General features: G+C 58.0%; 3 protein-coding genes across 3 annotated transcripts; 1 reads left to right on the top strand and 2 right to left on the bottom strand.

The window, feature by feature from the left end:
- Window positions 1-5,280: 5,280 nt before the first annotated feature.
- Window positions 5,281-94,642, top strand: LOC139257599 (SCO-spondin-like). The gene is made up of 11 exons (XM_070874538.1): window positions 5,281-5,354; window positions 6,912-6,961; window positions 11,273-11,443; window positions 23,104-23,274; window positions 25,548-25,627; window positions 33,186-33,355; window positions 44,227-44,273; window positions 45,908-46,108; window positions 79,195-79,365; window positions 92,711-92,920; window positions 94,542-94,642. Exons 1-11 carry the CDS (start codon window positions 5,281-5,283, stop codon window positions 94,640-94,642), a joined length of 1,446 nt encoding a protein of 481 aa, XP_070730639.1.
- LOC139257598 (methionine-rich protein-like) lies at window positions 33,369-39,732 on the bottom strand. Its single transcript, XM_070874537.1, has 4 exons — window positions 39,675-39,732; window positions 39,471-39,529; window positions 38,271-38,324; window positions 33,369-33,425 (listed from the first exon to the last, which is right to left on the bottom strand). Exons 1-4 carry the CDS (start codon window positions 39,730-39,732, stop codon window positions 33,369-33,371), a joined length of 228 nt encoding a protein of 75 aa, XP_070730638.1.
- On the bottom strand, window positions 44,285-45,729 carry LOC139257597 (paraneoplastic antigen Ma6E-like; the record flags this gene model as incomplete). The annotated part of the gene is made up of 2 exons (XM_070874536.1): window positions 45,722-45,729; window positions 44,285-44,858 (listed from the first exon to the last, which is right to left on the bottom strand). Coding segments are annotated over exons 1-2 (582 nt in total), but the record flags the coding sequence as incomplete, so codon positions are not given.
- Window positions 94,643-123,745: the final 29,103 nt, after the last annotated feature.

Below are 123,745 nucleotides of genomic sequence, written 5' to 3'. Positions count from 1 at the left end.
AGGTATGTGGGGGGTGGGTATATGGAGGAGAAGATGGGTATGTGGGGGTGGGTATATGGGGAGAAGGTGGGTATGTGGGGGAGGGTATTATGGGAAGAAGGTGGGGTATGTGGGGTTGGGTATATGGAGAGAAGGTGGGTATGTGGGGGTGGGTATATGGGGAGAAGGTGGGTATGTGGGGGTGGGTATATGGGGAGAAGGTGGGTATGTGGGGGTGGGGTATATGTGGAGAAGGTGGGTATGTGGGTGTGGGTATGTGGGGGTGGGTATATGGGGAGAAGGTGGGTATGTGGGGGTGGGTATATGGGGAGAAGGTGGGTATGTGGTGGTGGGTATATGGGGAGAAGGTGGGTATGTGGGGGTGGGTATATGGGGAGAAGGTGGTATGTTGGGGTGGGTATATGGGGAGAAGGTGGGTATGTGGGGGGTGGGTATATGGGGAGACGGTGGGTATGTGGGAGTGGGTATATGGGGAGAAGGTGTGTATGTGGAGGTGGGTATATGGGGAGAAGGTGGGTATGTGGGGGTGGGTATATGGGGAGACGGTGTAGGTGGATATGGGTGATGGGGAGAAAGTGGGTATGTGGAGGTGGATATATGGGGAGAAGGTGGGTATGTGGGGGTGGGTGTATGGGGAGAAGGTGGGTATGTGGGGTGGGTATATGGGGAGAAGGTGGGTAGTGGGGTGGGTATATGGGCGAGATGTGGGTATGTGGGTGTGGGTATATGGGGAGACGGTGGTATGTGGATATGGGTATATGGGAGAGAAAGTGGGTATTGTGGAGGTGGATATATGGGGAGAAGGTGGGTATGTGGGGGGGGGTGTATGGGGAGAAGGTGGGTATGTGGGGGTGGGGTATATCGGGAGAAGGTGGGTATGTGGGGGTGAGTATATGGGGAGAAGGTGGGATGTGGGGGTGGGTATATGGGGAGAAGGTGGGTATGTGGGGTGTGTATATGGGGAGAAGGTGGGTATGTGGGGGTGGTATATGGGGAGAAGGTGGGTATGTGGGGGGGGTATATGGGGAGAAGGTGGTATGTGGGGGTGGGTATATGGGAGAAGGTGGGTATGTGGGGGTGGGTATATGGGGAGAAGGTGGGTACTGTGGTGGTGGGTATATGGGGGAGAAGATGAGTATGTGGGGGTGGGTATATGGGGAGAAGGTGGGTATGTGGGGGTGGGTATATGGGTAGAAGGTGGGTATGTGGGGGTGGGTATATGGGGAGAAGGAGTGTATGTGGGGGTGGTATATGGGGAGAAGGTGGGTATGTGGGGGTGGGTATATGGGGAGAAGGTAGGTATGTGGGGGTGGGTATATGGGAGAAGATGGGGTATGGTGGGGTGGGGTATATGGGGAGAAGGTGGGTATGTGGGGGTGGGTCTCTGGGAAGAAGGTGGGTATGTGGGGTTGGGTATCAGGAGAGAAGGTGGGTATGTGGGGGTGGGTATATGGGGAGAAGGTGGGTATGTGGGGGTGGGTATATGGGGAGAAGGTGGGTATGTGGGGTGGGTATATGTGGAGAAGGTGGGTATGTGGGTGTGGGTATGTGGGGCGTGGGTAATATGGGGAGAGAAGGTGGGTATGTGGGGGTGGGTAATATGGGGAGCAGGTGGGTATGTGGTGGTGGGTATATGGGGAGAAGGTGGGAATGTGGGGGTGGGTATATGGGGAGAAGGTGGGTATGTTGGGTGGGTATATGGGGAGAAGGTGGGTATGTGGGGGTGGGTATCTGGGGAGACGTGGGGTATGTGGAGGTGGGTATATGGGGGAGAAGGTGTGTATGTGGAGGTGGGTATATGGGGAGAAGGTGGGTATGTGGGGTGGGTATATGGGGAGACGGTGGGTCTGTGGATATGGGTTATGGGGAGAAAGTGGGTATGTGGAGGTGGATATATGGGGAGAAGGTGGGTATGTGGGGGTGGGTGTATGGGGAGAAGGTGGGTATGAGGGGGTGGGTATATGGGGAGAAGGTGGGTATGTGGGGGTGGGTATATGGGGAGAAGGTGGGTATGTGGGGGTGGGTATATGGGGAGAAGGTGGGTATGTGGGGGTGGGTATATGGGGAGAAGGTGGGTATGTGGGGGTGGGTATATGGGGAGCAGGTGGGTATGTGGGGGTGGGTATATGGGAGACGGTGGGTATGTGGAGTGGGTATATGGTGAGAAGGTGGGTATGTGGAGGTGGGTATATGGGGAGAAGGTGGGTATGTGGGGGTGGATATATGGGGAGAAGTTGCGTATGTGGGGGTGGGTATATGGGGAGAAGTTGGGAATGTGGGCGTGGGTATATCGGGAGAAGGTGGGTATGTGGGGTTGGGTATACGGGGAGAAGGTGGGTATGTGGGGGTGGGTATACGGGGAGAAGGTGTGTATGTGGGGGTGGGTATACGGGGAGAAGGTGGGTATGTGGGGTGGGTATACGGGGAGAAGGTGGGTATGTGGGGGTGGGTATACGGGGAGAAGGTGGGTATGTGGGGGTGAGTATACGGGGAGAAGGTGGGTATGTAGGGGTGGGTATATGGGGAGAAGGTGGGTATGTGGGGGTGGGTATATGGGGAGAAGGTGGGTATGTGGGGGTGGGTATACGGGGAGAAGGTGGGTATGTGGGGGTGGGTATACGGGGAGAAGGTGGGTATGTGGGGGTGGGTATACGGGGAGAAGGTGGGTATGTGGGGGTGGGTATACGGGGAGAAGGTGGGTATGTGAGGGTGGGTATACGGGGAGAAGGTGGTTATGTGGGGGTGGGTATACGGGGAGAAGGTGGGTATGTGGGGGTGAGTTTATGGGGAGAAGGTGGATATGTGGGGGTGGGTATATGGGGAGAAGGTGGGTATGTGGGGGTGGGTATATGAGGAGAAGGTGGGTATGTGGGGGTGGGTATATGGGGAGAAGGTGGGTATGTGGGGGTGGGTATATGGGGAGAAGGTGGGTATGTGGGGGTGGGTATATGGGGAGACAGTGGGTATGTGGAGGTCGGTATATGGGGAGAAGGTGGGTATGTGGGGGTGGGTATATGGGGAGAAGGTGGGTATGTGGGGGTGGGTATATGGGGAGAAGGTGGGTATGTGGGGGTGGGTATATGGGGAGAAGGTGGGTATGTGGGGGTGGTTATATGGGGAGAAGGTGGGTATGTGGGGGTGGGTATATGGGGAGAAGGTGGGTATGTGGGGGTGGGTATATGGGGAGAAGGTGGGTATGTGGGGGTGGTATATGGGGAGAAGGTGGGTATGTGGGGGTGGGTATATGTGGAGAAGGTGGGTATGTGGGGGTGGGTATATGGGAAGAAGGTGGGTATGTGGGGGTGGGTATATGGGGAGAAGGTGGGTATGTGAGGGTGGGTATATGGGGAGAAGGTGGGTATGTGGGGGTGGGTATATGGGGAGAAGGTGGGTATCTGGGGGTGGGTATATGGGGAGAAGGTGGGTATGTGGTGGTGGGTATATGGGGAGACGGTGGGTATGTGGAGGTGGGTATATGGGGAGAAGGTGGGTATGTGGAGGTGGGTATATGGGGAGAAGGTGGGTATGTGGGGGTGGTATATGGGGAGAAGGTGGGTATGTGGGGGTGGGTATATGTGGAGAAGGTGGGTATGTGGGGGTGGGTATATGGGAAGAAGGTGGGTATGTGGGGGTGGGTATATGGGGAGAAGGTGGGTATGTGAGGGTGGGTATATGGGGAGAAGGTGGGTATGTGGGGGTGGGTATATGGGGAGAAGGTGGGTATCTGGGGGTGGGTATATGGGGAGAAGGTGGGTATGTGGTGGTGGGTATATGGGGAGAAGGTGGGTATGAGGGGGTGGGTATATGGGGAGACGGTGGGTATGTGGAGGTGGGTATATGGTGAGAAGGTGGGTATGTGGAGGTGGGTATATGGGGAGAAGGTGGGAATGTGGGGGTGGGTATATGGGGAGACGGTGGGTATGTGGAGGTGGGTATATGGGGAGAAGGTGGGTATGTGGAGGTGGGTATATGGGGAGAAGGTGGGTATGTGGGGGTGGGTATATGGGGAGAAGGTGGGTATGTGGGGAGAAGGTGGGTATGTGGGGTTGGGTATATGGAGAGAAGGTGGGTATGTGGGGGTTGGTTTCTGGGGAGAAGGTGGGTATGTGGGGGTGGGTATATGGGGAGAAGGTGGATATGTGGGGGTGGGTATATGTGGAGAAGGTAGGTATGTGGGGGTGGGTATATGGGGAGAAGGTGGGTATGTGGGGGTGGGTATATGGGGAGAAGTTGAGTATGTGGGGGTGGGTATATGGGGAGAAGGTGGGTATGTGCGGATGGGTATATGGGGAGAAGGTGGGTATGTGGGGGTGGGTATATGGGGAGAAGGTGGATATGTGGGGGTGGGTATATGGGGAGAAGGTGGGTATGTGGGGGTGGGTATATGGGGAGAAGGTGGGTATGTGGGGGTGGGTATATGGGGAGGTGGGTATGTGGAGGTGGGTATATGGGGAGAAGGTGGGTATGTGGGGGTGGGTATGTGGGGAGAAGGTGGGTATGTGGGGGTGGGTATATGGGGAGAAGGTGGGTATGTGGGGGTGGGTATATGGGGAGAAGGTGGGTATGTGGGGGTGGGTATATGGGGAGAAGGTGGGTATGTGGGGGTGGGTATGTGGGGAGAAAGTGGGTATGGGGAGAAGGTGGGTATGTGGGGGTGGGTATATGGGGAGAAGGTGGGTATGTGGGAGTGGGTATATGGGGAGAAGGTGGGTATGTGGGGGTGGGGGTATGTGGGGGTGGGTATGTGGGGAGAAGGTGGGTATGTGGAGGTGGGTATATGGGGAGAAGGTGGGTATGTGGGGGTGGGTATATGGGGAGAAGGTGGGTATGTGGGGGTGGGTATATGGGGAGAAGGTGGGTATGTGGGGGTGGGTATATGGGGAGAAGGTGGGTATGTGGGGGTGGGTATATGGGGAGAAGGTGGGTTGGGGGTTTATGAGGGGGGTATATGGGGAGAAGGTGGGTTGGGGTTTATGAGGGGGGTATATGGGGAGAAGGTGGGTATGTGGGGGTGGGTATATGGGGAGAAGGTGGGTTGGGGTTTATGAGGGGGGTATATGGGGAGAAGGTGGGTATGTGGGGGTGGGTATATGGGGAGAAGGTGGGTTGGGGTTTATGAGGGGGGTATATGGGGAGAAGGTGGGTTGGGGTTTATGAGGGGGGTATATGGGGTCAGGTCCATTCCCAGATGCGTAATGCCTTGATCCTGTGACTGTGACTCTGTGTCTCTGGGAGTCAGCCTGTCTCATTGTGTTTCAGGATGGTGTGTGTGTTGCCATGATGGATTGTCCGTGTGACGATGGACGGGAGATTTATCGACCTGGAGCCAGTGTGCTGAGGGGGTGCAACACCTGGTAAGTGGAAGCTGTTATTGATCGTCAATAAACACTGAGCTGAACCGGGGCAATCGTGGTGTGTTCACACAGGGGGGATTGGTGGGGTCAGAGCAACCCTGAGTGATCCCGGTCAATGGGGCTAGGGTCTGCATCGGGGTCTGCATCTGTGCTTTGGTCCGTGTTCCGTGTCCTGTGTCTCGGTGTCGCGTGTCCGTGTTCCGTGTCGCATGTCCTGGCTCGGTGTCGCGTGTCCGTGTTCCGTGTCGCGTGTCCTGGCTCGGTGTCGCGTGTTCGTGTTCCGTGTCGCGTGTCCGCGTTCCGTGCTTCTGCTCCCGGCTCGGTGCCGCGTGTCCGTGTTCTGTGCCGCGTGTCCCGGCTCGGTGTCGCGTGTCCGTGTTCTGTGTTGCGTGTCCCGGCTCAGTGTCCGTGTTCCGTGTCCTGGCTCGCTGTCGCGTGACCGTGTTCTGTGTCGCGTGTCCGTGTTCTATGCCGCGTGCCCCGGCTCGGTTTCGCATGTCCGTGTTCCGTGTCATATGCCCCGGCTCGGTGTCACGTGTCCGTGTTCCGTGTCGCATGTCCCGGCTCGCTGTCACGTGCCCGTGTTCCGTGTCGCGTGTCCGTGTTCTGTGTCGCGTACCCCGGCTCGGTGTCCGTGTTCCGTGTCCTGGCTCGCTGTCGCGTGTCCGTGTTCTGTGTCGCGTGTCCGTGTTCCATGCCGCGTGCCCTGGCTCGGTTTCGCATGTCCGTGTTCCGTGTCACATGCCCCGGCTCAGTGTCGCGTGTCCGTGTTCCGTGCCGCATGTCCCGGCTCGCTGTCATGTGCCCGTGTTCCGTGTCACGTGTCCGTGTTCCATGTCGCGTGCCCCGGCTCGGTGTCGCGTGTCCGTGTTCCGTGTCACGTGCCCCGGCTCAGTGTCGCGTGTTCCGTGTCACGTGCCCCGGCTCGGTGTCGCGTGTCCGTGTTCTATGCCGCGTGCCCCGGCTCGGTGTTCGTGTTCCGTGTCACGTGCCCCGGCTCGGTGTCGCGTGTCCGTGTTCCATGTCGCATGTCCCGGCTCGCTGTCACGCGCCCGTGTTCCGTGTCGTGTGTCTGTGTTCCATGTCGCGTGCCCCGGCTCGGTGTCGCATGTCCGTGTTCCGTGTCACGTGCCCCGGCTCGGTGTCGCGTGTCCGTGTCACGTGCCCCGGCTTGGTGTCGCGTGTCCGTGTTCCGTGTCCCAGCTCCTGGCTCGGTGTCGCGTGTCCGTGTTCCGTGTCGCGTGTCCCGGCTCCCGGCTCGGTGTCGCGTGTCCGTGTTCCGTGTCGCGTGTCCCGGCTCCCGGCTCGGTGTCGCGTGTCTGTGTTCCGTGTCGCGTGTCCGTGTTCCGTGTCGCGTGTCCCAGCTCCCGGCTCGGTGTCGCGTGTCTGTGTTCCGTGTCGCGTGTCCCGGCTCCCGGCTCGGTGTCGCGTGTCCGTGTCGCGTGTCCGTGTTCTGTGTCGCGTGTCCCAGCTCCCGGCTCGGTGTCGCGTGTCCCGGCTCCCGGCTCTGTGTCTGTGTAAATATATTCACATGTGCATTAATTGTGTCTCCCTCAGCCATTGCCTGTCCGGCCGGATAACGAACTGTACCCAGAGACTGTGTGATGGTGAGCACCGTTACTTGTTCACCACTCACTTTACCGAGCAAGGCCGAGGATCGGCTGACGGTGAATTGAGAACATGTGATCAAGTCCCAGCGCGGTAACACATCCACTCGCGATGTTCCCCGCCCCGTGAGACAGACTTAAACCCACACCCCCCCAGGCACAGGAAGATCAGTTCAACCTCAGCAGTGGGGAAGTTTCAGATCCAGGAATCAGGGTCAGAATTAAAGTCACTTGGACAAGTGCGGGTTAATGAAGGAAAGCCAGCAGGGATTTGTTACAGGCAGATTGTGTCGAGCCCACTTGATCGAGTTTTTTCATGAGGTAACAGAAATTCAAGAACGGTTCCCTCGGATTGGAGGGTAGCAAATGTAACCCCACTATTTCAGAAAGGAGGGAGAGAGAAAACAGGGAACTACAGACCGGTTAGTCTGACATCTGTCGTCAGGAAAATGCTGGAATCCATTGTTAAGGACGTGGTATCAGGGCACTTAGATAATCATAACATGATTACACAGAGTCAACGTGGTTTTATGAAAGGGAAATCGGGTTTAGAAACATACATAGAAAATAGGTGCAGGAGTAGGCCATTCGGCCCTTCGAGCCTGCACCGCCATTCAATGAGTTCATGGCTGAACATGCAACTTCAGTACCCCATTCCTGCTTTCTCTCCATACCCCTTGATCCCTTTCGCTGTAAGGGCCATATCTAACTCCCTCTTGAATATATCTAACGAACTGGCCTCAACAACTCTCTGCGTCAGGGAATTCCACAGGTTCACCACTCTCTGAGTGAAGAAGTTTCTCCTCAGCTCAGTCCTAAATGGCTTACCCCTTATCCTGAGACTGTGTCCCCTGGTTCTAGACTCCCCAGCCCAGGGGAAACATCCTCCCTACATCTACCCTGTCAAGTCCCCTCAGAATCTTGTATGTTTCAATGAGATCACCTCTCATTCTTCCAAACTCCAGAGAGTATCGGCCCAATCTCTCCTCATAAGACAGCCCAGGAATCAATCTAGTTGTACCGCCTCCAAGGCAAGTGTATCCTTCCTTAGATAAGGAGACAAACCGTGCACAGTGCTCCAGGTGAGGTCTCACCAAGGCCCTGTACAATTGGAGCAAGACTTCCTTACCCTTATACTCCAACCCCCTGCAATAAAGGCCAACATGTCATTTGCCTCCTTATTGCTTGCTGGACCTGTCTGCTGGCTTTCTGTATTCCTTGCACCAGACCCCTAAATCTCTCTGTACACCAACATTGACAAGTTTCTCACCATTTTAAAATATTCTGTTTTTCTCTTCTTCCGACCAAAGTGACTAACCTGACATTTCCCCACATTATACTCCATCTGCCACCTCCCTGCCCACTCACTCCGTCTATCTATATCCCTTTGCAAATGCTTTGTGTTCTCCTCACAGCTTACTGTCCCATCTAGCTTTGTATTGTCAGCAAACTTGGATACATTACACTCGGTCCCTTCATCGAGGTCATTAATATAGATTGTAAATAGCTGAGGCCCCAGCACTGATCCCTGTGGCACCCCACTAGTTACAGCCTGCAAGCCTGAAAATTGGCCATTTATCCCGAACCTCTTCTCTGTCCGTTAACCAATCCTCGATCAATGCTAATACATTCTCTCTGATCCTATGAGCCCTCATTCTGTGTCATAACCTTTTTTGTGGCACCTTATTGAATGCCTTTTGGAAATCTAAATATACTACATCCACTGGTTCCCCTTTATCTACCCTGCTCGTTACATTATCAAAAAAACTCTCATAAATTTGTCAAACAGAATTTCCCTTTCATAAAACCATGTTGACTCTGCCAAATCATGTTACGATTATCTAAGTGCCCTGATACCACGTCCTTAACAATGGATTGCAGCATTTTGCCGACGACTGATGTCAGACTACCAGGCCTGTAGTTCCGTTTTCTCTTTCCCTCCTTTCTTGAACAGCAGGGTTACATTGGCCACCCTCCAATCCGCAGGGACCGTTCTACAATCTGGGGAATTTTGGAAGATGACAAACAATGCATCCACTGTCTCTGCAGCCTCCTCTTATAGAACCCCAGGATGTAGGCCAGCGGGTCCGGGGGATTGTCGGCTTTTAGTCCCATTAGTTTCTCTAATACTGTTTCTCCAATATTAATTCAATTAAGTTCCTCATCCTCATTAGACCCTTGGTTCCCCACCATTTTGGGTCTGCTTTTTGCATCTTCTGTGAAGATCGATACAAAATATTTGTTTATTATTTCTGCCATTTCCTTATTCTCCATAATAATTTCTCCTGCAGAGACAACACGGATTTAAGAATATACAATCATAAGAAGATAAGAAATAGGAGCAGGAGTAGGCTGCTGCCCTAACTCCAGCGTCTGCCTCCAGCCTGCTCCGCCATTTAATACGACCATGGCTGATCCGATCATGGACTCAGCTCCACTTCCCCGCCCGTTCCCCATTACCCCTTATTCCCTTATCAATTAAGAAGCTGTCTATTTCTGTCTTAAATATATTCAATGACCCAGCCTCCATAGCTCTCTGGGGCAGAGAATTCCACAGCTTTACAACCCTCTGAGAGAAGAAATTCCTCCATCTCAGTTTTAAATGGGTGGCCCCTTATTCTAAGATCATGCCCCCTAGTTCTAGTCTCCCCCATCAGTGGAAACATCCTCTCTGCATCCACCTTGTCGAGCCCCCTTGTTAGATCTCTTAATTTCCAATGAAATACGAACTCCGGTTGTAGTTTTAATGTAACTTTATTCTGGCAGCAGCAACAAGCTCTTGGCTTTAAGCCAGGTCTTTGTCCTTCTGAGACCACATGGTCAAAATGGCTGTACTTATACCTGGTTCAATTTACAGAAAATAACTCGTCTTCTTTGACCTTATTGGCTCAATTGATAGTCTTTTAACCTTTAATTGGCTCGCTACCCAAGGTCCTAAAATGTCAAGTTGATTGATGACTTAATGCAATGTGGTGTGTGTTTTCTCAAAACTGCAGCCAGGCTGTAGAGCTTGAACCTCTATCACCCTCATAATGTTATACGTTCCGATAAGACCACCTCTCATTCTTCTGAATTCCAATGAGAAGAGGCCCAACCTCCTTAAACTTTCTTCATAAGTCAACCACTTCATCTCGGGAATTAACCGAGTGAACCTTCTGTTTGCTATACAGTGGCAGGAAACAGAGAGTAGTGGAGAACGGTTGTTTCTGGGACTGGAGGGAGGTATACAGTGGTGTTCCCCAGGGATCGGGACTGGGACCACTGCTTTTCCTGATATATATTAATGACCTGGATGTGGGTGTACAGGGCACAGATGACACAAAACTTGGAAGTATAGTGAACAGTGAGCAGGGTAGTGAGAGAGGACATAGACAGGCTGGTGGGAGGGGCAGGCACGGGGCAGATGGAATTTAACACAGAAAGGTGTGAATGATGCGTTTTGGTCGGAAGAATGAGGAGAGGCAATATAAACTAAAGGGTACAATGCTAAAGGGGGTGCATGAACAGAGAGACCTGGGGGTGTATGGGCACAGATCACTGAAGGGGGCAGGGTAGGTTGGGGAACTGGTTATGGGATCCTGGGTTTCATAAATAGAGGCACAGAGTACAAAAGCAAGGAGGTTATGATGGACCTGTATAAAACACTGGTTCGGCCCCAACTGGAGTATTGTGTCCAATTCTGGGCACCACACTTAGAACATAAGAAATAGGAGCAGGAGTCGGCCATTCGGCCCCTCGAGCCTGCTCCGCCATTTAATAAAATCACGGCTGATCTGATCATGGACTCAGCTCCACTTCCCCGCCCGTTCCCCATAACCCTTCACGCCCTTATCGCTCAAAAATCTCTCTATCTCTGCCTTAAATATATTCAACGACCCATTGACCCCACCCTCTAAGCCTGATGACCCCTTGACCTCACCCTCGAGTCACGATGACCCCTTGACCGCACCCTCTAACCCCGATGACCAATTGACCCTACCCTCTGACCCTGATGAACCATTGACCCCACCATCTAACCCTGATGAGCCCTTGACACCACCCTCTAACCCTGATGACCCTTTGACCCCACCATCTAAACCCGATGAGCCCTTGATCCCTCCCTCTAACCCTGATGACCCCTTGACACCACCCCCTGACCCTGATGACTCATTGACCCCACCATCTAACCCCGAAGACCCCTTGACTCCACCCTTTAACCCCGATGACCCCTTGACCCTACCCTCTAACTCCGATGACCCCTTGACCCCACCCTCTCACCCTGAGGCACCAAGTACTTCGCCATGGAGATTGACCAGTGTTCTTCTGTCACAGTGAATGGAGATTGGTCGGATTGGACCCCATGGAGCGACTGTTCCACGTCTTGTGGAGGGGGAGCTCAGCATCGATTCCGGTTCTGTTCAAACCCCCCTGCCTCTGGGAATGGTCTACCCTGCATCGGGCCAGACCAAGATGTCACACCCTGTAATGTCCAGCAGTGCTCCAGTGAGTATCTCAGTGAAACGGGGGTGGGGGGGGGGGAGGGACGGCGGGGGGGGTGAGGGGGGGGACAGTGAGGGGGAGAGTGGGGATCGTCTGGGGGGGATATTACAGGGTGAGGGGGTGAGGGGGAGATAGGGGATAGACTGGGGGGGGAGATTACATGGTTCGGGGGGTGGGGGGATAAACTGGGGGGGATATTACAGGGTTCGGGGGATGGGGGGGAGAGTGGGGATAGACTGAGTGAAATATTACAGGGTGAGGGGGGTGAGGGGGTGAGGGGGATAGACTGGGGGGAACATTAAAGGGTTCTGGGGGTGAGGGGGATAGACTGGGGGGGATATTACTGGGTTCGGGGGATGAGGGGGATAGACTGGGGGGGGATATTACAGGGTTCGGGATGTGAGGGGGAGAGTGGGGATCGACTGGGGGGGATATTACAGGGTTCGGGGGGTGGGGGGGATAGACTGGGGGGAACGTTAAAGGGTTCTGGGGGTGAGGGGGATAGACTGGGGGGGATATTACAGGGTTCGGGGGGTGAGGGGGATAGACTGGGGGGGGATATTACAGGGTTCGGGATGTGAGGGGGAGAGTGGGGATCGACTGGGGGGGATATTACAGGGTTCGGGGGTGGGGGGGATAGACTGGGGGGAACATTACAGGGTTCTGGGGGTGAGGGGGATAGACTGGGGGGGATATTACAGGGTTCGGGGGGTGAGGGCGATAGACTGGGGGGGATATTACTGGGTTCGGGGGATGAGGGGGAGAGTGGGGATAGACTGGGGGGGATATTACAGGTTTCGGGGGGTGGGGGGGGAGAGTGGGGATAGACTGGGGGGGATATTACAGGGTACGGGGGTTGAGGGGGATAGACTGGGGGGGATATTACTGGGTTCGGGGGATGAGGGGGAGAGTGGGGATAGACTGGGGGGGATATTACAGGATTCGGGGGGTGAGGAAGACCACGACTGGTGCCAGATTTGCTGAATTGCCGATTGTCATGTATTCAACCAGCATTGTAACCCATGTATAATCTGACCTAAATTGTACACCGTGAGAACACTGACCACTAGGTGGGAGACACTCCTAACCTGGACCTTCAGGTATAAAAGGGGAAGCTCCACCCACCTTCATCACTTGAGTGCTAAGGAATAAAGGACAGGTCACTGACTGACCTTCTCTCAAGCATGGGCCCCGTGTGCATTTATACTGTGTAGTAAGGACCTATCAATGGTGACAAGAAACTGGGATTTAAACCACGCGAGCATGGCCACTAGCAGAACAGACAAGAGGTACTGTGTTAAGGAATGGTTGGGACAGAGATTCAACATTGTTAAAGCAGCACACAGTTCTCCAGGCAGACAAGGGCAGTCAGGCCTGCCCCAACATGTAGTCGAACCCAGAGGGGGAGTTCGACAGAGACAATGGCAAGCTGAACAGCGATTCACGCCATTGCAAGGGACAATGCGGCCAGTAATGGGGCCATCAACACCTGTTAATGGTGCACTCAAGGACAATAACAGGGGCAGTCAGGGACGATCGACTGGCAAGGGACCTTTTGTTTCAAACAGCAACTCATGCTGGAGGCGTGGAGGCATACATTCAGCCGGAGTTTGCAGAGATGAGCAAAATACCTGCAGGAATTGCAGAAATGGACACTGGGGGAAATCGCTGGAAGCTGAAGTTCAGCGAGTTCATGTGGAGCACGTATACAGTTCATACACCAGAACACCACCGATAATGATGAAAGTGCTCCTCAATGGCATCCCAGTATCAATGGAGTTAGACACAGGGGCCAGCCAGTCCCTGATGGGTATCAAACAGTTCGAAAAGTTGTGGGCATCCAAGGCCAGGAGGACAAAATTATTGCCGATTGACGCACAGCTACGGACTTACACAAAGCAGATCATTCCGGTGCTAGGCAGCGCCACGGTAGTCGTGACCCACAAAGATTCGGAGAACAGGTTGCCACTCTGGATTGTCCCAGGGGACGGTCCCGCACTACTGGGGAGGAGTTGGCTTGCTGTCATGAACTGGAAATGGAGCGATGTCAATGCAATTTCCTCTGTGGAGCGAGTATCATGCTCACAGGTCCTGGACAAATTTGACTCATTATTTCAACCCGGCATCGGCACTTTCATGGGGACCAAGGTAGTGATTCACATAAACCCGGACGCCAGACCAGTACACCACAAGGCCAGAGCGGTGCCGTACGTGATGCGGGAAAAGATAGAAGGCGAATTGGACCGCCTGTTGAGGGAAGGCATCATCTCGCCAGTCGAATTCAGTGACTGGGCGAGCCCGATTGTGCCGGTGCTCAAGGCGGATGGGTTGGTCAGGATATGTGGTGATTACAAGGCCACCATCAATCGGGTGTCACTCCAAGACCAGTACCCGCTACCGAGAGCGGAGGACCTCTTTGCGACGCTATCCGGTGGCAAACTTTTTTCAAAATTGGACCTGACCTCAGCTTACATGACCCAGGAGCTGGCGAGTGAGTCGAAGAAGCTGACCACCATCACGGCACACAAGGGGTTGTTTGAGTACAACAGATGTCCGTTCGGGATTCGCTCGGCCGCCGCGATCTTCCAACGAAATATGGAAAGCCTCCTCAAGTCGATTCCAGGGACGGTGGTTTTTCAGGACGACATCCTCATCACGGGTTACGATACTGAAGAACAACTCCACAACCTGGAGGAGGTGCTACGCAGACTGGACCGGGTAGGTCTGCGACTGAAAAAGGCCAAGTGCGTCTTCCTAGCTCCAGAGGTAGAATTCCTGGGGATGAGGGTAGCAGCAGACGGGATCAGCCAAGACGGAAGCGATCCGGAGAGCACCCAGACCCCGTAACACGACGGAGCTGCGTTCGTTCCTGGGGCTCCTGAACTATTTTGGTAACTTTCTTCCCAAATTGAGCACGCTGCTAGAGCCGCTACATGTGCTCGTACACAAAGGTCACGAATGGGTCTGGGGGGACAGCCAGGAAAGGGCTTTTAATAGAGCACACAATTTGTTATGTTCCAAAAATCTGTTAACGCTATATGACCCATGTAAGAAACTTGTGTTAACGTGCGATGCGTCATCCTATGGTGTTGGGTGTGTGTTGCAGCATGTCAATGCCAAGGGTCAGTTACAGCCGGTTGCTTATGCCTCCAGGAGTCTGTCCCAGGCAGAAAGGGGCTACGGGATGGTAGAAAAGGAGGCGCTCGCATGTGTATATGCGGAAAAGAAAATGCATCAGTACCTGTTTGGCAGGAAATTTGAGCTGGAGACAGATCACAAACCCCTAACGTCCCTTTTGGCCGACAACAAGGCCATAAATGCAAACGCATCGGCCCGCATACAGAGGTGGGCACTCACGTTAGCTGCCTATGACTACACAATTCGGCACAGACCGGGCACCGAAAACTGCGCCGATGCACTCAGCAGTCTCCCACTAGCCACCACTGAGGGGGCTACCGAGCATGGTGCTGAGATGGTCATGGCTGTTGAAGCTTTCGGAAGCGAAGGCTGTCACGGGTGAGCCTGTCAGATTAAAGTCTGGACAAATAGAGACCCGCTATTGTCTCTGCTCAAGAAATGTGTCCTGAATGGGGACTGGGCAGCCACGTACAGGGCATGCCCTGAGAAATTTAAACCATTTCACAGGCGCAGGGATGAACTCTCGATTCAGGCCGATTGCCGACTGTGGGGAAACCGCGTAGTCATGCCCCAGATGGGCAGAGAGGTGTTCATCAGAGAACTCCACAATGGTCACCCGGGCATTGTCACAATGAAGGCAATTGCCAGGTCACACGTTTGGTGGCCAGGGATAGACGCAGATCTGGAACTTTGTGTTCGCAGGTGCAACACGTGTGCCCAGCTGGGCAATGCGCCCAGGGAAGCCCCCCTTAGCCCCTGGTCCTGGCCCACCAAGCCATGGTCACGCATCCATGTGGACTACGCAGGTCCTTTCATGGGGAAAATGTTTTTGGTTGTAGTAGACGCCTACTCCAAATGGATCGAGTGTGACATTTTAAATTCAAGCACATCCTCTGCCACGGTAGAAAGTCTACGGGCAATGTTCGCCGCTCACGGTCAACCGGACATCTTGGTCAGCGACAATGGCCCGTGCTTCACAAGCACTGAATTCCAGGACTTCATGGCAGGCAATGGAATTAACCATGTTAGAACGGCACCGTTCAAGCCGGCCTCAAACGGCCAGGCAGAACGAGCAGTGCAGATAATCAAACAGGGGATGCTCAGATTCCAAGGGGGTTCCCTACAAACCCGCTTATCACGCCTCCTGTTGGCCTATGGATCCCGACCACACTCGCTCACAGGGGTTCCACCCGCAGAGCTACTAATGAAAAGGACGCTCAAAACCAGGTTATCCCTTATACACCCCACCATGAAAGAAATTGTCGAGAGCAGGCGCCAGCCACAATATCACTACCATGACAGGAATGCGAGGGCGCGATGTATTGATGTAAATGATCCTGTTTTTGTCCTCAACTATGCTGCAGGGCCCAAATGGCTCGCAGGCACTGTGGTTGCCAAAGAGGGAAATAGGATTCTGGTAGTTAAACTTACCAATGGACAAATCTGCCGCAAACATGTGGATCAAATAAAAAGGAGGTTCAGCAACCCCATAGAAGAAGCAGAGGAAGAACACGATATAGAGTTCACTCCACCACAGGTGACCGAACACCAGAACCAAAGGGAGGAGAGCCCAGTCACTGTGGGCAGTCCGGACAGACCTGAGGTACCGCAAACAGCAGACACTCAGGCCAGCGCCCAACAACCGGAGCCCCAACTCAGGCGCTCTACAAGGGAGCGTAAACCACCAGAGAGACTCAACCTGTGATACCAATCAGACTTTGGGGGGGGAGGTGATGTCATGTATTCAACCAGCATTGTAACCCATGTATAAACTGACCTAAGTTGTACACCGTGAGAACACTGACCACTAGGTGGGAGACACTCCTAACCTGGACCTTCAGGTATAAAAGGGGAAGCTCCACCCACCCTCATCACTTGAGTGCTAAGGAATAAAGGTCACAGGTCACAGACTGACCTTCTCTCAAGCATGGGCCTGGTGTGTATTTATACTGTGTAGTAAGGACCTATCACCGATGACCATTGATGAGTGAGGTGGTGTGGAAGTGTCTGGGCCTGGTGTGTATTTATACTGTGTAGTGAGGACCTATCACCGATGACCATTGATGAGCGAGGTGGTGTGGAAGTGTCTGGGCCTGGTGTGTATTTATACTGTGTAGTGAGGACCTATCACCGATGACCATTGATGAGTGAGGTGGTGTGGAAGTGTCTGGGCCTGGTGTGTATTTATACTGTGTAGTGAGGACCTATCACCGATGACCATTGATGAGTGAGGTGGTGTGGAAGTGGGCCTGGTGTGTATTTATACTGTGTAGTGAGGACCTATCACCGATGACCATTGATGAGTGAGGTGGTGTGGAGTGTCTGGGCCTGGTGTGTATTTATACTGTGCAGTGAGGACCTATCACCGATGACCATTGATGAGTGAGGTGGTGTGGAAGTGTCTGGGCCTGGTGTGTATTTATACTGTGTAGTGAGGACCTATCACCGATGACCATTGATGAGCGAGGTGGTGTGGAAGTGTCTGGGCCTGGTGTGTATTTATACTGTGTAGTAAGGACCTATCACCGATGACCATTGATGAGTGAGGTGGTGTGGAAGTGTCTGGGTCTGGTGTGTATTTATACTGTGTAGTAAGGACCTATCACCGATGACCATTGATGAGTGAGGTGGTGTGGAAGTGTCTGGGCCTGGTGTGTATTTATACTGTGTAGTGAGGACCTATCACCGATGACCATTGATGAGTGAGGTGGTGTGGAAGTGGGCCTGGTGTGTATTTATACTGTGCAGTAAGGACCTATCACCGATGACCATTGATGAGTGAGGTGGTGTGGAAGTGTCTGGGCCTGGTGTGTATTTATACTGTGTAGTAAGGACCTATCACCGATGACCATTGATGAGTGAGGTGGTGTGGAAGTGGGCCTGGTGTGTATTTATACTGTGTAGTGAGGACCTATCACCGATGACCATTGATGAGTGAGGTGGTGTGGAAGTGTCTGGGCCTGGTGTGTATTTATACTGTGTAGTAAGGACCTATCACCGATGACCATTGATGAGTGAGGTGGTGTGGAAGTGTCTGGGCCTGGTGTGTATTTATACTGTGTAGTAAGGACCGATCACCGATGACCATCGATGAGTGAGGGGGTGTGGAAGTGTCTGGGCCTGGTGTGTATTTATACTGTGTAGTAAGGACCGATCACCGATGACCATTGATGAGTGAGGTGGTGTGGAAGTGTCTGGGCCTGGTGTGTATTTATACTGTGTAGTAAGGACCTATCACCGATGACCATTGATGAGTGAGGTGGTGTGGAAGTGTCTGGGCCTGGTGTGTATTTATACTGTGTAGTAAGGACCTATCACCGATGACCATTGATGAGTGAGGTGGTGTGGAAGTGTCTGGGCCTGGTGTGTATTTATACTGTGTAGTGAGGACCTATCACCGATGACCATTGATGAGTGAGGTGGTGTGGAAGTGGGCCTGGTGTGTATTTATACTGTGTAGTGAGGACCTATCACCGATGACCATTGATGAGTGAGGTGGTGTGGAAGTGTCTGGGCCTGGTGTGTATTTATACTGTGTAGTAAGGACCTATCACCGATGACCATTGATGAGTGAGGTGGTGTGGAAGTGTCTGGGCCTGGTGTGTATTTATACTGTGTAGTAAGGACCTATCACCGATGACCATTGATGAGTGAGGTGGTGTGGAAGTGTCTGGGCCTGGTGTGTATTTATACTGTGTAGTAAGGACCTATCACCGATGACCATTGATGAGTGAGGTGGTGTGGAAGTGGGCCTGGTGTGTATTTATACTGTGTAGTGAGGACCTATCACCGATGACCATTGATGAGTGAGGTGGTGTGGAAGTGGGCCTGGTGTGTATTTATACTGTGTAGTAAGGACCTATCACCGATGACCATTGATGAGTGAGGTGGTGTGGAAGTGTCTGGGCCTGGTGTGTATTTATACTGTGTAGTAAGGACCTATCACCGATGACCATTGATGAGTGAGGTGGTGTGGAAGTGGGCCTGGTGTGTATTTATACTGTGTAGTAAGGACCTATCACCGATGACCATTGATGAGTGAGGTGGTGTGGAAGTGGGCCTGGTGTGTATTTATACTGTGTAGTGAGGACCTATCACCGATGACCATTGATGAGTGAGGTGGTGTGGAAGTGTCTGGGCCTGGTGTGTATTTATACTGTGTAGTGAGGACCTATCACCGATGACCATTGATGAGTGAGGTGGTGTGGAAGTGTCTGGGCCTGGTGTGTATTTATACTGTGTAGTAAGGACCTATCACCGATGACCATTGATGAGTGAGGTGGTGTGGAAGTGGGCCTGGTGTGTATTTATACTGTGTAGTGAGGACCTATCACCGATGACCATTGATGAGTGAGGTGGTGTGGAAGTGTCTGGGCCTGGTGTGTATTTATACTGTGTAGTGAGGACCTATCACCGATGACCATTGATGAGTGAGGTGGTGTGGAAGTGTCTGGGCCTGGTGTGTATTTATACTGTGTAGTAAGGACCTATCACCGATGACCATTGATGAGTGAGGTGGTGTGGAAGTGTCTGGGCCTGGTGTGTATTTATACTGTGTAGTAAGGACCGATCACCGATGACCATTGATGAGTGAGGTGGTGTGGAAGTGGGCCTGGTGTGTATTTATACTGTGTAGTAAGCACCTATCACCGATGACCATTGATGAGTGAGGTGGTGTGGAAGTGTCTGGGCCTGGTGTGTATTTATACTGTGTAGTGAGGACCTATCACCGATGACCATTGATGAGTGAGGTGGTGTGGAAGTGGACCTGGTGTGTATTTATACTGTGTAGTGAGGACCTATCACCGATGACCATTGATGAGCGAGGTGGTGTGGAAGTGTCTGGGCCTGGTGTGTATTTATACTGTGTAGTAAGGACCTATCACCGATGACCATTGATGAGTGAGGTGGTGTGGAAGTGGGCCTGGTGTGTATTTATACTGTGTAGTGAGGACCTATCACCGATGACCATTGATGAGTGAGGTGGTGTGGAAGTGTCTGGGCCTGGTGTGTATTTATACTGTGTAGTAAGGACCTATCACCGATGACCATTGATGAGTGAGGTGGTGTGGAAGTGGACCTGGTGTGTATTTATACTGTGTAGTGAGGACCTATCACCGATGACCATTGATGAGTGAGGTGGTGTGGAAGTGGACCTGGTGTGTATTTATACTGTGTAGTGAGGACCTATCACCGATGACCATTGATGAGTGAGGTGGTGTGGAAGTGTCTGGGCCTGGTGTGTATTTATACTGTGTAGTGAGGACCTATCACCGATGACCATTGATGAGTGAGGTGGTGTGGAAGTGTCTGGGCCTGGTGTTTATTTATACTGTGTAGTAAGGACCTATCACCGATGACCATTGATGAGTGAGGTGGTGTGGAAGTGTCTGGGCCTGGTGTGTATTTATACTGTGTAGTGAGGACCTATCACCGATGACCATTGATGAGTGAGGTGGTGTGGAACTGTCTGGGCCTGGTGTGTATTTATACTGTGTAGTGAGGACCTATCACCGATGACCATTGATGAGTGAGGTGGTGTGGAAGTGTCTGGGCCTGGTGTGTATTTATACTGTGTAGTAAGGACCGATCACCGATGACCATTGATGAGTGAGGTGGTGTGGAAGTGTCTGGGCCTGGTGTGTATTTATACTGTGTAGTAAGGACCTATCACCGATGACCATTGATGAGTGAGGTGGTGTGGAAGTGTCTGGGCCTGGTGTGTATTTATACTGTGTAGTGAGGACCTATCACCGATGACCATTGATGAGTGAGGAGGTGTGGAAGTGGGCCTGGTGTGTATTTATACTGTGTAGTGAGGACCTATCACCGATGACCATTGATGAGTGAGGTGGTGTGGAAGTGTCTGGGCCTGGTGTGTATTTATACTGTGTAGTAAGGACCTATCACCGATGACCATTGATGAGTGAGGTGGTGTGGAAGTGTCTGGGCCTGGTGTGTATTTATACTGTGTAGTGAGGACCTATCACCGATGACCATTGATGAGTGAGGTGGTGTGGAAGTGTCTGGGCCTGGTGTGTATTTATACTGTGTAGTGAGGACCTATCACCGATGACCATTGATGAGTGAGGTGGTGTGGAAGTGTCTGGGCCTGGTGTGTATTTATACTGTGTAGTAAGGACCTATCACCGATGACCATTGATGAGCGAGGTGGTGTGGAAGTGGGCCTGGTGTGTATTTATACTGTGTAGTAAGGACCTATCACCGATGACCATTGATGAGTGAGGTGGTGTGGAAGTGTCTGGGCCTGGTGTGTATTTATACTGTGCAGTGAGGACCTATCACCGATGACCATTGATGAGTGAGGTGGTGTGGAAGTGGGCCTGGTGTGTATTTATACTGTGTAGTAAGGACCTATCACCGATGACCATTGATGAGTGAGGTGGTGTGGAAGTGTCTGGGCCTGGTGTGTATTTATACTGTGTAGTAAGGACCTATCACCGATGACCATTGATGAGTGAGGTGGTGTGGAAGTGTCTGGGCCTGGTGTGTATTTATACTGTGCAGTGAGGACCTATCACCGATGACCATTGATGAGTGAGGTGGTGTGGAAGTGGGCCTGGTGTGTATTTATACTGTGTAGTAAGGACCTATCACCGATGACCATTGATGAGTGAGGTGGTGTGGAAGTGGGCCTGGTGTGTATTTATACTGTGTAGTGAGGACCTATCACCGATGACCATTGATGAGTGAGGTGGTGTGGAAGTGTCTGGGCCTGGTGTGTATTTATACTGTGTAGTGAGGACCTATCACCGATGACCATTGATGAGTGAGGTGGTGTGGAAGTGGGCCTGGTGTGTATTTATACTGTGTAGTGAGGACCTATCACCGATGACCATTGATGAGTGAGGTGGTGTGGAAGTGTCTGGGCCTGGTGTGTATTTATACTGTGTAGTAAGGACCTATCACCGATGACCATTGATGAGTGAGGTGGTGTGGAAGTGGGCCTGGTGTGTATTTATACTGTGTAGTAAGGACCGATCACCGATGACCATTGATGAGTGAGGTGGTGTGGAAGTGGGCCTGGTGTGTATTTATACTGTGTAGTAAGGACCTATCACCGATGACCATTGATGAGTGAGGTGGTGTGGAAGTGGGCCTGGTGTGTATTTATACTGTGTAGTAAGGACCTATCACCGATGACCATTGATGAGTGAGGTGGTGTGGAAGTGTCTGGGCCTGGTGTGTATTTATACTGTGCAGTGAGGACCTATCACCGATGACCATTGATGAGTGAGGTGGTGTGGAAGTGGGCCTGGTGTGTATTTATACTGTGTAGTGAGGACCTATCACCGATGACCATTGATGAGTGAGGTGGTGTGGAAGTGGGCCTGGTGTGTATTTATACTGTGTAGTGAGGACCTATCACCGATGACCATTGATGAGTGAGGTGGTGTGGAAGTGTCTGGGCCTGGTGTGTATTTATACTGTGTAGTAAGGACCTATCACCGATGACCATTGATGAGTGAGGTGGTGTGGAAGTGGGCCTGGTGTGTATTTATACTGTGTAGTAAGGACCTATCACCGATGACCATTGATGAGTGAGGTGGTGTGGAAGTGTCTGGGCCTGGTGTGTATTTATACTGTGTAGTGAGGACCTATCACCGATGACCATTGATGAGTGAGGTGGTGTGGAAGTGGGCCTGGTGTGTATTTATACTGTGTAGTGAGGACCTATCACCGATGACCATTGATGAGTGAGGTGGTGTGGAAGTGGGCCTGGTGTGTATTTATACTGTGTAGTGAGGACCTATCACCGATGACCATTGATGAGTGAGGTGGTGTGGAAGTGGACCTGGTGTGTATTTATACTGTGGAGTGAGGACCTATCACCGATGACCATTGATGAGTGAGGTGGTGTGGAAGTGTCTGGGCCTGGTGTGTATTTATACTGTGTAGTGAGGACCTATCACCGATGACCATTGATGAGTGAGGTGGTGTGGAAGTGTCTGGGCCTGGTGTGTATTTATACTGTGTAGTGAGGACCTATCACCGATGACCATTGATGAGTGAGGTGGTGTGGAAGTGTCTGGGCCTGGTGTGTATTTATACTGTGTAGTAAGGACCTATCACCGATGACCATTGATGAGTGAGGTGGTGTGGAAGTGTCTGGGCCTGGTGTGTATTTATACTGTGTAGTAAGGACCTATCACCGATGACCATTGATGAGTGAGGTGGTGTGGAAGTGTCTGGGCCTGGTGTGTATTTATACTGTGTAGTAAGGACCTATCACCGATGACCATTGATGAGTGAGGTGGTGTGGAAGTGTCTGGGCCTGGTGTGTATTTATACTGTGTAGTGAGGACCTATCACCGATGACCATTGATGAGTGAGGTGGTGTGGAAGTGTCTGGGTCTGGGCCTGGGTCTACACTCACCGTGTCCGTGGGGTAATGTTGTCTCCAGCGCCCGATACCTTGCTCACTATATTTGTCAGTCGCTGTGCCCAGAATGAGGGTCGGGCTGGGGATGAATGGCTGATCAGTCTTCCCTCCCTTGTTGCAGGAGCTGGGGGTTGGGGCGAGTGGGCCATGTGGACAGATTGCTCGAGGACCTGTGGGGAGGGGGTACGGTCACACAGCCGAGTCTGTGACAGCCCACCTCCCCAGGGAGACGGAGATTTCTGCGAGGGGCCGAGCACCGGGACCGAGCCGTGTCACATGGGCCAGTGTCCAGGTAACGTCTGTGATGGGAGTGGGTCAGCAGGTAGACCGCGTGCTGCGAGTCCTCCCACAGGCTCGGGGGTGGGGGGGGGGGGGGACTGAGACACTGACTGGGGGGGGGGGGGGACTGAGCCACTGACTGGGGGGGGGGGGTACTGAGCCACTGACTGGGGGGGGGGGGTACTGAGCCACTGACTGGGGGGGGGGGACTGAGTCACTGACTGGGGGGGGGGGGACTGAGCCACTGACTGGGGGGGGGGGGGGGACTGAGCCACTGACTGGGGGGGGGGGGGTACTGAGCCACTGACTGGGGGGGGGGGGACTGAGTCACTGACTGGGGGGGGGGGGACTGAGTCACTGACTGGGGGGGGGGGGACTGAGTCACTGACTGGGGGGGGGGGGGGACTGAGTCACTGACTGGGGGGGGGGGGACTGAGTCACTGACTGGGGGGGGGGGGGGACTGAGTCACTGACTGGGGGGGGGGGGACTGAGCCACTGACTGGGGGGGGGGGACTGAGTCACTGACTGGGGGGGGGGGGACTGAGTCACTGACTGGGGGGGGGGGGGGACTGAGTCACTGACTGGGGGGGGGGGGACTGAGTCACTGACTGGGGGGGGGGGGGGACTGAGCCACTGACTGGGGGGGGGGGGACTGAGTCACTGACTGGGGGGGGGGGGGGACTGAGTCACTGACTGGGGGGGGGGGGGACTGAGCCACTGACTGGGGGGGGGACTGAGCCACTGACTGGGGGGGGAGGGGACTGAGTCACTGACTGGGGGGGGGGGGGACTGAGCCACTGACTGGGGGGGGGACTGAGCCACTGACTGGGGGGGGGGACTGAGCCACTGACTGGGGGGGGAGGGGACTGAGTCACTGACTGGGGGGGGGGGGACTGAGCCACTGACTGGGGGGGGGACTGAGCCACTGACTGGGGGGGGGGGGACTGAGCCACTGACTGGGGGGGGGACTGAGCCACTGACTGGGGGGGGGGGGGACTGAGCCACTGACTGGGGGGAGACACTGAGCCACTGACTGGGGGGGGGGGGACTGAGCCACTGACTGAGGGGGGGGGGGGACTGAGCCACTGACTGGGGGGGGGGGACTGAGCCACTGACTGGGGGGGGGAGGGGACTGAGCCACTGACTGGGGGGGGGACTGAGCCACTGACTGGGGGGGGGGGGACTGAGCCACTGACTGGGGTGGGGGGGGGACTGAGCCACTGACTGGGGGGGGGGAATGAGACACTGACTAGGGGGGGGGGGGACTGAGCCACTGACTGGGGGGGGGGGAATGAGACACTGACTAGTTGGGGGGGGGGACTGAGACACTGACTGGGGGGGGGGACTGAGACACTGACTGGGGTGGGGGGGGGACTGAGCCACTGACTGGGGGGGGGGAATGAGACACTGACTAGGGGGGGGGGGGACTGAGCCACTGACTGGGGGGGGGGGGACTGAGCCACTGACTGGGGGGGGGGGAATGAGACACTGACTAGTTGGGGGGGGGACTGAGACACTGACTGGGGTGGGGGGGGGACTGAGCCACTGACTGGGGGGGGGAATGAGACACTGACTAGGGGGGGGGGGGACTGAGCCACTGACTGGGGGGGCGGGGGGGGAATGAGCCACTGACTGGGGGGGGACTGAGCCACTGACTGGGGGGGGGGGGACTGAGCCACTGAATGGGGGGGGGGACTGAGCCACTGAATGGTGGGGGGGGGACTGAGCCACTGACTGGGGGGGCGGGGGGTGAATGAGACACTGACTGGGGGGGGACTGAGCCACTGACTGGGGGGGGCGGGGGGGGAATGAGACACTGACTGGGGGGGGGGGGACTGAGCCACTGACTGGGGGGGGGGGACTGAACCACTGACTGGGGGGGCGGGGGGTGAATGAGACACTGACTGGGGGGGGGGGAATGAGCCACTGACTGGGAGGGGACTGAGCCACTGACTGGGGGGGGGGACTGAGCCACTGAATGGGGGGGGGGGACTGAGCCACTGAATGGGGGGGGGGGACTGAGCCACTGACTGGGGGGGCGGGGGGTGAATGAGACACTGACTGGGGGGGGACTGAGCCACTGACTGGGGGGGGCGGGGGGGGAATGAGACACTGACTGGGGGGGGACTGAGCCAGCGATGGGTCTTTTTCTCTGGTGATTCAGGCTGTGATTGTGAAAGGCAGCTGCAGTTCGAGCTACAATGCTCAGCCGCAGTGCTCCGGATGTTGAGGGGTCTGTGAGGTCAAAGGGCTCTGATTCCGACCGTTTCTCCATTTAATTTCAGTGAGTGATTGCTCCTCGATCGAGGGGTCCGTGTACAGCCGCTGTGGGCCTTCTTGCCCCCGATCCTGCGATGACCTCTCGGTGAGTATCGCCCGCCATACATTTCCCCCAGAGTTCAGTTCCAGAAAGGAGCTTACAGACAAGTCAGTGATGGTCAAACCAGACCATGGTCCAGCTGGGTGGGACTGCACTCGCCTGGTTCCATCCTCCAACACCTCTCCACCATGGTCCAGCTGGGTGGGACTGCACTCGCCTGGTTCCATCCTCCAACACCTCTCCACCATGGTCCAGCTGGGTGGGACTGCACTCGCCTGGTTCCATCCTCCAACACCTCTCCACCATGGTCCAGCTGGGTGGGACTGCACTCGCCTGGTTCCATCCTCCAACACCTCTCCACCATGGTCCAGCTGGGTGGGACTGCACTCGCCTGGTTCCATCCTCCTCCAACACCTCTCCACCATGGTCCAGCTGGGTGGGACTGCACTCGCCTGGTTCCATCCTCCAACACCTCCCCACCATGGTCCAGCTGGGTGGGACAGCACTCGCCTGGTTCCATCCTCCAACACCTCCCCACCATGGTCCAGCTGGGTGGGACTGCACTCGCCTGGTTCCATCCTCCAACATCTCTCCACCATGGTCCAGCTAGGTGGGACAGCACTCGCCTGGTTCCATCCTCCAACACCTCTCCACCATGGTCCAGCTGGGTGGGACTGCACTCGCCTGGTTCCATCCTCCTCCAACACCTCTCCACCATGGTCCAGCTGGGTGGGACTGCACTCGCCTGGTTCCATCCTCCAACATCTCTCCACCATGGTCCAGCTGGGTGGGACAGCACTCGCCTGGTTCCATCCTCCAACACCTCCCCACCATGGTCCAGCTGGGTGGGACTGCACTCGCCTGGTTCCATTCTCCTCCAACACCTCTCCACCATGGTCCAGCTGGGTGGGACTGCACTCGCCTGGTTCCATCCTCCAACATCTCTCCACCATGGTCCAGCTGGGTGGGACTGCACTCGCCTGGTTCCATCCTCCTCCAACACCTCTCCACCATGGTCCAGCTGGGTGGGACTGCATTCGCCTGGTTCCATCCTCCAACACCTCTCCACCATGGTCCAGCTGGGTGGGACTGCACTCGCCTGGTTCCATCCTCCAACACCTCTCCACCATGGTCCATCTGGGTGGGACTGCACTCGCCTGGTTCCATCCTCCAACACCTCTCCACCATGGTCCAGCTGGGTAGGACTGCACTCGCCTGGTTCCATCCTCCTCCAACACCTCTCCACCATGGTCCAGCTGGGTGGGACTGCACTCGCCTGGTTCCATCCTCCAACACCTCTCCACCATGGTCCAGCTGAGTGGGACTGCACTCGCCTGGTTCCATCCTCCAACACCTCTCCACCATGGTCCAGCTGGGTGGGACAGCACTCGCCTGGTTCCATCCTCCAACACCTCCCCACCATGGTCCAGCTGGGTGGGACTGCACTCGCCTGGTTCCATCCTCCTCCAACACCTCTCCACCATGGTCCAGCTGGGTGGGACTGCACTCGCCTGGTTCCATCCTCCAACACCTCTCCACCATGGTCCAGCTGGGTGGGACAGCACTCGCCTGGTTCCATCCTCCAACACCTCCCCACCATGGTCCAGCTGGGTGGGACTGCACTCGCCTGGTTCCATCCTCCAACATCTCTCCACCATGGTCCAGCTGGGTAGGACTGCACTCGCCTGGTTCCATCCTCCTCCAACACCTCTCCACCATGGTCCAGCTGGGTGGGACTGCACTCGCCTGGTTCCATCCTCCAACACCTCTCCACCATGGTCCAGCTGGGTGGGACTGCACTCGCCTGGTTCCATCCTCCAACACCTCTCCACCATGGTCCAGCTGGGTGGGACTGCACTCGCCTGGTTCCATCCTCCTCCAACACCTCTCCACCATGGTCCAGCTGGGTGGGACTGCACTCGCCTGGTTCCATCCTCCAACACCTCTCCACCATGGTCCAGCTGGGTGGGACTGCACTCGCCTGGTTCCATCCTCCAACACCTCTCCACCATGGTCCAGCTGGGTGGGACTGCACTCGCCTGGTTCCATCCTCCTCCAACACCTCTCCACCATGGTCCAGCTGGGTGGGACTGCACTCGCCTGGTTCCATCCTCCTCCAACACCCCTCCACCATGGTCCAGCTGGGTGGGACTGCACTCGCCTGGTTCCATTCTCCTCCAACACCCCTCCACCATGGTCCAGCTGGGTGGGACTGCACTCGCCTGGTTCCATCCTCCTCCAACACCCCTCCACCATGGTCCAGCTGGGTGGGACTGCACTCGCCTGGTTCCATTCTTATCCATCGAATTGTAGTCAGAGAATCACCTGCAACAGCTTCTCTTCCCGCCCCCCATCGTTGCCTCTGGTGTCCCCCCAGGATCTGTCCCTGCCCCCCTCCTATTCCTCATCTATATGTTGCCCCTCGGCGACATCATCCAGAAACACGGAGTCAGTTCCCACATGTACGCTGAGACACCCAGCTCTATCTCAAAAGTAGTAATCTCTGGATTGCTACCAGTGCCACGTGCTAGTCAGAGTAGGAATCGCAGGATAGCGCAGATGAATACGTGGCTTGAGCAGTGGTGCAGCAGGGAGGGATTCAAATTCTTGGGGCATTGGAACCGGTTCTGGGGGAGGTGGGAGCAGTACAAACCGGACGGTCTGCACCTGGGCAGGACCGGAACCAATGTCCTAGGGGGAGTGTTTGCTAGTGCTGTTGGGGAGGAGTTAAACTAATATGGCAGGGGGATGGGAACGAATGCAGGGAGACAGAGGGAGACAAAAATGAGGCAAAAGCAAAAGACAGAAAGGAGATGAGGAAAAGTGGAGGGCAGAGAAACCCAAGGCAAAGATCAAAAAGGGCCACTGTACAGCAAAATTCTAGAAGGACAAAGGGTGTTAAAAAAGCAAGCCTGAAGGCTTTGTGTCTTAATGCAAGGAGTATCCGCAATAAGATGGATGAATTAACTGTGCAAATAGATGTTAACAATTATGATGTGATTGGGATTACAGAGACGTGGCTCCAGGATGATCAGGGCTGGGAACTCAACATTCAGGGGTATTCAACACTCAGGAAGGATAGAATAAAAGGAAAAGGAGGTGGGGTAGCATTGCTGGTTAAAGAGGAGATTAATGCAATAGTTAGGAAAGACATTAGCTTGGATGATGTGGAATCTATATGGGTAGAGCTGCAGAACACTAAAGGGCAAAAAACATTAGTGGGTGTTGTGTACAGACCTCCAAACAGTAGTAGTGATGTTGGGGAGGGCATCAAACAGGAAATTAGGGGTGCATGCAATAAAGGTGCAGCAGTTATAATGGGTGACTTTAATATGCACATAGATTGGGCTAACCAAACTGGAAGCAATACGGTGGAGGATGATTTCCTGGAGTGCATAAGGGATGGTTTTTTAGACCAATATGTCGAGGAACCAACTAGGGGGGAGGCCATCTTAGACTGGGTGTTGTGTAATGAGAGAGGATTAATTAGCAATCTCATTGTGCGAGGCCCCTTGGGGAAGAGTGACCATAATATGGTGGAATTCTGCATTGGGATGGAGAATGAAACAGTTAATTCAGAGACCATGGTCCAGAACTTAAAGAAGGGTAACTTTGAAGGTATGAGGCATGAATTGGCTAGGATAGATTGGCTAATGATACTTAAGGGGTTGACTGTGGATGGGCAATGGCAGACATTTAGAGACTGCATGGATGAACGACAACAATTGTACATTCCTGTCTGGCGTAAAAATAAAAAAGGGAAGGTGGCTCAACCGTGGCTATCAAGGGAAATCAGGGATAGTATTAAAGCCAAGGAAGTGGCATACAAATTGGCCAGAAATAGCAGCGAACCCGGGGACTGGGAGAAATTTAGAACTCAGCAGAGAAGGACAAAAGGTTTGATTAGGGCAGGGAAAATGGAGTACGAGAAGAAGCTTGCAGGGAACATTAAGGCGGATTGCAAAAGTTTCTATAGGTATGTAAAGAGAAAAAGGTTAGTAAAGACAAACGTAGGTCCCCTGCAGTCAGAATCAGGGGAAGTCATAACGGGGAACAAAGAAATGGCGGACCAATTGAACAAGTACTTTGGTTCAGTATTCACTAAGGAGGACACAAACAACCTTCCGGATGTAAAAGTGGTCAGAGGGTCTAGTAAGGAGGGGGAACTGAAGGAAATCTTTATTAGTCGGGAAGTTGGGGAAATTGATGGGATTGAAGGCCGATAAATCCCCAGGGCCTGATGGACTGCATCCCAGAGTACTTAAGGAGGTGGCCTTGGAAATAGCAGATGCATTGACAGTCATTTTCCAACATTCCATTGACTCTGGATCAGTTCCTATGGAGTGGAGGGTAGCCAATGTAACCCCACTTTTTAAAAAAGGAGGGAGAGAGAAAGCAGGGAATTATACACCAGTCAGCCTGACATCAGTAGTGGGTAAAATGATGGAATCAATTATTAAGGATGTCATAGCAGCGCATTTGGAAAATGGTGACATGATAGGTCCAAGTCAGCATGGATTTGTGAAAGGGAAATCATGCTTGACAAATCTTCTGGAATTTTTTGAGGATGTTTCCAATAAAGTGGACAAAGGAGTACCAGTTGATGTGGTATATTTGGACTTTCAGAAGGCTTTCGACAAGGTCCCACACAGGAGATTAATGTGCAAAGTTAAAGCACATGGGATTGGGGGTAGTGTGCTGACGTGGATTGAGAACTGGTTGTCAGACAGGAAGCAAAGAGTAGGAGTAAATGGGTACTTTTCAGAATGGCAGGCAGTGACTAGTGGGGTACCGCAAGGTTCTGTGCTGGGGCCCCAGCTGTTTACATTGTACATTAATGATTTAGACGAGGGGATTAAATGTAGTATCTCCAAATTTGCGGATGACACTAAGTTGGGTGGCAGTGTGAGCTGTGAGGAGGATGCTATGAGGCTGCAGAGTGACTTGGATAGGTTAGGTGAGTGGGCAAATGCATGGCAGATGAAGTATAATGTGGATAAATGTGAGGTTATCCACTTTGGTGGTAAAAACAGAGAGACAGACTATTATCTGAATGGTGACAGATTAGGAAAAGGGGAGGTGCAACGAGACCTGGGTGTCATGGTACATCAGTCATTGAAGGTTGGCATGCAGGTGCAGCAGACGGTTAAGAAAGCAAATGGCATGTTGGCCTTCATAGCGAAGGGATTTGAGTACAGGGGCAGGGAGGTGTTGCTACAGTTGTACAGGTCCTTGGTGAGGCCACACCTGGAGTATTGTGTACAGTTTTGGTCTCCTAACTTGAGGAAGGACATTCTTGCTATTGAGGGAGTGCAGCGAAGGTTCACCAGACTGATTCCCGGGATGGTGGGACTGACATATCAAGAAAGACTGGATCAACTGGGCTTGTATTCACTGGAGTTCAGAAGAGTGAGAGGGGACCTCATAGAAACGTTTAAAATTCTGACGGGTTTAGATAGGTTAGATGCAGGAAGAATGTTCCCAATGTTGGGGAAGTCCAGAACCAGGGGTCACAGTCTAAGGATAAGGGGCAAGCCATTTAGGACCGAGATGAGGAGAAACTTCTTCACCCAGAGAGTGGTGAACCTGTGGAATTCTCTACCACAGGAAGTAGTTGAGGCCAATTCACTAAATATATTCAAAAGGGAGTTAGATGAAGTCCTTACTGCTCGGGGGATCAAGGGGTATGGTGAGAAAGCAGGAATGGGGTACTGAAGTTTCATGTTCAGCCATGAACTCATTGAAGGGCGGTGCAGGCTAGAAGGGCCGAATGGCCTACTCCTGCACCTATTTTCTATGTTTCTATGTTTCTATGTTACCTCGGCCCCACTTCTCTCCACCCCTCACGGTCTCTAAATTGTCCGACTGCTTGAGCAGAAATTTTCTCCCATTGAATATTGGGAAGACTTGTCCCATTGTTTTCAGTCCCCGCCACAAACTCCGTTCCCCGGCCACCGACTCCATCCCTCTCTCCAACTTCTGTCTGAGGCTGAACCTCACTGTTCCCAACCTCGGGGTCATATTTCACCCTGAAATGAGCTTTCGATCACAGATCCGCAGCATAACTCAGACCATCTATTTCCACCTCCGTAACATCGCCTTTCTCCGCCCTTGCCTCAGCTCATCCGCTGCTGAAGCCCTCACCCATGCCTTTGTTATCTCCAGACTTCACTATTCCAACACACTCCTGGCCAGCATCCCACATTCTACCCGACATAAACTGAAGGTGATCCGAAACTCGGCTGCCCCCATGTCCTAACTCGCACTGAGTCTCGCTCACCCATCACCCCCTGTACCCCGTGTCCTAACTCACACCCAGTCCCACTCACCCATCACCCCCTGTGCCCCGTGTCCTAACACACACCGAGTCCCACTCACCCATCGCCCCCTGTGCTCACTGCCCCGTGTCATAACTCATACCCAGTCCCACTCACCCATCACCCCCTGTGCTCACTGCCCCGTGTCATAACTCACACCCAGTCCCGCTCACCCATCACCCCCTGTGCCCCGTGTCCTAACTCACACCCAGTCCCACTCACCCATCACCCCCTGTGCTCACTGTCCCGTGTCCTAACTCGCACCCAGTCCCACTCACCCATCACCCCCTGTGCTCACTGCCCCGTGTCCTAACTCACACCCAGTCCCACTCACCCATCACCCCCTGTGCTCACTGCCCCGTGTCCTAATTCGCACCGAGTCCCACTCACCCATCACCCCCTGTGCTCGCTGACCTACATTGGCTCCCGGTTAAACAACGCCTCGATTTCAAAATTATCATCCTTGTTTACAAATCCCTCCATGGCCCTCGCCCCTCCCTCTCTCTGTAACCTCCTCCAGCCCCACAACCCCCCGAGATGTCTGCGCTCCTCGAATTCTGTCCTCCTGACCATCCCTGATTATAATCGCTCCACCATCGGTGGCCGTGCCTTCTGTTGCCTGGGCCCCAAGCTCTGGAACTCCCTCCCTAAACCTCTCCGCCCCTCTCCCTCTCCTTCCTCCCATAAGACACTTTAAGCCACCTCTCTGACCCAGACTCTGGGCCTGCGTCGTTTCTCCTGCGGCTCGGTGTCGAATGTTTCTCACGTGACCCTCCTGTGCAGCCTCTTGGGACGTTTCACTTTGTTAAAGGCGCTATATAATACAAGTTGTTGTTGTTGATCGGGGTCAAACCCGCCTCAGACCGGGGTCAAACCCGCCTCAGACCGGGGTCAAACACCACACTGACCGGAGTCAAACGCCACACTGACCGGGGTCAAACCCCACACTGACCAGGGTCAAACCCGACACTAACCGGGGTCAAACCCGACACTGACCGGGGTCAAACTCCACACTGACCGGGGTCAAACTCCACACTGACCGGGTTCAAACCCGACACTGACCGGGGTCAAACCCGACACTGACCAGGGTCAAACCCCACACTGAACGGGGTCAAACCCACCTCAGACCGGGGTCAAACCCGACACTGACCAGGGTCAAACTCAACACTGACCGGGGTCAAACCCCACACTGAACGGGGTCAAACCCACCTCAGACCGGGGTCAAACCCCACACTGACCGGGGTTTACACTGTGACTGTCTCCCACTACACCTTACTGTCTTCCAGCATTGTGTGTGGAGCTGTGAGCCGGGCTGTTACTGTACGAGTGGGAAGGTGTTAAACCAGAACGGGACCTCGTGTGTTGAGCAACAGGACTGTACGTGTCTCGATCTGAGAACAAGGGAAAGGTACTTACCGGGTACAGTCCTACCTCGAGGTGACGGCTGCAATAACTGGTGAGTATCGCTATCAAACATTGCCAAACTTTGTCTCTGAGTAACTGGGGGGGCCTGAGGGAGGGGGGGCCTGAGGGAGGGGGGCCTGAGGGAGAGGGGCCTGAGGGAGTACTGGGGGTGGGGCCTGAGGGAGTACTGGGGGTAGGGCCTGAGGGAGAGGGGCCTGAGGGAGTTCTGGGGGTGGGGCCTGAGGGAGAGGGGCCTGAGGGAGTACTGGGGGTGGGGCCTGAGGGAGTACTGGGAGTGGGGCCTGAGGGAGTACTGGGGGTAGGGCCTGAGGGAGAGGGGCCTGAGGGAGTTCTGGGGGTGGGGCCTGAGGGAGTACTGGGGGTAGGGCCTGAGGGAGAGGGGCCTGAGGGAGTTCTGGGGGTGGGGCCTGAGGGAGAGGGGCCTGAGGGAGTACTGGGGGTGGGGCCTGAGGGAGTACTGGGGGTAGGGCCTGAGGGAGAGGGGCCTGAGGGAGTTCTGGGGGTGGGGCCTGAGGGAGAGGGGCCTGAGGGAGTACTGGGGGTGGGGCCTGAGGGAGTACTGGGGGTGGGGCCTGAGGGAGTACTGGAGGCGGGGCCTGAGGGAGTGCTGGGGGTGGGGCCTGAGGGAGTACAGCCACTGTTCACCCGCAACTGATCCCGGGACTGGTCCCGGTACTGATCCCCGTACTGATCCCGGGACTGGTCCCCGTACTGATCCCCGTACTGATCCCCGTACTGATCCCCGTACTGATCCCGTACTGGTCCCCGTACTGGTCCCCGGACTGATCCCCGTACTGGTCCCCGTACTGATCCCGGGACTGATCCCCGTACTGATCCCGGGATTGATCCCCATACTGGTCCCCGGACTGATCCTGGGACTGGTCCCCGTACTGATCCCCGGACTGATCCTGGGACTGGTCCCCGTACTGATACCCGGACTGATCCCCGTACTGATCCCGGGACTGGTCCCCGTACTGATCCCGGGACTGGTCCCCGTACTGATCCCGGGACTGGTCCCCGTACTGATCCCCGTAACGATCCCGGGACTGATCCTGGGACTGGTCCCCGTACTGATCCCCGTACTGATCCCGGGACTGATCCCCGTACTGGTCCCGGGACTGATCCCCGTACTGATCCCCGTACTGATCCCCGTACTGATCCCCGTACTGGTCCCCGTACTGATCCCCGTACTGATCCCCGTACTGATCCCGGGACTGATCCCCGTACTGATCCCCGTACTGATCCCCGTACTGATCCCCGTACTGATCCCCGTACTGATCCCCGTACTGATCCCGGGACTGATCCCCGTACTGGTCCCCGTACTGATCCCCGGACTGATCCCCGTACTGGTCCCCGTACTGATCCCGGGACTGATCCCCGTACTGATCCCGGGATTGATCCCCATACTGGTCCCCGGACTGACCCTGGGACTGGTCCCCGTACTGATCCCCGGACTGATCCTGGGACTGGTCCCCGTACTGATATCCGGACTGATCCCCGTATTTATCCCCGTACTGATCCCGGGACTGGTCCCCGTACTGATCCCGGGACTGGTCCCCGTACTGATCCCGGGACTGATCCCGGGACTGATCCCCGTACTGAGCCCGGGACTGGTCCCCATACTGATCCCCGTACTGATCCCGGGACTGATCCCGGGACTGGTCCCCGTACTGATCCCGGGACTGATCCCCGTACTGATCCCGGGACTGATCCTCGTACTGATCCCGGGACTGATCCCCGTACTGATCCCGGGACTGGTCCCCGTACTGATCCTGATACTGGTCCCGGGACTGATCCCCGTACTGATCCCCGTACTCATCCCGAGACTGATCCCCGTACTGATCCCGTGACTGATCCCGGGACTGGTCCCCGTACTGATCCCCGTACTGATCCCCGTACTGATCCCGGGACTGATCCCCGTACTGATCCCGGGACTGATCCCCGTACTGATCCCCGTACTGATCCCGGGACTGATCCCGGGACTGATCCCGGGACTGATCCCCGTACTGATCCCCGTACTGATCCCCGTACTGATCCCGGGACTGGTCCCCGTACTGATCCTGATACTGGTCCCGGGACTGATCCCCGTACTGATCCCCGTACTGATCCCCGTACTGATCCCGAGACTGATCCCCGTACTGATCCCGTGACTGATCCCGTGACTGATCCCGGGACTGGTCCCCGTACTGATCCCCGTACTGATCCCCGTACTGATCCCGGGACTGATCCCCGTACTGATCCCCGTACTGATCCCGGGACTGATCCCGGGACTGATCCCCGTACTGGTCCCGGGACTGATCCCCGTACTGATCCCCGTACTGAACCCCGTACTGATCCTCGTACTGATCCCCGTACTGATCCCGGGACTGATCCCCGTACTGATCCCGGGATTGGTCCCCGTACTGGTCCCCGTACTGATCCCCGTACTGATCCCCGTACTGATCCCGGGACTGATCCCCGTACTGGTCCTGGGACTGATCCCCGTACTGATCCCCGTACTGATCCCCGTACTGATCCCCGTACTGATCCCGGGACTGATCCCCGTACTGGTCCTGGGACTGATCCCCGTACTGATCCTCGTACTGATCCTCGTACTGATCCTCGTACTGATCCCCATACTGATCCGGGGACTGATCCGGGGACTGATCCGGGGACTGGTCCCCGTACTGGTCCCCGTACTGATCCCCGTACTGATCCCGGGACTGATCCCCGTACTGATCCCGGGACTGGTCCCCGTACTGATCCCGGGACTGGTCCCGGTACTGATCCGGTACTGATCCCCGTACTGATCCCGGGACTGATCCCCGTACTGGTCCTGGGACTGATCCCCGTACTGATCCCGGGACTGATCCCGGGACTGATCCCGATACTGGTCCCGGGACTGATCCCCGTACTGATCCCCGTACTGATCCCGGGACTGATCCCGGGACTGATCCCCGTACTGATCCCCGTACTGATCCCCGCACTGATCCCAGGACTGATCCCCGTACTGATCCCGTGACTGATCATGGGACTGGTCCCCGTACTGATCCCGGGACTGGTCCCCATACTGATCCCGGGACTGATCCCGGGACTGATCCCGGGACTGGTCCCCATACTGATCCTGGGACTGATCCCCGTACTGATCCTGGGACTGATCCCCGTACTGGTCCCGGGACTGATCCCAGTACTGATCCCGGGACTGATCCCGGTACTGGTCCCCGTACTGATCCCGGGTCTGGTCCCCGTACTGGTCCCCGTACTGATCCCGGGACTGGTCCCCGTACTGATCCCCGTACTGATCCCCGTACTGGTCCCGGGACTGATCCCCGTACTGGTCCCGGGACTGATCCCCGTACTGGTCCCGAGACTGATCCCCGTACTGGTCCCGGGACTGATCCCCGTACTGATCCCCGTACTGATCCCCGTACTGATCCCGGGACTGATCCCCGTACTGATCCCGGGACTGGTCCCCGTACTGATCCAGGGACTGATCCCCGTACTGATCCCGGGACTGGTCCCCGTACTGATCCCGGGACTGATCCCCGTACTGGTCCCGGGACTGATCCCCGTACTGGTCCCGGGACTGATCCCCGTACTGATCCCGGTACTGATCCCGGTACTGATCCCCGTACTGGTCCCGGGACTGATCCCCGTACTGATCCCCGTACTGATCCCGGGACTGATCCCGGGACTGATCCCGGGACTGATCCCCGTACTGATCCCCGTACTGATCCCGGGACTGGTCCCCGTACTGATCCCGGGACTGATCCCCGTACTGATCCCGGGACTGATCCCGGGTTTGGTCCCCGTACTGATCCCGGGACTGGTCCCCGTACTGGTCCCCGTATTGGTCCCCGCACTGATCCCGGTACTGGTCCCGGGACTGGTCCCCGTACTGGTCCCGGGACTGGTCCCTGTACTGATCCCAGGTCTGGTCCCCGTACTGGTCCCCGTACTGATCCCGGGACTGGTCCCCATACTGATCCCCGTACTGATCCCGGGACTGAATCCCGTACTGGTCCCGGGACTGATCCCCGTACTGATCCCCGTACTGATCCCGGGACTGGTCCCCGTACTGATCCCGGGACTGGTCCCCGTACTGATCCAGGGACTGATCCCCGGACTGATCCCCGTACTGGTCCTGGGACTGATCCCCGTACTGATCCCCGTACTGATCCCGGGACTGGTCCCCGTACTGATCCCGGGACTGATCCCCGTACTGGTCCCGGGACTGATCCCCGTACTGATCCCGGGACTGATCCCGGGACTGATCCCAGGACTGATCCCCGTACTGATCCCGGGACTGATCCCCGTACTGATCCCCGTACTGATCCCGGGACTGATCCCGGGACTGGTCCCCGTACTGATCCTGATACTGGTCCCGGGACTGATCCCCGTACTGATCCCCGTACTGATCCCCGTACTGATCCCCGTACTGATCCCGAGACTGATCCCCGTACTGATCCCGTGACTGATCCCGGGACTGGTCCCCGTACTGATCCCCGTACTGATCCCCGTACTGATCCCCGTACTGATCCCGGGACTGATCCCCGTACTGATCCCCGTACTGATCCCCGTACTGATCCCGGGACTGATCCCGGGACTGATCCCCGTACTGATCCCCGTACTGATCCCCGTACTGATCCCCGTACTGAACCCCGTACTGATCCTCGTACTGATCCCCGTACTGATCCCGGGACTGATCCCCGTACTGATCCCGGGATTGGTCCCCGTACTGGTCCCCGTACTGATCCCCGTACTGATCCCGGGACTGATCCCCGTACTGGTCCCGGGACTGATCCCCGTACTGATCCCCGTACTGATCCCCGTACTGATCCCCGTACTGATCCCGGGACTGATCCCCGTACTGATCCCCGGACTGATCCCCGTACTCATCCCGGGACTGGTCCCCGTACTGATCCCCGTATTGATCCCCGTACTGATCCCGGGACTGATCCCCGTACTGATCCCCGTATTGATCCCCGTACTGATCCCGGGACTGATCCCGGGACTGATCCCGGGACTGATCCTCGTACTGATCCTCGTACTGATCCTCGTACTGATCCCCATACTGATCCGGGGACTGATCCGGGGACTGATCCGGGGACTGGTCCCCGTACTGGTCCCCGTACTGATCCCCGTACTGATCCCGGGACTGATCCCCGTACTGATCCTGGGACTGGTCCCCGTACTGATCCCCGGACTGATCCTGGGACTGGTCCCCGTACTGATATCCGGACTGATCCCCGTATTTATCCCCGTACTGATCCCGGGACTGGTCCCCGTACTGATCCCGGGACTGGTCCCCGTACTGATCCCGGGACTGATCCCCGTACTGATCCCGGGACTGATCCTGGGACTGGTCCCCGTACTGATCCCCGTACTGATCCCCGTACTGATCCCCGTACTGATCCCGGGACTGATCCCCGTACTGGTCCCGGGACTGGTCCCCGTACTGATCCCCGTACTGATCCCCGTACTGATCCCCGTACTGATCCCGGGACTGATCCTCGTACTGATCCCGGGACTGATCCCCGTACTGATCCCGGGACTGATCGTGGGACTGGTCCCCGTACTGATCCCGGGACTGATCCCGGGACTGATCCCCGTACTGAGCCCGGGACTGGTCCCCGTACTGATCCCCGTACTGATCCCGGGACTGATCCCGGGACTGGTCCCCGTACTGATCCCGGGACTGATCCCCGTACTGATCCCCGTACTGATCCCCGTACTGATCCCGGGACTGATCCCCGTACTGATCCCGGGACTGGTCCCCGTACTGATCCTGATACTGGTCCCGGGACTGATCCCCGTACTGATCCCCGTACTCATCCCGAGACTGATCCCCGTACTGATCCCGTGACTGATCCCGGGACTGATCCGGGGACTGATCCCCGTACTGATCCCCATACTGATCCCCGTACTGATCCCGGGACTGATCCCCATACTGATCCCGGGACTGATCCCCGTACTGATCCCGGGACTGATCCCCGTACTGATCCCCGTACTGATCCCGGGACTGATCCCGGGACTGATCCCCGTACTGATCCCCGTACTGATCCCCGTACTGATCCCGGGACTGATCCCCGTACTGATCCTGATACTGGTCCCGGGACTGATCCCCGTACTGATCCCCGTACTGATCCCCGTACTGATCCCCGTACTGATCCCCGTACTGATCCCGGGACTGATCCCGGGACTGATCCCCGTACTGATCCCCGTACTGATCCCCGCACTGATCCCAGGACTGATCCCCGTACTGATCCCCGTACTGATCCCCGTACTGATCCCGGGACTGATCCCGGGACTGATCCCCGTACTGATCCCCGTACTGATCCCCGCACTGATCCCAGGACTGATCCCCGTACTGATCCCGTGACTGATCATGGGACTGGTCTCCGTACTGATCCCGGGACTGGTCCCCATACTGATCCCGGGACTGATCCCGGGACTGATCCCGGGACTGATCCCGGGACTGGTCCCCGTACTGATCCTGGGACTGATCCCCGTACTGATCCTGGGACTGATCCCCGTACTGGTCCCGGGACTGATCCCAGTACTGATCCCGGGACTGATCCCGGTACTGGTCCCCGTACTGATCCCGGGTCTGGTCCCCGTACTGGTCCCCGTACTGATCCCGGGACTGGTCCCCGTACTGATCCCCGTACTGGTCCCGGGACTGATCCCCGTACTGGTCCCGGGACTGATCCCCGTACTGGTCCCGGGACTGATCCCCGTACTGGTCCCGGGACTGATCCCCGTACTGATCCCCGTACTGATCCCCGTACTGATCCCCGTACTGATCCCGGGACTGATCCCCGTACTGATCCCGGGACTGGTCCCCGTACTGATCCAGGGACTGATCCCCGTACTGATCCCGGGACTGGTCCCCGTACTGATCCCGGGACTGATCCCCGTACTGGTCCCGATACTGATCCCCGTACTGGTCCCGGGACTGATCCCCGTACTGATCCCGGTACTGATCCCGGTACTGATCCCCGTACTGGTCCCGGGACTGATCCCCGTACTGATCCCCGTACTGATCCCCGTACTGATCCCGGGACTGATCCCGGGACTGATCCCGGGACTGATCCCGGGACTGATCCCGGGACTGATCCCCGTACTGATCCCCGTACTGATCCCCGTACTGATCCCGGGACTGGTCCCCGTACTGATCCCGGGACTGATCCCCGTACTGATCCCGGGACTGATCCCGGGTTTGGTCCCCGTACTGATCCCGGGACTGGTCCCCGTACTGGTCCCCGTACTGGTCCCCGTACTGATCCCGGGACTGATCCCCGTACTGGTCCCGGGACTGGTCCCCGTACTGGTCCCGGGACTGGTCCCTGTACTGATCCCAGGTCTGGTCCCCGTACTGGTCCCCGTACTGATCCCGGGACTGGTCCCCATACTGATCCCCGTACTGATCCCGGGACTGAATCCCGTACTGGTCCCGGGACTGATCCCCGTACTGATCCCCGTACTGATCCCGGGACTGGTCCCCGTACTGATCCCGGGACTGGTCCCCGTACTGATCCAGGGACTGATCCCCGGACTGATCCCCGTACTGGTCCTGGGACTGATCCCCGTACTGATCCCCGTACTGATCCCGGGACTGGTCCCCGTACTGATCCCGGGACTGATCCCCGTACTGATCCCCGTACTGGTCCCGGGACTGATCCCCGTACTGATCCCGGGACTGATCCCAGGACTGATCCCCGTACTGATCCCGGGACTGATCCCCGTACTGATCCCCGTACTGATCCCGGGACTGATCCCGGGACTGATCCCGGGACTGATCCCCGTACTGATCCCCGTACTGATCCCCGTACTGATCCCCGTACTGATCCCGGGACTGGTCCCCGTACTGATCCTGATACTGGTCCCGGGACTGATCCCCGTACTGATCCCCGTACTGATCCCCGTACTGATCCCGAGACTGATCCCCGTACTGATCCCCGTACTGATCCCGTGACTGATCCCGGGACTGGTCCCCGTACTGATCCCCGTACTGATCCCCGTACTGATCCCCGTACTGATCCCGGGACTGATCCCGGTACTGATCCCCGTACTGATCCCGGGACTGATCCCGGGACTGATCCCCGTACTGGTCCCGGGACTGATCCCCGTACTGATCCCCGTACTGATCCCCGTACTGATCCCCGTACTGAACCCTGTACTGATCCTCGTACTGATCCCCGTACTGATCCCGGGACTGATCCCCGTACTGATCCCGGGATTGGTCCCCGTACTGATCCCCGTACTGATCCCCGTACTGATCCCGGGACTGATCCCCGTACTGGTCCCGGGACTGATCCCCGTACTGATCCCCGTACTGATCCCCGTACTGATCCCCGTATTGATCCCCGTATTGATCCCCGTACTGATCCGGGGACTGATCCGGGGACTGATCCGGGGACTGGTCCCCGTACTGGTCCCCGTACTGATCCCCGTACTGATCCCGGGACTGATCCCCGTACTGATCCCGGGACTGGTCCCCGTACTGATCCCGGGACTGGTCCCGGTACTGATCCCGGTACTGATCCCCGTACTGATCCCGGGACTGATCCCCGTACTGGTCCCGGGACTGATCCCCGTACTGATCCCGGGACTGATCCCGGGACTGATCCCCGTACTGATCCCCGTACTGATCCCCGTACTGATCCCGGGACTGGTCCCCGTACTGATCCTGATACTGGTCCCGGGACTGATCCCCGTACTGATCCCCGTACTGATCCCCGTACTGATCCCCGCACTGATCCCAGGACTGATCCCCGTACTGATCCCGTGACTGATCATGGGACTGGTCCCCGTACTGATCCCGGGACTGGTCCCCATACTGATCCCGGGACTGATCCCGGGACTGGTCCCCGTACTGATCCTGGGACTGATCCCCGTACTGATCCTGGGACTGATCCCCGTACTGGTCCCGGGACTGATCCCGGGACTGATCCCGGGACTGATCCCGGTACTGGTCCCCGTACTGATCCCGGGTCTGGTCCCCGTACTGGTCCCGGGACTGATTCCCGTACTGGTCCCGGGACTGATCCCCGTACTGATCCCCGTACTGATCCCCGTACTGATCCCGGGACTGATCCCCGTACTGATCCCGGGACTGGTCCCCGTACTGATCCAGGGACTGATCCCCGTACTGATCCCGGGACTGGTCCCCGTACTGATCCCGGGACTGATCCTCGTACTGGTCCCGGGACTGATCCCCGTACTGGTCCCGGGACTGATCCCCGTACTGATCCCGGTACTGATCCCGGTACTGATCCCCGTACTGGTCCCGGGACTGATCCCCGTACTGATCCCCGTACTGATCCCGGGACTGATCCCGGGACTGATCCCGGGACTGATCCCGGGACTGATCCCCGTACTGATCCCCGTACTGATCCCCGTACTGATCCCGGGACTGGTCCCCGTACTGATCCCGGGACTGATCCCCGTACTGATCCCGGGACTGATCCCGGGTTTGGTCCCTGTACTGATCCCAGGTCTGGTCCCCGTACTGGTCCCCGTACTGATCCCGGGACTGGTCCCCATACTGATCCCCGTACTGATCCCGGGACTGAATCCCGTACTGGTCCCGGGACTGATCCCCGTACTGATCCCCGTACTGATCCCGGGACTGGTCCCCGTACTGATCCCGGGACTGGTCCCCGTACTGATCCAGGGACTGATCCCCGGACTGATCCCCGTACTGGTCCTGGGACTGATCCCCGTACTGATCCCCGTACTGATCCCGGGACTGGTCCCCGTACTGATCCCGGGACTGATCCCCGTACTGGTCCCGGGACTGATCCCCGTACTGATCCCGGGACTGATCCCAGGACTGATCCCCGTACTGATCCCGGGACTGATCCCCGTACTGATCCCGGGACTGATGCCCGTACTGATGCCCGTACTGATCCCGGGACTGATGCCCGTACTGATCCCGGGACTGATCCCCGTACTGATCCCGGGACTGGTCCCCGTACTGATCCCGGGACTGGTCCCCGTACTGTCCCGGGACTGGTCCCCGTACTGATCCCGGGACTGGTCCCCGTACTGATCCCGGGACTGGTCCCCGTACTGATCCCGGGACTGATCCCGGGACTGATCCCGGGACTGATCCCGGGACTGATCCACGGACTGATCCCCGTACTGATCCCCGTACTGATCCCCGTACTGATCCCCGTACTGATCCCGGGACTGATCCCGGGACTGATCCCCGTACTGATCCCCGTACTGATCCCCGTACTGGTCCCCGGACTGATCCCGGGACTGGTCTCCGGACTGATCCCGGGACTGATCCCGGGACTGATCCCCGTACTGATCCCCGTACTGATCCTCGTACTGATCCCGGGACTGGTCCACGTACTGATCCCCGTACTGATCCCCGTACTGATCCCCGTACTGATCCCGGGACTGGTCCCCGTACTGATCCCAGGACTGATCCCCGTACTGATCCCCGTACTGATCCCAGGACTGATCCCCGTACTGATCCCCGTACTGGTCCCGGGACTGATCCCCGTACTGATCCCCGTACTGATCCCCGTACTGGTCCTGGGACTGGTCCCCGTACTGATCCCGGGACTGGGCCAGTTAGCCAGCTATCTGACACCTCTCTGCCACACCATCTCACTCGCTGCCTCTGCCGACGGGCCGGTCTCTGGCCCTGAGGGAGCCGTACTGTTCCAGCTGAAATATCAGATTGGAGCAGCTGGAGAAAGTGTGTGTGTGACTGCGCCGGGCTCTTTGTCCAGTTTAGCTCGAGTCTGAGACTCAGTGTTGAGTTTTGAAAGTCTGTATTGGAGAGCAATGTGTGGGAGTGTGCCCTCGTGCTCGGTCACGGCGAGGGGGACAAGCTGCTCTCAGGTTTTGGGTCGAATGTTTGCTTTGGACTCAGTGTTGAATTTCTCTCTCACTTGTTTGCAGTTCCTGTCTGAAGGGAGAACTACAGTGCAGCAACCGGCCCTGCACTGGTGAGTATGACCAGTCCTTCGCTGACCTCCGACACCCCGCTGACCTCCGGCACCCCGCTGACCTCCGACACCCCGCTGACCTCCGACACCCCGGTGACCTCCGGCACCCCGCTGACCTCCGGCACCCCGCTGACCTCCGACACCCCGCTGACCTCCGGCACCCCGCTGACCTCCGACACCCCGCTGACCACCTGCACCCCGCTGACCACCAGCACCCCGCTGACCTCCGGCACCCCGCTGACCTCCGACACCCCGCTGACCTCCGACACCCCGCTGACCTCCGACACCCCGCTGACCACCGGCACCCCGCTGACCTCCGGCACCCCGCTGACCTCCGGCACCCCGCTGACCTCCGACACCCCGCTGACCTCCGACACCCCGCTGACCTCCGGCACCCCGCTGACCTCCGACACCCCGCTGACCACCGGCACCCCGCTGACCACCGGCACCCCGCTGACCTCCGGCACCCCGCTGACCTCCGACACCCCGCTGACCTCCGGCACCCCGCTGACCTCCGGCACCCCGCTGACCTCCCCCGCTGACCTCCGGCACCCCGCTGACCTCCCCCGCTGACCTCCGGCACCTCTGAGATGTGGGAGTAAAAATCACGGGAGTGGGACTAATTGCAGCTCATTCAAAGAGCCGGAACGGGCCGAATGGCCTCCCTCTCTGCTGCAACCATTCAATCATCTGGCTGACCCCACAGCCCCTCCCCCCCCACAGCCCCTTCCCCCATAGCCCTTCCCCCCCACAGCCCCCCCCCCCACTGCCCCTCCCCCCACAGCCCCTCCCCCCACAGCCCCTCCCCCCCACTGCCCCTCCCCCCCACTGTCCCTCCCCCCCACTGCCCCTCCCCCCACAGCCCCTCCCCCCACTGCCTCTCCCCCCCACTGCCCCTCCCCCCACAGCCCCTCCCCCCACAGCCCCTCCCCCCCACTGCCCCTCCCCCCCACTGTCCCTCCCCCCCACTGCCCCTCCCCCCACAGCCCCTCCCCCCACAGCCCCTCCCCCCACTGCCCCTACCCCCCACTGTCCCTCCCCCCCACTGCCCCTCCCCCCACAGCCCCTCCCCCCACTGCCTTTCCCCTCCCCCACCCGCCCCCGCTTACGGACGCCCCCCCCCCGCTACTCACACTCCCCCCCCCCGCCCTCCCTGCTCACACTCACCCCCCACCCCCGCTCACATTCCCTCCCCCCCCGCTCACACACCGCCCCCCACCCCGCTCACACTCCCCCCCCCCCCCACTCAATCCCTCCCCCCCCCACTCACACACACACCCCCCCACCCCACTCACATTCCCTCCCCCCCCCCCCCGCTCACACCCCCCCCCCCGCTCACACCCCCCCCCACCTGCTCATACTCACTCCACCCCTGCCTCACACACACCCCCCCACTCACCCCGCTCACATTCCCTCCCCCCCCCCCCCGCTCACACACTCCCCCCCACCTGCTCATACTCACTCCACCCCCCGTTCACACTCCCTCCCCCCCACTCAATCCCTCCCCCCCCCCGCTCACACACCCCCCCCCACCTGCTCACACTCACTCCACCCCTGCCTCACACACACCCCCCCACTCCCCCCGCTCACACTCGCTCTCTGATGCCGCGCTCTCCTCTCCCTCTCTCTGATAGTGGACGGAGGCTGGTGCCCCTGGTCTCCCTGGACCCCCTGTTCCAAAACCTGTGGAGCAGAGATGACTTCCCGCTATCGCTCGTGTGCCTGTCCTCAGCCCCAGAACAATGGGACGGTGTGTGAGGGAGTGGAGCAGTGGTCCAGAGACATCGGCCTGCAGCTCAGCCGGGAGCGCTGCCCCTCCGTTTCTTTCTGTCCAGGTACTCCGCCCATTGTCCAAGGCCCATCACAACTGAGCAAAGGACGTGTCCAGAACACTGGGGCAGGGGTGGTGCAGATCGTAGGAGGGGGGAGGGGAGAGGAGCACGGTGGGGGGGGGGGGGGTAGATCCATGTGACTGAGCAAAGGACGTGTCCAGAACACTGGGGCAGGGGTGGTGCAGATCGTAGGAGGGGGGAGGGGAGAGGAGCGCGGTGGGGGGGGGGGGAGATCGATGTGACTGAGGGAATGTAGCAGGAAAAGTGGGAATGTGAAAGGATGAGACAGAGAGGCAGGCAGACGGAGAGAGAGAGCGAGGGGGAGAGGGGCTTGTTTTTCCTACCAGTGCTGACACTGGAGCAGCTGATAAGGAGTGCGAGAGTAGGAGACGGAGGCCCAGAGACCAGCCCAACCAGCTGCAGACAAAGATAGAGGGGTGCGAAATCGAGAGGTGACGTCACAGCCAAGCTGGTAAGTGGTTGGCTGTTCAACTGGGAAGTACAACTCTCTTTTAGACTGACTTTTAGATTGGTTGAATTAACAGCGAACTACTAAGTAGCTGTTTGGTGTGTAAGTAAATTAATTTAAGGGTTAAGTCATTGCAATAGAGTTCCTCCTGTGCTATGTGGGAAATCAGGGACACTTGTGTGCGGGAAGTGTATCCAGGTGCAGCTCCTGACAGACCACATGACAGCACTGGAGCTGCGGATGGACTCGCACTGGAGCATGCGCGATGCTGAGAATGTTGTGGAGAGCACATTTAGTGAGTTGGTCACACCGCAGGTAAGGGTTAGGACAGATAGTGAATGGGTGACCAAGAGTCAAGGCAAGAGCAGGAAGGTAGTGCAGGAGTCCCCTGCGGTCATCTCCCTCCAAAACAGATATACCGTTTTGGATACTGTTGGGGGAGATGACTTACCAGGGGAAGGCACCAGCAGCCAGGTTCATGGCACCGTGGGTGGCTCTGCTGCACAGAAGGGCGGGAAAAAGAGTGGGAGTGCGATAGTGATAGGGGACTCTATTGTAAGGGGAATAGATAGGAGTTTCTGCGGTCACAACCGAGACTCCAGGATGGTATGTTGCCTCCCTGGTGCAAGGGTCAAGGATGTCTCGGAGCGGCTGCAGAGCATTCTGGAGAGGGAGGGTGAACAGCCAGTTGTCGTGGTACATGTAGGTACCAACGATATAGGTAAGAAGCGGGAAGAGGTCCTACAAGCTGAATTTAGGGAGCTAGGGGTTAAATTAAAAAGTAGGACCTCAAAGGTAGTAATCTCTGGATTGCTACCAGTGCCACATGCTAATCAGAGTAGAGGGAGCAGGATAGTTAGAATAAATACGTGGCTTGAGCAGTGGTGCAAGAGGGAGGGATTCAAATTCCTGGGACATTGGAACCAGTTCTGGGGGAAGTGGGACCTGTACAAAAGGGACGGTCTGCACTTGGGCAGGACTGGAACTGTTGTCCTGGGGGTAACATTTGCTAATGCAGTTCGGGAGTGTTTAAACTAATATGGCAGGGGGATGGGAACCTATGCAGCGAGACAGGGCGAAGTAATATGGAGTCAGAAACAGATGGTAGAAAGGTGAAAAACAATAGTGGAAGGCCGAGTAAACAAAGGCAAGAAACAAAAAGGGCCACACTACATCATAATTCTAAAAGGACAAAGGGTGTTAAAAAACAAGCCTGAAGGCTTTGTGTCTTAATGCAAGGAGTATCCGTAATAAGGTGGATGAATTAACTGTGCAAATAGATGTTAACAGATATGATGTGATTGGGATTACAGAGACGTGGCTCCAGGATGATCAGGGCTGGGAACTCAACATCCATGGGTATTCAACATTCAGGAAGGATAGAATAAAAGGAAAAGGAGGTGGGGTAGCATTGTTGGTTAAAGAGGAGATTAATGCAATAGTTAGGAAGGACATTAGCTTGGATGATGTGGAATCTATATGGGTAGAGCTGCAGAACACTAAAGGGCAAAAAACGTTAGTGGGAGTTGTGTACAGACCTCCAAACAGTAGCAGTGATGTTGGGGAGGGCATCAAACAGGAAATTAGGGGTGCATGCAATAAAGGTGCAGCAGTTATCATGGGTGACTTTAATATGCACATAGATTGGGCTAACCAAACTGGAAGCAATACGGTGGAGGAGGATTTCCTGGAGTGCATAAGGGATGGTTTTTTAGACCAATATGTCGAGGAACCAACTAGGGGGGAGGCCATCTTAGACTGGGTGTTGTGTAATGAGAGAGGATTAATTAGCAATCTCGTTGTGCGAGGCCCCTTGGGGAAGAGTGACCATAATATGGTGGAATTCTGCATTAGGATGGAGAATGAAACAGTAAATTCAGAGACCATTGTCCAGAACTTAAAGAAGGGTAACTTTGAAGGTATGAGGCATGAATTGGCTAGGATAGATTGGCGAATGATACTTAGGGGGTTGACTGTGGATGGGCAATGGCAGACATTTAGAGACCGCATGGATGAACTACAACAATTGTACATTCCTGTCTGGCGTAAAAATAAAAAAGGGAAGGTGGCTCAACCGTGGCTATCAATGGAAATCAGGGATAGTATTAAAGCCAAGGAAATGGCATACAAATTAGCCAGAAATAGCAGTGAACCCGGGGACTGGGAGAAATTTAGAACTCAGCAGAGGAGGACAAAGGGTTTGATTAGGGCAGGGAAAATAGAGTACGAGAAGAAGCTTGCAGGGAACATTAAGACGGACTGCAAAAGCTTCTATAGATATGTAAAGAGAAAAAGGTTAGTAAAGACAAACGTAGGTCCCCTGCAGTCAGAATCAGGGGAAGTCATAACGGGGAACAAAGAAATGGCAGACCAATTCAACAAATACTTTGGTTCGGTATTCACGAAGGAGGACACAAACAACCTTCCGGATATAAAATGGGTCAGAGGGTCTAGTAAGGAGAAGGAACTGAGGGAAATCCTTATTAGTCGGGAAATTGTGTTGGGGAAATTGATGGGATTGAAGGCCGATAAATCCCCAGGGCCTGATGGACTGCATCCCAGAGTACTTAAGGAGGTGGCCTCGGAAATAGCGGATGCATTGACAGTCATTTTCCAACATTCCATTGACTCTGGATCAGTTCCTATGGAGTGGAGGGTAGCCAATGTAACCCCACTTTTTAAAAAAGGAGGGAGAGAGATAACAGGGAATTATAGACCGGTCAGCCTGACCTCCGTAGTGGGTAAAATGATGGAATCAATTATTAAGGATGTCATAGCAGCGCATTTGGAAAGAGGTGACATGATAGGTCAAGTCAGCATGGATTTGTGAAAGGGAAATCATGCTTGACAAATCTTTTGGAATTTTTTGAGGATGTTTCCAGTAGAGTGGACAAGGGAGAACCAGTTGATGTGGTGTATTTGGACTTTCAGAAGGCTTTCGACAAGGTCCCACACAAGAGATTAATGTGTAAAGTTAAAGCACATGGGATTGGGGGTAGTGTGCTGACGTGGATTGAGAACTGGTTGTCAGACAAGAAGCAAAGAGTAGGAGTAAATGGGGACTTTTCAGAATGGCAGGCAGTGACTAGTGGGGTACCGCAAGGTTCTGTGCTGGGGCCCCAGCTGCTTACGTTGTACATTAATGATTTAGACGAGGGGATTAAATGTAGTATCTTGAAATTTGCGGATGACATTAAGTTGGGTGGCAGTGTGAGCTGCGAGGAGGATGCTATGAGGCTGCAGAGCGACTTGGATAGGTTAGGTGAGTGGGCAAATGCATGGCAGATGAAGTATAATGTGGATAACTGTGAGGTTGTCCACTTGGGTGGTAAAAACAGAACATAATAAGAACATAAGAATTAGGAACAGGAGTAGGCCATCTAGCCCCTCGAGCCTGCTCCGCCATTCAACAAGATCATGGCTGATCTGGCCGTGGACTCAGCTCCACTTACCCGCCCGCTCCCCGTAACCCTTAATTCCCTTATTGGTTAAAAATCTATCTATCTGTGACTTGAATACATTCAATGAGCTAGCCTCAACTGCTTCCTTGGGCAGAGAATTCCACAAATTCACAACCCTCTGGGAGAAGAAATTCCTTCTCAACTCGGTTTTAAATTGTCTCCCCCGTATTTTGAGGCTGTGCCCCCTAGTTCTAGTCTCCCCGACCAGTGGAAACAACCTCTCTGCCTCTATCTTGTCTATCCCTTTCATTATTTTAAATGTTTCAATAAGATCACCCCTCATCCTTCTCAACTCCAACGAGTAAAGACCCAGTCTACTCAATCTATCATCATAAGGTAACCCCCTCATCTCCGGAATCAGCCTAGTGAATCGTCTCTGTACCCCCTCCAAAGCCAGTATATCCTTCCTTAAGTAAGGTGACCAAAACTGCACGCAGTACTCCAGGTGTGGCCTCACCAATACCCTGTACAGTTGCAGCAGGACCTCCCTGCTTTTGTACTCCATCCCTCTCGCAATGAAGGCCAACATTCCATTCGCCTTCCTGATTACCTGCTGCACCTGCAAACTAACTCTTTGGGATTCATGCACAAGGACCCCCAGGTCCCTCTGCACCTCAGCATGTTGTAATTTATCCCCATTCAAATAATATTTTACTGTTTTTTACCCCAAGGTGGATGACCTCACACTTTCCGACATTGTATTCCATCTGCCAAATCTTAGCCCATTCGCTTAACCTATCCAAATCTCTTTGCAAGACAGAGAGACAGACTATTATCTGAACGGCGACAGATTAGGAAAAGGGGAGGTGCAACGAGACCTGGGTGTCATGGTACATCAGTCATTGAAGGTTGGCATGCAGGTACAGCAGGCGGTTAAGAAAGCAAATGGCATGTTGGCCTTCATAGCGAGGGGATTTGAGTACAGGGGCAGGGAGGTGTTGCTACAGTTGTACAGGGCCTTGGTGAGGCCACACCTGGAGTATTGTGTACAGTTTTGGTCTCCTAACTTGAGGAAGGACATTCTTGCTATTGAGGGAGTGCAGCAAAGGTTCACCAGACTGATTCCCGGGATGGCGGGACTGACATATCAAGAAAGACTGGATCAACTGGGCTTGTATTCACTGGAGTTCAGAAGAATGAGAGGAGACCTCATGGAAACGTTTAAAATTCTGACGGGTTTAGACAGGTTAGATGCAGGAAGAATGTTCCCAATGTTGGGGAAGTCCAGAACCAGGGGTCACAGTCTAAGGATAAGGGGTAAGCCATTTTTGACCGAGATGAGGAGAAACTTCTTCACCCAGAGAGTGGTGAACCTGTGGAATTCTCTACCACAGAAAGTTGTTAAGGCCAATTCACTAAATATATTCAAAAGGGAGTTAGATGAAGTCGTTACTACTCGGGGGATCAAGGGGTATGGAGAGAAAGCAGGAATGGGGTACTGAAGTTGCATGTTCAGCCATGAACTCATTGAATGGTGGTGCAGGCTTGAAGGGCCGAATGGCCTACTCCTGCACCTATTTTCTATGTTTCTATCGCGGAGCGATGGAGGAGGGGCACGGAGATATTGGTGTATCGCGGGGAGGGGCACGGAGATATTGGTGTATCGCGGAGAGGGGCACGGAGATATTGGTGTATCGCAGGGAGGGGCACGCAGATATTGGTGTATCACGGGGAGAGGGAGAGGGAGGTATTGGTGTATCGCGGAGAGAGGGAGAGAGAGGTATTGGTGTATCGCGGAGAGGGAGAGGGAGATATTGGTGTATTGCGGAGAGATGGAGAGGGAGATATTGGTGTATCGCGGGGAGAGGGAGAGGGAGATATTGGTTTATCGCGGTGAGAGGGAGAGGGAGATATTGGTGTATCGCGGAGAGAGGGAGAGGGAGATATTGGTGTATCGCGGAGAGGGGCACGGAGATATTGGTGTATCGCGGGGAGAGGGAGATAGAGATATTGGTGTATCACGGGGAGGGAGAGGGAGATATTGGTGTATCGCGGGGAGGGAGACGGAGATATTGGTGTATCGCGGGGAGAGGGAGAGGGAGATATTGGTGTATCGCGGAGAGGGGCACGGAGATACTGGTGTATCGCGGGGAGGAGCACGGAGATATTGGTGTATCACGGGGAGAGGGAGAGGGAGGTATTGGTGTATCGCGGAGAGAGGGAGAGAGAGGTATTGGTGTATCGCGGAGAGGGAGAGGGAGATATTGGTGTATCGCGGAGAGAGGGAGAGAGAGATATTGGTGTATCGCGGAGAGGGAGAGGGAGATATTTTGTGTATCGCGGAGAGAGGGAGAGGGAGATATTGGTGTATCGCGGGGAGAGGGAGAGGGAGTTATTGGTGTTTCGCGGAGAGAGGGAGAGGGAGATATTGGTGTATCGCGGAGAGGGAGAGGGAGATATTGGTGTATCGCGGTGAGAGGGAGAGGGAGATATTGGTGTATCGCGGAGAGAGGGAGAGGGAGATATTGGTGTATCGCGGGGAGGGAGAGGGAGATATTGGTGTATCGCGGGGAGAGGGAGAGGGAGATATTGGTGTATCGCGGGGAGAGGGAGATATTGGTGTATCGCGGAGAGAGGGAGAGGGAGATATTGGTGTATCGCGGAGAGGGGCACGGAGATATTGGTGTATCGCGGGGAGGGAGAGGGAGATATTGGTGTATTGCGGGGAGGGAGAGGGAGATATTGGTGTATCGCGGAGAGGGGCACGGAGATATTGGTGTATCGCGTTGAGGGAGATATTGGTGTATCGCGGAGAGGAAGAGGGAGATATTGGTGTATCGTGGGGAGGGGCACGGAGATATTGGTGTATCGCGGAGAGAGGGAGAGGGAGATATTGGTGTATCGCGGGGAGGGAGAGGGAGATATTGATGTATCGTGGAGAGGGAGATATTGGTGTATCGCGGGGAGGGAGAGGGAGATATTGGTGTATCGCGGGGAGAGGGAGATATTGGTGTATCGCGGGGAGAGGCACGGAGATATTGGTGTATCGCGGGGAGAGGGAGATATTGGTGTATCGCGGGGAGAGGGAGATATTGGTGTATCGCGGGGAGAGGCACGGAGATATTGGTGTATCGCAGGGAGAGGGAGGGAGATATTGGTGTATCGCGGGGAGGGAGAGGGAGATATTGGTGTATCGCGGAGAGATGGAGAGGGAGATATTGGTGTATCGCGGAGAGGGAGAGGGAGATATTGGTGTATCGCGGGGAGAGTGAGAGTGAGATACTGGTGTATCGCGGAGAGGGGCACGGAGATATTGGTGTATCGCGGAGTGGGAGACGGAGATATTGGTGTATCGCGGGGAGAGGGAGAGGGAGATATTGGTGTATCGCGGGGAGAGGGAGAGTGAGATATTGGTGTATCGCGGGGAGGGAGAGGGAGATATTGGTGTATCGCGGGGAGAGGGAGAGGGAGATATTGGTGTATCGCGGGGAGGGAGAGGGAGATATTGGTGTATCGCGGAGAGGGAGAGGGAGATATTGGTGTATCGCGGGGAGGGAGTTATTGGTGCATCGCGGGGAGGGAGATGGAGATATTGGTGTATCGCGGGGAGAGGGAGAGTGAGATACTGGTGTATCGCGGAGAGGGGCACGGAGATATTGGTGTATCGCGGGGAGAGGGAGAGGGAGATATTGGTGTATCGCGGGGAGAGGGAGAGGGAGATATTGGTTTAACGCGGAGAGAGGGAGATATTGGTGTATCGCGGGGAGGGAGAGGGAGATATTGGTGTATCGCGGAGAGAGGGAGAGGGAGATATTGCTGTATCGCGGAGAGAGGGAGATATTGGTGTATCGCGGGGAGGGAGAGGGAGATATTGGTGTATCGCGGGGAGAGGGAGAGGGAGATATTGGTGTATCGCGGGGAGGGAGAGGGAGATATTTGTGTATCGCGGAGAGGGGCACGGAGATATTGGTGTATAGAGGGAGAGGGAGATATTGCTGTATTGCGGAGAGAGGGAGAGGGAGATATTGGTGTATCGCGGAGAGGGAGAGGGAGATATTGGTGTATCGCGGGGAGAGGGAGAGGGAGATATTGGTGTATCGCGGGGAGGGAGAGGGAGATATTGGTGTATCGCGGAGAGGGAGAGGGAGATATTGGTGTATCGCGGGGAGGGAGAGGGAGTTATTGGTGTATCGCGGAGAGGGAGAGGGAGATATTTTGTGTATCGCGGAGAGAGGGAGAGGGAGATATTGGTGTATCGCGGGGAGAGGGAGAGGGAGATATTGGTGTATCGCGGGGAGGGAGAGGGAGATATTGGTGTATTGCGGGGAGGGAGAGGGAGATATTGGTGTATCGCGGAGAGGGGCACGGAGATATTGGTGTATTGCGTTGAGGAAGATATTGGTGTATCGCGGAGAGGAAGAGGGAGATATTGGTGTATCGTGGGGAGGGGCACGGAGATATTGGTGTATCGCGGAGAGAGGGAGAGGGAGATATTGGTGTATCGCGGGGAGGGAGAGGGAGATATTGATGTATCGTGGAGAGGGAGATATTGGTGTATCGCGGGGAGGGAGAGGGAGATATTGGTGTATCGCGGGGAGAGGGAGATATTGGTGTATCGCGGGGAGAGGCACGGAGATATTGGTGTATCGCGGGGAGAGGGAGATATTGGTGTATCGCGGGGAGAGGGAGATATTGGTGTATCGCGGGGAGAGGCACGGAGATATTGGTGTATCGCGGGGAGAGGGAGGGAGATATTGGTGTATCGCGGGGAGGGAGAGTGAGATATTGGTGTATCGCGGAGAGATGGAGAGGGAGATATTGGTGTATCGCGGGGAGGGAGAGGGAGATATTGGTGTATCGCGGAGAGATGGAGAGGGAGATATTGGTGTATCGCGGAGAGGGGCACGGAAATATTGGTGTATCGCGGGGAGAGGGAGGGAGATATTGGTGTATCGCGGGGAGGGAGAGGGAGATATTGGTGTATCGCGGAGAGATGGAGAGGGAGATATTGGTGTATCGCGGGGAGAGGGAGAGGGAGATATTGGTGTATCGAGGGGAGGGAGAGGGAGATATTGGTGTATCGCGGAGAGGGAGAGGGAGATATTGGTGTATCGCGGGGAGGGAGAGGGAGTTATTGGTGTATCGCGGGGAGGGAGATGGAGATATTGGTGTATCGCGGGGAGAGGGAGAGTGAGATACTGGTGTATCGCGGAGAGGGACACGGAGATATTGGTGTATCGCGGGGAGAGGGAGAGGGAGATATTGGTGTATCGCGGAGAGAGGGAGAGGGAGATATTGCTGTATCGCGGAGAGAGGGAGATATTGGTGTATCGCGGGGAGGGAGAGGGAGATATTGGTGTATCGCGGGGAGAGGGAGAGGGAGATATTGGTGTATCGCGGGGAGGGAGAGGGAGATATTTGTGTATCGCGGAGAGGGGCACGGAGATATTGGTGTATCGAGGGAGAGGGAGATATTGCTGTATTGCGGAGAGAGGGAGAGGGAGATATTGGTGTATCGCGGAGAGGGAGATGGAGATATTGGTGTATCGCGGGGAGAGGGAGAGGGAGATATTGGTGTATCGCGGGGAGGGAGAGGGAGATATTGGTGTATCGCGGAGAGGGAGAGGGAGATATTGGTGTATCGCGGGGAGGGAGAGGGAGTTATTGGTGTATCGCGGAGAGGGAGATATTTTGTGTATCGCGGAGAGAGGGAGAGGGAGATATTGGTGTATCGCGGGGAGAGGGAGAGGGAGTTATTGGTGTTTCGCGGAGAGAGGGAGAGGGAGATATTGGTGTATCGCGGAGTGGGAGACGGAGATATTGGTGTATCGCGGGGAGAGGGAGAGTGAGATACTGGTGTATCGCGGAGAGGGGCACGGAGATATTGGTGTATCGCGGGGAGAGGGAGAGGGAGATATTGGTGTATCGCGGGGAGGAGGAAAGGGAGATATTGGTTTAACGCGGAGAGAGGGAGATATTGGTGTATCGCGGGGAGGGAGAGGGAGATATTGGTGTATCGCGGGGAGGGAGAGGGAGATATTGGTGTATCGCGGGGAGAGGGAGATATTGGTGTATCGCAGGGAGAGGGGGAGAGGGAGATATTGGTGTATCGCGGGGAGAGGGAGAGGGAGATATTGGTTTAACGCGGAGAAAGGGAGATATTGGTGTATCGCGGGGAGGGAGAGGGAGATACTGGTGTTTCGCGGAGAGGGGCACGGAGATATTGGTGTATCGCGGAGTGGGAGACGGAGATATTGGTGTATCGCGGGGAGAGGGAGAGGGAGATATTGGTGTATCGCGGGGAGAGGGAGAGTGAGATATTGGTGTATCGCAGGGAGGGAGAGGGAGATATTGGTGTATCGCGGGGAGAGGGAGAGGGAGATATTGGTGTATCGCGGGGAGGGAGAGGGAGATATTGGTGTATCGCGGAGAGGGAGAGGGAGATATTGGTGTATCGCGGGGAGGGAGAGGGAGTTATTGGTGTATCGCGGGGAGGGAGATGGAGATATTGGTGTATCGCGGGGAGAGGGAGAGTGAGATACTGGTGTATCGCGGAGAGGGGCACGGAGATATTGGTGTATCGCGGAGAGAGGGAGAGGGAGATATTGGTGTATCGCGGGGAGAGGGAGAGGGAGATATTTGTTTAACGCGGAGAGAGGGAGATATTGGTATATCGCGGGGAGGGAGAGGGAGATATTGGTGTATCGCGGAGAGAGGGAGAGGGAGATATTGCTGTATCGCGGAGAGAGGGAGATATTGGTGTATCGCGGGGAGGGAGAGGGAGATATTGGTGTATCGCGGGGAGAGGGAGAGGGAGATATTGGTGTATCGCGGGGAGGGAGAGGGAGATATTTGTGTATCGCGGAGAGGGGCACGGAGATATTGGTGTATCGCGGGGAGAGGGAGAGGGAGGTATTGCTGTATTGCGGAGAGAGGGAGAGGGAGATATTGGTGTATCGCGGAGAGGGAGAGGGAGATATTGGGTATCGCGGGGAGAGGGAGAGGGAGATATTGGTGTATCGCGGGAGGGAGAGGGAGATATTGGTGTATCGCGGGGAGGGAGAGGGAGATATTGGTGTATCGCGGAGAGGGAGAGGGAGATATTGGTGTATCGCGGGGAGGGAGAGGGAGTTATTGGTGTATCGCGGGGAGGGAGATGGAGATATTGGTGTATCGCGGGGAGAGGGAGAGTGAGATACTGGTGTATCGCGGAGAGGGGCACGGAGATATTGGTGTATCGTGGAGAGAGGGAGAGGGAGATATTGGTGTATCGCGGGGAGAGGGAGAGGGAGATATTGGTTTAACGCGGAGAGAGGGAGATATTGGTGTATCGCGGGGAGGGAGAGGGAGATATTGGTGTATCGCGGAGAGAGGGAGAGGGAGATATTGCTGTATCGCGGAGAGAGGGAGATATTGGTGTATCGCGGGGAGGGAGAGGGAGATATTGGTGTATCGCTGGGAGAGGGAGAGGGAGATATTGGTGTATCGCGGGGAGGGAGAGGGAGATATTTGTGTATCGCGGAGAGGGGCACGGAGATATTGGTGTATCGCGGGGAGAGGGAGAGGGAGATATTGCTGTATTGCGGAGAGAGGGAGAGGGAGATATTGGTGTATCGCGGAGAGGGAGAGGGAGATATTGGTGTATCGCGGGGAGAGGGAGAGGGAGATATTGGTGTATCGCGGGGAGGGAGAGGGAGATATTGGTGTATCGCGGAGAGGGAGAGGGAGATATTGGTGTATCGCGGGGAGGGAGAGGGAGTTATTGGTGTATCGCGGAGAGGGAGAGGGAGATATTGGTGTATCGCGGGGAGAGAGAGGGAGTTATTGGTGTATCGCGGGGAGGGAGAGGGAGATATTGGTGTATCGCGGGGAGAGGGAGAGTGAGATACTGGTGTATCGCGGAGAGGGGCACGGAGATATTGGTGTATCGCGGGGAGAGGGAGGGAGATATTGGTGTATCGCGGGGAGGGAGAGGGAGATATTGGTGTATCGCGGGGAGGGAGAGGGAGATATTTGTGTATCGCAGGGAGAGGGAGATATTGGTGTATCGCGGGGAGAGGGGGAGAGGGAGATATTGGTGTATCGCGGGGAGAGGGAGATATTGGTTTAACGCGGAGAGAGGGAGATATTGGTGTATCGCGGGGAGGGAGAGGGAGATATTGCTGTATCGTGGGGAGGGAGAGGGAGATATTGGTGTATCGCGGGGAGAGGGAGATATTGGTGTATCGCGGGGAGAGGGGGAGAGGGAGATATTGGTGTATCGCGGGGAGAGGGAGAGGGAGATATTGGTTTAACGCGGAGAGAGGGAGATATTGGTGTATCGCGGGGAGGGAGAGGGAGATATTGGTGTATCGCGAGGAGGGAGAGGGAGTTTTTGGTGTATCGCGGGGAGGGAGATGGAGATATTGGTGTATCGCGGGGAGAGGGAGAGTGAGATACTGGTGTATCGCGGAGAGGGGCACGGAGATATTGGTGTATCGCGGGGAGAGGGAGAGGGAGATATTGGTGTATCGCGGGGAGAGGGAGAGGGAGATATTGGTTTAACGTGGAGAGAGGGAGATATTGGTGTATCGCGGGGAGGGAGAGGGAGATATTGGTGTATCGCGGAGAGAGGGAGAGGGAGATATTGCTGTATCGCGGAGAGAGGGAGATATTGGTGTATCGCGGGGAGGGAGAGGGAGATATTGGTGTATCGCGGGGAGAGGGAGAGGGAGATATTGGTGTATCGCGGGGAGGGAGAGGGAGATATTTGTGTATCGCGGAGAGGGGCACGGAGATATTGGTGTATCGCGGGGAGAGGGAGAGGGAGATATTGCTGTATTGCGGAGAGAGGGAGAGGGAGATATTGGTGTATCGCGGAGAGGGAGAGGGAGATATTGGTGTATCGCGGGGAGAAGGAGAGGGAGATATTGGTGTATCGCGGGGAGGGAGAGGGAGATATTGGTGTATCGCGGAGAGGGAGAGGGAGATATTGGTGTATCGCGGGGAGGGAGAGGGAGTTATTGGTGTATCGCGGAGAGGGAGAGGGAGATATTTTGTGTATCGCGGAGAGAGGGAGAGGGAGATATTGGTGTATCGCGGGGAGAGGGAGAGGGAGTTATTGGTGTTTCGCGGAGAGAGGGAGAGGGAGATATTGGTGTATCGCGGAGTGGGAGACGGAGATATTGGTGTATCGCGGGGAGAGGGAGAGGGAGATATTGGTGTATCGCGGGGAGAGGGAGAGGGAGATATTGGTGTATCGCGGAGAGGGAGAGGGAGATATTGGTGTATCGCGGGGAGGGAGAGGGAGTTATTGGTGTATCGCGGAGAGGGAGAGGGAGATATTGGTGTATCGCGGGGAGAGAGAGGGAGTTATTGGTGTATCGCGGGGAGGGAGAGGGAGATATTGGTGTATCGCGGGGAGAGGGAGAGTGAGATACTGGTGTATCGCGGAGAGGGGCACGGAGATATTGGTGTATCGCGGGGAGAGGGAGGGAGATATTGGTGTATCGCGGGGAGGGAGAGGGAGATATTGGTGTATCGCGGAGAGATGGAGAGGGAGGTATTGGTGTATCGCGGAGAGGGAGAGGGAGATATTGGTGTATTGCGGAGAGATGGAGAGGGAGATATTGGTGTATCGCGGGGAGAGGGAGAGGGAGATATTGGTTTATCGCGGTGAGAGGGAGAGGGAGATATTGGTGTATCGCGGAGAGAGGGAGAGGGAGATATTGGTGTATCGCGGAGAGGGGCACGGAGATATTGGTGTATCGCGGGGAGAGGGAGATGGAGATATTGGTGTATCACGGGGAGGGAGAGGGAGATATTGGTGTATCGCGGGGAGGGAGACGGAGATATTGGTGTATCGCGGGGAGAGGGAGAGGGAGATATTGGTGTATCGCGGAGAGGGGCACGGAGATACTGGTGTATCGCGGGGAGGAGCACGGAGATATTGGTGTATCACGGGGAGAGGGAGAGGGAGGTATTGGTGTATCGCGGAGAGAGGGAGAGAGAGGTATTGGTGTATCGCGGAGAGGGAGAGGGAGATATTGGTGTATCGCGGAGAGAGGGAGAGAGAGATATTGGTGTATCGCGGAGAGGGAGAGGGAGATATTTTGTGTATCGCGGAGAGAGGGAGAGGGAGATATTGGTGTATCGCGGGGAGAGGGAGAGGGAGTTATTGGTGTTTCGCGGAGAGAGGGAGAGGGAGATATTGGTGTATCGCGGAGAGGGAGAGGGAGATATTGGTGTATCGCGGTGAGAGGGAGAGGGAGATATTGGTGTATCGCGGAGAGAGGGAGAGGGAGATATTGGTGTATCGCGGGGAGGGAGAGGGAGATATTGGTGTATCGCGGGGAGAGGGAGAGGGAGATATTGGTGTATCGCGGGGAGAGGGAGATATTGGTGTATCGCGGAGAGAGGGAGAGGGAGATATTGGTGTATCGCGGAGAGGGGCACGGAGATATTGGTGTATCGCGGGGAGGGAGAGGGAGATATTGGTGTATTGCGGGGAGGGAGAGGGAGATATTGGTGTATCGTGGAGAGGGGCACGGAGATATTGGTGTATCGCGTTGAGGGAGATATTGGTGTATCGCGGAGAGGAAGAGGGAGATATTGGTGTATCGTGGGGAGGGGCACGGAGATATTGGTGTATCGCGGAGAGAGGGAGAGGGAGATATTGGTGTATCGCGGGGAGGGAGAGGGAGATATTGATGTATCGTGGAGAGGGAGATATTGGTGTATCGCGGGGAGGGAGAGGGAGATATTGGTGTATCGCGGGGAGAGGGAGATATTGGTGTATCGCGGGGAGAGGCACGGAGATATTGGTGTATCGCGGGGAGAGGGAGATATTGGTGTATCGCGGGGAGAGGGAGATATTGGTGTATCGCGGGGAGAGGCACGGAGATATTGGTGTATCGCAGGGAGAGGGAGGGAGATATTGGTGTATCGCGGGGAGGGAGAGGGAGATATTGGTGTATCGCGGAGAGATGGAGAGGGAGATATTGGTGTATCGCGGAGAGGGAGAGGGAGATATTGGTGTATCGCGGGGAGAGGGAGAGTGAGATACTGGTGTATCGCGGAGAGGGGCACGGAGATATTGGTGTATCGCGGAGTGGGAGACGGAGATATTGGTGTATCGCGGGGAGAGGGAGAGGGAGATATTGGTGTATCGCGGGGAGAGGGAGAGTGAGATATTGGTGTATCGCGGGGAGGGAGAGGGAGATATTGGTGTATCGCGGGGAGAGGGAGAGGGAGATATTGGTGTATCGCGGGGAGGGAGAGGGAGATATTGGTGTATCGCGGAGAGGGAGAGGGAGATATTGGTGTATCGCGGGGAGGGAGTTATTGGTGCATCGCGGGGAGGGAGATGGAGATATTGGTGTATCGCGGGGAGAGGGAGAGTGAGATACTGGTGTATCGCGGAGAGGGGCACGGAGATATTGGTGTATCGCGGGGAGAGGGAGAGGGAGATATTGGTGTATCGCGGGGAGAGGGAGAGGGAGATATTGGTTTAACGCGGAGAGAGGGAGATATTGGTGTATCGCGGGGAGGGAGAGGGAGATATTGGTGTATCGCGGAGAGAGGGAGAGGGAGATATTGCTGTATCGCGGAGAGAGGGAGATATTGGTGTATCGCGGGGAGGGAGAGGGAGATATTGGTGTATCGCGGGGAGAGGGAGAGGGAGATATTGGTGTATCGCGGGGAGGGAGAGGGAGATATTTGTGTATCGCGGAGAGGGGCACGGAGATATTGGTGTATAGAGGGAGAGGGAGATATTGCTGTATTGCGGAGAGAGGGAGAGGGAGATATTGGTGTATCGCGGAGAGGGAGAGGGAGATATTGGTGTATCGCGGGGAGAGGGAGAGGGAGATATTGGTGTATCGCGGGGAGGGAGAGGGAGATATTGGTGTATCGCGGAGAGGGAGAGGGAGATATTGGTGTATCGCGGGGAGGGAGAGGGAGTTATTGGTGTATCGCGGAGAGGGAGAGGGAGATATTTTGTGTATCGCGGAGAGAGGGAGAGGGAGATATTGGTGTATCGCGGGGAGAGGGAGAGGGAGATATTGGTGTATCGCGGGGAGGGAGAGGGAGATATTGGTGTATTGCGGGGAGGGAGAGGGAGATATTGGTGTATCGCGGAGAGGGGCACGGAGATATTGGTGTATTGCGTTGAGGAAGATATTGGTGTATCGCGGAGAGGAAGAGGGAGATATTGGTGTATCGTGGGGAGGGGCACGGAGATATTGGTGTATCGCGGAGAGAGGGAGAGGGAGATATTGGTGTATCGCGGGGAGGGAGAGGGAGATATTGATGTATCGTGGAGAGGGAGATATTGGTGTATCGCGGGGAGGGAGAGGGAGATATTGGTGTATCGCGGGGAGAGGGAGATATTGGTGTATCGCGGGGAGAGGCACGGAGATATTGGTGTATCGCGGGGAGAGGGAGATATTGGTGTATCGCGGGGAGAGGGAGATATTGGTGTATCGCGGGGAGAGGCACGGAGATATTGGTGTATCGCGGGGAGATGGAGGGAGATATTGGTGTATCGCGGGGAGGGAGAGTGAGATATTGGTGTATCGCGGAGAGATGGAGAGGGAGATATTGGTGTATCGCGGGGAGGGAGAGGGAGATATTGGTGTATCGCGGAGAGATGGAGAGGGAGATATTGGTGTATCGCGGAGAGGGGCACGGAAATATTGGTGTATCGCGGGGAGAGGGAGGGAGATATTGGTGTATCGCGGGGAGGGAGAGGGAGATATTGGTGTATCGCGGAGAGATGGAGAGGGAGATATTGGTGTATCGCGGGGAGAGGGAGAGGGAGATATTGGTGTATCGAGGGGAGGGAGAGGGAGATATTGGTGTATCGCGGAGAGGGAGAGGGAGATATTGGTGTATCGCGGGGAGGGAGAGGGAGTTATTGGTGTATCGCGGGGAGGGAGATGGAGATATTGGTGTATCGCGGGGAGAGGGAGAGTGAGATACTGGTGTATCGCGGAGAGGGACACGGAGATATTGGTGTATCGCGGGGAGAGGGAGAGGGAGATATTGGTGTATCGCGGAGAGAGGGAGAGGGAGATATTGCTGTATCGCGGAGAGAGGGAGATATTGGTGTATCGCGGGGAGGGAGAGGGAGATATTGGTGTATCGCGGGGAGAGGGAGAGGGAGATATTGGTGTATCGCGGGGAGGGAGAGGGAGATATTTGTGTATCGCGGAGAGGGGCACGGAGATATTGGTGTATCGAGGGAGAGGGAGATATTGCTGTATTGCGGAGAGAGGGAGAGGGAGATATTGGTGTATCGCGGAGAGGGAGATGGAGATATTGGTGTATCGCGGGGAGAGGGAGAGGGAGATATTGGTGTATCGCGGGGAGGGAGAGGGAGATATTGGTGTATCGCGGAGAGGGAGAGGGAGATATTGGTGTATCGCGGGGAGGGAGAGGGAGTTATTGGTGTATCGCGGAGAGGGAGATATTTTGTGTATCGCGGAGAGAGGGAGAGGGAGATATTGGTGTATCGCGGGGAGAGGGAGAGGGAGTTATTGGTGTTTCGCGGAGAGAGGGAGAGGGAGATATTGGTGTATCGCGGAGTGGGAGACGGAGATATTGGTGTATCGCGGGGAGAGGGAGAGTGAGATACTGGTGTATCGCGGAGAGGGGCACGGAGATATTGGTGTATCGCGGGGAGAGGGAGAGGGAGATATTGGTGTATCGCGGGGAGGAGGAAAGGGAGATATTGGTTTAACGCGGAGAGAGGGAGATATTGGTGTATCGCGGGGAGGGAGAGGGAGATATTGGTGTATCGCGGGGAGGGAGAGGGAGATATTGGTGTATCGCGGGGAGAGGGAGATATTGGTGTATCGCAGGGAGAGGGGGAGAGGGAGATATTGGTGTATCGCGGGGAGAGGGAGAGGGAGATATTGGTTTAACGCGGAGAAAGGGAGATATTGGTGTATCGCGGGGAGGGAGAGGGAGATACTGGTGTTTCGCGGAGAGGGGCACGGAGATATTGGTGTATCGCGGAGTGGGAGACGGAGATATTGGTGTATCGCGGGGAGAGGGAGAGGGAGATATTGGTGTATCGCGGGGAGAGGGAGAGTGAGATATTGGTGTATCGCAGGGAGGGAGAGGGAGATATTGGTGTATCGCGGGGAGAGGGAGAGGGAGATATTGGTGTATCGCGGGGAGGGAGAGGGAGATATTGGTGTATCGCGGGGAGAGGGAGAGGGAGATATTGGTGTATCGCGGGGAGGGAGAGGGAGATATTTGTGTATCGCGGAGAGGGGCACGGAGATATTGGTGTATCGCGGGGAGAGGGAGAGGGAGGTATTGCTGTATTGCGGAGAGAGGGAGAGGGAGATATTGGTGTATCGCGGAGAGGGAGAGGGAGATATTGGGTATCGCGGGGAGAGGGAGAGGGAGATATTGGTGTATCGCGGGGAGGGAGAGGGAGATATTGGTGTATCGCGGGGAGGGAGAGGGAGATATTGGTGTATCGCGGAGAGGGAGAGGGAGATATTGGTGTATCGCGGGGAGGGAGAGGGAGTTATTGGTGTATCGCGGGGAGGGAGATGGAGATATTGGTGTATCGCGGGGAGAGGGAGAGTGAGATACTGGTGTATCGCGGAGAGGGGCACGGAGATATTGGTGTATCGTGGAGAGAGGGAGAGGGAGATATTGGTGTATCGCGGGGAGAGGGAGAGGGAGATATTGGTTTAACGCGGAGAGAGGGAGATATTGGTGTATCGCGGGGAGGGAGAGGGAGATATTGGTGTATCGCGGAGAGAGGGAGAGGGAGATATTGCTGTATCGCGGAGAGAGGGAGATATTGGTGTATCGCGGGGAGGGAGAGGGAGATATTGGTGTATCGCTGGGAGAGGGAGAGGGAGATATTGGTGTATCGCGGGGAGGGAGAGGGAGATATTTGTGTATCGCGGAGAGGGGCACGGAGATATTGGTGTATCGCGGGGAGAGGGAGAGGGAGATATTGCTGTATTGCGGAGAGAGGGAGAGGGAGATATTGGTGTATCGCGGAGAGGGAGAGGGAGATATTGGTGTATCGCGGGGAGAGGGAGAGGGAGATATTGGTGTATCGCGGGGAGGGAGAGGGAGATATTGGTGTATCGCGGAGAGGGAGAGGGAGATATTGGTGTATCGCGGGGAGGGAGAGGGAGTTATTGGTGTATCGCGGAGAGGGAGAGGGAGATATTGGTGTATCGCGGGGAGAGAGAGGGAGTTATTGGTGTATCGCGGGGAGGGAGAGGGAGATATTGGTGTATCGCGGGGAGAGGGAGAGTGAGATACTGGTGTATCGCGGAGAGGGGCACGGAGATATTGGTGTATCGCGGGGAGAGGGAGGGAGATATTGGTGTATCGCGGGGAGGGAGAGGGAGATATTGGTGTATCGCGGGGAGGGAGAGGGAGATATTTGTGTATCGCAGGGAGAGGGAGATATTGGTGTATCGCGGGGAGAGGGGGAGAGGGAGATATTGGTGTATCGCGGGGATAGGGAGATATTGGTTTAACGCGGAGAGAGGGAGATATTGGTGTATCGCGGGGAGGGAGAGGGAGATATTGCTGTATCGTGGGGAGGGAGAGGGAGATATTGGTGTATCGCGGGGAGAGGGAGATATTGGTGTATCGCGGGGAGAGGGGGAGAGGGAGATATTGGTGTATCGCGGGGAGAGGGAGAGGGAGATATTGGTTTAACGCGGAGAGAGGGAGATATTGGTGTATCGCGGGGAGGGAGAGGGAGATATTGGTGTATCGCGAGGAGGGAGAGGGAGTTTTTGGTGTATCGCGGGGAGGGAGATGGAGATATTGGTGTATCGCGGGGAGAGGGAGAGTGAGATACTGGTGTATCGCGGAGAGGGGCACGGAGATATTGGTGTATCGCGGGGAGAGGGAGAGGGAGATATTGGTGTATCGCGGGGAGAGGGAGAGGGAGATATTGGTTTAACGTGGAGAGAGGGAGATATTGGTGTATCGCGGGGAGGGAGAGGGAGATATTGGTGTATCGCGGAGAGAGGGAGAGGGAGATATTGCTGTATCGCGGAGAGAGGGAGATATTGGTGTATCGCGGGGAGGGAGAGGGAGATATTGGTGTATCGCGGGGAGAGGGAGAGGGAGATATTGGTGTATCGCGGGGAGGGAGAGGGAGATATTTGTGTATCGCGGAGAGGGGCACGGAGATATTGGTGTATCGCGGGGAGAGGGAGAGGGAGATATTGCTGTATTGCGGAGAGAGGGAGAGGGAGATATTGGTGTATCGCGGAGAGGGAGAGGGAGATATTGGTGTATCGCGGGGAGAAGGAGAGGGAGATATTGGTGTATCGCGGGGAGGGAGAGGGAGATATTGGTGTATCGCGGAGAGGGAGAGGGAGATATTGGTGTATCGCGGGGAGGGAGAGGGAGTTATTGGTGTATCGCGGAGAGGGAGAGGGAGATATTTTGTGTATCGCGGAGAGAGGGAGAGGGAGATATTGGTGTATCGCGGGGAGAGGGAGAGGGAGTTATTGGTGTTTCGCGGAGAGAGGGAGAGGGAGATATTGGTGTATCGCGGAGTGGGAGACGGAGATATTGGTGTATCGCGGGGAGAGGGAGAGGGAGATATTGGTGTATCGCGGGGAGAGGGAGAGCGAGATATTGGTGTATCGCGGTGAGAGGGAGAGGGAGATATTGGTGTATCGCGGAGAGAGGGAGAGGGAGATATTGGTGTATCGCGGGGAGGGAGAGGGAGATATTGGTGTATCGCGGGGAGAGGGAGGGAGATATTGGTGTATCGCGGGGAGAGGGAGAGGGAGATATTGGTGTATCGCGGGGAGGGAGAGGGAGATATTGGTGTATTGCGGGGAGGGAGAGGGAGATATTGGTGTATCGCGGAGAGGGGCACGGAGATATTGGTGTATTGCGTTGAGGGAGATATTGGTGTATCGCGGAGAGGAAGAGGGAGATATTGGTGTATCGTGGGGAGGGGCACGGAGATATTGGTGTATCGCGGAGAGAGGGAGAGGGAGATATTGGTGTATCGCGGGGAGGGAGAGGGAGATATTGATGTATCGTGGAGAGGGAGATATTGGTGTATCGCGGGGAGGGAGAGGGAGATATTGGTGTATCGCGGGGAGAGGGAGAGGGAGATATTGGTGTATCGCGGGGAGGGAGAGGGAGATATTTGTGTATCGCGGAGAGGGGCACGGAGATATTGGTGTATCGAGGGAGAGGGAGATATTGCTGTATTGCGGAGAGAGGGAGAGGGAGATATTGGTGTATCGCGGAGAGGGAGAGGGAGATATTGGTGTATCGCGGGGAGAGGGAGAGGGAGATATTGGTGTATCGCGGGGAGGGAGAGGGAGATATTGGTGTATCGCGGAGAGGGAGAGGGAGATATTGGTGTATCGCGGGGAGGGAGAGGGAGTTATTGGTGTATCGCGGAGAGGGAGAGGGAGATATTTTGTGTATCGCGGAGAGAGGGAGAGGGAGATATTGGTGTATCGCGGGGAGAGGGAGAGGGAGTTATTGTTGTTTCGCGGAGAGAGGGAGAGGGAGATATTGGTGTATCGCGGAGTGGGAGACGGAGATATTGGTGTATCGCGGGGAGAGGGAGAGGGAGATATTGGTGTATCGCGGGGAGAGGGAGAGGGAGATATTGGTGTATCGCGGTGAGAGGGAGAGGGAGATATTGGTGTATCGCGGAGAGAGGGAGAGGGAGATATTGGTGTATCGCGGGGAGGGAGAGGGAGATATTGGTGTATCGCGGGGAGAGGGAGGGAGATATTGGTGTATCGCGGGGAGAGGGAGAGGGAGATATTGGTGTATCGCGGGGAGGGAGAGGGAGATATTGGTGTATTGCGGGGAGGGAGAGGGAGATATTGGTGTATCGCGGAGAGGGGCACGGAGATATTGGTGTATTGCGTTGAGGGAGATATTGGTGTATCGCGGAGAGGAAGAGGGAGATATTGGTGTATCGTGGGGAGGGGCACGGAGATATTGGTGTATCGCGGAGAGAGGGAGAGGGAGATATTGGTGTATCGCGGGGAGGGAGAGGGAGATATTGATGTATCGTGGAGAGGGAGATATTGGTGTATCGCGGGGAGGGAGAGGGAGATATTGGTGTATCGCGGGGAGAGGGAGATATTGGTGTATCGCGGGGAGAGGCACGGAGATATTGGTGTATCGCGGGGAGAGGGAGATATTGGTGTATCGCGGGGAGAGGGAGATATTGGTGTATCGCGGGGAGAGGCACGGAGATATTGGTGTATCACGGGGAGAGGGAGGGAGATATTGGTGTATCGCGGGGAGGGAGAGTGAGATATTGGTGTATCGCGGAGAGATGGAGAGGGAGATATTGGTGTATCGCGGGGAGGGAGAGGGAGATATTGGTGTATCGCGGAGAGATGGAGAGGGAGATATTGGTGTATCGCGGAGAGGGGCACGGAAATATTGGTGTATCGCGGGGAGAGGGAGGGAGATATTGGTGTATCGCGGGGAGGGAGAGGGAGATATTGGTGTATCGCGGAGAGATGGAGAGGGAGATATTGGTGTATCGCGGGGAGAGGGAGAGGGAGATATTGGTGTATCGCGGGGAGGGAGAGGGAGATATTGGTGTATCGCGGAGAGGGAGAGGGAGATATTGGTGTATCGCGGGGAGGGAGAGGGAGTTATTGGTGTATCGCGGGGAGGGAGATGGAGATATTGGTGTATCGCGGGGAGAGGGAGAGTGAGATACTGGTGTATCGCGGAGAGGGGCACGGAGATATTGGTGTATCGCGGGGAGAGGGAGAGGGAGATATTGGTGTATCGCGGAGAGAGGGAGAGGGAGATATTGCTGTATCGCGGAGAGAGGGAGATATTGGTGTATCGCGGGGAGGGAGAGGGAGATATTGGTGTATCGCGGGGAGAGGGAGAGGGAGATATTGGTGTATCGCGGGGAGGGAGAGGGAGATATTTGTGTATCGCGGAGAGGGGCACGGAGATATTGGTGTATCGAGGGAGAGGGAGATATTGCTGTATTGCGGAGAGAGGGAGAGGGAGATATTGGTGTATCGCGGAGAGGGAGAGGGAGATATTGGTGTATCGCGGGGAGAGGGAGAGGGAGATATTGGTGTATCGCGGGGAGGGAGAGGGAGATATTGGTGTATCGCGGAGAGGGAGAGGGAGATATTGGTGTATCGCGGGGAGGGAGAGGGAGTTATTGGTGTATCGCGGAGAGGGAGAGGGAGATATTTTGTGTATCGCGGAGAGAGGGAGAGGGAGATATTGGTGTATCGCGGGGAGAGGGAGAGGGAGTTATTGGTGTTTCGCGGAGAGAGGGAGAGGGAGATATTGGTGTATCGCGGAGTGGGAGACGGAGATATTGGTGTTTCGCGGGGAGAGGGAGAGTGAGATACTGGTGTATCGCGGAGAGGGGCACGGAGATATTGGTGTATCGCGGTGAGAGGGAGAGGAAGATATTGGTGTATCGCGGGGAGGGGGAAAGGGAGATATTGGTTTAACGCGGAGAGAGGGAGATATTGGTGTATCGCGGGGAGGGAGAGGGAGATATTGGTGTATCGCGGGGAGGGAGAGGGAGATATTGGTGTATCGCGGGGAGAGGGAGATATTGGTGTATCGCAGGGAGAGGGGGAGAGGGAGATATTGGTGTATCGCGGGGAGGGAGAGGGAGATATTGGTGTATCGCGGGGAGAGGGAGATATTGGTGTATCGCGGGGAGAGGGAGATATTGGTGTATCGCGGGGAGAGGGAGATATTGGTGTATCGCGGGGAGAGGGAGAGGGAGATATTGGTGTATCGCGGGGAGAGGGAGAGGGAGATATTGGTTTAACGCGGAGAAAGGGAGATATTGGTGTATCGCGGGGAGGGAGAGGGAGATACTGGTGTTTCGCGGAGAGGGGCACGGAGATATTGGTGTATCGCGGAGTGGGAGACGGAGATATTGGTGTATCGCGGGGAGAGGGAGAGGGAGATATTGGTGTATCGCGGGGAGAGGGAGAGTGAGATATTGGTGTATCGCAGGGAGGGAGAGGGAGATATTGGTGTATCGCGGGGAGAGGGAGAGGGAGATATTGGTGTATCGCGGGGAGGGAGAGGGAGATATTGGTGTATCGCGGAGAGGGAGAGGGAGATATTGGTGTATCGCGGGGAGGGAGAGGGAGTTATTGGTGTATCGCGGGGAGGGAGATGGAGATATTGGTGTATCGCGGGGAGAGGGAGAGTGAGATACTGGTGTATCGCGGAGAGGGGCACGGAGATATTGGTGTATCGCGGAGAGAGGGAGAGGGAGATATTGGTGTATCGCGGGGAGAGGGAGAGGGAGATATTGGTGTATCGCGGAGAGGGAGAGGGAGATATTGGTGTATCGCGGGGAGAGGGAGAGGGAGATATTGGTGTATCGCGGGGAGGGAGAGGGAGATATTGGTGTATCGCGGAGAGGGAGAGGGAGATATTGGTGTATCGCGGGGAGGGAGAGGGAGTTATTGGTGTATCGCGGAGAGGGAGAGGGAGATATTGGTGTATCGCGGGGAGAGAGAGGGAGTTATTGGTGTATCGCGGGGAGGGAGAGGGAGATATTGGTGTATCGCGGGGAGAGGGAGAGTGAGATACTGGTGTATCGCGGAGAGGGGCACGGAGATATTGGTGTATCGCGGGGAGAGGGAGGGAGATATTGGTGTATCGCGGGGAGGGAGAGGGAGATATTGGTGTATCGCGGGGAGGGAGAGGGAGATATTTGTGTATCGCAGGGAGAGGGAGATATTGGTGTATCGCGGGGAGAGGGGGAGAGGGAGATATTGGTGTATCGCGGGGATAGGGAGATATTGGTTTAACGCGGAGAGAGGGAGATATTGGTGTATCGCGGGGAGGGAGAGGGAGATATTGCTGTATCGTGGGGAGGGAGAGGGAGATATTGGTGTATCGCGGGGAGAGGGAGATATTGGTGTATCGCGGGGAGAGGGGGAGAGGGAGATATTGGTGTATCGCGGGGAGAGGGAGAGGGAGATATTGGTTTAACGCGGAGAGAGGGAGATATTGGTGTATCGCGGGGAGGGAGAGGGAGATATTGGTGTATCGCGAGGAGGGAGAGGGAGTTTTTGGTGTATCGCGGGGAGGGAGATGGAGATATTGGTGTATCGCGGGGAGAGGGAGAGTGAGATACTGGTGTATCGCGGAGAGGGGCACGGAGATATTGGTGTATCGCGGGGAGAGGGAGAGGGAGATATTGGTGTATCGCGGGGAGAGGGAGAGGGAGATATTGGTTTAACGTGGAGAGAGGGAGATATTGGTGTATCGCGGGGAGGGAGAGGGAGATATTGGTGTATCGCGGAGAGAGGGAGAGGGAGATATTGCTGTATCGCGGAGAGAGGGAGATATTGGTGTATCGCGGGGAGGGAGAGGGAGATATTGGTGTATCGCGGGGAGAGGGAGAGGGAGATATTGGTGTATCGCGGGGAGGGAGAGGGAGATATTTGTGTATCGCGGAGAGGGGCACGGAGATATTGGTGTATCGCGGGGAGAGGGAGAGGGAGATATTGCTGTATTGCGGAGAGAGGGAGAGGGAGATATTGGTGTATCGCGGAGAGGGAGAGGGAGATATTGGTGTATCGCGGGGAGAAGGAGAGGGAGATATTGGTGTATCGCGGGGAGGGAGAGGGAGATATTGGTGTATCGCGGAGAGGGAGAGGGAGATATTGGTGTATCGCGGGGAGGGAGAGGGAGTTATTGGTGTATCGCGGAGAGGGAGAGGGAGATATTTTGTGTATCGCGGAGAGAGGGAGAGGGAGATATTGGTGTATCGCGGGGAGAGGGAGAGGGAGTTATTGGTGTTTCGCGGAGAGAGGGAGAGGGAGATATTGGTGTATCGCGGAGTGGGAGACGGAGATATTGGTGTATCGCGGGGAGAGGGAGAGGGAGATATTGGTGTATCGCGGGGAGAGGGAGAGCGAGATATTGGTGTATCGCGGTGAGAGGGAGAGGGAGATATTGGTGTATCGCGGAGAGAGGGAGAGGGAGATATTGGTGTATCGCGGGGAGGGAGAGGGAGATATTGGTGTATCGCGGGGAGAGGGAGGGAGATATTGGTGTATCGCGGGGAGAGGGAGAGGGAGATATTGGTGTATCGCGGGGAGGGAGAGGGAGATATTGGTGTATTGCGGGGAGGGAGAGGGAGATATTGGTGTATCGCGGAGAGGGGCACGGAGATATTGGTGTATTGCGTTGAGGGAGATATTGGTGTATCGCGGAGAGGAAGAGGGAGATATTGGTGTATCGTGGGGAGGGGCACGGAGATATTGGTGTATCGCGGAGAGAGGGAGAGGGAGATATTGGTGTATCGCGGGGAGGGAGAGGGAGATATTGATGTATCGTGGAGAGGGAGATATTGGTGTATCGCGGGGAGGGAGAGGGAGATATTGGTGTATCGCGGGGAGAGGGAGAGGGAGATATTGGTGTATCGCGGGGAGGGAGAGGGAGATATTTGTGTATCGCGGAGAGGGGCACGGAGATATTGGTGTATCGAGGGAGAGGGAGATATTGCTGTATTGCGGAGAGAGGGAGAGGGAGATATTGGTGTATCGCGGAGAGGGAGAGGGAGATATTGGTGTATCGCGGGGAGAGGGAGAGGGAGATATTGGTGTATCGCGGGGAGGGAGAGGGAGATATTGGTGTATCGCGGAGAGGGAGAGGGAGATATTGGTGTATCGCGGGGAGGGAGAGGGAGTTATTGGTGTATCGCGGAGAGGGAGAGGGAGATATTTTGTGTATCGCGGAGAGAGGGAGAGGGAGATATTGGTGTATCGCGGGGAGAGGGAGAGGGAGTTATTGTTGTTTCGCGGAGAGAGGGAGAGGGAGATATTGGTGTATCGCGGAGTGGGAGACGGAGATATTGGTGTATCGCGGGGAGAGGGAGAGGGAGATATTGGTGTATCGCGGGGAGAGGGAGAGGGAGATATTGGTGTATCGCGGTGAGAGGGAGAGGGAGATATTGGTGTATCGCGGAGAGAGGGAGAGGGAGATATTGGTGTATCGCGGGGAGGGAGAGGGAGATATTGGTGTATCGCGGGGAGAGGGAGGGAGATATTGGTGTATCGCGGGGAGAGGGAGAGGGAGATATTGGTGTATCGCGGGGAGGGAGAGGGAGATATTGGTGTATTGCGGGGAGGGAGAGGGAGATATTGGTGTATCGCGGAGAGGGGCACGGAGATATTGGTGTATTGCGTTGAGGGAGATATTGGTGTATCGCGGAGAGGAAGAGGGAGATATTGGTGTATCGTGGGGAGGGGCACGGAGATATTGGTGTATCGCGGAGAGAGGGAGAGGGAGATATTGGTGTATCGCGGGGAGGGAGAGGGAGATATTGATGTATCGTGGAGAGGGAGATATTGGTGTATCGCGGGGAGGGAGAGGGAGATATTGGTGTATCGCGGGGAGAGGGAGATATTGGTGTATCGCGGGGAGAGGCACGGAGATATTGGTGTATCGCGGGGAGAGGGAGATATTGGTGTATCGCGGGGAGAGGGAGATATTGGTGTATCGCGGGGAGAGGCACGGAGATATTGGTGTATCACGGGGAGAGGGAGGGAGATATTGGTGTATCGCGGGGAGGGAGAGTGAGATATTGGTGTATCGCGGAGAGATGGAGAGGGAGATATTGGTGTATCGCGGGGAGGGAGAGGGAGATATTGGTGTATCGCGGAGAGATGGAGAGGGAGATATTGGTGTATCGCGGAGAGGGGCACGGAAATATTGGTGTATCGCGGGGAGAGGGAGGGAGATATTGGTGTATCGCGGGGAGGGAGAGGGAGATATTGGTGTATCGCGGAGAGATGGAGAGGGAGATATTGGTGTATCGCGGGGAGAGGGAGAGGGAGATATTGGTGTATCGCGGGGAGGGAGAGGGAGATATTGGTGTATCGCGGAGAGGGAGAGGGAGATATTGGTGTATCGCGGGGAGGGAGAGGGAGTTATTGGTGTATCGCGGGGAGGGAGATGGAGATATTGGTGTATCGCGGGGAGAGGGAGAGTGAGATACTGGTGTATCGCGGAGAGGGGCACGGAGATATTGGTGTATCGCGGGGAGAGGGAGAGGGAGATATTGGTGTATCGCGGAGAGAGGGAGAGGGAGATATTGCTGTATCGCGGAGAGAGGGAGATATTGGTGTATCGCGGGGAGGGAGAGGGAGATATTGGTGTATCGCGGGGAGAGGGAGAGGGAGATATTGGTGTATCGCGGGGAGGGAGAGGGAGATATTTGTGTATCGCGGAGAGGGGCACGGAGATATTGGTGTATCGAGGGAGAGGGAGATATTGCTGTATTGCGGAGAGAGGGAGAGGGAGATATTGGTGTATCGCGGAGAGGGAGAGGGAGATATTGGTGTATCGCGGGGAGAGGGAGAGGGAGATATTGGTGTATCGCGGGGAGGGAGAGGGAGATATTGGTGTATCGCGGAGAGGGAGAGGGAGATATTGGTGTATCGCGGGGAGGGAGAGGGAGTTATTGGTGTATCGCGGAGAGGGAGAGGGAGATATTTTGTGTATCGCGGAGAGAGGGAGAGGGAGATATTGGTGTATCGCGGGGAGAGGGAGAGGGAGTTATTGGTGTTTCGCGGAGAGAGGGAGAGGGAGATATTGGTGTATCGCGGAGTGGGAGACGGAGATATTGGTGTTTCGCGGGGAGAGGGAGAGTGAGATACTGGTGTATCGCGGAGAGGGGCACGGAGATATTGGTGTATCGCGGTGAGAGGGAGAGGAAGATATTGGTGTATCGCGGGGAGGGGGAAAGGGAGATATTGGTTTAACGCGGAGAGAGGGAGATATTGGTGTATCGCGGGGAGGGAGAGGGAGATATTGGTGTATCGCGGGGAGGGAGAGGGAGATATTGGTGTATCGCGGGGAGAGGGAGATATTGGTGTATCGCAGGGAGAGGGGGAGAGGGAGATATTGGTGTATCGCGGGGAGGGAGAGGGAGATATTGGTGTATCGCGGGGAGAGGGAGATATTGGTGTATCGCGGGGAGAGGGAGATATTGGTGTATCGCGGGGAGAGGGAGATATTGGTGTATCGCGGGGAGAGGGAGAGGGAGATATTGGTGTATCGCGGGGAGAGGGAGAGGGAGATATTGGTTTAACGCGGAGAAAGGGAGATATTGGTGTATCGCGGGGAGGGAGAGGGAGATACTGGTGTTTCGCGGAGAGGGGCACGGAGATATTGGTGTATCGCGGAGTGGGAGACGGAGATATTGGTGTATCGCGGGGAGAGGGAGAGGGAGATATTGGTGTATCGCGGGGAGAGGGAGAGTGAGATATTGGTGTATCGCAGGGAGGGAGAGGGAGATATTGGTGTATCGCGGGGAGAGGGAGAGGGAGATATTGGTGTATCGCGGGGAGGGAGAGGGAGATATTGGTGTATCGCGGAGAGGGAGAGGGAGATATTGGTGTATCGCGGGGAGGGAGAGGGAGTTATTGGTGTATCGCGGGGAGGGAGATGGAGATATTGGTGTATCGCGGGGAGAGGGAGAGTGAGATACTGGTGTATCGCGGAGAGGGGCACGGAGATATTGGTGTATCGCGGAGAGAGGGAGAGGGAGATATTGGTGTATCGCGGGGAGAGGGAGAGGGAGATATTTGTTTAACGCGGAGAGAGGGAGATATTGGTGTATCGCGGGGAGGGAGAGGGAGATATTGGTGTATCGCGGAGAGAGGGAGAGGGAGATATTGCTGTATCGCGGAGAGAGGGAGATATTGGTGTATCGCGGGGAGGGAGAGGGAGATATTGGTGTATCGCGGGGAGAGGGAGAGGGAGATATTGGTGTATCGCGGGGAGGGAGAGGGAGATATTTGTGTATCGCGGAGAGGGGCACGGAGATATTGGTGTATCGCGGGGAGAGGGAGAGGGAGGTATTGCTGTATTGCGGAGAGAGGGAGAGGGAGATATTGGTGTATCGCGGAGAGGGAGAGGGAGATATTGGGTATCGCGGGGAGAGGGAGAGGGAGATATTGGTGTATCGCGGGGAGGGAGAGGGAGATATTGGTGTATCGAGGGAGAGGGAGATATTGGTGTATCGCGGGGAGGGAGAGGGAGATATTGGTGTATCGCGGAGAGGGAGAGGGAGATATTGGTGTATCGCGGAGAGGGAGAGGGAGATATTGGTGTATCGCGGGGAGGGAGAGGGAGTTATTGGTGTATCGCGGGGAGGGAGATGGAGATATTGGTGTATCGCGGGGAGAGGGAGAGTGAGATACTGGTGTATCGCGGAGAGGGGCACGGAGATATTGGTGTATCGTGGAGAGAGGGAGAGGGAGATATTGGTGTATCGCGGGGAGAGGGAGAGGGAGATATTGGTTTAACGCGGAGAGAGGGAGATATTGGTGTATCGCGGGGAGGGAGAGGGAGATATTGGTGTATCGCGGAGAGAGGGAGAGGGAGATATTGCTGTATCGCGGAGAGAGGGAGATATTGGTGTATCGCGGGGAGGGAGAGGGAGATATTGGTGTATCGCTGGGAGAGGGAGAGGGAGATATTGGTGTATCGCGGGGAGGGAGAGGGAGATATTTGTGTATCGCGGAGAGGGGCACGGAGATATTGGTGTATCGCGGGGAGAGGGAGAGGGAGATATTGCTGTATTGCGGAGAGAGGGAGAGGGAGATATTGGTGTATCGCGGAGAGGGAGAGGGAGATATTGGTGTATCGCGGGGAGAGGGAGAGGGAGATATTGGTGTATCGCGGGGAGGGAGAGGGAGATATTGGTGTATCGCGGAGAGGGAGAGGGAGATATTGGTGTATCGCGGGGAGGGAGAGGGAGTTATTGGTGTATCGCGGAGAGGGAGAGGGAGATATTGGTGTATCGCGGGGAGAGAGAGGGAGTTATTGGTGTATCGCGGGGAGGGAGAGGGAGATATTGGTGTATCGCGGGGAGAGGGAGAGTGAGATACTGGTGTATCGCGGAGAGGGGCACGGAGATATTGGTGTATCGCGGGGAGAGGGAGGGAGATATTGGTGTATCGCGGGGAGGGAGAGGGAGATATTGGTGTATCGCGGGGAGGGAGAGGGAGATATTGGTGTATCGCAGGGAGAGGGAGATATTGGTGTATCGCGGGAAGAGGGGGAGAGGGAGATATTGGTGTATCGCGGGGAGAGGGAGAGGGAGATATTTGTTTAACGCGGAGAGAGGGAGATATTGGTGTATCGCGGGGAGGGAGAGGGAGATATTGGTGTATCGCGGGGAGGGAGAGGGAGATATTGGTGTATCGCGGGGAGAGGTAGATATTGGTGTATCGCGGGGAGAGGGGGAGAGGGAGATATTGGTGTATCGCGGGGAGAGGGAGAGGGAGATATTGGTTTAACGCGGAGAGAGGGAGATATTGGTGTATCGCGGGGAGGGAGAGGGAGATATTGGTGTATCGTGAGGAGGGAGAGGGAGTTTTTGGTGTATCGCGGGGAGGGAGATGTAGATATTGGTGTATCGCGGGGAGAGGGAGAGTGAGATACTGGTGTATCGCGGAGAGGGGCACGGAGATATTGGTGTATCGCGGGGAGAGGGAGAGGGAGATATTGGTGTATCGCGGGGAGAGGGAGAGGGAGATATTGGTTTAACGTGGAGAGAGGGAGATATTGGTGTATCGCGGGGAGGGAGAGGGAGATATTGGTGTATCGCGGAGAGAGGGAGAGGGAGATATTGCTGTATCGCGGAGAGAGGGAGATATTGGTGTATCGCGGGGAGGGAGAGGGAGATATTGGTGTATCGCGGGGAGAGGGAGAGGGAGATATTGGTGTATCGCGGGGAGGGAGAGGGAGATATTTGTGTATCGCGGAGAGGGGCACGGAGATATTGGTGTATCGCGGGGAGAGGGAGAGGGAGATATTGCTGTATTGCGGAGAGAGGGAGAGGGAGATATTGGTGTATCGCGGAGAGGGAGAGGGAGATATTGGTGTATCGTGGGGAGAGGGAGAGGGAGATATTGGTGTATCGCGGGGAGGGAGAGGGAGATATTGGTGTATCGCGGAGAGGGAGAGGGAGATATTGGTGTATCGCGGGGAGGGAGAGGGAGTTATTGGTGTATCGCGGAGAGGGAGAGGGAGATATTGGTGTATCGCGGGGAGGGAGAGGGAGTTATTGGTGTATCGCGGGGAGGGAGAGGGAGATATTGGTGTATCGCGGGGAGAGGGAGAGTGAGATACTGGTGTATCGCGGAGAGGGGCACGGAGATATTGGTGTATCGCGGGGAGAGGGAGAGGGAGATATTGGTGTATCGCGGGGAGAGGGAGAGGGAGATATTGGTTTAACGCGGAGAGAGGGAGATATTGGTGTATCGCGGGGAGGGAGAGGGAGATATTGGTGTATCGCGGGGAGGTAGAGGGAGATATTGGTGTATCGCGGGGAGAGGGAGATATTGGTGTATCGCGGGGAGAGGGAGATATTGGTGTATCGCGGGGAGGGATAGGGAGATATTGGTGTATCGTGGGGAGAGGGAGATATTGGTGTATCGCGGGGAGAGGGGGAGAGGGAGATATTGGTGTATCGCGGGGAGGGAGGGAGAGGGAGATATTGGTGTATCGCGGGGAGAGGGAGATATTGGTGTATCGCGGGGAGGGAGAGGGAGATATTGGTGTATCGCGGGGAGGGAGAGGGAGTTATTGGTGTATCGCGGGGAGAGGGAGAGGGAGATATTGGTGTATCGCAGGGAGAGGGGGAGAGGGAGATATTGGTGTATCGCGGGGAGGGAGGGAGAGGGAGATATTGGTGTGTCGCGGGGAGGGAGAGGGAGATATTGGTGTATCGCAGGGAGAGGGGGAGAGGGAGATATTGGTGTATCGCGGGGAGGGAGGGAGAGGGAGATATTGGTGTATCGCGGGGAGAGGGAGATATTGGTGTATCGCGGGGAGAGGGAGAGGGAGATATTGGTGTATCGCGGGGAGGGAGAGGGAGATATTGGTGTATCGCGGGGAGGGAGAGGGAGATATTGGTGTATCGCGGGGAGGGAGAGGGAGACATTGCTGTATCGCGGGGAGAGAGGGAGAGGGAGATATTGGTATATCGCGGGGAGGGAGAGGGAGATATTGGTGTATCGCGGGGAGAGGGAGAGTGAGATACTGGTGTATCGCGGAGAGGGGCACGGAGATATTGGTGTATCGTGGAGAGAGGGAGAGGGAGATATTTGTGTATCGCGGGGAGGGAGAGGGAGATATTGGTGTATCGCGGGGCTGGTTGTTGTGAAGAATGACCCCAGTGATTTGGATATTTGCTTGCTGCCGTACAGTGGATGGAGCCTGGAGCCTGTGGACGGCCTGGTCGCCCTGCGATGGCTGTGTCGCGGTGTCGGTGCGAGCCCGGAGCTGTAGCAGCCCCCCACCACGATTTGGAGGCGAGCAGTGTCTCGGGGAGATGGAGCAGAGCCGAGCGTGTCACCACAATTCCAGTGTGTGCGCAGGTTGGTGTGGGCCCTGCGTGTGGGCCTGGGGCAGGGGCAGGGTCAGTGTGTGGTCTCAGTGTGTGGTCTCAGTGTGTGGGCCTGGGGCAGGGTCAGTGTGTGGGGTCAGTGTGTGGTCTCAGTGTGTGGGCCTGGGGCAGGGTCAGTGTGTGGGCCCAGTGTGTGGGGTCAGTGTGTGGGCCTGGGGCTGGGCCCAGCGTGTGGTCTCAGTGTGTGGGGTCAGTGTGTGGTCTCAGTGTGTGGGCCTGGGGCAGGGTCAGTGTGTGGGGTCAGTGTGTGGGCCTGGGGCAGGGTCAGTGTGTGGGGTCAGTGTGTGGTCTCAGTGTGTGGGCCTGGGGCAGGGTCAGTGTGTGGGGTCAGTGTGTGGTCTCAGTGTGTGGGCCTGGGGCAGGGTCAGTGTGTGGGGTCAGTGTGTGGTCTCAGTGTGTGGGCCTGGGGCAGGGTCAGCGTGTGGGCCCAGTGTGTGGGGTCAGTGTGTGGGCCTGGGGCAGGGTCAGTGTGTGGGGTCAGTGTGTGGGCCTGGGGCAGGGTCAGTGTGTGGTCTCAGTGTGTGGGCCTGGGGCAGGGTCAGTGTGTGGGGTCAGTGTGTGGTCTCAGTGTGTGGGCCTGGGGCAGGGTCAGTGTGTGGGCCCAGTGTGTGGGGTCAGTGTGTGGTCTCAGTGTGTGGTCTCAGTGTGTGGGCCTGGGGCAGGGTCAGCGTGTGGGCCCAGTGTGTGGGGTCAGTGTGTGGTCTCAGTGTGTGGTCTCAGTGTGTGGTCTCAGTGTGTGGGCCTGGGGCAGGGTCAGCGTGTGGGCCCAGTGTGTGGGGTCAGTGTGTGGTCTCAGTGTGTGGTCTCAGTGTGTGGTCTCAGTGTGTGGGCCTGGGGCAGGGTCAGCGTGTGGGCCCAGTGTGTGGGGTCAGTGTGTGGGCCTGGGGCAGGGTCAGTGTGTGGGCCCAGCGTGTGGGCCTGGGGCAGGGTCAGTGTGTGGTCTCAGTGTGTGGTCTCAGTGTGTGGGGTCAGTGTGTGGTCTCAGTGTGTGGGCCTGGGGCAGGGTCAGCGTGTGGGCCCAGTGTGTGGGGTCAGTGTGTGGGCCTGGGGCAGGGTCAGTGTGTGGGCCCAGTGTGTGGGCCTGGGGCAGGGTCAGTGTGTGGGGTCAGCGTGTGGGGTCAGTGTGTGGTCTCAGTGTGTGGTCTCAGTGTGTGGGGTCAGTGTGTGCGGTCAGTGTATGGTCTGATTGTTTGGTCTCAGTGTGTGGTCTCAGTGTGTGGTCTTAGTGTGTGGGGTCAGTATGTGGTCTCAGTGTGTGGTCTCAGTGTGTGGGGTCAGTGCATGGTCTGATTGTGTGGTCTCAGTGTGTGGTCTCAGTGTGTGGTCTCAGTGTGTGGTGTCTCCGTGTGTGGTCTCAGTGTGTGGTCAGTGTGTGGTCTCAGTGTGTGGTCTCAATGTGTGGGGTCAGTGTGTGGTCTCAGTGTGTGGGGTCAGTGTGTGGAGTCAGTGTGTGGGGTCAGTGTGTGGTCTCAGTGTGTGGTCTCAGTGTGTGGGGTCAGTGTGTGGTCTCAGTGTGTGGTGTCTCCGTGTGTGGTCTCAGTGTGTGGGGTCAGTGTGTGGTCTCAGTGTGTGGGGTCAGTGTGTGGGGTCAGTGTGTGGGGTCAGTGTGTGGTCTCAGTGTGTGGGGTCAGTGTATGGTCTCAGTGCGTGGGGTCTGTGTGGGGTCAGTGTGTGGTCTCAGTGTGTGGGGTCAGTGTATGGTCTCAGTGTGTGGGCCTGGGGCAGGGTCAGTGTGTGGTCTCAGTGTGTGGTCTCAGTGTGTGGTCTCAGTGTGTGGTCTCAGTGTGTGGTCTCAATGTGTGGTCTCAGTGTGTGGGGTCAGTGTGTGGTCTCAGTGTGTGGTCTCAGTGTGTGGTCTCAGTGTGTGGGGTCAGTGTGTGGTCTCAGTGTGTGGGTTCAGTGTATGGTCTCAGTGTGTGGTCTCAGTGTGTGGTCTCACTGTGTGGTCTCAGTGTGTGGTCTCAGTGTGTGGGGTCAGTGTATGGTCTGATTGTGTGGTCTCAGTGTGTGGGGTCAGTGTGTGGGGTCAGTGTGTGGTCTCAGTGTGTGGTCTCAGTGTGGGGTCAGTGTGTGGTCTCAGTGTGTGGTCTCAGTGTGTGGTCTCAGTGTGTGGTCTCAGTGTGTGGTCTCAGTGTGTGGTCTCAATGTGTGGGGTCCGTGTGTGGTCTGATTGTGTGGTCTCAGTGTGTGGTCTCAGTGTGTGGGGTCAGTGTGTGGGCTCAGTGTGTGGGCTCAGTGTGTGGTCTCAGTGTGTGGGGTCAGTGTGTGGGGACAGTGTGTGGTCTCAGTGTGTGGGGTCAGTGTGTGGTCTCAGTGTGTGGTCTCAGTGTGTGGGGTCAGTGTGTGGTCTCAGTGTGTGGTCTCAGTGTGTGGGGTCAGTGTGTGGTCTCAGTGTGTGGTCTCAGTGTGTGGGGTCAGTGTGTGGTCTCAATGTGTGGGGTCAGTGTGTGGGGTCAGTGTGTGGGGTCAGTGTGTGGTCTCAGTGTGTGGTCTCAGTGTGTGGTCTCAGTGTGTGGTCTCAGTGTGTGGTCTCAGTGTGTGGTCTCAGTGTGTGGTCTCAGTGTGTGGTCTCAGTGTGTGGTCTCTGTGTGGGGTCAGTGTATGGTCTGATTGTGTGGTCTCAGTGTGTGGTCTCAGTGTGTGGTCTCAGTGTGTGGTCTCAGTGTGTGGTCTCAGTGTGTGGGGTCAGTGTGTGGTCTCAGTGTGTGGTCTCAGTGTGTGGTCTCAGTGTGTGGTCTCAGTGTGTGGGGTCAGTGTGTGGTCTCAGTGTGTGGTCTCAGTGTGTGGTCTCAGTGTGTGGTCTCTGTGTGGGGTCAGTGTATGGTCTGATTGTGTGGTCTCAGTGTGTGGTCTCAGTGTGTGGTCTCAGTGTGTGGTCTCAGTGTGTGGTCTCAGTGTGTGGGGTCAGTGTATGGTCTGATTGTGTGGTCTCAGTGTGTGGTCTCAGTGTGTGGTCTCAGTGTGTGGTGTCTCCGTGTGTGGTCTCAGTGTGTGGTCAGTGTGTGGTCTCAGTGTGTGGTCTCAATGTGTGGGGTCAGTGTGTGGTCTCAGTGTGTGGGGTCAGTGTGTGGAGTCAGTGTGTGGGGTCAGTGTGTGGTCTCAGTGTGTGGTCTCAGTGTGTGGTCTTAGTGTGTGGTCACAGTGTGTGGTCTCAGTGTGTGGTCTCAGTGTGTGGTCTCAGTGTGTGGGGTCAGTGTGTGGGGTCAGTGTGTGGTCTCTGTGTGTGGTCTCTGTGTGTGGTCTCAGTGTGTGGTCTCAGTGTGTGGGGTCAGTGTGTGGTCTCAGTGTGTGGTCTCAGTGTGTGGTCTCTGTGTGGGGTCAGTGTATGGTCTGATTGTGTGGTCTCAGTGTGTGGTCTCAGTGTGTGGTCTCAGTGTGGTCTCAATGTGTGGTCTCAGTGTGTGGGGTCAGTGTGTGGTCTCAGTGTGTGGTCTCAGTGTGTGGTCTCAGTGTGTGGGGTCAGTGTGTGGGGTCAGTGTGTGGTCTCAGTGTGTGGGGTCAGTGTATGGTCTCAGTGTGTGGGCCTGGGGCAGGGTCAGTGTGTGGTCTCAGTGTGTGGGGTCAGTGTGTGGTCTCAGTGTGTGGTCTCAGTGCGTGGGGTCTGTGTGGGGTCAGTGTGTGGTCTCAGTGTGTGGGGTCAGTGTATGGTCTCAGTGTGTGGGCCTGGGGCAGGGTCAGTGTGTGGTCTCAGTGTGTGGTCTCAGTGTGTGGTCTCAGTGTGTGGTCTCAATGTGTGGTCTCAGTGTGTGGTCTCAGTGTGTGGTCTCAGTGTGTGGTCTCAGTGTGTGGTCTCAGTGTGTGGGGTCAGTGTGTGGTCTCAGTGTGTGGGTTCAGTGTATGGTCTCAGTGTGTGGTCTCAGTGTGTGGTCTCACTGTGTGGTCGCAGTGTGTGGTCTCAGTGTGTGGGGTCAGTGTATGGTCTGATTGTGTGGTCTGATTGTGTGGTCTCAGTGTGTGGTCTCAGTGTGTGGGGTCAGTGTGTGGTCTCAGTGTGTGGTCTCAGTGTGTGGTCTCAGTGTGTGGGGTCAGTGTGTGGGCTCAGTGTGTGGTCTCAGTGTGTGGGGTCAGTGTGTGGTCTCAGTGTGTGGGGTCAGTGTGTGGTCTCAGTGTGTGGTCTCAGTGTGTGGTCTCAGTGTGTGGTCTCAGTGTGTGGTCTCAGTGTGTGGTCTCAGTGTGTGGGGTCAGTGTGTGGTCTCAGTGTGTGGTCTCAGTGTGTGGTCTCAGTGTGTGGGGTCAGTGTGTGGTCTCAATGTGTGGGCTCAGTGTGTGGTCTCAGTGTGTGGGGTCAGTGTGTGGGGTCAGTGTGTGGGGTCAGTGTGTGGGGTCAGCGTGTGGTCTCAGCGTGTGGTCTCAGCGTGTGGTCTCAGTGTGTGGTCTCAGTGTGTGGTCTCAGTGTGTGGTCTCAGTGTGTGGGGTCAGTGTGTGGTCTCAGTGTGTGGTCTCAGTGTGTGGTCTCAGTGTGTGGTCTCAGTGTGTGGTCTCAGTGTGTGGGGTCAGTGTGTGGGCTCAGTGTGTGGGCTCAGTGTGTGGGCTCAGTGTGTGGGCTCAGTGTGTGGTCTCAGTGTGTGGTCAGTGTGTGTGGTCTCAGTGTGTGGTCTCACTGTGTGGTCTCAGTGTGTGGTCTCAGTGTGTGGGGTCAGTGTGTGGTCTCAGTGTGTGGTCTCAGTGTGTGGTCTCAGTGTGTGGTCTCAGTGTGTGGTCTCAGTGTGTGGGGTCAGTGTGTGGTCTCAGTGTGTGGGTTCAGTGTATGGTCTCAGTGTGTGGTCTCAGTGTGTGGTCTCACTGTGTGGTCTCAGTGTGTGGTCTCAGTGTGTGGGGTCAGTGTATGGTCTGATTGTGTGGTCTCAGTGTGTGGGGTCAGTGTGTGGGGTCAGTGTGTGGTCTCAGTGTGTGGTCTCAGTGTGTGGTCTCAGTGTGGGGTCAGTGTGTGGTCTCAGTGTGTGGTCTCAGTGTGTGGTCTCAGTGTGTGGTCTCAGTGTGTGGTCTCAGTGTGTGGTCTCAATGTGTGGGGTCCGTGTGTGGTCTGATTGTGTGGTCTCAGTGTGTGGTCTCAGTGTGTGGGGTCAGTGTGTGGGCTCAGTGTGTGGGCTCAGTGTGTGGTCTCAGTGTGTGGGGTCAGTGTGTGGGGACAGTGTGTGGTCTCAGTGTGTGGGGTCAGTGTGTGGTCTCAGTGTGTGGTCTCAGTGTGTGGGGTCAGTGTGTGGTCTCAGTGTGTGGTCTCAGTGTGTGGGGTCAGTGTGTGGTCTCAGTGTGTGGTCTCAGTGTGTGGGGTCAGTGTGTGGTCTCAATGTGTGGGGTCAGTGTGTGGGGTCAGTGTGTGGGGTCAGTGTGTGGGGTCAGTGTGTGGTCTCAGTGTGTGGTCTCAGTGTGTGGTCTCAGTGTGTGGTCTCAGTGTGTGGTCTCAGTGTGTGGTCTCAGTGTGTGGTCTCAGTGTGTGGTCTCAGTGTGTGGTCTCTGTGTGGGGTCAGTGTATGGTCTGATTGTGTGGTCTCAGTGTGTGGTCTCAGTGTGTGGTCTCAGTGTGTGGTCTCAGTGTGTGGTCTCAGTGTGTGGGGTCAGTGTGTGGTCTCAGTGTGTGGTCTCAGTGTGTGGTCTCAGTGTGTGGTCTCAGTGTGTGGGGTCAGTGTGTGGTCTCAGTGTGTGGTCTCAGTGTGTGGTCTCAGTGTGTGGTCTCTGTGTGGGGTCAGTGTATGGTCTGATTGTGTGGTCTCAGTGTGTGGTCTCAGTGTGTGGTCTCAGTGTGTGGTCTCAGTGTGTGGTCTCAGTGTGTGGGGTCAGTGTATGGTCTGATTGTGTGGTCTCAGTGTGTGGTCTCAGTGTGTGGTCTCAGTGTGTGGTGTCTCCGTGTGTGGTCTCAGTGTGTGGTCAGTGTGTGGTCTCAGTGTGTGGTCTCAATGTGTGGGGTCAGTGTGTGGTCTCAGTGTGTGGGGTCAGTGTGTGGAGTCAGTGTGTGGGGTCAGTGTGTGGTCTCAGTGTGTGGTCTCAGTGTGTGGTCTTAGTGTGTGGTCACAGTGTGTGGTCTCAGTGTGTGGTCTCAGTGTGTGGTCTCAGTGTGTGGTCTCAGTGTGTGGGGTCAGTGTGTGGTCTCTGTGTGTGGTCTCTGTGTGTGGTCTCAGTGTGTGGTCTCAGTGTGTGGGGTCAGTGTGTGGTCTCAGTGTGTGGTCTCAGTGTGTGGTCTCAGTGTGTGGTCTCTGTGTGGGGTCAGTGTATGGTCTGATTGTGTGGTCTCAGTGTGTGGTCTCAGTGTGTGGTCTCAGTGTGGTCTCAATGTGTGGTCTCAGTGTGTGGGGTCAGTGTGTGGTCTCAGTGTGTGGTCTCAGTGTGTGGTCTCAGTGTGTGGGGTCAGTGTGTGGGGTCAGTGTGTGGTCTCAGTGTGTGGGGTCAGTGTATGGTCTCAGTGTGTGGGCCTGGGGCAGGGTCAGTGTGTGGTCTCAGTGTGTGGGGTCAGTGTGTGGTCTCAGTGTGTGGTCTCAGTGCGTGGGGTCTGTGTGGGGTCAGTGTGTGGTCTCAGTGTGTGGGGTCAGTGTATGGTCTCAGTGTGTGGGCCTGGGGCAGGGTCAGTGTGTGGTCTCAGTGTGTGGTCTCAGTGTGTGGTCTCAGTGTGTGGTCTCAATGTGTGGTCTCAGTGTGTGGTCTCAGTGTGTGGTCTCAGTGTGTGGTCTCAGTGTGTGGTCTCAGTGTGTGGTCTCAGTGTGTGGGGTCAGTGTGTGGTCTCAGTGTGTGGGTTCAGTGTATGGTCTCAGTGTGTGGTCTCAGTGTGTGGTCTCACTGTGTGGTCGCAGTGTGTGGTCTCAGTGTGTGGGGTCAGTGTATGGTCTGATTGTGTGGTCTGATTGTGTGGTCTCAGTGTGTGGTCTCAGTGTGTGGGGTCAGTGTGTGGTCTCAGTGTGTGGTCTCAGTGTGTGGTCTCAGTGTGTGGGGTCAGTGTGTGGGCTCAGTGTGTGGTCTCAGTGTGTGGGGTCAGTGTGTGGTCTCAGTGTGTGGGGTCAGTGTGTGGTCTCAGTGTGTGGTCTCAGTGTGTGGTCTCAGTGTGTGGTCTCAGTGTGTGGTCTCAGTGTGTGGTCTCAGTGTGTGGGGTCAGTGTGTGGTCTCAGTGTGTGGTCTCAGTGTGTGGTCTCAGTGTGTGGGGTCAGTGTGTGGTCTCAATGTGTGGGCTCAGTGTGTGGTCTCAGTGTGTGGGGTCAGTGTGTGGGGTCAGTGTGTGGGGTCAGTGTGTGGGGTCAGTGTGTGGGGTCAGTGTGTGGTCTCAGCGTGTGGTCTCAGTGTGTGGTCTCAGTGTGTGGTCTCAGTGTGTGGTCTCAGTGTGTGGGGTCAGTGTGTGGTCTCAGTGTGTGGGGTCAGTGTGTGGTCTCAGTGTGTGGTCTCAGTGTGTGGGGTCAGTGTGTGGGGTCAGTGTGTGGGGTCAGTGTGTGGGGTCAGTGTGTGGTCTCAGTGTGTGGTCTCAGTGTGTGGTCTCAGTGTGTGGGGTCAGTGTGTGGGGTCAGTGTGTGGGGTCAGTGTGTGGGGTCAGTGTGTGGTCTCAGTGTGTGGGGTCAGTGTGTGGGGTCAGTGTGTGGTCTCAGTGTGTGGTCTCAGTGTGTGGTCTCAGTGTGTGGTCTCAGTGTGTGGTCAGTGTGTGGGGTCAGTGTGTGGGATCAGTGTGTGGTCTCAGTGTGTGGGCCTGGGGCAGGGTCAGTGTGTGGGCCTGGGGCAGGGTCAGTGTGTGGGGTCAGTGTGTGGGCCTGAGGCAGGGTCAGTGTGTGGGGTCAGTGTGTGGGCCTGAGGCAGGGTCAGTGTGTGGGCCTGAGGCAGGGTCAGTGTGTGGGCCTGAGGCAGGGTCAGTGTGAGGGCCTGAAGCGGGGTCAGTGTGTGGTCTCAGTGTGTGGGGTCAGTGTGTGGGCCTGGGGTAGGGTCAGTGTGTGGGCCTGAGGCGGGGTCAGTGTGTGGGCCTGGGGCAGGGTCAGTGTCTGGTCTCAGTGTGTGGACCTGAGGCGGGGTCAGTGTGTGGTCTCAGTGTGTGGGCCTGAGGCGGGGTCAGTGTGTGGTCTCAGTATGTGGGCCTGAGGCGGGGTCAGTATGTGGTCTCAGCGTGTGGGCCTGAGGCGGGGTCAGTGTGTGGGCCTGAGGCGGGGTCAGCGTGTGGGGTCAGTGTGTGGTCTCAGTGTGTGGGCCTGAGGCGGGGTCAGTGTGTGGGCCTGAGGCAGGGTTAGTGTGTGGTCTCAGTGTGTGGGCCTGAGGCGGGGTCAGTGTGTGGGTCTGAGGCAGGGTCAGTGTGTGGTCTCAGTGTGTGGGCCTGAGGCGGGGTCAGTGTGTGGGGTCAGTGTGTGGACCTGAGGCGGGGTCAGCGTGTGGGCCTGAGGCGGGGTCAGTGTGTGGGCCTGAGGCGGGGTCAGTGTGTGGGGTCAGTGTGTGGACCTGAGGCGGGGTCAGCGTGTGGGCCTGAGGCGGGGTCAGTGTGTGGGCCTGAGGCGGGGTCAGCGTGTGGGGTCAGTGTGTGGACCTGAGGCGGGGTCAGTGTGTGGGCCTGAGGCGGGGTCAGTGTGTGGGCCTGAGGCGGGGTCAGCGTGTGGGGTCAGTGTGTGGTCTCAGTGTGTGGGCCTGAGGCGGGGTCAGTGTGTGGGCCTGAGGCAGGGTCAGTGTGTGGGGTCAGTGTGTGGTCTCAGTGTGTGGGTCTGAGGCGGGGTCAGTGTGTGGGTCTGAGGCGGGGTCAGTGTGTGGGGTCAGTGTGTGGTCTCAGTGTGTGGGTCTGAGGCGGGGTCAGTGTGTGGGCCTGAGGCGGGGTCAGTGTGTGGGCCTGAGGCAGGGTCAGTGTGTGGGGTCAGTGTGTGGTCTCAGTGTGTGGGTCTGAGGCGGGGTCAGTGTGTGGGCCTGAGGCAGGGTCAGTGTGTGGGGTCAGTGTGTGGTCTCAGTGTGTGGGTCTGAGGCGGGGTCAGTGTGTGGGGTCAGTGTGTGGTCTCAGTGTGTGGGCCTGAGGCGGGGTCAGTGTGTGGTCTCAGTGTGTGGGCCTGAGGCGGGGTCAGTGTGTGGGGTCAGTGTGTGGGCCTGAGGCGGGGTCAGTGTGTGGGGTCAGTGTGTGGTCTCAGTGTGTGGGCCTGAGGCGGGGTCAGTGTGTGGGGTCAGTGTGTGGTCTCAGTGTGTGGGCCTGAGGCGGGGTCAGTGTGTGGTCTCAGTGTGTGGGCCTGAGGCGGGGTCAGTGTGTGGGGTCAGTGTGTGGGCCTGAGGCGGGGTCAGTGTGTGGTCTCAGTGTGTGGGGTCAGTGTGTGGGCCTGAGGCAGGGTCAGTGTGTCGGCCTGAGGCAGGGTCAGTGTGAGGGCCTGAAGCGGGGTCAGTGTGTGGTCTCAGTGTGTGGGGTCAGTGTGTGGGCCTGGGGTAGGGTCAGTGTGTGGGCCTGAGGCGGGGTCAGTGTGTGGGCCTGGGGCAGGGTCAGTGTATGGTCTCAGTGTGTGGGCCTGAGGCGGGGTCAGTGTGTGGACCTGAGGCGGGGTCAGTGTATGGTCTCAGTGTGTGGACCTGAGGCGGGGTCAGTGTGTGGTCTCAGTGTGTGGGCCTGAGGCGGGGTCAGTGTGTGGTCTCAGTATGTGGGCCTGAGGCGGGGTCAGTGTGTGGTCTCAGCGTGTGGGCCTGAGGCGGGGTCAGTGTGTGGGCCTGAGGCGGGGTCAGTGTGTGGGGTCAGTGTGTGGTCTCAGTGTGTGGGCCTGAGGCGGGGTCAGTGTGTGGGCCTGAGGCGGGGTCAGCGTGTGGGGTCAGTGTGTGGTCTCAGTGTGTGGGCCTGAGGCAGGGTTAGTGTGTGGTCTCAGTGTGTGGGCCTGAGGCGGGGTCAGTGTGTGGGCCTGAGGCGGGGTCAGTGTGTGGTCTCAGTGTGTGGGCCTGAGGCGGGGTCAGTGTGTGGGCCTGAGGCGGGGTCAGTGTGTGGGGTCAGTGTGTGGACCTGAGGCGGGGTCAGTGTGTGGGCCTGAGGCGGGGTCAGTGTGTGGGCCTGAGGCGGGGTCAGCGTGTGGGGTCAGTGTGTGGTCTCAGTGTGTGGGCCTGAGGCGGGGTCAGTGTGTGGGGTCAGTGTGTGGACCTGAGGCGGGGTCAGTGTGTGGGCCTGAGGCGGGGTCAGTGTGTGGGCCTGAGGCAGGGTCAGTGTGTGGGGTCAGTGTGTGGTCTCAGTGTGTGGGTCTGAGGCGGGGTCAGTGTGTGGGTCTGAGGCGGGGTCAGTGTGTGGGGTCAGTGTGTGGTCTCAGTGTGTGGGCCTGAGGCGGGGTCAGTGTGTGGGTCTGAGGCGGGGTCAGTGTGTGGGGTCAGTGTGTGGTCTCAGTGTGTGGGTCTGAGGCGGGGTCAGTGTGTGGGTCTGAGGCGGGGTCAGTGTGTGGGGTCAGTGTGTGGTCTCAGTGTGTGGGCCTGAGGCGGGGTCAGTGTGTGGGCCTGAGGCAGGGTCAGTGTGTGGGGTCAGTGTGTGGTCTCAGTGTGTGGGTCTGAGGCGGGGTCAGTGTGTGGGCCTGAGGCAGGGTCAGTGTGTGGGGTCAGTGTGTGGTCTCAGTGTGTGGGTCTGAGGCGGGGTCAGTGTGTGGTCTCAGTGTGTGGGTCTGAGGCGGGGTCAGTGTGTGGGCCTGAGGCAGGGTCAGTGTGTGGTCTCAGTGTGTGGGTCTGAGGCGGGGTCAGTGTGTGGGCCTGAGGCAGGGTCAGTGTGTGGGGTCAGTGTGTGGTCTCAGTGTGTGGGTCTGAGGCGGGGTCAGTGTGTGGGGTCAGTGTGTGGTCTCAGTGTGTGGGCCTGAGGCGGGGTCAGTGTGTGGTCTCAGTGTGTGGGCCTGAGGCGGGGTCAGTGTGTGGGGTCAGTGTGTGGGCCTGAGGCGGGGTCAGTGTGTGGTCTCAGTGTGTGGGCCTGAGGCGGGGTCAGTGTGTGGGCCTGAGGCGGGGTCAGTGTGTGGTCTCAGTGTGTGGGCCTGAGGCGGGGTCAGTGTATGGGGTCAGTGTGTGGGCCTGAGGTGGGGTCAGGTGCTGTGAGCACACGGGGTAGCAGGGTGTGTTTCTGGGGAGCGGGGTCAGCCCCGGCACACAATACGGATAAAACCGGAAACCCCCTCAGCATCAAATCAGGACTCCACTAACCCCGGCCCAGGCGGGAGGTATACCGTCGAGAGGGAGTGGCTCTGGGAGTCCTGGGGTGGGGGGCTTGGGGGGAGATTGGTGAGTTCGGGGGAGGTGGTGGAATCAGAGAGTGGGGGTGGGGGCTCGGAGGGTGATTGGGGGGATCAGGGGGTGGGGGCTCGGGGGGAGATTGGGGGGATCAGGGGGTGGGGGCTCAGGGGGAGATTGGGGGGTCAGTGAGTGGGGTGGGGGCTCGGGGGGAGATTTGGGGGATCAGGGAGTGGGATGGGCGCTCGGGGGGAGATTTGGGGCTCGGGGGGAGGTGGGGGGATCAGGGGTTGGGGGCTCGGGGGAGAGATTGGGGGGATCACGGAGTGGGGTGGGGGCTCTGGGGGAGATTGGGGGCTCGGGGGAGATTGGGGGCTCGGGGGGAGATTGGAGGGATCAGGGGGTGGGGCTCGGGGGGAGATTGGGGGCTCTGGGGGAGATTGGGGGCTCAGGGGGAGATTGGGGGATCAGGGAGTGGGGTGGGGGCTCGGGGGGGAGATTGGGGGGATCAGGGAGTGGGGGCTCGGGGGGAGATTGGGGGATCAGGGAGTGGGGGCTCGGGGGGAGATTGGGGGATCAGGGAGTGGGGGCTCGGGGGGAGATTGGGGGATCAGGGAGTGAGGGCTCGGGGGGAGATTGGGGGCTCGGGGGAGATTGGGGGGATCAGGGGGTGGGGCTCGGGGGGAGATTGGGGGATCAGGGGGTGGGGCTCGGGGGGAGATTGGGGGGATCAGAGGGTGGGGCTCGGGGGGAGATTGGGGGCTCGGGGGGAGATTGGGGGCTCGGGGGGAGATTGGGGGATCAGGGGGTGGGGCTCGGGGGGAGATTGGGGGCTCGGGGGAGATTAGGGGGATCAGTGGGTGGGGCTCGGGGGGAGATTGGGGGCTCGGGGGGAGATTGTGGAGATCAGGGAGTGGGGGCTCGGGGGGAGATTGGGGGCTCGGGGGGAGATTGGGGGCTCGGGGGGAGATTGGGGGGATCAGGGGGTGTGGCTCGGGTGGAGATTGGGGGCTCGGGGGGAGATTGGGGGGATCAGGGGGTGGGGCTCGGGGGGAGATTGGGGGATCGGGGTGGGGGCTCGGGGGGAGATTGGGGGCTCGGGGGGAGATTGGGGGCTCGGGGGGCGATTGGGGGATCAGGGAGTGGGGTGGGGGCTCGGGGGGAGATTGGGGGCTCGGGGGGAGATTGGGGGCTCGGGGGGAGATCAGGGGGTGGGGCTTTGGGGGAGATTGAGGGGATCAGGGGGTGGGGGCTCAGGGGGGAGATTGGTGGCTCGGGGGGAGATTGGGGGCTCGGGGGGAGATTGCGGGATCAGGGGGTGGGACTCGGGGAGAGATTGGGGGAGATCAGTGGGTGGGGCTCGGGGGGAGATTGGGGGAGATCAGTGGGTGGGGCTCGGGGGGAGATTGGGGGGCTCGGGGGGAGTTTGGGGAGATCAGGGGGTGGGGGCTCGGGGGGAGATTGGGGGCTCGGGGGGAGATTGGGGGATCAGGGGGTGGGGGCTCGGGGGGAGATTGAGGGCTCGGGAGGAGATTGGGGGATCAGGGAGTGGGGTGGGGGCTCACGGGGGGAGATTGGGGGCTCACGGGGGGAGATTGGGGGCTCGGGGGGAGATCAGGGGGTGGGGGCTCGGGGGGGAGATTGGGGGCTCGGGGGGAGATTGGGGGATCAGGGGGTGGGACTCGGGAGGAGATTGGGGGAGATCAGTGGGTGGGGCTCGGGGGGAGATTGGGGGGCTCGGGGGGAGTTTGGGGAGATCAGGGGCTGGGGGCTCGGGGGGAGATTGGGGAGATCAGGGGGTGGGGGCTCGGGGGGAGATTGGGGGGGATCAGTGGGTGGGGCTCGGGGGGAGATTGGGGGGCTCGGGGGGAGATTGGGGGCTCGGGGGGAGATTGGGGGTTCAGGGAGTGGGGTGGGGGCTCGGGGGTTGATTGGGGGGATCAGAGGGTGGGGCTCGGGGGGAGATTGGGGGCTCGGGGGGAGATTGGAGGCTCGGGGGGGAGATTGGGGGCTCGGGGGGAGATTGGGGGGGATCAGGGGGTGGGACTCGGGGGGAGATTGGGGGAGATCAGTGGGTGGGGCTCGGGGGGGAGATTGGGGGGCTCGGGGGGAGTTTGGGGAGATCAGGAGGTGGGGGCTCGGGGGGAGATTGGGGGATCAGGGAGTGGGGCTCGGGGTCAGTCTGAGCCTGGCGTGTGACCGGTTACTCTTGTTGACAGATTGTGTTGGGGACCAGCTATTATTGCCTTGTGGCCGGCGATGTCCTCGATCCTGTGACGATCTGTCCCCAGATGTGCTTTGTCTGGACGATGAGGTTCCCGATCCTGATTCTGATCCCGATTGCTGGCCATCCTGTGGCTGTCCAGCTGGCCTGCTCCTGCAGAATGGGTCTTGTGTTCCCCGGAGCGAGTGTCGCTGTAAGTCTCGAGGTAAGTGAAGGTCACTGCACCAAATCCTGACCCCAACAAGGTCACAATGTTGTAGACTCATTGGGGGGAGATACTCGTGTTCACTGGCAATGTTGGCGGCGTTACCGGAAACGAGGTCACGGCCGCTGAAAGTGGCCGCAATCTAACCGAGCCAAATGGGTGTGAGGAGAGTGGTGGCCTGGTGCTCACCTTCCGTGCAGTGCCCTCCTGGGGGCACCGAGGTGACGTTTCTGGCCAGGTACGGCGGAGCGGAGCTATGGAGCTCGCAGGGAATTGTGGCCAATGAAGGAGGCACCATTGATTAAAGAAACTATTGCAGCAGTGAGGAGGGACGATATGTTCGAGGGATCATCAAACAAGGCCATGTGGGTCAAACTGAAGAACATTGCTGGGCGAGTATTATAGAGGGGATCACTCTGTCACAGAGCGGGGAGTGGGACTGAGGGGATCACTCTGTCACAGAGCGGGGAGTGGGACTGAGGGGATCACTCTGTCACAGAGCGGGGAGTGGGACTGAGGGGATCACTCTGTCACAGAGCGGGGAGTGGGACTGAGGGGATCACTCTGTCACAGAGCGGGGAGTGGGACTGAGGGGATCTCTCTGTCACAGAGCGGGGAGTGGGACTGAGGGGATCACTCTGTCACAGAGCAGGGAGTGGGACTGAGGGGATCACTCTGTCACAGAGCGGGGAGTGGGACTGAGGGGATCACTCTGTCACAGAGCGGGGAGTGGGACTGAGGGGATCACTCTGTCACAGAGCGGGGAGTGGGACTGAGGGGATCACTCTGTCACAGAGCGGGGAGTGGGACTGAGGGGATCACTCTGTCACAGAGCGGGGAGTGGGACTGAAGGGATCACTCTGTCACAGAGCGGGGAGTGGGACTGAGGGGATCGCTCTGTCACAGAGCGGGGAGTGGGACTGAGGGGATCACTCTGTCACAGAGCGGGGAGTGGGACTGAAGGGATCACTCTGTCACAGAGCGGGGAGTGGGACTGAAGGGATCACTCTGTCACAGAGCGGGGAGTGGGACTGAGGGGATCACTCTGTCACAGAGCGGGGAGTGGGACTGAGGGGATCACTCTGTCACAGAGCGGGGAGTGGGACTGAGGGGATCACTCTGTCACAGAGCGGGGAGTGGGACTGAGGGGATCACTCTGTCACAGAGCGGGGAGTGGGACTGAGGGGATCACTCTGTCACAGAGCGGGGAGTGGGACTGAGGGGATCACTCTGTCACAGAGCGGGGAGTGGGACTGAGGGGATCACTCTGTCACAGAGCGGGGAGTGGGACTGAGGGGATCACTCTGTCACAGAGCGGGGAGTGGGACTGAGGGGATCACTCTGTCACAGAGCGGGGAGTGGGACTGAGGGGATCACTCTGTCACAGAGCGGGGAGTGGGACTGAGGGGATCACTGAGTGCTGAGGGTTCAGACCCAGCCTGGGGGACAATGCTGAGCCTGTGATTGTGGAGGAGTGAGGTTGGGAGGGTGCAGTGTTTGGGCTGAGCTGAGCACCAGAAGCTGGAGCCGAGAGCTCAGGTCTACCCCGTACACACTGGGTTTGGTCAGTTGTGCTGCTGTTGATGAATATAAGTGAGGGACCTCGTTCGTTTTCTGCCAGGCACCAGTGAGGCCGGCAGCGGGAGGCTTCACCCAGACGTTGAGGACTGGATATACACAGAGCCAGGAGAGAGCAGGCAGATCGAGTGTGACAACTGGTGAGATCCTGCTCCAATACTCAGTCTCCGAACCCTCCGGCCCATTCCCCCGGCCCCTCCCCCCTGGGACACCGGCCCGTCCCCCGGGACACCGGCCCCTCCCCCCGGGACACCGGCCCCTCCCCCCGGGACACACCGGCCCCTCCCCCTGGGACACCGGCCCGTCCCCCGGGGGCACACAGGACCCTCTCCCGGGGACACACCGGCCCCTCCCCCGGGACACCGGCCCCTCCCCCCGGGACACACCGGCCCCTCCCCCGGGACACCGGCCCCTCCCCCGGGGACACACCGGCCCCTCCCCCAGGGCACCGGTCCCTCTCCCGACCCCTCCCCCCCAGGACACCGGCCCCTCCCCCGGGGCACCGGCCCCTTCCCCCGGGAACACACCGGCCCCTCCCCCGGGAACACACCGGCCCCTCCCCCGGGGACACACCGGCCCCTTCCCCCGGGGGGACACCGGCCCCTCCCCCCTGGGACACCGGCCCGTCCCCCGGGGGCACACAGGACCCTCTCCCGGGGACACACCGGCCCCTCCCCCGGGACACCGGCCCCTCCCCCCGGGACACACCGGCCCCTCCCCCGGGACACCGGCCCCTCCCCCGGGGACACACCGGCCCCTCCCCCAGGGCACCGGTCCCTCTCCCGACCCCTCCCCCCCAGGACACCGGCCCCTCCCCCGGGGCACCGGCCCCTTCCCCCGGGAACACACCGGCCCCTCCCCCGGGGACACACCGGCCCCTTCCCCCGGGGGGACACCGGCCCCTTCCCCCGACCCCTCCCCCCCCGGGACACCGGCCCCTCCCCCGGGGACACACCGGCCCCTTCCCCCTCCCCCTCCCCCCCCGGGACACCGGCCCCTCCCCCGGGGACACACCGGCCACTTCCCCCGGCCCCTCCCCCCTGGGACACCGGCCCGTCCCCCGGGGGCACACCGGCCCCTTCCCCCATAGGACCCTGGCCCCTCCCCAGGGGGCACCGGCCCCTCCCCCTCCCCGGGACACGGGCCCCTCCCCTCCCCCTCCCCCGGGACACGGGTCCCTCCCCCTCCCCGGCCCCTCCCCTGGCCCCTCCCCCGGGACACGGGCCCCTCCCCCGGCCCCTCCCCCTCCCCGGGACACGGGCCCCTCCCCCTCCCCTCCCCCGGGACACAGGCCCCTCCCCCTCCCCTCTCCTCCCCCTCCCCGGCCCCTCCCCTGGCCCCTCCCCTGGGACACGGGCACCTCCCCCGGCCCCTCCCCCTCCCCCGGCCCCTCCCCCTCCCGCGGACCAGCCTGACTCTGTGATTTGCTCTTTGTACAGTACGTGTGTGCGAGGTGAGCTGGCCTGTGCCCCACATGCTGCCTGTCAGTTACAGGGAGAGTGGGGTGTGTGGGGCTCGTGGATCCCCTGCTCAGAGCCATGTGGTGGAGGGTTCCAGCACCGAGTGCGGGAGTGCGACAGTCCGAGGACCCAGCACGGTGGGACAGGATGTCCCGGATCGCCAGATCAGAGGAGGGAATGCAATGTGGAGCAGTGTGGAGGTGAGAGACTCGGGCGGGGACAACATTCCGCTCGGACCCTCTTTATTGCTTCAAAACCTCCAGACTGGACTATTGCAACGTTCTCCTGGCCGGCCTCCCACATTCTACCCCACGGAAACTGGAGGTGATCCAAAACTCGGCCGGCCTGTGTCCTAACTCACACCCCGTCCCACTCACCCATCACCCCCTGTACCCCGTGTCCTAACTCACACCCAGTCCCACTCACCCATCACCCCCTGTACCCCGTGTCCTAACTCACACCCAGTCCCACTCACCCATCACCCCCTGTACCCCGTGTCCTAACTCACACCCAGTCCCACTCACCCATCACCCCCTGTACCCCGTGTCCTAACTCACACCCAGTCCCACTCACCCATCAGCCCCTGTACCCCGTGTCTTAACTCACACCCAGTCCCACTCACCCATCACCCCCTGTACTCACTGCCCTGTGTCCTAACTCACACCCCGTCCCACTCACCCATCACCCCCTGTACGCCGTGTCCTAACTCACACCCAGTCCCACTCACCCATCACCCCCTGTACCCCGTCCCACTCACCCATCACCCCCTGTACCCCGTGTCCTAACTCACACCCAGTCCCACTCACCCATCACCCCCTGTACCCCGTGTCCTAACTCACACCCAGTCCCACTCACCCATCACCCCCTGTGCTCACTGCCCCGTGTCCTAACTCGCACTCAGTCCCACTCACCCATCACCCCCTGTGCCCTAACTCACACCCAGTCCCACTCACCCATCACCCCCTGTGCCCTAACTCACACCCAGTCCCACTCACCCATCACCCCCTGTGCTCACTGCCCCGTGTCCTAACTCGCACTCAGTCCCACTCACCCATCACCCCCTGTGCCCTAACTCACACCCAGTCCCACTCACCCATCACCCCCTGTACCCCGTGTCCTAACTCACACCCAGTCCCACTCACCCATCACCCCCTGTGCTCACTGCCCCGTGTCCTAACACGCACCCAGTCCCACTCACCCATCACCCCCTGTGCTCACTGCCCCGTGTCCTAACTCACACCCCGTCCCACTCACCCATCACCCCCTGTGCTCACTGCCCCGTGTCCTAACTCACCCCCAGTCCCACTCACCCATCACCCCTTGTACCCCGTATCCTAACTCACACCCAGTCCCACTCACCCATCACCCCCTGTGCTCACTGCCCCGTGTCCTAACTCACACCCAGTCCCACTCACCCATCGCCCCCTGTGCTCACTGCCCCGTGTCCTAACTCACACCCAGTCCCACTCACCCATCACCCCCTGTACCCTGTGTCCTAACTCACACCCAGTCCCACTCACCCATCACCCTCTGTACCCCGTGTCCTAACTCACACCCAGTCCCACTCACCCATCACCCCCTGTACCCCGTATCCTAACTCACACCCAGTCCCACTCACCCATCAACCCCTGTACCCCGTATCCTAACTCACACCCAGTCCCACTCACCCATCACCCCCTGTGCCCCGTGTCCTAACTCACACCCAGTCCCACTCACCCATCACCCCCTGTGCTCACTGCCCCGTGTCCTAACTCACACCCAGTCCCACTCACCCATCACCCCCTGTGCTCACTGCCCCGTGTCCTAACTCACAACCAGTCCCACTCACCCATCACCCCCTGTGCTCACTGCCCCGTGTCCTAACTCACACCCAGTCCCACTCACCCATCACCCCCTGTGCTCACTGCCCCGTGTCCTAACTCACACCCAGTCCCACTCACCCATCACCTCCTGTGCTCACTGACCCCGTGTCCTAACTCACACCCAGTCCCACTCACCCATCACCCCCTGTACTCACTGCCCCGTGTCCTAACTCACACCCAGTCCCACTCACCCATCACCCCCTGTGCCCCGTGTCCTAACTCACACCCAGTCCCGCTCACCCATCACCCCCTGTGCTCACTGCCCCGTGTCCTAACTCACACCCAGTCCCACTCACCCATCACCCCCTGTGCTCACTGCCCCGTGTCCTAACTCACACCCAGTCCCACTCACCCATCACCCCCTGTGCTCACTGCCCCGTGTCCTAACTCACACCCAGTCCCACTCACCCATCACCCCCTGTGCTCACTGACCCGTGTCCTAACTCACACCCAGTCCCACTCACCCATCACCCCCTGTGCTCACTGCCCCGTGTCCTAACTCGCACCCAGTCCCACTCACCCATCACCCCCTGTGCTCACTGACCCCGTGTCCTAACTCACACCAAGTCCCACTCACCCATCACCCCCTGTGCTCACTGCCCCGTGTCCTAACTCACACCCAGTCCCACTCACCCATCACCCCCTGTGCTCACTGCCCCGTGTCCTAACTCACACCCAGTCCCACTCACCCATCACCCCCTGTGCTCACTGCCCCGTGTCCTAACTTACACCCAGTCCCACTCACCCATCACCCCCTGTACCCCGTGTCCTAACACACACCCAGTCCCGCTCACCCATCACCCCCTGTGCCCCGTATCCTAACTCACACCCAGTCCCACTCACCCATCACCCCCTGTACCCCGTGTCCGAACTCACACCCAGTCCCACTCACCCATCACCCCCTGTGCCCCGTGTCCTAACTCACACCCAGTCCCACTCACACATCACTCCCTGTACCCCGTGTCCTAACTTGCACCCAATCCCACTCACCCATCACCCCCTGTGCTCACTGCCCCGTGTCCTAACTTACACCCAGTCCCACTCACCCATCACCCCCTGTACCCCGTGTCCTAACACACACCCAGTCCCGCTCACCCATCACCCCCTGTGCCCCGTATCCTAACTCACACCCAGTCCCACTCACCCATCACCCCCTGTACCCCGTGTCCGAACTCACACCCAGTCCCACTCACCCATCACCCCCTGTGCCCCGTGTCCTAACTCACACCCAGTCCCACTCACACATCACTCCCTGTACCCCGTGTCCTAACTTGCACCCAATCCCACTCACCCATCACCCCCTGTGCTCACTGACCCGTGTCCTAACTCACACCCAGTCCCACCCACCCATCACCCCCTGTGTTCACTGACCCGTGTCCTAACTCACACCCAGTCCCACTCACCCATCACCCCCTGTGCTCACTGTCCCGTGTCCTAACTCACACCCAGTCCCGCTCACCCATCACCCCCTGTGCTCACTGTCCCGTGTCCTAACTCACACCCAGTCCCACTCACCCATCAGCCCCTGTGCCCCGTGTCCTAACTCACACGCAGTCCCACTCACCCATCACCCCCTGTGCTCGCTGACCCTGTGTCCTAACTCACACCGAGTCCCACTCACCCATCACCCCCTGTGCTCACTGCCCCGTGTCCGAACTCGCACCCAGTCCCGCTCACCCATCACCCCCAGTGCTCACTGACCTACATTGGCTCTCGGTTAAGCAACACCTTGATTTCAAAATTCTCCATCCTGGTTTACAAATCCCTCCATGGCCCTCGCCCCTACCTATCTCTGTAATCTCCTCCAGCCACACAACCCCTCAAGATGTCTACGCTCCTCTAATTCTGCCCTCCTGACCATCCCTGATTATAATCGCTCCACCATCGATGGCCGTGCCTTCTGTTGCCTGGGCCCCAAGCTCTGGAACTCCCTCCCTAAACCTCTCCACCTCTCTACCTCTCTCTCCTCCTTCAAGACCCTCTTTAAAACCCACCTCTGACCCAGATTTTGATCACCTGCCCTAATTTCTCCTTATGTCACTTGGATAACACTCTATGATTTGCCTCAGTACATTTTACTACATTGAAGTCGCTATAGAAATGCAAGTTGTTGTCGATACGATTATTCCGGTGATGGTTGCGGTGACGATCCCGGTTCCGTTGACGATCCCGGTTGCGGTGACAATCCCGGTTCCGTTGACGATCCCGGTTGCGGTGACGATCCCGGTTCCGTTGACAATCCCGGTTCCGTTGACGATCCCGGTTCCGGTGACGATCCCGGTTCCGGTGACGATCCCGGTGACGATCCCGGTGACGATCCCGGTGACGATCCCGGTTCCGGTGACGATCCCGGTGACGATCCCGGTGACGATCCCGGTTCCGTTGATGATCCCGGTTGCGGTGACGATCCCGGTGACGATCCCGGTTCCGGTGACGATCCCGGTGACGATCCCGGTTCCGGTGACGATCCCGGTGACGATCCCGGTGACGATCCCGGTTCCGTTGATGATCCCGGTTGCGGTGACGATCCCGGTGACGATCCCGGTTGCGGTGACGATCCCGGTTCCGGTGACGATCCCGGTGACGATCCCGGTTGCGGTGACGATCCCAGTTACGGGACTGTATTGTTCCCCACACACGAGGCTGGAGTTGTGGGGCCAAGTGCAGCTCGTGTTCCCAGTCCTGAGCAGCAGGATCGAGTCGCACTCCCGGAGCGGTGACTGATCTCCCGGAGGGTGATCTCCCGGAGGTTGACAGATCTCCCGGAGGTTGACTGATCTCCCGGAGGGTGATCTCCCGGAGGGTGACACTGATCTCCCGGAAGGTGATCTCCCGGAGGGTGACACTGATCTCCCGGAGGGTGACACTGATCTCCCGGAGGGTGATCTCCCGGAGGGTGACACTGATCTCCCGGAGGGTGACACTGATCTCCCGGAGCGGTGACTGATCTCCCGGAGGGTGATCTCCCGGAGGTTGACTGATCTCCCGGAGGTTGACTGATCTCCCGGAGGGTGATCACCCGGAGGGTGACACTGATCTCCTGGAGGGTGACTGATCTCCCGGAGGTTGACTGATCTCCCGGAGGGTGATATCCCGGAGGGTGACACTGATCTCCCGGAGGGTGATCTCCCGGAGGGTGACACTGATCTCCCGGAGCGGTGACTGATCTCCCGGAGGGTGATCTCCCGGAGAGTGACACTGATCTCCCGGAGGGTGATCTCCCGGAGGGTGACACTGATCTCCCGGAGGGTGACACTGATCTCCCGGAGGGTGACTGATCTCCCGGAGGGTGATCTCCCGGAGGGTAATTGATCTCCCGGAGGGTGATCTCCCGGAGGGTGACCTCCCGGAGGGTGACACTGATCTCCCGGAGGGTGACACTGATCTCCCGGAGGGTGACTGATCTCCCGGAGGGTGATCTCCCGGAGGGTGACACTGATCTCCCGGAGGGTGACACTGATCTCCCGGAGGGTGACTGATCTCCCGGAGGGTGATCTCCCGGAGGGTGACTGATCTCCCGGAGTGTGATCTCCCGGAGGGTGACTGATCTCCCGGAGGGTGACTGATCTCCTGGAGGGACACTGATCTCCCGGAGGGTGACTGATCTCCCGGAGGGACACTGATCTCCAGGAGGTTGATCTCCCGGAGGTTGATCTCCCGGAGGGTGACACTGATCTCCCGGAGGGTGACACTGATCTCCCGGAGGGTGACACTGATCTCCCGGAGGGTGACTGATCTCCCGGAGGATGACTGATCTCCCGGAGGGTGACTGATCTCCCGGAGGGTGACTGATCTCCCGGAGGGTGACACTGATCTCCCGGAGGGGGATCTCCCGTAGGATGACACTGATCTCCCGGAGGGTGACTGATCTCCCGGAGGGTGACACTGATCTCCCGGAGGGTGACTGATCTCCCGGAGGGTGACACTGATCTCCCGGAGGGTGATCTCCCGGAGGGTGACTGATCTCCCGGAGGGACACTGATCTCCCGGAGGGTGACACTGATCTCCCGGAGGGTGATCTCCCGGAGGATGACTGATCTCCCGGAGGGACACTGATCTCCCGGAGGGACACTGATCTCCCGGACGGTGACACTGATCTCCCGGAGGGTGATCTCCCGGAGGGTGACTGATCTCCCGGAGGGACACTGATCTCCCGGAGGGTGACACTGATCTCCCGGAGGGGGATCTCCCGTAGGATGACACTGATCTCCCGGAGGGTGACTGATCTCCCGGAGGGTGACACTGATCTCCTGGAGGGTGACTGATCTCCCGGAGGGTGACACTGATCTCCCGGAGGGTGACTGATCTCCCGGAGGGTGACACTGATCTCCCGGAGGGTGACTGATCTCCCGGAGGGTGATCTCCCGGAGGGTGACACTGATCTCCCGGAGGGTGACTGATCTCCCGGAGGGTGACACTGATCTCCCGGAGGGATACTGATCTCCCGAAGGGTGACACTGATCTCCCGGAGGGTGACACTGATCTCCCGGAGGGTGACTGATCTCCCGGAGGGTGACACTGATCTCCCGGAGGGACACTGATCTCCCGGAGGGTGACTGATCTCCCGGAGGGTGACACTGATCTCCCGGAGGGACACTGATCTCCCGGAGGGACACTGATCTCCCGGAGGGACACTGATCTCCCGGAGGGTGACACTGATCTCCCGGAGGGACACTGATCTCCCGGAGGGTGACACTGATCTCCCGGAGGGTGACACTGATCTCCCGGAGGATGACTGATCTCCCGGAGGGTGACTGATCTCCCGGAGGGTGACACTGATCTCCCGGAGGGACACTGATCACTCCCGGAGGGACACTGATCTCCCGGAGGGTGACACTGATCTCCCGGAGGGACACTGATCTCCCGGAGGGTGACACTGATCTCCCGGAGGGTGACACTGATCTCCCGGAGGATGACTGATCTCCCGGAGGGTGACTGATCTCCCGGAGGGTGACACTGATCTCCCGGAGGGTGACTGATCTCCCGGAGGGTGACTGATCACTCCCGGAGGGTGACTGATCACTCCCGGAGGGTGACACTGATCTCCCGGAGGGTGACACTGATCTCCCGGAGGGACACTGATCTCCCGGAGGGTGACTGATCTCCCGGAGGGTGACACTGATCTCCCGGAGGGTGACACTGATCTCCCGGAGGGACACTGATCTCCCGGAGGGTGACTGATCTCTCGCAGAGTGACACTGATCTCCCGGAGGGTGACTGATCTCCCGGAGGGTGACACTGATCTCCCGGATGGTGACACTGATCTCCCGGAGGGTGATCTCCCGGAGGGTGACTGATCTCCCGGAGGGACACTGATCTCCCGGAGGGTGACACTGATCTCCCGGAGGGTGACACTGATCTCCCGGAGGGTGACTGATCTCCCGGAGGGTGACACTGATCTCCCGGAGGGACACTGATCTCCCGGAGGGTGACACTGATCTCCCGGAGGCTGACTGATCTCCCGGAGGGACACTGATCTCCCGGAGGGTGACACTGATCTCCCGGAGGGTGACTGATCTCCCGGAGGGTGACACTGATCTCCCGGAGGGTGACTGATCTCCCGGAGGGTGACACTGATCTCCCGGAGGGTGACACTGATCTCCCGGAGGGTAATCTCCCGGAGGGTGACACTGATCTCCCGGAGGGTGACACTGATCTCCCGGAGGGACACTGATCACTCCCGGAGGGTGACACTGATCTCCCGGAGGGACACTGATCTCCCGGAGGGACACTGATCTCCCGGAGGGTGACTGATCTCCCGGACGGTGACTGATCTCCCGGAGGGTGACACTGATCTCCCGGAGGGTGACACTGATCTCCCGGAGGGTGACTGATCTCCCGGAGGGTGACACTGATCTCCCGGAGGGACACTGATCTCCCGGAGGGTGACTGATCTCCCGGAGGGACACTGATCTCCCGGAGGGTGACACTGATCTCCCGGAGGGTGACTGATCTCCCGGAGGGTGACACTGATCTTTCCGGAGGGTGACACTGATCTCCCGGAGGGACACTGATCTCCCGGAGGGACACTGATCTCCCGGAGGGTGACACTGATCTCCCGGAGGGTGACTGATCTCCCGGAGGGACACTGATCTCCCGGAGGGTGACACTGATCTCCCGGAGGGTGACTGATCTCCCGGAGGGTGACACTGATCTTTCCGGAGGGTGACACTGATCTCCCGGAGGGTGACTGATCTCCCGGAGGGTGACTGATCTCCCGGAGGGTGACACTGATCTCCCGGAGGGACACTGATCACTCCCGGAGGGTGACACTGATCTCCCGGAGGGACACTGATCTCCCGGAGGGTGACACTGATCTCCCGGAGGGACACTGATCTCCCGGAGGGTGACTGATCTCCCGGAGGGTGACACTGATCTCCCGGAGGGTGACACTGATCTCCCGGAGGGACACTGATCTCCCGGAGGGTGACTGATCTCCCGCAGAGTGACACTGATCTCCCGGAGGGGGACTGATCTCCCGGAGGGTGACACTGATCTCCCGGATGGTGACACTGATCTCCCGGAGGGTGATCTCCCGGAGGGTGACTGATCTCCCGGAGGGACACTGATCTCCCGGAGGGTGACGCTGATCTCCCGGAGGGTGACACTGATCTCCCGGAGGGTGACTGATCTCCCGGAGGATGACACTGATCTCCCGGAGGGACACTGATCTCCCGGAGGGTGACACTGATCTCCCGGAGGCTGACTGATCTCCCGGAGGGACACTGATCTCCCGGAGGGTGACACTGATCTCCCGGAGGGTGACTGATCTCCCGGAGGGTGACACTGATCTCCCGGAGGGTGACTGATCTCCCGGAGGGTGACACTGATCTCCCGGAGGGTGACACTGATCTCCCGGAGGGTGACTGATCTCCCGGAGCGGTGACTGATCTCCCGGAGGGTGACTGATCTCCCGGAGGGACACTGATCTCCCGGAGGGTAATCTCCCGGAGGGTGACACTGATCTCCCGGAGGGTGACACTGATCTCCCGGAGGGTGACTGATCTCCCGGAGCGGTGACTGATCTCCCGGAGGGTGACTGATCTCCCGGAGGGACACTGATCTCCCGGAGGGTGACACTGATCTCCCGGAGGGTGAATGATCTCCCGGAGGGACACTGATCTCCCGGAGGGTGACACTGATCTCCCGGAGGGTGAATGATCTCCCGGAGGGACACTGATCTCCCGGAGGGTGACTGATCTCCCGCAGAGTGACACTGATCTCCCGGAGGGTGACTGATCTCCCGGAGGGTGACACTGATCTCCCGGATGGTGACACTGATCTCCCGGAGGGTGATCTCCCGGAGGGTGACTGATCTCCCGGAGGGACACTGATCTCCCGGAGGGTGACACTTATCTCCCGGAGGGTGACACTGATCTCCCGGAGGGTGACTGATCTCCCGGAGCGTGACACTGATCTCCCGGAGGGACACTGATCTCCCGGAGGGTGACACTGATCTCCCGGAGGCTGACTGATCTCCCGGAGGGACACTGATCTCCCGGAGGGTGACACTGATCTCCCGGAGGGTGACTGATCTCCCGGAGGGTGACACTGATCTCCCGGAGGGTGACTGATCTCCCGGAGGGTGACACTGATCTCCCGGAGGGTGACACTGATCTCCCGGAGGGACACTGATCACTTCCGGAGGGTGACACTGATCTCCCGGAGGGACACTGATCTCCCGGAGGGACACTGATCTCCCGGAGGGTGACTGATCTCCCGGAGGGTGACTGATCTCCCGGAGGGTGACTGATCTCCCGGAGTGACACTGATCTCCCGGAGGGTGACACTGATCTCCCGGAGGGTGACTGATCTCCCGGAGGGTGACACTGATCTCCCGGAGGGACACTGATCTCCCGGAGGGTGACACTGATCTCCCGGAGGGTGACTGATCTCCCGGAGGGACACTGATCTCCCGGAGGGTGACACTGATCTCCCGGAGGGTGACTGATCTCCCGGAGGGTGACACTGATCTTTCCGGAGGGTGACACTGATCTCCCGGAGGGACACTGATCTCCCGGAGGGACACTGATCTCCCGGAGGGTGACACTGATCTCCCGGAGGGTGACTGATCTCCCGGAGGGACACTGATCTCCTGGAGGGTGACACTGATCTCCCGGAGGGTGACTGATCTCCCGGAGGGTGACACTGATCTTTCCGGAGGGTGACTGATCTCCCGGAGGGTGACTGATCTCCCGGAGGGTGACACTGATCTCCCGGAGGGACACTGATCACTCCCGGAGGGTGACACTGATCTCCCGGAGGGACACTGATCTCCCGGAGGGTGACACTGATCTCCCGGAGGGACACTGATCTCCCGGAGGGTGACTGATCTCCCGGAAGGTGACACTGATCTCCCGGAGGGTGACACTGATCTCCCGGAGGGTGACACTGATCTCCCGGAGGGACACTGATCTCCCGGAGGGACACTGATCTCCCGGAGGGTGACTGATCTCCCGCAGAGTGACACTGATCTCCCGGAGGGGGACTGATCTCCCGGAGGGTGACACTGATCTCCCGGATGGTGACACTGATCTCCCGGAGGGTGATCTCCCGGAGGGTGACTGATCTCCCGGAGGGACACTGATCTCCCGGAGGGTGACACTGATCTCCCGGAGGGTGACACTGATCTCCCGGAGGGTGACTGATCTCCCGGAGGGTGACACTGATCTCCCGGAGGGACACTGATCTCCCGGAGGGTGACACTGATCTCCCGGAGGCTGACTGATCTCCCGGAGGGACACTGATCTCCCGGAGGGTGACACTGATCTCCCGGAGGGTGACTGATCTCCCGGAGGGTGACACTGATCTCCCGGAGGGTGACTGATCTCCCGGAGGGTGACACTGATCTCCCGGAGGGTGACACTGATCTCCCGGAGGGTGACTGATCTCCCGGAGGGTGACTGATCTCCCGGAGGGACACTGATCTCCCGGAGGGTGACACTGGTCTCCCGGAGGGTGAATGATCTCCCGGAGGGACACTGATCTCCCGGAGGGTGACACTGATCTCCCGGAGGGTGAATGATCTCCCGGAGGGTGACTGATCTCCCGGAGGGTGACACTGATCTCCCGGAGGGTGAATGATCTCCCGGAGGGACACTGATCTCCCGGAGGGTGATCTCCCGGAGGGTGACTGATCTCCCGGAGAGTGACTGATCTACCGGAGGGTGACACTGATCTCCCGGAGGGTGATCTCCCGGAGGGACACTGATCTCCCGGAGGGTGACACTGATCTCCCGGAGGGTGACTGATCTCCCGGAGGGTGACTGATCTCCCGGAGAGGGACACTGATCTCCCGGAGAGTGACTGATCTCCCGGAGGGTGACACTGATCTCCCGGAGGGTGACTGATCTCCCGGAGGGACACTGATCTCCCGGAGAGTGACACTGATCTCCCGGAGGGACACTGATCTCCCGGAAGGTGACGCTGATCTCCCGGAGGGTGACACTGATTTCCCGGAGGGTGATCTCCCGGAGGATGACACTGATCTCCCGGAGGGTGACTGATCTCCCGGAGGGACACTGATCTCCCGGAGGGTGATCTCCCGGAGAGTGACACTGATCTCCCGGAGAGTGACACTGATCTCCCGGAGAGTGACACTGATCTCCCGGAGGGTGACACTGATCTCCCGGAGGGTGACTGATCTCCCGGAGGGTGACACTGATCTCCCGGAGGGACACTGATCTCCCGGAGGGTGACACTGATCTCCCGGAGGGTGACACTGATCTCCCGGAGGGTGACTGATCTCCCGGAGGGTGACACTGATCTCCCGGAGGGACACTGATCTCCTGGAGGGACACTGATCTCCCGGAGGGACACTGATCTCCCGGAGGGTGACACTGATCTCCCGGAGGGTGACACTGATCTCCCGGAGGGTAATCTCCCGGAGGGTGACACTGATCTCCCGGAGGGTGACACTGATCTCCCGGAGGGTGACTGATCTCCCGGAGCGGTGACTGATCTCCCGGAGGGTGACTGATCTCCCGGAGGGACACTGATCTCCCGGAGGGTGAAACTGATCTCCCGGAGGGTGAATGATCTCCCGGAGGGACACTGATCTCCCGGAGGGTGACACTGATCTCCCGGAGGGTGAATGATCTCCCGGAGGGTGACTGATCTCCCGGAGGGTGACACTGATCTCCCGGAGGGTGAATGATCTCCCGGAGGGACACTGATCTCCCGGAGGGTGATCTCCCGGAGGGTGACTGATCTCCCGGAGAGTGACTGATCTCCCGGAGGGTGACACTGATCTCCCGGAGGGTGATCTCCCGGAGGGACACTGATCTCCCGGAGGGTGATCTCCCGGAGGGTGACACTGATCTCCCGGAGGGACACTGATCTCCCGGAGGGACACTGATCTCCCGGAGGGTGACACTGATCGCCCGGAGGGACACTGATCTCCCGGAGGGTGACACTGATCTCCCGGAGGGTGACTGATCTCCCGGAGGGACACTGATCTCCCGGAGGGTGACACTGATCTCCCGGAGGGTGACTGATCTCCCGGAGGGTGACACTGATCTCCCGGAGGGTGACACTGATCTCCCGGAGGGTGACTGATCTCCCGGAGGGACACTGATCTCCCGGAGAGTGACACTGATCTCCCGGAGGGACACTGATCTCCCGGAGGGTGACACTGATCTCCCGGAGGGTGCCACTGATCTCCCGGAGGGTCACTGATCTCCCGGAGAGTGACTGATCTCCCGGAGGGTGACACTGATCTCCCGGAGGGTGACACTGATCTCCCGGAGGGACACTGATCTCCCGGAGGGACACTGATCTCCCGGAGAGTGACACTGATCTCCCGGAGGGTGACTGATCTCCCGGAGGGACACTGATCTCCCGGAGGGTGACTGATCTCCCGGAGTGTGACACTGATCTCCCGGAGGATGACACTGATCTCCCGGAGGGTGACTGATCTCCCGGAGGGTGACTGATCTCCCGGAGGGACACTGATCTCCCGGAGAGTGACTGATCTCCCGGAGGGTGACACTGATATCCCGGAGGGTGACTGATCTTCCGGAGGGACACTGATCTCCCGGAGAGTGACACTGATCTCCCGGAGGGACACTGATCTCCCGGAGGGTGACACTGATCTCCCGGAGGGTGCCACTGATCTCCCGGAGGGACACTGATCTCCCGGAGGGTGACACTGCTCTCCCGGAGGGTGACTGATCTCCCGGAGGGTGACTGATCTCCCGGAGGGACACTGATCTCCCGGAGGGTGACGCTGATCTCCCGGAGGGTGACACTGATTTCCCGGAGGGTGATCTCCCGGAGGATGACACTGATCTCCCGGAGGGTGACTGATCTCCCGGAGGGACACTGATCTCCCGGAGGGTGATCTCCCGGAGAGTGACACTGATCTCCAGGAGAGTGACACTGATCTCCCGGAGGGTGACACTGATCTCCCGGAGGGTGACTGATCTCCCGGAGGGTGACACTGATCTCCCGGAGGGACACTGATCTCCCGGAGGGTGACACTGATCTCCCGGAGGGTGACTGATCTCCCGGAGCGGTGACTGATCTCCCGGAGGGTGACACTGATCTCCCGGAGGGACACTGATCTCCTGGAGGGACACTGATCTCCCGGAGGGACACTGATCTCCCGGAGGGACACTGATCTCCTGGAGGGACACTGATCTCCCGGAGGGACACTGATCTCCCGGAGGGTGACACTGATCTCCCGGAGGGTGACTGATCTCCCGGAGGGACACTGATCTCCCGGAGGGTGACTGATCTCCCGGAGGGTGACTGATCTCCCGGAGGGACACTGATCTCCCGGAGGGTGACTGATCTCCCGGAGGGTGACACTGATCTCCCGGAGGGACACTGATCTCCCGGAGGGTGACACTGATCTCCCGGAGGGTGACTGATCTCCCGCAGAGTGACACTGATCTCCCGGAGGGTGACTGATCTCCCGGAGGGTGACACTGATCTCCCGGATGGTGACACTGATCTCCCGGAGGGTGATCTCCCGGAGGGTGACTGATCTCCCGGAGGGACACTGATCTCCCGGAGGGTGACACTGATCTCCCGGAGGGTGACACTGATCTCCCGGAGGGTGACTGATCTCCCGGAGGGTGACACTGATCTCCCGGAGGGTGACTGATCTCCCGGAGGGTGACACTGATCTCCCGGAGGCTGACTGATCTCTCGGAGGGACACTGATCTCCCGGAGGGTGACACTGATCTCCCGGAGGGTGACACTGATCTCCCGGAGGGTGACTGATCTCCCGGAGGGTGACACTGATCTCCCGGAGGGTGACACTGATCTCCCGGAGGGTAATCTCCCGGAGGGTGACACTGATCTCCCGGAGGGTGACACTGATCTCCCGGAGGGTGACTGATCTCCCGGAGCGGTGACTGATCTCCCGGAGGGTGACTGATCTCCCGGAGGGTGACACTGATCTCCCGGAGGGTGACTGATCTCCCGGAGCGGTGACTGATCTCCCGGAGGGTGACACTGATCTCCCGGAGGGTGACACTGATCTCCCGGAGGTTGAATGATCTCCCGGAGGGTGACTGATCTCCCGGAGGGTGACTGATCTCCCGGAGGGTGACACTGATCTCCCGGAGGGTGAATGATCTCCCGGAGGGACACTGATCTCCCGGAGGGTGATCTCCCGGAGGGTGACTGATCTCCCGGAGAGTGACTGATCTCCCGGAGGGTGACACTGATCTCCCGGAGGGTGATCTCCCGGAGGGACACTGATCTCCCGGAGGGTGATCTCCCGGAGGGTGACACTGATCTCCCGGAGGGACACTGATCTCCCGGAGGGACACTGATCTCCCGGAGGGTGACACTGATCGCCCGGAGGGACACTGATCTCCCGGAGGGTGACACTGATCTCCCGGAGGGTGACTGATCTCCCGGAGGGACACTGATCTCCCGGAGGGTCACTGATCTCCCGGAGGGTGACACTGATCTCCCGGAGGGTGACACTGATCTCCCGGAGGGTGACTGATCTCCCGGAGGGACACTGATCTCCCGGAGAGGGACACTGATCTCCCGGAGAGTGACACTGATCTCCCGGAGGGACACTGATCTCCCGGAGGGTGACACTGATCTCCCGGAGGGTGCCACTGATCTCCCGGAGGGTGCCACTGATCTCCCGGAGGGACACTGATCTCCCGGAGGGTGACACTGATCTCCCGGAGGGACACTGATCTCCCGGAGGGACACTGATCTCCCGGAGGGTGACACTGATCTCCCGGAGGGACACTGATCTCCCGGAGGGTGACTGATCTCCCGGAGTGTGACACTGATCTCCCGGAGGGTGACTGATCTCCCGGAGGGACACTGATCTCCCGGAGAGTGACTCTGATCTCCTGGAGGGACACTGATCTCCCGGAGGGTGACACTGATCTCCCGGAGGGTGACTGATCTTTCGGAGGGTGACTGATCTCCCGGAGGGACACTGATCTCCCGGAGGGTGACGCTGATCTCCCGGAAGGTGACACTGATCTCCTGGAGGGTGATCTCCCGGAGGATGACACTGATCTCCCGGAGGGTGACTGATCTCCCGGAGGGACACTGATCTCCCGGAGGGTGATCTCCCGGAGGGTGACACTGATCTCCCGGAGGGTGACTGATCTCCCGGAGGGTGACACTGATCTCCCGGAGGTTGACTGATCTCCCGGAGGGTGACACTGATCTCCCGGAGGGTGACACTGATCTCCCGGAGGGACACTGATCTCCCGGAGGGTGACTGATCTCCCGGAGGGACACTGATCTCCCGGAGGGTGACACTGATCTCCCGGAGGGTGACTGATCTCCCGGAGGGACACTGATCTCCCGGAGGGTGATCTCCCGGAGGGTGACACTGATCTCCCGGAGGGTGACACTGATCTCCCGGAGGGTGATCTCCCGGAGGATGACACTGATCTCCCGGAGGTTGACTGATCTCCCGGAGGGTGACTGATCTCCCGGAGGGTGACACTGATCTCCCGGAGGTTGACTGATCTCCCGGAGGGTGACACTGATCTCCCGGAGGGTGACACTGATCTCCCGGAGGAGGACTGATCTCCCGGAGGGACACTGATCTCCCGGAGGGTGACTCTGATCTCCCGGAGGGTGACTGATCTCCCGGAGGGACACTGATCTCCCGGAGGGTGACACTGATCTCCCGGAGGGGGACACTGATCTCCCGGAGGGTGACACTGATCTCCCGGAGGGACACTGATCTCCCGGAGGGTGACACTGATCTCCCGGAGGGTGACTGATCTCCCGGAGGGTGCCACTGATCTCCCGGAGGGACACTGATCTCCCGGAGGGTGACACTGATCTCCCGGAGGGACACTGATCTCCCGGAGGGTGACACTGATCTCCCGGAGGGACACTGATCTCCCGGAGGGTGACTGATCTCCCGGAGGGACACTGATCTCCCGGAGAGTGACACTGATCTCCCGGAGGGACACTGATCTCCCGGAGGGTGCCACTGATCTCCCGGAGGGTGCCACTGATCTCCCGGAGGGACACTGATCTCCCGGAGGGACACTGATCTCCCGGAGGGTGACACTGATCTCCCGGAGGGACACTGATCTCCCGGAGGGACACTGATCTGCCGGAGGGTGACACTGATCTCCCGGAGGGTGACTGATCTCCCGGAGGGACACTGATCTCCCGGAGGGTGACTGATCTCCCGGAGTGTGACACTGATCTCCCGGAGGGTGACACTGATCTCCCGGAGGGACACTGATCTCCCGGAGGGACACTGATCTCCCGGAGGGTGACACTGATCGCCCGGAGGGACACTGATCTCCCGGAGGGTGACACTGATCTCCCGGAGGGTGACTGATCTCCCGGAGGGACACTGATCTTCCGGAGGGTCACTGATCTCCCGGAGGGTGACACTGATCTCCCGGAGGGTGACACTGATCTCCCGGAGGGTGACTGATCTCTCGGAGGGACACTGATCTCCCGGAGAGTGACTCTGATCTCCCGGAGGGACACTGATCTCCCGGAGGGTGACACTGATCTCCCGGAGGGTGCCACTGATCTCCCGGAGGGTGACACTGATCTCCCGGAGGGTGACTGATCTTTCGGAGGGTGACTGATCTCCCGGAGGGACACTGATCTCCCGGAGGGTGACGCTGATCTCCCGGAAGGTGACACTGATCTCCTGGAGGGTGATCTCCCGGAGGATGACACTGATCTCCCGGAGGGTGACTGATCTCCCGGAGGGACACTGATCTCCCGGAGGGTGATCTCCCGGAGGGTGACACTGATCTCCCGGAGGGTGACTGATCTCCCGGAGGGTGACACTGATCTCCCGGAGGTTGACTGATCTCCCGGAGGGTGACACTGATCTCCCGGAGGGTGACACTGATCTCCCGGAGGATGACTGATCTCCCGGAGGGACACTGATCTCCCGGAGGGTGACTGATCTCCCGGAGGGACACTGATCTCCCGGAGGGTGACACTGATCTCCCGGAGGGTGACTGATCTCCCGGAGGGACACTGATCTCCCGGAGGGACACTGATCTCCCGGAGGGTGACGCTGATCTCCCGGAGGGTGACACTGATCTCCCGGAGGGTGATCTCCCGGAGGATGACACTGATCTCCCGGAGGGTGACTGATCTCCCGGAGGGACACTGATCTCCCGGAGGGTGATCTCCCGGAGGGTGACACTGATCTCCCGGAGGGTGACACTGATCTCCCTGAGGGTGATCTCCCGGAGGATGACACTGATCTCCCGGAGGGTGACTGATCTCCCGGAGGGTGACTGATCTCCCGGAGGGTGACACTGATCTCCCGGAGGTTGACTGATCTCCCGGAGGGTGACACTGATCTCCCGGAGGGGGACACTGATCTCCCGGAGGGTGACACTGATCTCCCGGAGGGTGACGCTGATCTCCCGGAGGGACACTGATCTCCCGGAGGGTGACACTGATCTCCCGGAGGGTGACTGATCTCCCGGAGGGTGACCCTGATCTCCCGGAGGGACACTGATCTCCCGGAGGGTGACTGATCTCCCGGAGGGTGACACTGATCTCCCGGAGGGACACTGATATCCCGGAGGGACACTGATCTCCCGGAGGGTGACACTGATCTCCCGGAGGATGACTGATCTCCCGGAGGATGACTGATCTCCCGGAGGATGACTGATCTCCCGGAGGGTGACACTGATCTCCCGGAGGGACACTGATCTCCCGGAGGGACACTGATCTCCCGGAGGGACACTGATCTCCCGGAGGGTGACACTGATCGCCCGGAGGGACACTGATCTCCCGGAGGGTGACTCTGATCTCCCGGAGGGTGACTGATCTCCCGGAGGGACACTGATCTCCCGGAGGGTCACTGATCTCCCGGAGGGTGACACTGATCTCCCGGAGGGTGACACTGATCTCCCGGAGGGTGACTGATCTCCCGGAGGGACACTGATCTCCCGGAGAGTGACACTGATCTCCCGGAGGGACACTGATCTCCCGGAGGGTGACACTGATCTCCCGGAGGGTGCCACTGATCTCCCGGAGGGTGCCACTGATCTCCCGGAGGGACACTGATCTCCCGGAGGGACACTGATCTCCCGGAGGGTGACACTGATCTCCCGGAGGGACACTGATCTCCCGGAGGGTGACACTGATCTCCCGGAGGGTGACTGATCTCCCGGAGGGACACTGATCTCCCGGAGGGTGACTGATCTCCCGGAGTGTGACACTGATCTCCCGGAGGGTGACTGATCTCCCGGAGGGACACTGATCTCCCGGAGAGTGACTCTGATCTCCCGGAGGGACACTGATCTCCCGGAGGGTGACACTGATCTCCCGGAGGGTGCCACTGATCTCCCGGAGGGTGACACTGATCTCCCGGAGGGTGACTGATCTTTCGGAGGGTGACTGATCTCCCGGAGGGACACTGATCTCCCGGAGGGTGACGCTGATCTCCCGGAAGGTGACACTGATCTCCTGGAGGGTGATCTCCCGGAGGATGACACTGATCTCCCGGAGGGTGACTGATCTCCCGGAGGGACACTGATCTCCCGGAGGGTGATCTCCCGGAGGGTGACACTGATCTCCCGGAGGGTGACTGATCTCCCGGAGGGTGACACTGATCTCCCGGAGGTTGACTGATCTCCCGGAGGGTGACACTGATCTCCCGGAGGGTGACACTGATCTCCCGGAGGATGACTGATCTCCCGGAGGGACACTGATCTCCCGGAGGGTGACTGATCTCCCGGAGGGACACTGATCTCCCGGAGGGTGACACTGATCTCCCGGAGGGTGACTGATCTCCCGGAGGGACACTGATCTCCCGGAGGGACACTGATCTCCCGGAGGGTGACGCTGATCTCCCGGAGGGTGACACTGATCTCCCGGAGGGTGATCTCCCGGAGGATGACACTGATCTCCCGGAGGGTGACTGATCTCCCGGAGGGTCACTGATCTCCCGGAGGGTGATCTCCCGGAGGGTGACACTGATCTCCCGGAGGGTGACACTGATCTCCCGGAGGGTGATCTCCCGGAGGATGACACTGATCTCCCGGAGGGTGACTGATCTCCCGGAGGGTGACTGATCTCCCGGAGGGTGACACTGATCTCCCGGAGGTTGACTGATCTCCCGGAGGGTGACACTGATCTCCCGGAGGGTGACACTGATCTCCCGGAGGATGACTGATCTCCCGGAGGGACACTGATCTCCCGGAGGGTGACACTGATCTCCCGGAGGGTGACACTGATCTCCCGGAGGGTGACTGATCTCCCGGAGGGACACTGATCTCCCGGAGGGTGACACTGATCTCCCGGAGGGGGACACTGATCTCCTGGAGGGTGACACTGATCTCCCGGAGGGACACTGATCTCCCGGAGGGTGACACTGATCTCCCGGAGGGTGACTGATCTCCCGGAGGGTGCCACTGATCTCCCGGAGGGACACTGATCTCCCGGAGGGACACTGATCTCCCGGAGGGACACTGATCTGCCGGAGGGTGACACTGATCTCCCGGAGGGTGACTGATCTCCCGGAGGGACACTGATCTCCCGGAGGGTGACTGATCTCCCGGAGTGTGACACTGATCTCCCGGAGGGTGACACTGATCTCCCGGAGGGACACTGATCTCCCGGAGGGACATTGATCTCCCGGAGGGACACTGATCTCCCGGAGGGTGACACTGATCTCCCGGAGGGTGACTGATCTCCCGGAGGGACACTGATCTCCCGGAGGGTCACTGATCTCCCGGAGGGTGACACTGATCTCCCGGAGGGTGACACTGATCTCCCGGAGGGTGACTGATCTCCCGGAGGGACACTGATCTCCCGGAGAGTGACACTGATCTCCCGGAGGGACACTGATCTCCCGGAGGGTGACACTGATCTCCCGGAGGGTGCCACTGATCTCCCGGAGGGTGCCACTGATCTCCCGGAGGGACACTGATCTCCCGGAGGGTGACACTGATCTCCCGGAGGGTGACACTGATCTCCCGGAGGGACACTGATCTCCCGGAGGGTGACACTGATCTCCCGGATGGTGACTGATCTCCCGGAGGGACACTGATCTCCCGGAGGGTGACTGATCTCCCGGAGTGTGACACTGATCTCCCGGAGGGTGACTGATCTCCCGGAGGGACACTGATCTCCCGGAGAGTGACTCTGATCTCCCGGAGGGTGACACTGATCTCCCGGAGGGTGACACTGATCTCCCGGAGGGTGCCACTGATCTCCCGGAGGGTGACACTGATCTCCCGGAGGGTGACTGATCTTTCGGAGGGTGACTGATCTCCCGGAGGGACACTGATCTCCCGGAGGGTGACGCTGATCTCCCGGAAGGTGACACTGATCTCCTGGAGGGTGATCTCCCGGAGGATGACACTGATCTCCCGGAGGGTGACTGATCTCCCGGAGGGACACTGATCTCCCGGAGGGTGATCTCCCGGAGGGTGACACTGATCTCCCGGAGGGTGACTGATCTCCCGGAGGGTGACACTGATCTCCCGGAGGTTGACTGATCTCCCGGAGGGTGACACTGATCTCCCGGAGGGTGACACTGATCTCCCGGAGGATGACTGATCTCCCGGAGGGACACTGATCTCCCGGAGGGTGACTGATCTCCCGGAGGGACACTGATCTCCCGGAGGGTGACACTGATCTCCCGGAGGGTGACTGATCTCCCGGAGGGACACTGATCTCCCGGAGGGACACTGATCTCCCGGAGGGTGACGCTGATCTCCCGGAGGGTGACACTGATCTCCCGGAGGGTGATCTCCCGGAGGATGACACTGATCTCCCGGAGAGTGACTGATCTCCCGGAGGGACACTGATCTCCCGGAGGGTGATCTCCCGGAGGGTGACACTGATCTCCCGGAGGGTGACACTGATCTCCCGGAGGGTGATCTCCCGGAGGATGACACTGATCTCCCGGAGGGTGACTGATCTCCCGGAGGGTGACTGATCTCCCGGAGGGTGACACTGATCTCCCGGAGGTTGACTGATCTCCCGGAGGGTGACACTGATCTCCCGGAGGGTGACACTGATCTCCCGGAGGATGACTGATCTCCCGGAGGGACACTGATCTCCCGGAGGGTGACACTGATCTCCTGGAGGGTGACTGATCTCCCGGAGGGTGACACTGATCTCCCGGAGGGGGACACTGATCTCCCGGAGGGTGACACTGATCTCCCGGAGGGTAACGCTGATCTCCCGGAGGGACACTGATCTCCCGGAGGGTGACACTGATCTCCCGGAGGGTGACTGATCTCCCGGAGGGTGACACTGATCTCCCGGAGGGACACTGATCTCCCGGAGGGTGACTGATCTCCCGGAGGGTGACACTGATCTCCCGGAGGGACACTGATATCCCGGAGGGACACTGATCTCCCGGAGGGTGACACTGATCTCCCGGAGGGTGACACTGATCTCCCGGAGGATGACTGATCTCCCGGAGGATGACTGATCTCCCGGAGGATGACTGATCTCCCGGAGGGTGACACTGATCTCCCGGAGGGACACTGATCTCCCGGAGGGTGACACTGATCTCCCGGAGGTTGACACTGATCTCCCGGAGGGTGACTGATCTCCCGGAGGGACACTGATCTCCCGGAGGGTGACTGATCTCCCGGAGGGTGACACTGATCTCCCGGAGGGTGACTGATCTCCCGGAGGGTGACTGATCTCCCGGAGGGTGACACTGATCTCCCGGAGGTTGACACTGATCTCCCGGAGGGTGACACTGATCTCCCGGAGGGTGACACTGATCTCCCGGAGGGTGGCACTGATCTCCCGGAGGGACACTGATCTCCCGGAGGGACACTGATCTCCCGGAGGGTGACACTGATCTCCCGGAGGTTGACACTGATCTCCCGGAGGGTGACTGATCTCCCGGAGGGACACTGATCTCCCGGAGGGTGACTGATCTCCCGGAGGGTGACACTGATCTCCCGGAGGGTGACACTGATCTCCCGGAGGGTGACTGATCTCCCGGAGGGTGACACTGATCTCCCGGAGGTTGACACTGATCTCCCGGAGGGTGACTGATCTCCCGGAGGGACACTGATCTCCCGGAGGGTGACTGATCTCCCGGAGGGTGACACTGATCTCCCGGAGGGTGACACTGATCTCCCGGTGGGTGACTGATCTCCCGGAGGTTGACTGATCTCCCGGAGGGACACTGATCTCCCGGAGGGACACTGATCTCCCGGAGGGTGACACTGATCTCTCCGGAGGGACACTGATCTCCCGGAGGGTGACTGATCTCCCGGAGGGTGACTGATCTCCCGGAGGGTGACACTGATCTCCCGGAGGGACACTGATCTCCCGGAGGGTGACTGATCTCCCGGAGGGTGACACTGATCTCCCGGAGGAACACTGATCTCCCGGAGGATGACTGATCTCCCGGAGGGACACTGATCTCCCGGAGGGTGACACTGATCTCCCGGAGAGTGACTGATCTCCCGGAGGGTGACACTGATCTCCCGGAGGGACACTGATCTCCCGGAGGGTGACACTGATCTCCCGGAGGGACACTGATCTCCCGGAGGGACACTGATCTCCCGGAGGGTGACACTGATTTCCCGGAGGGTGACACTGATCTCCCGGAGGGTGACTGAACTCCCGGAGGGACACTGATCTCCCGGAGGGACACTGATCTCCCGGAGGGTGACTGATCTCCCGGAGGGTGACACTGATCTCCCGGAGGGACACTGATCTCCCGGAGGGACACTGATCTCCCGGAGGGTGACTGATCTCCCGGAGTGACACTGATCTCCCGGAGGGTGATCTCCCGGAGGGTGAATGATCTCCCGGAGGGACACTGATCTCCCGGAGGGTGACACTGATCTCCCGGAGGGTGACGCTGATCTCCCGGAGGGTGACACTGATCTCCCGGAGGGTGACACTGATCTCCCGGAGGGTGAATGATCTCCCGGAGGGACACTGATCTCCCGGAAGGTGACACTGATCTCCCGGAGGGACACTGATCTCCCGGAGAGTGACGCTGATCTCCCGGAGGGTGACACTGATCTCCCGGAGGGTGACACTGATCTCCCGGAGGGTGAATGATCTCCCGGAGGGACACTGATCTCCCGGAGGGTGACACTGATCTCCCGGAGGGACACTGACCTCCCGGAGGGTGACACTGATTTCCCGGAGGGACACTGATCTCCCGGAGAGTGACTGATCTCCCGGAGGGTGACACTGATCTCCCGGAGGGACACTGATCTCCCGGAGGGTGACACTGATCTCCCGGAGGGTGACACTGATCTCCCGGAGGGTGAATGATCTCCCGGAGGGTGACACTGATCTCCCGGAGGGACACTGATCTCCCGGAGGGACACTGATCTCCCGGAGGCACACTGATCTCCCGGAGGGTGACACTGATCTCCCGGAGGGTGACACTGATCTCCCGGAGGATGACTGATCTCCCGGAGGGACACTGATCTCCCGGAGGGTGACTGATCTCCCGGAGGGTGACTGATCTCCCGGAGGGTGACACTGATCTCCCGGAGGGTGACTGATCTCCCGGAGGGTGACGCTGATCTCCCGGAGGTGACGCTGATCTCCCGGAAGGTGACACTGATCTCCCGGAGGGTGACTGATCTGACGGAGGGTGACACTGATCTCCCGGAGGGTGACTGATCTCCCAGAGGGTGACACTGATCTCCCGGAGGTTGACACTGATCTTCCGGAGGGTGACACTGATCTCCCGGAGGGTGACACTGATCTCCCGGAGGGTGATCTCCCGGAGGGTGATCTCCCGGAGGGACACTGATCTCCCGGAGGGTGATCTCCCGGAGGGTGACACTGATCTCCCGGAGGGACACTGATCTCCCGGAGGGTGATCTCCCGGAGGGACACTGATCTCCCGGAGGGTGACACTGATCTCCCGGAGGGTGACGCTGATCTCCCGGAGGGACACTGATCTCCCGGAGGGTGACACTGATCTCCCGGAGGGTGACTGATCTCCCGGAGGGTGACACTGATCTCCCGGAGGGACACTGATCTCCCGGAGGGTGACACTGATCTCCCGGAGGGTGACATTGATCTCCCGGAGCGTGACACTGATCTCCCGGAGGATGACTGATCTCCCGGAGGGTGACTGATCTCCCGGAGGGTGACACTGATCTCCCGGAGGCTGACACTGATCTCCCGGAGGGACACTGATCTCCCGGAGGGACACTGATCTCCCGGAGGGGGACACTGATCTCCCGGAGGGACACTGATCTCCCGGAGGTTGACTGATCTCCCGGAGGGACACTGATCTCCCGGAGGGACACTGATCTCCCGGAGGGTGACACTGATATCCCGGAGGGACACTGATCTCCCGGAGGGTGACTGATCTCCCGGAGGGTGACACTGATCTCCCGGAGGGACACTGATCTCCCGGAGGGTGACTGATCTCCCGGAGGGTGACACTGATCTCCCGGAGGGACACTGATCTCCCGGAGGATGACTGATCTCCCGGAGGGACACTGATCTCCCGGAGGGTGACACTGATCTCCCGGAGAGTGACTGATCTCCCGGAGGGCGACACTGATCTCCCGGAGGGTGACACTGATCTCCCGGAGGGACACTGATCTCCCGGAGGGTGACACTGATCTCCCGGAGGGTGACACTGATCTCCCGGAGGGTGAATGATCTCCCGGAGGGACACTGATCTCCCGGAGGGTGACACTGATCTCCCGGAGGGTGAATGATCTCCCGGAGGGTGACTGATATCCCGGAGGGTGACACTGATCTCCCGGAGGGTGAATGATCTCCCGGAGGGACACTGATCTCCCGGAGGGTGATCTCCCGGAGGGTGACTGATCTCCCGGAGAGTGACTGATCTCCCGGAGGGTGACACTGATCTCCCGGAGGGTGATCTCCCGGATGGACACTGATCTCCCGAAGGGTGATCTCTCGGAGGGTGACACTGATCTCCCGGAGGGACACTGATCTCCCGGAGGGACACTGATCTCCCGGAGGGTGACACTGATCGCCCGGAGGGACACTGATCTCCCGGAGGGTGGCACTGATCTCCCGGAGGGTGACTGATCTCCCGGAGGGACACTGATCTCCCGGAGGGTAACTGATCTCCCGGAGGGTGACACTGATCTCCCGGAGGGTGACACTGATCTCCCGGAGGGTGACTGATCTCCCGGAGGGACACTGATCTCCCGGAGAGTGACACTGATCTCCCGGAGGGACACTGATCTCCCGGAGGGTGACACTGATCTCCCGGAGGGTGCCACTGATCTCCCGGAGGGTGCCACTGATCTCCCGGAGGGACACTGATCTCCCGGAGGGACACTGATCTCCCGGAGGGTGACACTGATCTCCCGGAGGGACACTGATCTCCCGGAGGGTGACACTGATCTCCCGGAGGGTGACTGATCTCCCGGAGGGACACTGATCTCCCGGAGGGTGACTGATCTCCCGGAGTGTGACACTGATCTCCCGGAGGGTGACTGATCTCCCGGAGGGACACTGATCTCCCGGAGGGTGACACTGATCTCCCGGAGGGTGCCACTGATCTCCCGGAGGATGACACTGATCTCCCGGAGGGACACTGATCTCCCGGAGGGTGACACTGATCTCCCGGAGGGACACTGATCTCCCGGAGGGACACTGATCTGCCGGAGGGTGACACTGATCTCCCGGAGGGTGACTGATCTCCCGGAGGGACACTGATCTCCCGGAGGGTGACTGATCTCCCGGAGTGTGACACTGATCTCCCGGAGTGTGACACTGATCTCCCGGAGGGTGACACTGATCTCCCGGAGGGACACTGATCTCCCGGAGGGACACTGATCTCCCGGAGGGTGACACTGATCGCCCGGAGGGACACTGATCTCCCGGAGGGTGACACTGATCTCCCGGAGGGTGACTGATCTCCCGGAGGGACACTGATCTCCCGGAGGGTGACACTGATCTCCCGGAGGGTGACACTGATCTCCGGGAGGGTGACTGATCTCCCGGAGGGACACTGATCTCCCGGAGAGTGACACTGATCTCCCGGAGGGACACTGATCTCCCGGAGGGTGCCACTGATCTCCCGGAGGGTGCCACTGATCTCCCGGAGGGTGCCACTGATCTCCCGGAGGGACACTGATCTCCCGGAGGGACACTGATCTCCCGGAGGGTGACACTGATCTCCCGGAGGGACGCTGATTTCCCGGAGGGACACTGATCTCCCGGAGGGTGACACTGATCTCCCGGAGGGTGACTGATCTCCCGGAGGGACACTGATCTCCCGGAGGGTGACTGATCTCCCGGAGTGTGACACTGATCTCCCGGAGGGTGACTGATCTCCCGGAGGGACACTGATCTCCCGGAGAGTGACTCTGATCTCCCGGAGGGACACTGATCTCCCGGAGGGTGACACTGATCTCCCGGAGGGTGCCACTGATCTCCCGGAGGGTGACACTGATCTCCCGGAGGGTGACTGATCTTTCGGAGGGTGACTGATCTCCCGGAGGGACACTGATCTCCCGGAGGGTGACGCTGATCTCCCGGAAGGTGACACTGATCTCCTGGAGGGTGATCTCCCGGAGGATGACACTGATCTCCCGGAGGGTGCCTGATCTCCCGGAGGGACACTGATCTCCCGGAGGGTGATCTCCCGGAGGGTGACACTGATCTCCCGGAGGGTGACTGATCTCCCGGAGGGTGACACTGATCTCCCGGAGGTTGACTGATCTCCCGGAGTGTGACACTGATCTCCCGGAGGGTGACACTGATCTCCCGGAGGATGACTGATCTCCCGGAGGGACACTGATCTCCCGGAGGGTGACTGATCTCCCGGAGGGACACTGATCTCCCGGAGGGTGACTGATCTCCCGGAGGGACACTGATCTCCCGGAGGGACACTGATCTCCCGGAGGGTGACGCTGATCTCCCGGAGGGTGACACTGATCTCCCGGAGGGTGATCTCCCGGAGGATGACACTGATCTCCCGGAGAGTGACTGATCTCCCGGAGGGACACTGATCTCCCGGAGGGTGATCTCCCGGAGGGTGACACTGATCTCCCGGAGGGTGACACTGATCTCCCGGAGGGTGATCTCCCGGAGGATGACACTGATCTCCCGGAGGATGACACTGATCTCCCGGAGGGTGACTGATCTCCCGGAGGGAGACTGATCTCCCGGAGGGTGACACTGATCTCCCGGAGGTTGACTGATCTCCCGGAGGGTGACACTGATCTCCCGGAAGGTGACACTGATCTCCCGGAGGATGACTGATCTCCCGGAGGGACACTGATCTCCCGGAGGGTGACACTGATCTCCCGGAGGGTGACTGATCTCCCGGAGGGACACTGATCTCCCGGAGGGTGACACTGATCTCCCGGAGGGACACTGATCTCCCGGAGGGGGACACTGATCTCCCGGAGGGTGACACTGATCTCCCGGAGGGTGACGCTGATCTCCCGGAGGGACACTGATCTCCCGGAGGGTGACACTGATCTCCCGGAGGGTGACTGATCTCCCGGAGGGTGACACTGATCTCCCGGAG

Source organism: Pristiophorus japonicus, unplaced genomic scaffold (genome assembly GCF_044704955.1).
Source record: "Pristiophorus japonicus isolate sPriJap1 unplaced genomic scaffold, sPriJap1.hap1 HAP1_SCAFFOLD_879, whole genome shotgun sequence".
NCBI classification, from domain to species: Eukaryota; Metazoa; Chordata; class Chondrichthyes; family Pristiophoridae; genus Pristiophorus; species Pristiophorus japonicus.
Note: the sequence above shows the minus strand (reverse complement) of the source record. Positions and strands in the feature narration are given on the sequence as shown.

Excerpts from the sequence above, each read along its gene's own strand:
- LOC139257599 (XM_070874538.1), top strand. The coding sequence starts at position 5,281 with ATGGATTGTCCGTGTGACGATGGACGGGAGATTTATCGACCTGGAGCC. Across the intron at positions 6,962-11,272 it reads TACCCAGAGACTGTGTGATG|TGAATGGAGATTGGTCGGAT; the intron begins GTGAGCACCGTT and ends CTTCTGTCACAG. Across the intron at positions 11,444-23,103 it reads TAATGTCCAGCAGTGCTCCA|GAGCTGGGGGTTGGGGCGAG; the intron begins GTGAGTATCTCA and ends CCCTTGTTGCAG.
- LOC139257598 (XM_070874537.1), bottom strand. The coding sequence starts at position 39,732 with ATGGGGACCAGTCCCGGGATCAGTACGGAGACCAGTCCCATGATCAGT. Across the intron at positions 39,530-39,674 it reads CATGATCAGTCACGGGATCA|TACGGGGATCAGTACGGGGA; the intron begins GTACGGGGATCA and ends TGCGGGGATCAG. Across the intron at positions 38,325-39,470 it reads CGGGATCAGTACGGGGATCA|GGATCAGTCCCGGGATCAGT; the intron begins GTACGGGGATCA and ends GGATCAGTCCCG.